Source organism: Kogia breviceps, chromosome 7 (assembly GCF_026419965.1).
Source record: "Kogia breviceps isolate mKogBre1 chromosome 7, mKogBre1 haplotype 1, whole genome shotgun sequence".
Lineage (NCBI taxonomy): Eukaryota > Metazoa > Chordata > Mammalia > Artiodactyla > Physeteridae > Kogia > Kogia breviceps.
The window spans coordinates 23991131-24135309 of record NC_081316.1 but is presented as its reverse complement, the minus strand read 5'-3'; the positions used below and the strand labels follow the sequence as shown (position 1 = coordinate 24135309).

The window sequence follows — 144179 nt, the reverse complement described above, 5'->3', positions numbered from 1 at the left end:
TAATCACATACTGCCCCCACCCAAGGGCTCTGGACCCCTAAATCCATCTGCTCTCTTCCTCATCCCACCTTTTCCCTTCTTTGGCCTGTAAGCTGGTTTTCAGTGTTGTGGTTTTTCTCTCAGGCTGGGACTGGAGAGGCCTTAGGACAGGGATGAGACAAACTTGACCATGGGGGCTGTCTCCTACAGCCCCTCCTGTTGTTATTCAGGGTGGTCTCAGTCTCTTCTCTACCTTGAGGTCCTTCTGACAAAAGTCCCCTCTCGTTAGCGTGCCTTGATGTGCACCTGCCCCAGGAGGAGGTGGTGGGCTGTTCCCGGCTGTGTCCTGGAACAGGTTCCCCACACCCCCATTCAGGGACCACTGAGGACTCCAGCTGAGAGCTGAGCATATGGTGCTAGCATGGCCCAAGTTACCCAAGAAACCCCCAGAGGGCAGTCAACTTGATTCCTTATCAAGGCTCAGGCAAGTCCCTGGTCCTGCCAACCTTTGCATGACCTTTTCCAATAATTTATTACTACAGGGAGCTAATTGTTACTGGGTACCCACTATGTGCCAGGAACTGTGCCAGGGACTTAAATCAGTTCATTGAATCCTTACAACAGTTCTTCGAGATGGAGGATTTTAACTCCACTCGCAAATGAGGAAACCAAAGCTCAGAGAGGTTGAGTAACTCATCTAAGGCTGTATATAGGTCTCGAAAGTGGTGGGGTCAGGACTAGAACTCTGACCTGATTCCAGACTATGTTCTTCAGTCCAGTAAGAGTTGCCTGTTACTTAAATGCATTTGATTAGTCAGTGGTGTGGGGTGTGGAGAATCAACTAAATTAATGCAACGTATATTTACTGAGCTACTCCTAAGTGCCAGGCATTGGGGAGACAAAGAAGAATAAGACACAGCAGGAATTCCCTGGCGCTTCAGTGGTTAGGACTCCGCGCTTTCACTGCCGAGGGCCCGGGTTCGATCTCTGGTCTGGGAACTAAGATCCCACAAGCCATGTGACAGGGCCAAAAAAAAAAAAAAAAAAAATAGACCCAGCCCCTCAAGGAATGTCAGCTTAGCCAGGGAGACAGTCATAGATACAGATTATTTGGAGTCAGTTTATTGAGGGCAAAACTATAGCACAGGATATTATGGCTACCTCACAGCATAATCCATACCTGGCTGGGTATTTGAGGGGTAGGGGGTGGTAGGAATCATGGAAGGCTGCCTGGAGGGCATAATCTCTGAGTTGAGTCTTAAAGGGTGAATTTGAAGTAGCCAAGTTAAGAGTGGAAAGGTCAGGAGGCAGGGCCAACATAACATTCCAGGCACATGCCCTATAGGTATTGGCTCCTGTGTAGCATTCTACCACACACTCAGTAAACATTGTTCACCAAATAAATCTATTTTCCTCCTACAGTGCCTGAAGAAAACCTTTCCAATCACTCAGTTGATTTGTCGGTCACGTTCTTCTTGAATTTTTCACCTGTTGGCCAGGCTCCTACTTCCACCTCCTCCCCCCACTCCCTAGTTCCTTATGGAAAGTATTCTTTTTCACCAGCAGACATTTTTTGTCTGGTTCCTGGGACTCCTTCTTGCTTGTGTTCACTGGAAGCCGAACAGATAGTGTACTGCTTGGGGTTCTGCCAAGATGTTGAGTGAATGAAAGCTTCCACCTTGGGTGAGCAAGGTTTTTGCAGGGACTTTGACTGACTTAAGAAAGACGGAGCCCATCTGCTTCCTCCATCCTTCTCAAACGTGGTTTCCAGTGAGCTCTCTGGTGTCCGCTCACCTCATTAAGAGAGCTTTGCCTTCTATTGGTTCCCAGATTTCAGTTGCCAGGACACCTGAAGGAGAGATGATTGTCTGGGTCTTCAGTTCCTCCAGCTTCATGTTGCTGTGGCTTTTCCGCACCTCCATGGTGGGTCCTAACCTCTCTACATCCCCTTCTCAACTTACTCCAGGTTCCTTCTTCCCTCTTCTCACCTGTGCCATCCCCACACACGTTGTAACCTATGTTCAGAAAATTATATCTTACAGGCTTGAGTCAGAAGCAGGAATTTCCCAGGGTGGGATTTTACTGCCAGAGTTCTGGGTGATGTTTCCAGGCATTTTCTGGGCTGGTGGCCTCTTCAGACACCCCTGAAATCATAGAAGCCCGTCAAGAAGGTATATAAAGTCAGGAACACGGGCTCTGCCCTAGCACAAACCTGAGTTCAAACCTGTGCTCTGCTATATCATAGCTGGGTATCCTCGAGCAAGTGACTGAAGCTCTCTAAACTTCTGTATTCTTGTCTGGAAAGTGGGAATGATAAGAGTTCCACTTCAGTGACTTCTAGGTGGATGAGGTGAGACCATGTATGTAAAGCACTTGACATGGAAACTATTATTATAGCACCTCTTGCCAGCTTGTAGACGGCTCGCACTCATATAGTGATTTATTTAGCAAATGCTGAATGCCTACTGTGCATTAGGTGCTGTACTAGGCCCTGAGAACATAGGCGTGAGCACAATAAAATGACCATTGATTGTGACCATATAGTGACAGTGGATGAAGACACTGGGAACAGGCTCTGTGTCTCTGTGGCTAAATTGCTTATAAGAGTGAATGCCCCTACTCTGTGCATAAACACATAAGAGAAAGTCTGCCCATCAGTGACTCTCCCAGTCTGACCTGGCTTCCTCCTGAGAGTTTCTACAGCCTTTTCTTTAATAGATTCTTGGGTACATGAAAAGCATCCTAAATAAGTTCAATTCCATAGAACCATTGGTTCCTGTCCTCTTAGATGCCTCACAAAATTGAGAAACACGCTCCTCGGAGCTCAGGAAAATGTAGGACTGTCATTTCGGTAGAAGAATCTCTGATGTAACTGAATGTGTGTTCACCTGGCATAATTATAATAAATACATTTTAAAATTATTCTTACATTTTTGTGATTATAAAACCATACATGCTTATGGTAGAATGGTTGAAAATACAGAAGATAAAATACAGAAAAATGTATAAATGATTCATACTAACAGTTAGTGGTTTAGTGCAATATTCTCAAAGTGTGGTCCAAAGACCCTCTGGGGAACCCTGAGATTCTTTTAGGAGGTCCACAGAGCCAGAATTATTTTAATAATAATAACACCAAGCCATTATTTGTTTGTTTGACTCTTATTCTCTCTTGAGTATACAGTGGAGCTTTCCCAAAACTACAGGACATGTAATGACATCATCATTCTATAAGCTTATGTGCTGGTGCATACCTATGTTTTTAAACTTTCTAATTTTAACTTTGAATATAATAAACATCCATAGATATAACTCACAAAAACAAAAGTTCTTTGTGATAATTTTCAAGAGAATAAAGGGATCCTGAGAGCCAAATGTTTGTGGTTTAGTGATTTTTTCCAGTCTTTGGCCTATGAATATGTCTAATCATTAAAAAAATTGGCATCATATTATATGTACTTTGTATCCTGCTTTTTCACTTAGCTAATAGATTATATATTTACATAAGACATTAATATAACTTTATGTTGTATCTTCTAAACAATAATAATAACACTTCTATGAGGCGGGCACTGTTCTAAGTACTTTACATAGCAACCCTCTGAAATAGGAACAGTTATAATCTCCATTTTAAGAAAAATAATTAATGTTAATTAACTCTCCCAGGGTTATAGAGCTAGGGAAAGACAAAATTGGAATTCAAACTTAGGCAATCCTTATGTACAGTAGTTCATCATCTGAATGCTGCAGAATTTACGTACTCATTCCATAATTTTTGGACATTTACGTTTTCAACTGTTTTCAATTTTTCACTAACATAATATAATACCACGTGAATATCCTTGAACATACAGCTTTTCTGGGATCACTGATCATTTCCTTGTGATCAGTTCTCAGAAGTAGAATTGTTGGGTCGAGGGAGGGATGTGTATCAATATTTTCAAAATTTTGATACATATTGCCAATTATCTTCCAGAAAGTCTCTGCTCATTCACACTTGCACCCTAGATATCCTGAAGAGCATTTATCTCACTTCATCCTCACTGATATTTTTGCAAACATGATAGGCAAAGGAAAGATAGCTCCTTGATTTATTAGACGTCTCTTTCCTCTCTAGGGAAGCCGAATGGCATTTAAAATCTTTTTCTGGCCATGTGTATTTCTTCTAGTGTAAACTATCCATATTATGATCTATTTTTATCTAAGGAGAGTAACCTGATTTTCATTCACACATTCTTGTGTTTATGGCTCAAAGTAAGTGTTGCCAACATCAGAGTGATCACATAGATACTTAGTCAAATGATAATATCACTTGATAAAAAGTATTTGGGACTCCTTTATGGGATTTGCATGCAGAGTAGTTTATAAGCCACAAAGGAAAAGAGGAAATTCTTTGTACAGAGCATTGTTATCACCTTTAAAAATGTTATTTGCGTTTAAAAAAAAAACAACAACACAATGCTATATTGTTCACTAGGCTAATTTACCAGGTTGGATCCAAATAACTTTTTTGGTTGTCTGCTAATATCAGCTCTTCTCCCACAGGAGTAGGAGTGATTACAGAAGTTATCTGGAGTGGACACCATCAGTGCCCTGCCTATTTCCCCTTCACCTGGCTGGTGCGCCCACCCCCCAGGTTCTGTGGGTAAAGCTGCACCTTCTTCAGAGCATTCTCTGCTGACAAAGAGTGGCCAACCCCATAAGTTAGATGCCCCTTCACACCCTGAGGGCAGCCAGTAGCCAATGACAAACAGAGAGATATAAAAGGCTGACGTGCTTGCCTCAAGGGAAACCCAATTATGGGGTGAAATTCCTGCTCCAGAGCTTTCTGAGGGGCCAGACTGATGCTGGTCTTCAGCTGAGACCATATCCTTACTTCGCTTTTTTCTCTTGCCCTATTCTGTTTCCCTCACTTCTCTTCTCCTGAGAGCACTTCTTCAGTAGAGAATCCCCACCTTAGGCTCTGCTTTTAGGGAATCCTACCTAAGAGAGTTGGTAGCAACAGCGGCCATGGTCTCTGGCTTGCGATAGCAGTGCAATGGCTAAGAATTCCACCCTTGGTGAGAAGGAGGATGCAGGAGATAATGTCCCTGGCATTTGAGAGGCGCGGAGCAAAACCAAAGCCTGTGAAATTGGGAGGCTGCTGCTAAGTGCTGTTGATTCACTGAAGAGAGAAAAGCAAGGCTCAGATGTGTTAGTCAGCAACTTAAAGCTGAGGGCCTCTTTGGTGGCACTTAGAGACAGTCCTCTTCTGCAGCCAGAGGGCAGACAGAGCTGAAGGGCAAGCACAGAACCTAATGACAAGGATAGCAGGACTTCCACGTCGGCTGAATTCTCAGCTTAGGCAAACATCCTATGCCAAAGACAGGACCCTGGTAGGAAAAGAACCCTAAAAAGAACTCTAAGGCTTGAAATACAGACACCCTGGGAGATGCACTTGAGAACCTTGAACCCTCAGGGTTTGGATTTCCCTGAACCCCCTGGGCATGTATAAATGGCCCACTCCCCATTGTTAGAAGATGGAGTCCACCTCCCTCTTCTTGAAGATAATACTGAGTCTTAAATGAGGCTGGTGCCTTAAGAGAGAGCCTTGCTCTCTTCAGGATCAGCTATCATCTTCTTCCTCCAGGTCACCACACCTATCATTAAGGTCAAAGCTCAGCATAACACCACTGGGGGAGTGACAAGCCTGTAAAGGGAGGAGAGGAATTAGATGTTAAAGAAAGTACAGAAACTGGTTAATATGTGCCAGTAGGAACTGGGCGAATATGCTTAGGAGGGGGTCATGAGGATGCTGGATGAAGGTGGGAGGTTAAGGGAACACTTGTCAGTACAGGTGTGAAGGGCCTCAGGAGACATGTTTAATGTACTGCTGTGGTAGTTCATATCTTAGAAAAAGTGATAGGTTGAATTAATGAGATAGAGATAATAGACTGCCTGGTAACTGCGGGGAAGGGATTAAAAGTCTCAGAGAACTTGCTAGAATGGTTCAACTACATAAGACTGCAAAACCAGGAGCTGACTCTGTTCCTCCATTTACTGAGGTGAAAAGGAATGCACTGGGAGGGGCTGTACCAGAATCACCGAGAAGCTCTAGAGAGGCTGTTTTCTTTTGGCTGCAGCTGATAATAGAAGATGCTCTTCCAGAACTAGACTCCCTAGTATCGATGAGAATAATAAGGTCCCAGAAGAGCAGAGGCCAGGTGGTAACTCCCAACCATGAGAAGCAAGGTGGATGTAATTACCGAGATGAGCCATATTATTGGAATGTCACCCAGGGAGGTCTGACCTGAAGCTACCTATGAAGGTAGCTAATAGGTCATGTTGTTTCTAGGGCCAAGATAGATTGTAGTCAATAAGAATATTTGCTTAACACATAAAATCAAAAGAGATCAAGAACGGATGAAAAGAAGGCTGACGTCAGCCATCCCGGTAGAAAATCAGGATTTCTTGCCCAGTTTCCAGACATGAGTCAATTCTCAGATCCAGAACCCACTGACAGCAAAAGGGGTTGGGTTCCCATGTGAGAAGATACTGCAGCAGCATAATAAGTATATATACTGTAGAGATTCATCAAGACCTATGGCTATTTACCCAGGTAACTACATATGGGGAAAGGGAGATACCCAGTTCTTTCAAGTGCTGTTGGATATAAGGTCAGAGGTGAACCTAATACTGAGAATCCAAAGTGCCATCATGACCCCTTTTAAAATAGGGGCATATGTAAGTCAGGTAATAAGTTGAGTCCTGACCCAAGTTTGTCTCACCATTTAGTAAACTGAGTCTAGCGATCACTTCCCCAACTCCCAAATGTATAAATAGAATGGACATTCTTAGCAGTTTGCAGAATAATTACATTGGACCTTTGACCTGTAGAATAAAAGTAACAGTAAAAATAGTAACAGCAACGTAAAAGAAATAGTACAAAAGGCCTCCAGACCTCCATGTTCTCATACGTAAAATATGCGTTAAGTTCCCAAAACTGCACCATTTGTTCAAGACAGTATATCAAAGCCCTGTGCATTCCCTAGGGGGAATGGCAGACTGGTGCCAACCTAGAAGACCTAAAAGATGTAGGGGGGGGGGCCCCCATCGTATGCTTTTTTAATTTATCAGTCTGGCGCCTGAAGAAGTGGGTCATTGCGAGGACAGTGTGCTGCTGCAAACTTAGCCAAGTAAGACCCCCAACTGCAGCTATTTCTCACTAGAGTAGATTAATACATCTTCATGTGTACAGTATTCAGTTATTATCCGGCAAATACGTGGTTTTAAATACCCATCAGAAAGAAGGTTCAGAAGCAGCTGACTTGTATATGCATTGAAAAATAATATACATTCACAGTTTGTGCCTCTGTCACAGTGTAGTCCAAAGGGACCTAAACCATCTGTCAATTATGCGGAATTATATCGACGACATCGTGTTATCAATGCTGAGAGGTGGCAAATTCTCTGAATGCCTTGAGAACATTCATGTGCTTCAAGGAGTAGGAGATAAAAACTATAAAGTTTCGGCGACTTACCACAATGGTGAAGTTTTTAGGGGTCCAGTGATCTGGGCATGCTGGGTTATCCTATCTAAAATCAAGGTCAAGTTTTTGCACTCTGTAACTTATACAGTTAAGAATAGGCCTCTTTGGGTTTAGGAGAAAACATATTCCACCCCAAAACTGATCTGTTTATTGGGTAACACAGAAGGATCCTCCAATGAGTGGGGTCTGTAACACTCTTCCAATAAATCTCTTATACTAGAATTCCCATCTCAGGCTCTGCATCCAGGGAACGTGACCTGAGACAGGTGCTTCAAATGAGGCCGAGTTGTTCAGAGCCAGAAAACAGGGCACTTGGGTCTTAGTTCTACTGAGTTTTCTTCTGGCCAAGTCATCCAGGCATGTTTTTTTCCCCCTCCAGGCCTCCATATTCTCATATGTAAAATATGGTATTAGTGTTGGTTCAGCATTTCTTAACCTTATTTCATCAGATAACAGACATGACAGAAAAGATTTACATGTGTGACATACTCCCAAGGGTGTGTCCCTCAGCACGCATAAGAGAAGCTGCAAGTTATGTGCAATTCCCAGCAGGCTGGCTGTAACTCCGTCCTTCCCTCCCACTCAAGAATCCATATCGGAATGCAGTAGGGTAGATACGAGATAATGTGGTAGGGGCAAGCTTGATGTTGTTCTAATTGGTTTTTAAAAACATTATTCACAATCTATATAGTACTTTAATGTGTTTTTAAAAATATTTTCATCGAATTTCACAATGTCTTGACAACATGGTTCAGAACTGGTGGTTAAAAATGCTCTTTAAGATTACTTTCCACCTCCAAACTTTTAGATTCTGCAAATGAGTCCCCAAAAGCAGAGTTCCAAAACTAAGTTTCTATGTCAGTGCCTCTCTGATACTTGAAGCAAGAGCACTCATTTGTATATAAAAATTTGAATATAAGTTGAATGGACATTTAATAGGAGCTTCACCTATTGTGACCCTTATATGGAGTCATTCACCCCATATTTACTAATTGTTTACTCTTGTGCTATTTCTAAGACTCTAGAAGTCTACATTGTGATGAGTTGATTAAAATTTAGTGTCTTTAGAGTAACATTGCAAAAAGTACAATGTTAAGTGTTAAAAAGTGCAAATTAATAAGTGTTAAGGGAGAAAACGGTTCTGTGATCAGAGAATTTTGGGACAATTAGGGATAATAAGATTTCTTTACTGCAGAACTTCTCAAGTCCTTTCATCTAATTGGTTAATATGTCTTGTGAATCTCCAGGAGAGAAATTTAGTTTGCAGTGTTTCCCAAAGATTTGGAACATGGAACTTCATAGAACAGATATTTCCAGGAGCACACTTTGGAAAAGTCTGTTCTACAGCCATACCAGGTTTCAATGGCTCCCAAGTAGTCTGAGATACTTCTGCAGTGATACCATCTGCGCTGGCTTACCCACCACCAAAAGAATGATGTTCCAGGGCTTCCCTGGTGGCGCAGTGGTTGAGAATCCGCCTGCCGATGCAGGAGACACGGGTTCGTGCCCTGGTCCGGGAGGATCCCACATGCCGCGGAGCAACTGAGCCCGTGAGCCATGGCCGCTGGGCCTGCGCGTCCGGAGCCTGTGCTCCGCAACGGGAGAGGCCACAGCAGTGAGAGGCCCGCGTACCGGAAAAAAAAAAAAAAAAAAGAATGATGTTCCAGAGTGATATACAGTGCTGTCTACTAAAAGTGCTTCACTGCCCTTCCCGTTACTTCCTTCCACATGTGTAGTCCAGGTTCCATAAAAGCAAATAGTGGATCCACTCTAGAAAGTGTATTGCTACCCCTCTGACAGATATTTGTGGGATAATGTACCAGTGGTCAAAATACCCAGTTCTGGACCTTGCTCTGGCACCCAGGAGAAAGGTGACCAGGGGTTAGAGACTAAGAATGAATGAGATACAATCATTAAAATAACAGTGGTTTTGTTTGTGAAATGAGTTGATTTTTTGTTTGAGTGTCATTGAATAGATGTGTTTTTAAAAAATAAAACAAAGCACCTGCTGCATTTTCAGGCATATAACCTAAGAGCATCTGAAAGATGAGAACGTGGAAAGTAATATTATTAATGATTCCATTTATGGAACACTCTATGCTTGAACTATACTAAATATTTTACAATCAGGTCTTCGCTCATAGGCCATCTCCTCAAAGAAGTCTTTCCTTACTATCCTATATCAAATTGTTTCCCTGTCGCTCTGCATATCCTAATCAGGCTTTGTGCTTTATAGAATGTATCTCTCCCCAACATTATATTATTTTTCTGCTTATTGTTTATTTCCCCAGCTAGAATTTAAGCTCCATGAGGACAAAGGTTTTGGGTATTTTGTTCTGTTCTGTATCCCTAACATTAGAACAGTCCCTCAATAAAGTATTTAAACAGGAAGATATAAATGAATGACCTCGTGGAATTCCAACCACAGCCCTGTGAGCTAAGTCCCATTATTATCTCCATTTAGTAATTGAGGAGACAGGGCCACAAAGAGATTAAGCTACTTGCTTAAGGACATAGTAAGTGGTAGAGCCTGTATTCAGATCTAAGTGTGACTCATGGCTTCAGCCACCAAGCTATACAGCCTTTTAATGAATACAGTGTTGCTTCTCAGAAGGTAGTATCTGGCCTCCATGGTGACTCATTAAAATGTAGATAATTGGGGTTCACTCTGATACATTGAAACAGAATGAGTGAGGGAGGGCTGGAGGAGAAAAAAGATAGGAAAAGGGAGGAGGTGGAGAGAAAAAAAAGCACATCTGTCTCAGATATCAGTTCCAGAATGGAACAGTCTGACCCCTTGGGATTCTTGTCTGAACCCTCCCAGAGAGCTGAAAGAAGGAGCTGTTTTCACAGGGGCTCAGTGACACCTGGGATGCTTTGTTGCCCAGGTAAAAAGGTACTAACCATTTGGCCCCTTTCAGGTTAGCAGCTCTCACAACACCAGGAGACAAAGCCTTGGCCCAGACGCCAAGATTGCATGGAGCCCATGGAGGGAATCTTGGGAACTGGACATCATCAACACAGAGACTGGATGCAAAACAACAGAACTGTATGCAGATGCCTATGGAACATCCCCTGGGGGCTCCCAGAAAAACTTGGAACGTGGGCAGCATTTGCTAGGGTCTGAGGTCCCATGTTTAAGTAAGTGTGGGCAAGTGCTAGCTACCAACGATTGAATTGTTATTGTTACAGTGATTCCATCAGTACCTACAAATACTATTTTTCCTTTTCTAAGGTCCTTGTTTTCCTCTGTCTGGCTGGACCTCGGGGGTTCTACTCCCTCAAGTCATTCTGGCCTATTGGGCTTTCACCCTGATGTGAACCAGAGGGCACGACAAAAGTTTATCATTGATCTCATCCTCTCTGGAACTATCTGGAACAGAGCGTACTGCTCTGGTGCTTTTAAACAGGAAAAAAGAGGCGTGGGGAATAGAAATGACATGGGAGGATTCAGAATCAGCTCTGGAGCCCACCTCCTGGCGTCCCATAGCTATGGACATGAGTGAGCTCCAGAGAGAGAAACGAGCCCTTTGTCCTCCCCTTGGTCCGGGCCCAGTGACCTTGCTGAGCCTAAATTCCACAGGGTCACAGGATTTGAGTGAAGTTGCCCTTGATTTCTAGTAGCTGAGCTTTCTTGAGAGGTCCCTCCAGTATTGAGCTGTTAACTCACCACTCCTTTATTTACATATTAGTTAGATGAAGTACACCCACTCAGATTGTGAAACACCATTCATTGTGGCGAGCTGCTCTTGTCAAGAAGTCTTATTCTGAGGGATTCAAAAGTGTTTCACAGCAATGTCAACTCTGTAGTTATGGCCCTAAGTAAAAACCTTGACCCGAGAAACGAGAAAAACTCCCGACAGGTGAGGTAAGTAATTAAGCAAGGGACTGCATTTTATTGTGTAAATTATAGTACATTTACTGTAAAGCTAAACTTCCAATAACCCTTATAAAGTCCTCACAGGTAATGACTTAACCATGAATAGTGAGTTCCAGGGCTGCAGAACAGAACACGTTTGTCCTTTAAGTGCTATTGGGAAAGAGAAACTAGATTAAAATTGAAAAGTGCAGTTTTCCCAGGTTCCAGTCATTGAAGGTTTGGCTTGGGTTCAGCGGTGGAATCCTGGTTTTCCCCCCAAAACTCCCTAGTACTGTATGCAAATCTTAGGTGTAGCAAGGGTTGGGCATGAAATCAATTGCAGTGTTGGAATGTTCGTAACATACTCGCGACTTGGTAGACTCTTCTCTCTTCTCCTGGACCATTTTGTTCCTCATTTCCCTGGAAATGAAAGGCCTGTGACCCATTGCTTTCAGACCCACAAGGTTGCCCAGCTCCAGGGGGCACTGTGACCTTATGTGAACGTTGCCCCCTAGAGTTGTGCAAAATGCCAACCCCAATTCCTTTGTAATGGAGCCATTCACACTACCACTTGCAAAAATGGTGTTCACTCCAGCTGGATATTCCATTCCACTATTCTTTTCTCATGGCCTGGTTCAGGTTAAATGATGTCTTTAGCCTCAGTCTGTTTTTTCTTTTTTCCTCTGCGTCATTCAAAGATGGGACCTTTCCTCCATACCAAGGGATGTGATACACAACATCTAGCACAAGGGAGGTTGAGGGGTGAAAAAGAGAAAAGGTTCTAAGTTGCTCCAAAGAACCTGGAAAAGATATGAGAATTCGTTCTCGAAAAGGTGTAAGAATTGGCTCTGTGATAGAAACTAATATCTTAGATCCTGCATCTGGTACCGAGTGTTCATAGACTTTGACATGAAATGAGGGCATGGTGTTCCTGGCAGGTGATGAGAAAAGCACTGTGTCCTCCTCACCCACACCTCCCAACGGAAATAGGTTTTTTGTTATTTTTGCAACGGGACTTTACTTACAAAAGCAGTTGGTTCCCTTAGGAAGTATGCATCCAACTAATCCTCCACATAAATACTTGGCTTCAACAGAGAAAATAAGTTTGTCATATTCAGCATAAAGCTTGACTGCACTTGCCTCCAGGCCTTTGAACAAGCCAGGCTGTTTTGCCCATAGGCACCAGAGGCATAGTGCCTAGGCTGGGGCCCAAGAACATTTCAAGAGCTGATTAAAATACCTGAGACCAGGGGGGGAAAAAGAAAAGAAAGAAAGAAATGTTTTGCTTCCAAAATATGGCAATTGTGAAATCAGAATTGTAAAATGTTTAGTGACATTACTGCAAATTACAGCATATGTCAACTTTGGTAATTAAATTCAGTATTCATAAGCATCTCATTACAATTAAAACTTACACGTGGATTCGATTTTATTACTTAAAATTTCTCGTGGGTACCCAATGATGGCTGAGAAATCATAATCAACTGTGAATCAAAGGAGTTACTCATAGAAAAGAATTTCAAAAGCCAAAGTAGAAAATATCTTTCAATTTTTTTTTTTGCCCCCAAATTAGGGTAGACGTGAGTCTCTTTGAAGGTTTGATAAGATGTATGTGGAGCTGCCTAGGACTTAAGAGGATCCTCAAGCGGCCCAGTATGTGGGTCATTTCCCCTGCCTGGGATACTCTTCCACCGTCTCTACAATCCTTGTTCTTTCTCTGATTTAAATCTTTAAAGGAAATTCCCTCAAGAACTTTTCTTTGTTCAGCTCCACTGGTCTCCTTGACTATTTCTTCAACAATCACAGATAGAAGGACTTTGCACTTGCTTGTGTTACAGACAACTTATATTTCTTTATTTTTATTTTGAGGGCTTTCTTAAATTTATTTTATGTATTGATGCTGTATTTCAACTAAAATGAGAGCCTTGGAACAGAAAGCATTTATTCATTCATTTACTCATTCAAAGAAGCCACCATGTGTTGGGTACTTGGGAGACAAAATTGAATGAAGCACAGTATCTGGCCCCTTCCTTCTCCATGCTCACAGTGTAGGAAAGAAGATAGGAAAGCAGATAAATGATAGCACGACTCCCCCTTGGTGTTTTTCTCTCTGTTGCTGAGACTGGAACTGGGTTCAATATGTTTTTATTTATATAATAAACATTTTCTGTGTGTCAGGTACTGTTCTCAAAACAGGTACTGTTAACCCTTTTTCAACTATTAACCTATTTAATTCTTAAAGCAATCCTATGAGGCATTATTATTATCCCCGCTTTACAGATGAGGACATTAAAGTACAGAGAAGTGAAGTAATTTGCTCAAGGTCAGTTGCATAGCACATAAGCAGCCAAGCCAGGATGTGAACCCAGACAGCCTGGCTCCAGAGCCGACGCTACTGTCTAGGGTATGAGCTGAACCACATGAGATCAGTACCAGAGGGGTTCGTCGAAAATGCTACATAACTAATCATGCACAGGAAGGATGAAACAGGCCGGTTGTTGTTTTTTGTTTTCTGGGGATTTTTTTTGTGTTACGCGGACCTCTCACTGTTGTGGCCTCTCCAGTTGCGGAGCACAGGCTTCGGACGCGCAGGCTTAGCGGCCACGGCTCACGGGCCCAGCCGCTCCGCGGCGTGTGGGATCTTCCCGGACCAGGGCACGACCCCGTGTCCCCTGCATCGGCAGGCGGACTCTCAACCACTGCGCCACCAGGGAAGCCCCAGGCACGGAATTCTTCACAAAGGAGATGATATTTGAATCGCTTTGTATGAAACAGGAATTTGCCCATCAGATAAATTTGGCGTATGGGATTGAGAAATGTTTTCTAAGTAGAAAGAAGAGCCTATTCATCATCTTTATGTATAAAAAAAACCCAAACAGATCTGAAGACTTGTTTTGGGAAATGCAAATAGCTTATCTGGCTGGAACTTTATGTGCTTGGAGAGGGTTTACAGAGATGGGGTTTTAAAAAGAAGCAAGGGAAACACAGACATGGTTATTTTGAGGAGCTTGGCTTTTGTGCAGTTTTGCCTTTGGTCAGTTAAATGTTGATGGCCTCTCCCCGCTTCCACCCATTCAAAACCATAAAAGAAAAACTTGGTAAATTTGATATGCAAAAGAAATGTTTTTAATATGCTTGGAAAAAAATGACACAAAGTCAAAAGTCAAACAACAAACTAGGATAAAATATTTGTACTGCACAGAACGATTTTTCTAATGTACTAAGTGTGTTTACAAATCAGCAAGAGAACTACGTGTGGTGATGGATGTTAATTAGATTTATTGTGGTGATTATTCCACAATACATACAAATATCGAGTCGTTATCTTGTACACCTGAAACTGATATAATGTTATGTGTCAGTTATACCCCGATGAAAAAAAAAAATAAGGAAAAAAAAGAAAAGGCCAACACATTGAGACAGAGACCTGAACAGACGGTTTAAAGAAAAGACATCTAAACATTTGTAAAAAGGTGCTCTGCCTACTTACAATAAGAAAAAATCAAATGAAATCAAGAGTAAGATATAATTGTCATTGTTGGTTTGGCAAAAATCAAAAAGTTCGGCCAACACTGGCCCTGCCAGGGTTTGGGGAAGCAGCCCCTCTCATACACTGCTGGTAGGAGGGTAAACTGGCACAGCTTCTATGAGGATAATTGGGCAATATGTATCCAAATTACACAAGTGCTTATTTTTTAACCTAACAGTTCCACTCAGAAATTCATTCTGCAGGTATATTCACACATGGGTATGATGTACATACAAGGACACATATATTACAACAGTTTCTGTAATGGCAAAAGATTGGGAGAAAAAACCTGTGTCCTTCACTAAGGAACTGGTTAAGTCCATTATGATGCATCCATACCATAGAATTCTTTGATGTCTGTAAAAAGAGCAAGTCTGTCCTTATGTATTGATGTGGCAGAATCTCTAACATATAGTGAAAAAAGCAAGGTACAGAGCAGTGGGTTAGATTTATTACCATTTGTATGTCCATGTGTGTTGAAGGAAATATATGTGCACGTAGGCTTGAATGTGCATTAAACACTTCTAGAGGAATCAAAAGAAATTTATAACACCAGTTGCCTCTAGGGAAGGAAAATAGGTAGCTGGGGAGAGAGGAATTATGAAGATCTACTTTTTGTTGTACAATTGTGGCGTCTTTGGCATTTTTTGCAGTGTGTTTCTTTTTTTAAAAAAATTTTTACTGGAGTATAGTTGCTTTACAATGTTGGGTTAGTTTCTACTGTACAGCAAAGTCAGTCAGCTATACGTATACATATATCGTCTCTTTGTTGGATTTCCTTCTCATTTAGGTCACCACAGAGCAATGAGTAGAGTTCCCTGTGCTATACAGTAGGCTCTCATTAGGTATCTATTTTATACATAGTATCAATAGTGTATATATGTCAGTCCCAATCTCCCAATTCCTCCCACCCCCCTTCCCCCTCCATATCCATATGTTTGTTCTCTATGCCAGTGTTTCTTATTTTTAGGGATTTTTTTTTGCATATCTTATCTGATTTTTAATAGTGAAGTTTTAAAATTTTGGTTGACCGACTCCTACCCTTCACTATTACATTGTTTTGCATTTGGTAGGACGATCAATTGAGATATATGTTTCATAGTTTAATATTCCATAAAACTGCAAGCTAGTTATCTCCTTGCAGGAGGGTGCAGAGGGAAGAGCTTGGCCTCAATAAGCCGGAGCTGCAGGCTGAAGATGGCTTAGGGAGTTGGCTGCTTCTGTCCACTTGGTGTGAGGCCAGATCTTCGGCCTCCCTTGCAGGTGGGGCAAGTGAGAAAGATCATGTGTCGGGCGTTGGGGGGAGGGGAAGGTGTGCACCAGAGTTCACTGGGAGTCTTCGGTTTAAACACTTTTCCAAACCCTGGCTTTCTGGTTACTTAAACCCAGAGACAAAGATTGTGAAACTCCTGTCTGGCTTCGGTTTTGGTTACAACCCTGCGTATGTGTTCACTGACACATTCCGGCATGGACATAATCTTCACTAACCGTAATTGGAGCAAATCTCAATTTTGCTGAAAGGAATGAATTTATATATCTGTTTTTTAGTGAAGTATCTGGTATCAATCTGCTTTGCTTTCATATGCTTATGTCACCTCACCAAAGGACTGATTTCCTCAGCAAATAAGAATGAGCGCAGAAGACCCAAGTGCCCAGAGACTGTGTTTAGACCTCTCAAGGTATTATTAATAAAGAGAATAAAAGATCAAAGGTGATTTTCAACTGACAAGGCCAGGCCCTTCTAATTAGTGAAAACTGCCCAACTAACTGCCTTGCAATATTTTCTTTGCCAGGAAACAACTCCTATCCTAAATGTTTAAGCGACTTCTTGTTGATCTGGTTTCGGAGGATTAAGTTCAGTGTAATTTCATCTTTCCCAGGTGTGAGACACTTGTGTGTGCAGTAATATGATTCTGTACTGTCAGGGAAAACAGTGTGTCTTTGTCAGCACTGTTTGACAGAGTCAAAACCCTGAATCACAACCTCTCTCTCGACAGGCCTAAATTCTGTGTGGTTACCGCTTGCCCCTCTGCTGAACGCTGCGAGGCTTCGGCTGATTGGCTTGCGGTCACATAGGTCAACGGGGCAGAGATGGTGTGTGTCAGCAGCCAAGCTGGACTTCAGAAAGCATTTCCTTTCTGATTCCTTTGGATTCGGCGTCTAAGGGCTGAGCGATACTACCTCTATTTTCATCAAGGGTTAAAAAAAATTCTCAGTAATTAATTTGTGCTTGTGTTAGCTAGTAGTGAAGTCAAGTATTTTTCTGATTCTCTGGGGAATGCTCTCAATGATGATTTCCTGATGACTGTTTGCATTTTTGATATGTAATATGCACCCTGATGTAAAAATATTGGCTACCATTTATTAATAATAATAGCTAAATTTTACTGAGTTCTAAGAGTCACATACAGTTCTATGTGCATACATGGATTATTGCTTTGATGCCCACCACTGTAATTATCATGTCTATTTTACAGATTGGAAAGTGAAATACAGGGAAAGTTAAGTAACCTGACCAAGAGCTCAGGGCTAGTAAGTGGTGGATGTGGGATTCGAACCCAAGATTCTGAGTTTAGCATTTTAGCACATAACCACAAAGCTAGCTACCATCATTTATTATATGCCAAGCACATGAAAACCCTGAGAGGTGATGACTGTCATCTCCATTTTACAAGTGGGCAAATAGAGTCTCAGAAAGTTTAAATAAGTTACCCAGGCCACACAGGTAGTAAATGGTTAATGCTAGCCAGCTGAGATCCAGATCTGAGCTCTTAACTCACAAATCATGTGACCAGGAAAGGTGAATCTATTCTTGTCTGGGTCCACGTGGAACCTAGCACTTGCTATGGACAGACAGAAATGGGCCGTATGGCTATTTGTCTGTACCTGTCCACACAGAGGGGAATTGGAAATGGGAGACAATTGTATTCTGAGCTGGGGATTACAGAAATTTATTTTAAGTCTTGCTGTCTTACAGGAGCAAGGAGCGAGAAGGGTCTTAAGGGAGAGAACCTTAAATATCATAAGTCAAACCCCACAGTTTCACAGATGAGGAACTAATGCTTCAGAGACAGAAAGCAACTTACACAAAGTCACAGAGGAAATGTTAGTGGCCTTGCTGGGCTTCAAGCCAAAGTCTCCTGACACCCAGTATAGGGGGTCCTTCTTTCACACCTTTTTGTTTCCACGGAGTTTTCCTGATCCTTGTCCTACAGAAATACTGTGTGGGCCTGGTTCCTCACTGTATGGTTTAAGGTCCGTGTGTTCCTCAACACTGCACATTACAGTTCCTTATCCGAAGTCTCTATATAGGCAGCCCAATCCACATGAATTTGCTGCTTTTATGATTCAAAAAGGTTGAATTTAGTCAGCTTCTTAAGATTCTACTTGACGATTTTTCATTGAGAAAGTAGCAACTAGCCTAGTCTGCCTTGAACTTAGTACATCAAGAAATCATATTCTCTTATTGAATTACTTCTTTGTCCAAAGGCATCCCCTAAACCTATGTGAATACTTTCTAGTCTTTCTTTTCCATCTAGAAAGAAACATGTAACAACTTGAGACAAGAGAGGAGGGTCATCATAGGTAGGACTTGCCCAAGGTTACCAAGTGTGATGAGCCATTAATAACCTCTGTGTTCTTGGCAATTAAACCTTAAGATATTTCTTCACTCCACCATCATGACCACCAAAACCAGGTCAAGCTTCTTTATCATACATTCTCATAGCACCATAGCTCTCTTCTGTAGTACTCTTCCATTTGCTTGTGAGATGATGTGACAAATTTCTTCCACCTCCCTAAGGGTAGGAACCTGACTGGTTTTGTTCATTCTGCACCTCTAGCACTTAGCACAGTGCACAGCACATAGTAGGTGCTCAACAAATACATGTTGAACGAATGAATAAACAAAAATAAAACCATAATACTCTGTTTTATTCCTGTCCTCATCATCCAGCAGCCTAATGTTAGAATGTTTTATTTAAATTTAAATCCAACAGTGGAAATCTATAGGAAGATCCCATCTTAATTCTTTGAGAGGCTTACCGGTCTGTCCCATGCCAGCCAATGACCTATACCAGATATCAATGTATGCAGAAGGCAGCCCTGGAAAAGACACCCCTTGAAATTTGTTTGTATGGCCGTGAAGCTAGTATGTAGATTTAACTTAAAATTTGGATCTCAAGCTTCAGAGGGCTTTAAAACCCACCAGCTAGACATCACCACAAACGTTTGGTCATGATGCTTTCTCACCATTGGGGCAAATATTCTGGCAACTTCCCTCACCACCCTGACTAACACATATGCACACACAGCAGGTAAAAAGCAGACCCTGTGGTAAATCCAGCTGTGTGGACACGGGCTGGTAGAGCCACTCCAGCAAACAAGGGCAGGGGTTGGAAGTGAGAGGAGGAGAAATGGAAGGTCCAGTCTCCCCCAGTGGAGTTAGACCAACTGGGGCACAGTGCAAGATGCTCTGGAATAGATTTGGGATGGGAGCCCAATACTGTCTAGCCTTTCTTTGAGAAAACGATCTTACCCTAGAGTTAATCCAAAGCGTGTCAGTGATTTAGAAGGCCAAATCTGCACAAATAACCTAGATGTTGCCATACCTGCATTCCAGAGTAGGACCTGACGTGAAACCTGGTGTCACTGCAGAGACGTTTAGTGTTTGTTTATTTGTCTAAGCTAAGGCATAGAAAGAATGATCTTTCCCCAGATGGAATGAGGACAGTGTGACCTTGCACCATAACTACTCTTAACCACCTTGTAATCTTCTACTTAGGATCAGTATCTACAGGCTGGGTGTACTAGATGTCTTTCCACTGACATCTGAGCAGGGCTTATGACCCGCTCTGCTTCTAGAACATGAGAAAGCCAGGCCCTGAGAAACAGAGACAGATTGCTTGCTCGAGAAGCCAGCCCATCAAACAGGACTTGGTATAAGTAATTGGTCTAAGTTTAGGTTGAATTTGACAGCAGCACAGCCAGAATTCTCTGTCTCTGTCTTTTTACTACTGAACTTCTCCAGTCAGTGGTCTAAGCCTGCTTCTCAAGGTCTTCTCCTTGACCCTATGACATTAGCCTTCTATTTTTCAGTCTTCCCCAAGTTTGGCCATCTCCTCATTTGGATCCAGGTTTGTTGGTTCTTTCTACACTTGCCCCTGCTGTTTCTCTTAATGGTTCCCTGCTACTATCCCTGCCTCCAAAGTCTAAGTAAGGGCAAGAGAAAAATATTTTGTAGCCTTCTAAATTGAGGTGAGTCTGATGCTTGATTTATTCTTATGCTGCTCTGGTTATGAGAGACAGAGTCCCATTCAGCCCCAAGTTCTGAGTTGTGAGGGATACTTTGCTTAAATTCCCAGCTCTGTGACTGAGCACATCCCCAAAGTTAAAAGGTTGAGGCATTTGGGCACTGAATGGGGGGCCTAAATTGTTATTACAAATGTCCCCTCTATTGTCCTTCTTCCTACATCTTACCAGACCGGGTGCATACCAGACGGGAGATTCTCACTCTGAAGTACATAGACACTGGAAGGGTTTATGAGGAAGAGCATATTGAAGTTTGAAGCTTAAGGACTTTAGTCAAATTTCCTAGAATGCGCCAATTCTCCTTTTTGCAAAATTCATAAGTGCCCCCCAAAAGCAAAATAAAAAACCAAACTACTATTTATTAAGCAGTATACTTGACACTTTGCATACGTGATCTCACGTATGCAGTCCTTAAAGGAGTCATTTCCATCCCCACTAAAGGCACATCACCAATAAATGGTGGAGGTAAGACTCAGAGTTATGTATCTCTGAGGCTAGAGTTCATGTTTTTAATAATACTACCTACACTTTTTTTAGCAGCAGATATTTTACCTTTTCTCTCCCTTTGAAACTCTCACATCTTAAACTAAATGTTATGCTCTTCTGGTTTTCTACTTACATCCTCTTTTTCTATTTCCTTTGCTGGTTTCTCTTCTCTCTTTTACACCTAGAATGTGCCCCGAAGTTTAGCATTTCTCTACACCCTTGGAAAGATCATCTATACTCATGGCTTCAATGAACACTTCCATGATACCATCAGAGTCTAAATACCAGGATAACAGAGACAAGATCTGTCTTATTCACTGGAAAATATCGAGGATCCTGCAGAGTGCTTGACACACAGTAGATGTTCAATAAATATTGTTGAATAAATGAATTGATGAATGGATGGAAGAATCACTGATCTGCTGAAAATTCTCCCATATTCTTTTTCCCAACGTCTAGACCCATGTCTCCGGCTACCTACTGGATATTTACACCATAGTTTCCTGCCATTGCTATGAAATGGCGGTGTTTGGTGGAGCCATTGAGGGTTTAAATAATTTTCTGGGGCAGCCACACCAATTGGACTCTCTCATGGTTTACCATTGGAGGCAGCCGTATTACCGTAGTGGGTTATAGACTTTCTACAGGGGAGAATAGAAGTTTGGTTCCTTCCAATGATGTGGGTTTGGGCTCCTTTGGGAAGGCCCCAGTGCAGCTGCTGGGTGGAGTACTTGCTAAGTAGACATGGATGGAGAAAGATTGCTGTATCTAAAGCCACTGGTAGCTCATTTAAGGGTGACAATATCACCACACTCATTGGGTAAATGCATCTTTGTGTTCAGCGCCCAGGGAGACTTAATTCCAGGTCAAGTCTAGGCATGGAAGAACAATGAGCTTATAGCCATGAAGAGTCATGATCCTATCAGGGCCTTCAGATCTGACTCTTGGTTCCTCTTCCTGCTACAAGTCCTCAAATATTCCTGTAAAACTTGGCTATGAGTGCCAGAGTTGGTGGCTGTCCTTAGTTATTACGGGTGCAATCAACTGAAGATTTGTTTAGTCTGAAATAATTAATCAAATGACTTGTGGGAGGTGCTATCAGAGAAGCACATAGAAGCTGGATGACATCTACTGCCTGAGTCGTCCTGTCCACTTAATTGTCTCATTACCTGTTCTACAGTACGTGCCCTGTGGTTGGCATTTAACATGTGATTCAAAGATCTTTATACTTCATGCTGCTGTCATAGGTCTCTCCTCATGCTTCCACCTCAGACCAATTTGATCCCAGTTTTTCAGTCTTCCTGCTTCAGGCACCTGAGCAGCCAGCCAGGCCATTTGCCACTGCCAGTGAGTCTGTATATATTTTAACCTTGAGCCACTTTTGTCCAAGCAAAGTGGGTGACCACATTCATCACCTGACACTCTCCCCAGGGAAGAATCTTTGCCTCACCACTATTTTTCTAGGTTACCCCTGGGTGAGGATATAGTGCAGTCTATGGCTATTTTTGACTTGTACACACATGCTAACGTAACCATCCATAAGTCAAGTCCAGGCTTTTTCCTCCTCTGTCAGCTGGTTAAGTAACTCACCACATGACCATAGGTATGAGATAAGGGAGAAGTGCTTGTGCAACAACGAATGTATAAAAGCCTGAGCTCTCTGCTATTGCAGCTGCCTCGTGACCTCTGGCCCAACTCATGCTTGACTCCAGGGGTACCACTGCCACCTTATGAACTGTGGATGTGCCTAAGTGATGACTTGGTGGGTCTGACGAAACCCAGCTCGTGATGATGATGGGTGTGCTGGATGCATGGTCACCTGCTATATCAGTCAGGGTTCTCTAGAGAAAGAGAACCAATAGAATGTATGTGTCTGTGTATATATATATATATATATATATATATATATATATATATGCACACACACATATATGTATATACACATATATATGTATATACACATTATACATATACACACACACATATGGGCGTGGAGAGAGAGAGATTCATTTTAAGGAACTGGCTCACACAATTGTGAGGCTGTCACGTCCAAAATCTGCAATGCAGGCCAGCCAGCTGGAGACACCGGCTAAAGCCAGTGTTGCAATCTTGAGGCCAAAGGTCTCTGGAGGCAGAATTTCTCTTTAAAGCACTTCAGTCTTTTCCCTTAAGGCCTTCAACTGATTGGATGAGGCCCACCCTTATGTGGAGGGTCATCTGCTTTACTCAGAGTCTACTGATTTAAATGTTCATCACATCTAAAAATTACCTTCAGAGAAACATTTAGACTGGTGTTTTCCCAGCCCTCTGAGCACCATAGCCTAACCAAGTTGACACATAAAATTAACCATCATCCTTGGTGTCTCTATGAGACACACCCAGGAGCACACTGTGGTTTTTTAAAAGGCAAATAATCCTCCATTGCAGAAGCCCAGGACCTTCATAGTGATTCTCCCACTGGGACTTGCCATAAACTACACATGATAACTTTTTCCACCACGAATTCTCAAATATCATAGGGTCCTGTGGGTACCATGGCCCAGGTAGCAGGGCTGTTTCCACCACAAGCTGGAGCTGCTGCAGAATTCTTTCCTGCTCTGGGTGTCACTCAAAGCTAGCAGCCTTCCAAGACAACCAGTGTATATGCTGGAGCAGTATTCCCAAGTGCGGAATACGTTGCCTCCAGAATCCACAGAGATCTACGAGGCATTGTGCTACCTTCTTCCTAGTGGGAGGTATAAGATGTAAAAAATTGTCTTTCACTTTGGATGGAATATGCTAGCATGCCTCTGATCATTGGAACTTTAGCATTTTTCCTCATGTGGTAAGCTCCTGAATCTTCATAAGATTTATCTTGCACCACTGGAGCAGATGCTAGTTAGCTAGTTCTTGCTCACCTGGCTCATTTAGCATAATGTCATCAATGTAGTGGGTCAACATGATGTTCTGTGAGATATACAGAAAGTCCGAATCTCTTTGGACTACATATTGAGAGTGGGTGCTAACACAGCCCTGGGGGAAAACTATTGCCTGTGTCACATGAAGGCGGACTGTTTGTGATCCTCTTTTCTGATATATAGAAATTGATGGCTCCATAACATGTATCTGAGGCCACGTTAATCTTCTTTAGCAAAGATGCCATATCTGTCATGGCAGCTGCAGTTGGGTTTGTGATAGTCTATTGTCATCCTCCAGGACATATGACTGACTTCTGTAGGGGTCCCAATGGATCAATTAGGTGCAGATGAAATGGGGATCTCTACCATCTCCTTTAGATCCTTAAGGGTGGCATTAATTTCTGTCATCCCTCTGAGCATATGAATTTGTTTTTTATTTAATATCTTGGCTGGGAGCAGGATGGGAGTACGTAGCAGTTTCAAAGGCTTCTACTTGGTCTCCTCTACTCTGATAGATGGTTGTTACCCCACAGACCAAGGATCCAATGAGAGGGTTGTATCATCTCCCAACTATGTCTGTTCCAACTATACATCTGGAATATACAATGGGGCCACAGTCAGCCAGAACCTGGTCAACAGTCTGTTTGTAACTGGCTCTTCTGGACTCACTGTAATAGAGAGGCCATGATACTTTGGGTCTCTAGCTACCAATGTTACCTCAGACCCTGTGTCCAGCAGTGGTTAAGTGCTTGAGTATTCCCCCTTCTCCTACAAAATAAACCAACTCTCCCATAACCAGTCTTACATCCCAGCTTTCTTTGTCAAGCACCCTTGGAATTCATTCCCACAAAACTCCCCTGGGCTCCTGCTAGTATCTGTAGCTATATGTTGCAACTCCTTGGGCGTCCATTTTCTCTCTAACCTGACCTAGCAAAAACCCTGGCTGGGTTATTCTGTGACTTAACCCTACTTATGCGCCTCGTGGCCAGGAGGGGAGGTAGGGAAAGATCCTGGGGGATGCTGTCTTGAGGTGGGAGAGGCAAGGGAGGAGTGCCAGCTCCTAATAGGGAGGAGAGTTGACTTTTTCAGGCTCAGAACGTTCCAGATATCTGGGAATTAAAGATTTTCAGGGACATCACTACTGATTTCTCCACTGAATGTGTCGAGGTCCCATTCTTGCCTAACAAGAGCCTTGACCTTGTTATGGCAGACTGGCCTTAATTGCAAGTTGAACATTCTTTGAATCTGAGATACTCTGATAATTAAAACCTGGACCTGTTCTTCAGCTTGCTTTGTTTTGCTGCTGCAGGAGATGGGTCTCCTGGCTACCAAAGAAACCCTCTGGCTTTCACTGTTGGCTTTCAATTGCCTATTAATCACTGTCAGCATTTTGTTATCTTTCACTGAAGCAATAATCACAGTAGCCACCCAGTCCCATTGTTTTGGTGACTATTTCCTCCATAATTCTCAAATGCCTGATATACCATATGTGCTAGCGTTTTCTCTTCCTTGGTATGCAATCCTACTTTACCATTGGTGAAAGTTCACAACCGGACTGCCCCCTTGTGTCAGGGGCTGTTTGCTCCAACTATCACTCAATGGGGTCAGCAATGGCAATGTGGTGGTAAGAGATTCAGCTCTAAAACTCTATCTTATACCTACTTTCTCAGATCACCCTTGCTACTAACTGTCATAGGCTGAGTACCGCGGGAAGCAGACTCTGAGACTGAGTTTGGTGTACAGGATATTTATTAGGTGGTGTCTTCAGGATCCACACATGTGGTTAGGGTGACAAAGTCATCCTGGTTTTCCTGGGACGTTTTTTATTTTAGCACTGAAAATCCAGCATCCTGAGAACTCCCTCAGTCCTTGGAAAACCGGGACTGTTGGTAACCCTACCTGTGGTAGAGAGGGGGCAGAAGCAGGGTTGAATGAAGGGAGAAGCCAAGCTGTAATCCAGGCCTGATGGCCTCAGCTAACCCCATAGACAAAGAATTCTGGAATTAAATTTGCCCTTCAGACATGTCCGGTGTCAGGCTAAAATGGCCAGGCCTTTATACTCCTGTTGCCTCAGACATTGGATGTGGGCTGCCCTGGGAAGGGCATGGCTTTGGGTGGGCAGTCTCTGAATGGGGCTGACAGCTAAAGGCTATCTGCTGACAGCACTTCTAGGAGTCCGGGCCACAAACCCTTCCATGAAAAGGGATCTATGTGTTGCATCCCTGTGTCTAATACAGATGTATGTAGATATATTCTTATATTTGCATAGACTATCTGTGGAGGAATGCACAGGAAATTGGTATCAGTTGTTACCTCCAAAGAGAGGATATAGGTGACCAGGAGAGCAGAGTGGAAAGAGGAAATGCTCTAAGGAGATAGTCCTTTGTACAGTTGGAATTTTTCTATCATGTTAAATGTATATGTACATTGCAAACATGAACTTGAGTTGAAATATCAATAAATAAATAAAAATTAAAATAAATTAAGAAGTAATTCAGAACCTAAGGAAATAAAATGTTTTCTTTTTAAAATACTTTCATTTGGCAGATATTTATGGAATACCTATTACATGCCAGGATCCTGGAGACCCAAAAGTGAAATATAGACAAAACCCCTATTCTTATGGATCTAAAAATATGCTATACCACATCCCTAGTCAATTCTACCAAGTTTACATTCTTATTTTTCAATCCAAACCAACATATCCATTTGGGTTGTATGAGATGAATAGGAATATTAGTAAACTGGTTTGTCATGGAATTGCCACCTGATTTTACACAAAATCCAAAGAGTATATCCACAACACAGTGTTTTACAACATTCATTTTGTTTTAGCCTTAACATTAACCTTTGATGTTAATGCCTGTGTTTCTGTTTCTTTCTTTCCCTCCCTGTTCCCCCAAATCATCTTATTATGTAAATTTTATATGGTCCTGAATCTTTTTCAGAATGAGCGTGGGTATATATAAATGAAATATAAATGCTCTAATACCGTTATTTATGGTCCATGCTGTGCTGAATATAATAAGGCAGGCATATGGGATCAACAAGGTTGAAGCAGAACACTAAAATTTATGGTACAGTGTAACCAGAACACCAATAAAAGCAATACTACTACTAATAAAAATGCTAGCAGTTAGCTTTCTTCCAGTATTTGCACCAAGCATCACTGTTAATCATTTACTTCCTTACAGTTCCATGGGGTTGCTCTTCTTCCTTTAAGACGTAGGCCTTAGAGAGCATTTGCTTCTGAAAGACCCTGTTTTCAACAAATTTAGAAATCTGATCTAGTCTGAAGCCTTCTTCATTAACCCATTGTTTTATACAGGTGGAAATATAGCTTAACAGGTGGAAAAAATGAGGGCTTGTGAAGCTACTAAATCAGCCCCCCTCCCTTTTTGCAATAAAGAATGAACATGTGTCCATTTTCAGCTTTCCTCCCAACGTTTTCATATAATTCTAAAGCTTTCTCATTAATTGTGAGAGCTTACCCTGACTGCTTTAAACAATGTGCTGAAAAAAAAAAACTGTGTACCAACCAACACACATATATACCAATATACCAGTATCATCTCTCTATTTACCAATTTTGTAGGAAGTAATGTGCATACAAAACTCAGGTCCCATCACATTAATGTGCATTAGCCTTTTTACTTCCTACAGCTGCATAGCATCTACTCTTAGGTATTGTACCAGTTAAGACTCTTGTTAGGAAAGAACTCGTCTCAAAGTAACTTAGGTTAAAAAAATAAAAAGCAAATTTGTTCATCCCTTCTGACTTGAAGGCTGAGGTGAATCCAAAGCCATGACTGAAATGAGGCACTGAAACTCACTATTTCAGTAGACAGTTCTCCATTAGCACTTTCTATTTCTATAGCTGCTTTTAATGCTTCCCTTTGTGTGTTGGTTTCATTCTCTTCAACCAAAGACACCTTTCCTCCATGTGGTAGGGAAGGTGGACCCTGGCAGCATTCCTTGAATCAGGAACCTCATAATTGGAACCATCCCTGTGGGCAGGGGAATGGTGCTCCATGATTGGCCAGGCCTGGGTCATGTGCTGAAGCTTGCAGCCAGAGGGCAAGCAGGGTATTGTGATTGACAGTCATTCCAAAATTTAATGAGATGGCCAGGATGTGGAAGTGGGTCCAATGAATGAAGGGAAATGGGCAGACAGTTCAAGCAACAGCTTACCACTCCAAGAGTGCCAATACTTGAGTACTGAAGAAGTACTGAGTAGAAAAGAAGAATAGCTGAAATTAGGAGTCAAAAGATCCTTAGTAAATGTCAGCCAAGATATGGAAGAAAGTTAAGTGATTCTTCTCAAGGTCAAGGTCAAAATATTAAGAATGCTAACACATAGATGTCAGGAGAGAAAGTATGTCAGGACAGAAGATTAAAAGAACAATAAAAGATATATGTTCAAAGAATAAGAAGGAAGAGAAACAAGAAAAAGGCAAGAGGGGTAAAAAAAGTAATAAAGAATAAAATCTCCCTTGTTAATAAGGATAGGCAAGAGGAATTGAAGACAAGGAAAAGCAGTAGGAAAACCTCAGTCCTAGGGTGTGAAAGCATTAGAAAGATTACAAGTGATAATAGATACTTTAATATATTGTGGATTTAGTTTAAGGCAAAGTTTTTATTTCATATTGGAACTATAGGTGGTGATTTTTTTCTTAAGTAAGTAGGAAAAATGCCTGAAGAATATGTGAGTGGCACGGCAGGATTGAAGATTAACAGCTAGAGGCAGTTAAGAACTGGCTTAAAATCACACTTATTTGTAAGTTTGGTGAGTCAGAATCACTGTAAAGGCTAAATGGTAATTCTTATGAAGTTACCTGGGGGAAAAGTATTATCCCTCACATAACACAGCAAGGTTTTAAGAGGAATTCTTGGCTGGGAAGGGAAATCACTGGAAGTAAGAATTCAATTTTGCTTTCTGGATAAAAAGAAGTAAAGGAGAAAATTACAATCGGTTCTGAAATTTAGGAAAATGGAGGAAAGAAGTTTTTTTCAGAGCCTTTCTATAAAAAGCACATGTGATTGCTGATATGACATTGATGAATATAGATTGAAATGAGTTTATTCATTCCATTTTGTGATAAGATCACTCACTAGTTAGAGATTCCATGCAATTAAATACAAAATTGCTAAAAACAAGGGAACTGAAAGGGCAGAATTCTACCTGACATCCTGTGAAATGAATGGCTTTGAAAGTGTCATTGGAAAGTGTCACTTAGGTGCAAACTCTTAGGCGTTGGAATTTAAAAGAGAATGAACACATTTCTAGGTTACATGAGACAAAGGTTATCAGGATCCTCATACCCATAAAGAACTATTAGAAGAAAATGGAAAGGGAAGAAATATACAGGCTCATCAACTTGTATAAGTTCATTCTTAAGAACTGCAGAGGGAGATAGGGAAATAATTGCTTTTTTAATGATATCCTATATATGTATAAATGAATCACTGTGCTGTACACCTGAAACTAACACAACATAGTAAATAACTATTCAATTAAAAAAAGCTTAAAACAGATAAGTCAATCTGAAAATGTCCCTATGTACATTATCTTGAACAATTAAAAAATTTAGGAATCAAATGCATATATCTACATTTGCTGAGAGATATTTGTTCAACCAGGTTGGGCAAATGTCACAGAATTTCGAGTCAAAGGTCTAGGACAAATTCCCACCTCTACCACTCACAGGGCTTGGTGGACAAGTTAACTGTTTGGAACTTATGTTTTCATTTGTAACAGGGGGAACTCTTTTTAAGAAACAAACATTTTTGATCATCTTACTATGTGTGGGCTCAAGGATATGGAAATCCACAAGACATGACGTTGGTTTGCCAGAAGCTGGTATTCTTTGGCAGATGGTGATAACACTGAAATCACAGGATTGTTGAGATGACTAGAAGAGTGAAAGTGTTTGCTAAACTATAAGATTTTATGCAATTGTTATTAATGAATAAAGTGATTCATAGTTTGCTAATGGGAAGACATAAAAATTAGGCATTTAATAAAGAAATATTAGATAAACTTTATTGCCTCACAAGATTTTATAATCCTGTTCTTCCCAACCCCTTCTTTGCAATGTAATATAATACTGATTTGTTTATTTATAACTCTCCCTTTCAATTCTGTTCCAAACAGGGATTTAAGACTTTCTCACTCCTACTCCATTAACTACCGTGACCAACTATGTCCATAATATAAAAGCTAACATGACATTCATTCTTCCCAGGCTCAATTCTTTCTCTGTGGAATTGAGAGGAGGAGGTGAGGCAGACACTTCATCTTACTCCTAATTCCCATCTGCTATAATATTGCTGGGAGGCCCAGAGTCATTCATTCAATATCTCTTCACATCTACTTACTATCCTAGGTTTGCAGCAATATCATTTGAGGGGTAACAATTTCCCATTTGGGCAGGAACATTCAGTGCCCTGGGGATGTGTATTCCATTCTCTTGTCCATGGTATATTCTTGTGGCATCTTTTAGATCATTTATATCAAACTTATAAGCACACAGATGGTCATCAGTGCTTCAACTGGGAACCTTACATTTGACACCGATACAACTGCCTGCTTCAAGAGAGTACTTGCTACCCTAATATGTTGTTATTTCCTTGGAATATGGTATTTTGGTTTTCACCCAGTTTTTATAAAATAATATAAGCCTAAATGAGCGTAAGATTTTTGTATTTAGAGCATGGGAAAGAAAAGTTTATTACTTGGAAAGCATGCATAAGGAAAGAGGACGGATCTTAGCTAGCCAGTGAGTTCCAATTACAGTGGTACTGAATCATGTTAAAGTTAACTTAAAGGGGTCATACACAAGGGCAATCCCCTTTTTTCCTTACTTACATTAAAAGTGATGGATGCAATGAAACGTGAAACCAAGAATGAACATTTGTGAAACCAGTGGAAACATTTGTGAAACCAGTGGAAACATTTGTGAGTAGTTTTAAGACACAGTGTTCAAGTAGTAGATTAAATGTTTGGTGATGGCTTGATCAATATCCTTAAGAAAGGAAACAAGTAGGATTGAGGGCCATTGATAAACACGTACTATTGAAAGAATGAAAGGTTAAATTCACAAATTACACGTATAGGACTACATGGGTGATTTAAAGGATTTTTAAGGTAATTTTGACTATTAGAGATTTTCACTTTACTCATTAACTTTCAAACCTAAGATAAAGCTCCGCTGTATACCAATACAAACAAAAAAACAAACCAATTTCTTGGTTTCGTTTTCAAAGATGTGGCTCTAATTGCAATAAAAAATAATATCAAGCATGAAAATAAAAGGTACTTAGTAAAATTAGAAGTAAAATAATAGAAGGAAGAGAATACTTTATATTTTAAAGGGTAAAAGTTAATCATACAGTTGAATAATAAATGGAAACCCAATGCATGATTAATAAATGGTCCCCAAAGAAATTCTGGGAACTATTAGGTCAGTAAAGCCAGAGAAGTTTCTTTTCCTAAGTCCCTAATGCCTATCTCAGAAGCTACATATGCTTAAAGAGGAAAACTCTCTTTACACCCATAAGAGCAATTAGTATCGTATTGATGAGATAAAACTGAGTTGATGTGGGAAAGTGCAGAGGGCTTGCTGGGTGGTCTTGGTAAATTTTTTACTTGGGTAGATTAACCTCTGAATTTAATTTTCCTCATCTATTAAATGGGGGTAATAATACCTTGAAGGGCTATTATAAGAATTGGGTGTAATGTATTTAAAGGTCTTTACCATAGTGCTTGGGCTCCAAAAAAATAGAGACTGCTATGATTATTACATTAACACCTGGCCTGGGCTGGGCACCATTATGATGACTTGAAGAAATTCATTCACAACCTTTACTTCTAAATCAGAAAGTTTCAAGAACAATCATAGAGGAGATTGATACAATATTAATTAATGCAATATTTAATCATCTTGCTTATTCTCTGGTTTCTAAAATTCCAATAATAAAAAATTATAGAATTTTAAACAAGAAGAAAATAAATGGAGGAAAACTATATTTTTTCTTTAGTCAGGTTTATTTAATTTTCAGAAAATATACTTTCAAACAATACAATGATACAATTAGCGACAACTATTGTTGTCGACAAAGAGATGAACACAGTTTATAACTTATAACCACAAAAGAAGAATACTTAGTTCAATGATTATCATCCAAAACGTGATGACTCGGTGATTATAGATTATAGAGCAATGAAATAAAAACCAAATTCTGTCTGTCTTGTAGTCCTGTTTTAAAGAACTTTGGTGGGAGAATTCTTATTGCTTCTTAAAAAGTGATATCGATGTTATAAGTCCCATATCTGACTACCTTGACTGGAACTGCTGATGAGATATGGCAGTTTTCTTCATCAAAAGGGAAGTATTTGAGCCAGTTGAAATATAAGATGAAACTCTCCTTAAGGTTATGACTTTACCGTTCTGATTGTGTGGGACATTCTCTGGGGAGCTATAGTATTTTGAGTAGCTTCTCACAAAAGAGAGTTGGGTTGGACCAGAAGGCTCTAAAATCATTTGAGAAACAAATAATATACTCTTGACTAAAATGTTAATTCCTTATTCAATCTGGGAGTGAATGGAATGTCCTGCACTTAATGAAATAAAAGTGTTTGATCTAGATCTCTTACCAGCTTAATCTTTCATTCATAACCCACCTTTCCCCTCCTTATTTAAAGAAGTGGGGATAATTGAGAGAAAAACAGTCACAAGTGCATGCAAAGAATGTCTGTTGCTCCCTTCCACAAATATTCACTGAACACACATGTGCCAGACGCTGAGAATAAGCCCTCCCTGAGCGGTACGTGTATCACCTTTGGACCTCAGCTTCTAACAATCACATTATAAGGATTATATTCTTCTTTAACAACAACAACAACAACTAACTAGGAGATACAGACTTCCACCAGCTACCTGTCCCCCACCACCTCTAAATCAGGTTTTGCTCATCTTTTCTGTGTGTCTAGTAGTAAAAAAAAAATACAGTCGGAGACAGGCCGTACTACAGCACAGCTTAAATGACTTACTTTCATTACAATTACCACGAGGGTAGCTAAGTGAGGGGTGTTTAGGAAAGGAACTTTATAGTTTGAATGCACTTCTAGTATATGATAGGCACTGTGGTAAGAAGTTTACATCCTTTCTCTTAAATTCTACATATTTATTATTCCTATCTGAGCTCAATTTCCTCATCTAAAAAAATGGGATAATACTTCGAAACCCTCTCAGGAGGATTAAATGGGACTTACAGAAAGGAAGGTAATTAATATTTATTGAATAACTACTATGGGTCAAGCCCTGCGGTTTGTTCCTTCACATACTTTATCTCTTTCATTAGCTCCATCTTAAGAATGAGGAAAATGAGGTTAAGCAGAAGTGACCAAAACTATTTTTCCCCAGCGGAGGAACCTTTACCAAGAACCCAGAAAACACATATTTATGAAGTGCTTACAATGTGTCAGGCATTTTTCTTGGTTGTAGTGAACAAGACAGAGTTCTGTCTCAAAGAGGTTTGGCGTACTCATCCAGAAAATGTTTGGGGGTGAGAGGGGGCAGATAATGGCTCATAAAGAAGAAAAGTCAGTGGCACTGTTTTGGGCCAAGGTAGGTTTCAGATGCCTATTAGACATCCAACGGGTGAGGCGTAGGAGGTGGAGAGATATGTCTGGAATGTAAGGGAGACATCTGGGCTAGAGATAAAACACTGTGAGTCATCAGCACACAGATAATGTTTAAAGCTAGGGTGCTGAATGAGATTTCCTGGGAAAACAGTGTAGGTGGAGAACACAGTTAAGGGCAGAGAGTCCCGAGGCCCTCCAACATTTAGTCATCTGACAGACGAAAAGTATTCAAGAACCACAGAAGTGACCAATGAGGTAAGTAGAAAATCGCATGAGTTCGGGGTCATGGAAGCCTAGAGAAAAGTTTCAAGGAGGGAGTCATCACCAGTGAAGCTACCGTAAAGGTGCATAAAATACAGAGAACTGGCCACTCATTTTGGCAAAAAGCTACCGTAAAGGCGTGTAAAATACAGAGAACTGGCCACTCATTTTGCCTTTCACTAAACAGATATTTGTTGAGTAGCAACTCCGTACTAGATGCTGCTCAAGAGACTAGAGATACACCTGTGAACAAAACAGAGGAAAATCCCTGTCCTCATGGGATTCACATTCTAGTGAGGGGGGGGAAAAGATAAACAAGTAAATTATAGTATGCTAGTTGATTCTGAGCCCTTTACAAGAAACGCAAGCAGAGGCGAGTGCTCTGGGTATGGAGAGTGGGGCTGCAATATCAAATAAGCACAATCAGGCTCTGGACCGGGAGCTGGCATCTGTCTGTTGTTACGTCAAGGAAGGAAGCTTCCCTTTGCTTCTGAACGGCACTCGGTCTCCTTCAATTGACTTGAAGGACACCGGGGTTGGGGGGAGCGGGCCACGTGTGTGGGGAGCGGGGAGGGACCCTTACTGGGGCCCTACTTGAAAGATTCGAACTTAGCAAATGGAATCTTGCCTATAGTGCTGGGAGGGCAAGCCCTTCTCGTTGTGTCACTGGCAGTCAGAGGAGGATCTAATTCACACAAGGAAGACCTTTAGAAGATAGCCATGGAGCCACAGGTGGGAAGAGCATCCCAGGAAGAGGGCCCAGCAAAGGCAAAGACTCCGAAGCTACAGAGCATTTAAAAAAAAATAAAATAAAATAATCAGGGCTTCCCTGGTGGCGCAGTGGTTGAGAGTCCGCCTGCCGATGCAGCGGACACGGGTTCGTGCCCCGGTCCGGGAGGATCCCACACGCCGCGGAGCGGCTGGGCCTGTGAGCCATGGCCGCCGAGCCTGCGCGTCCGGAGCCTGTGCTCCGCAATGGGAGAGGCCACAACAGTGAGAGGCCTGCGTACTGAAAAAAAATAAATAAATAAAATAAAAAATCAAATAATCAGGTAAGACAGCACAGAGGTGATCTGTGAAGTCCTGAAGGAGCAGAGTGAATGAGCGAGGCAGGCGTCTGGAGGAAGAGGTTTAAAGAAGGAAGAACACGTGTGAAAGTGCCTGGAAAGTTGTAGACTCAGGAGGATGCCAGAGTGGCTGCAGCAGAGCAGGTGAGGAGGAGGGTGACCGAATGAGGCGAGAGGGGATCGGAGCCTTCACTGTGAGACAGGAAGCCTGGGTTTTGAGCAGAAGAACACCATGCAGGCTACTGTGTTGAGCAGACACTGTTGGGACCCGGGATGAGGGTGGAGAGCAAAAGCCGAAGCAGGGAAATTAGTTAAGAGGCAATTGCTATAATTTAGGTGAGAAATGGTGGGCCTTGGGCCAGGTGGCAAGTGAATGCAGTGAGAAGTTTAGGGCAGGGCTCCCCAGCCCCTGGGCCGTGGACCCTGGTACCGGTCCGCAGACTGTTAGGAACTGGGCCACGCAGCAGCCGGTGAGCGGTGGGCGAGCGACGGAAGCGTCATCTGTCGCTCCCCCTCGCTTGCATCACAGCGGCCTGAACCATCTCCCACACCCCGACCTCCTGCCGCCCCCCGCTGTGGAAAGATTGTCCTCCACAAAACCGGTCCTGGTGCCAAAAATGTTGGGGACCACTGGCTTAGAGACTAGTCTCAATGTTAAAGCTGATGGGATTAGCTGGATGTAGCCTGTGAAAGAAACCGCCAAGCAGGATGCTAAGATCATCTGCCTGGGAGACTGGAAGGATGGAGTTAAGGTGGGGAAAACACCAGGAAACTGGGAAATTGTCTTTGGAATTGGGAGGAAATCTACTGCTTAAGGGGAGAGGCTGGCCTCACGAGAGTATATGCAGGTAGAGGAGGAAGCAAGTTCTTTCTGGGTGGTTTCTATTTTTTTCAGTGACATAGCAGTCAAGGTCATCAGCCAAGAGGGAATATGCAGGGAGGTGTTTGAAGTTTGAAGAGAGAAACAGTTGTCGAGGGGAGGAGGGGAATGAAGAAACCAGGGTAACAAAGTAAAATTCACGAGCAGCAGGAAAGGCCCACTTGACCTTGACATGGCTGTGTTTCCCTTCAGCCATATTAAGGTGCACAGGTATGGGTTTGAAGTCAGAAGAGAGCTGGAATCATCTGTGACTGACTGTTTGCTGAGTACAATGGAACAAGGAGGAGGGGAAAGGCATTTAGTGTCCAAGGAATTCACTCATCCCACTGCCAGGGATAAGAGAGGAAGTGAAAACCACCACCCCTGACAGCTTCAGGGGAAATTGTATCCCGGGGGAGAGACAGGTTTCACTCAGAGCAAAGGAAGCATTCAAAAGGATGAGGATATGGGGGACTGCTTATTCTTGGTAAAGCAGTTTCAGTGGCTGTGATGCGGGTGGACCAGAGTGGGTCAAGGAGCAAGGGAGAGAGAACAGAAGTTGACAGAAAAGCAGATAACTATTTCAAAAAGCTTGCTCTAAAGGCGCTGGAGTTAGCTGAAGGGTGGTTGAAGGCAAGGTTTGTATGTGTATTTTAAGGTGAAAGGTATTACAGCATGTTTTTATACCAGTGGAAGAGGGTAAAAAATTAACAATGCAAGAAAGCAATGGGACAAATGTGGGGATGTTTGCAGAAACCAAAGCCCTTGAGAAGGTCAGCGGACATTGGATCCAAGGCATAAGTGGAAGAACGAACTTAGAATTCGGTAGAAGGAAAGAGGCAAAGAAGGCTGAAGGCAAGAAGGTTGATGGAAACGTGAAATGGGAAGACTTGTTAGTTCTTGGGAATGAATCTACTTATCTCTGAAAGTATGAGGAGTTTACCATCTGAGAAGTGATGGGGGGAGGAAGATTGGGTATTTGATGTCAGATACATAAAGCTGTGAGGAGAAATAGTCACCAGGTAGGGAAAACGAACTTACTAGGGAAGCGTGGTAGGTTTGTTTGGCAGCATGGAGTGCCCACCTGAGAGGTGTGTTCATAAATCTGAAGTGAGATCAGTTAACATAGTTGTGTACTTTTTCCCATGAGGCTTTGCTGCTTTGGTACAGGTGCCAAGTAACTGGCTCACAAGGACTGTGGGTTTTGCCAGGTGAGTATGATTGGGGGGTAAGATACGATGTTTCCAATAAAGTGGTGAAAATGCTGGGCCATCACCTATGCTTCATAAGGAAGGAAGCAAGGATATGAAAGGAGTCATGGACAATGACAAATGGAAAGATCAAGGGACTGGAAGTCTGGATGACGTTAAAGACTTGCTGGAGTGAAAGAACTGGGGTAAATGAACTCAAGTGGTTCAAGACGATAAACCGAGAAGGGGGTGTACGAAGTTATAATTTAGGAGATGGTGTATTACTTTCTCTCCTAATTAAATAAAAGCATTAACCAAATAAAACATTAAGATCAAGATGATGTTGCTTTTTTGTTTGTTTGTTTTTTGCAGTATGCGGGCCTCTCACTGTTGTGGCCTCTCCTGTTGCAGAGCACAGGCTCCGGACGCGCAGGCTCAGCGGCCATGGCTCACCGGCCCAGCCGCTCCGCGGCGTGCGGGATCCTCCCGGACTGGGGCACGAACCTGTATCTCCTGCATCGGCAGGCGGACTCTCAACCACTGCGCCACCAGGGAAGCCCGATGATGTTGCTTTTGGCTACGTTAAAAAAAAGCATTCTGATTACATCTCTAGGTTGGTCACAGTTTACTTGGCTAGGAGAGTTTGAGTTAATATCACTTGATTTGAATTTTACAACGGATCCCAGTAAAAGATGAGTGCCCTGTGTTACAATAAAGGGAAGCATTACAGCATATAGGGGAAATCTATAAAATTGTTTTGACATCAACATTGACGGATATATATGTCCTTGACTTTTCATGTAAATTTATGATACCAATATTAAAATAAGAAAATGCTCATTCTATAATTAAGTGGACATTTTCCAATGAATTCTATTATCCTAACAACTTTAAAGAGTAATAGGAATTCTCTGGGAGTATATATAAAAAAATTAAAGGAAAATATTTTGCTGTTAAGGGGTTTAGAAATAAACACAAAAAACATTCATTATAAAATTCTTATTCCATTGTATTGCCATTTAAAATATGAGAATATAAGCAAATATCATCCGGTGTCAGAAGATCTGCAGCATTTAGTGACAAATCAATAGCTTCATGGAAATTTTCAATTCATTTAAAAAAATACCCGAGTCATTTAAGTAATAATTAAGATGAGCTTTGTCTCTACTTATAATAAACTTCCACTTGGCTTATACAATTCCATTTTCTCCAACTGGAAGCTGTGTAGGATCCAGTCCTACCTTCTTCATTGATACGGCAACATCAAATAAATAGTCATAACACTCACACCTGTTAAAAAATAAATAAATAAAAGCAAAAAGAACTAAAAGTGTTCAGTGAAAAGAGAGTTCTCCAATCCTAACAATCACATTTTTCCTCTGCGTCAAGTTAACCCTGTTCCTACCAGATTGTTTTTTTCTTTCCTCAATTCTAGGCAAAGTTTCTCTTAGTTTGTCTCCAACATTATTAAAACACGGAATCATACTGAATCATGCCACCATACTATACACTTCTCAGGAAATAAAAGGGAGTTTAAAATATACTACTTACGTAAATTTAATTTTTTTTTTTTTGCGGTACGCAGGCCTCTCACTGTTGCGGCCTCTCCCGTTGCGGAGCACAGGCTCCGGATGCGCAGGCTCAGCGGCCATGGCACACGGGCCCATCCGCTCCGCGGCACGTGGGATCCTCCCGGACCGGGACACGAACCCGTATCCCCTGCATCGGCAGGCGGACTCTCAACCACTGTGCCACCAGGGAAGCCCTAAATTTTTTATTATGTGCCATTTTAAAAAATAAATATAGCAAATCTTTATTCGACTTGGGTTAGCTTTATTCTAGACCTCAAGTCAGAGAACAAGATCTGTATCTCCTTCCTTGTATCAAAGAGCATAGTGCCTTGCCAAATAACAACTCATCTGAAAAATATTTCTTAACAAAAGAATATATAATACAAATAAAATATCTAGAAATAATTAATGATAAACTATTTAAATTTAAACCAATTTGACCAGTAACACACAAAAAAATCATACTCCCTTTTCAATCATAAAACATATTTCATTCTCTTTTAGAGTGTGGTGACTTGCCCCAGACGTTCTTTGGTTTCGGTTTACACTTACATGCTTTTAGCCTTCTCCCACGTCTCTCCCCAGACATAGACTCCATGCCGTCTGACTAGTACTGCACAGGAGTCTGGGTAATCATTCATTGCTCGGGCCATTCGCTCTTTGAGGTCTTTCTCCTCAGGTGTATTCTCAATAATGGGTACTACTAACATATCATCATATCTATTAAGACAAAACAAGCCATTTGCTTTCCTTTTCAAAACAAATAAAGGTATTCATATATAAAATTTATAATTTTTTCAAATAACAAGTTAGATGTTGTCTTTATATCTGAAAAGCCACTCCAAATTAGGAACAAGATGTTGCATGTTATTCTGCATATCTTGTATAAACAACTGTATCAAGAGACGCCTTGGGAATTTGGCAGGCATTGTTCCAATCCTAAGTATAAGTGGCAGAAATTTGTACAGGATACCAAAACCTAACAAAGAAATTATCAAGATCATACAAGTATTGCCCTGAAGGATAGAGAATCAGTAGTTTTAACAGGAGATGAGAAATGATAAATTTCAGAATTAGAAGCATAGGAAGGATTAACAATTGAACTACTTATTAAAGCAGGAATTTCCCAGCGATATAAAATCATTCTATTCTATCTCTGCAGGACCCAAAAGTGTCTTGGATAGACAAATAAATAAATGCAGGTGTGGTTTATGGTCCTGGGATAGCAAAAACCTTTTGGAACTAACTATCAAAGGTATGACAATATTTTCAGAACGTTCTCAAATCTGTGACATTAGAACTTCTTTACCTTATTTTTAGTAAGTACATGTGATGAAATCAGAATACGCATTTTTCATTTTTGTTTCTGCACTAATATTTAAGCAAATAGCTTGTTACTGGTAAAACTATGTCTATTTGTGGGGTCATTTATAACCAACCAAAACTCAAGACATATTTTCCTTTTAACATGAACTTCTCTTGCCTTGTTAATGTTACATCTGCTTTTTCACTACCTCTGTGATGGCTAAACTTAACCAAAATAAGTTCTATCCATATATTATCAGAAGTTACTACTTTAGGGAAGGTATAGACTGAGTAGCTGTCATGTGATAAAGAACCTGGGCAACCATTATCAGGAACAGTACGAGGCTGCCCATTATTTCACTTAAGTAAAATAGAGGTAATTATAAAATATCCTTAAATGTGGAAGGAATAAATTGGTAGTCCTAAATCTTTCCTAGTATTGGCCAGGAGAACTACAAACTTATATTTTCTTCTACCATATACCGAACAGTCAGAAATATCTCCAGGTGCAAAATAATTCACAGCAAAATAAGACCTAAGGAACAGAGCCAGGGTAGTCCTTTGACCATAAAACAGTATTCTTTTCACTCTACCATAGGCATGTTGCATCCAAAAGGTACAACAATTATATTTAACATGGTAACCTCCCCTGATAAGAATTAGGCATATGAAAGTTATTATAATTTTTTTTAAGATGGACTTAAAAATTTTTTAAGTAGAATAGAAAATGTAAAAACTCCATCCTTTCTTACTCATCCACCTTTTATTGCCCCTTCTTTTGACTGGACACTTAGGATTCTCCCCAAATACTGATGAAGTATCACTGCTCCTGAGCTCTGATAATGACCCTGTTACTGATTTCCCAGCCAGGTTCAAACAGAATTGCAAAAGCATGTCAAAAAACTTTGTACTCTTTAAATTCTGAGACATTCAAAACAATATATAAAGTGTATATGTCGTGATGCATAACAAATGACATCTTTTCATTCATGTCATTCATTTTTCCACAAAATTCCAAAGGCTCTCTATTGTGCTCTGCTCCTCTACCCACCGTTTCACACGTTCTTCTGACCTATTTTTATTTCTTCACCAAAGCAATCAAATGCCGATGAAATTGATAGCACAATAATGCCTCTCCTTCAAGACCCAGATATGGAAAAGGCAATATGCGGCTATGCTTCTTTTAGTATGTACACTTTCATAATTTAAATATTTAACTTTTGTAAATAGGTGTTTCCCAGTGCTGAGGAATGCTTTAGGCACACAATAAATATTAACTAAAATCAAGTCCAATTAACTTCTCAGCACACTAGTTTAAACACATACAGTCTATTATGTGCAGTAACAGTAAGATATTGCTGTAAGAACACTTTAGAAAAACTGGCACCCTTTTCCTCTAAACAAGGTAAAGTGGATTCAGCCCCTTTAGGAAATTGGGAAGGGTGAAGGCTCAGGAACAAGAATGCCTGTACACTCAAACAAAACGCCGAGCCTGTCCCTGAGCCCTGGGAACGTGTTTCTTCATGTCACTGTATTCTAGATTGACGAATAATTGCTACATTTTTGTGGGCTGGTGGATTTAGCTGATTTTATCGAGAAGGCCTCTGTTCTATACTATCTATGCCAGTTTCCACAATGAAAAATTATAAACGTATGGAGATCTACTTAATTAAAATAATTATAAAACTTTTTTAAAAATGAAAATATTCCAGAAATACTACATGAAATCAAAATGAAACGTAAGATTTAGTCAGAGCTGAAACTTCCTGAAGACAAAGTGAAGGTGAGGAGAGCTTGCTCTTGGGGTTCTTCAATAAAGGAACACACTCTTTCCATCTCTATAGATACCTCAGCCAGGATTTTTGCATTTTACTCTGACAAACATTTAATTATTCATGTTGGCAATAATTTACCAAGGCTGGGTTGGGGATGGGGAAAAGGAAGGGAGGCATCTGATTTGTATCACTGAGAATAGACCTGGAAGTATAATATTAAGGGGGATACTATCTAACACAGATCTACAACATCTCATTAAATACATAAAGAGATCAGTATCCTGTTTATTATAAGAAGGAGAAATACCTTTCAAATTATTTAAGCAAAAAATAGAGGAAAATACCTGAAATACCCTCCCGAGGTACATTTCTTTATTCCTTTGATCATCTCTTGATGTGTAATTTTAAACTCCCTTCCTGGGAAGAGAAGGGTGGCCATGACAGCAGCTTTAGAGTGGGTATGAATCACAGCACCTGCTCCTGGAGGGGGAAGAATACAGTTACATGCTCAGTGAAAACTAAATTGCACCTTTTAAAGAAAAAAATATATACACATATACACACAAACACACACACTTATTTGTATACGGCTTTGGACTTGTTTTTCTTGGCATGGAATAATAAGTTGGCAGCGGGTAGGAGGGGAGAAAGGAAGATAGGAAAGAGAACTACTGATAGAGAAGTCAGAAAGCAAAAAGAAAAAAAATTAAGCTTTATCCAGCATCAGGACAATGCACGATACTTTATACATGCTCAAGAAATATCCTTTAGATGGTCTGAAGTACAACTATAATGACTGTGGAGATCATAATCATAATACTACTACCACTCAATTAGGGATTCTTATGTGCCAGGCACTGGGCAAATCCCCTTTACAGATGTTATCTCTTCGTATCATCACAACAACCATCTCCCCCATTTAATGGTCAAGGACATGAGGCTCAAGGATGTTAATAATTTGTCCATGGTTATTTAACCACGTTGTCCAACTACGGACAGTAGTTGAAGAACTTGGATTTGAACCCAGTTTAGTCTGACCCTTAATCACCAAGATATGCTTCACAGTGTGCGCCATATCTTAGTAACATAAGGGGATGGTAGGGATTTTAAGATATAGATGCAAGGGATTTACCTAAAAAAGAATTTGCATGCTATAAAACTCAGTAACGGCTATTTTTGCAATGGGAAGTTTATTTAGCTTTTTGCTAGGAAAGGTTCTTCATGCTGTTAGAATCTGTTGCTGAAGTTTCATCCTTTCAGTAGTAGCTGATAATGTCTGGGAACAGCACATGGCACGATTACTAACTCTATATTGATTTTATTCAGGGGCTATACTAAAGCATGGTCCTAATGACTTCATTGCTAAGGCTGAGCCCGTACTTCAGTTATACTTTCCTATTTTTACATTGCCCTCTAGGTTCAACCTTTCCAGGTTGGTTTTCTACCACAATTTCTGGAAATTAAAGTAAGAGTCCTATTTTTATCATAAAGTAAATTTTTCAAAAAAGAGGATCACTCCCACTGAAGTGAAGAAAAGGGCGTGATTTTCCCTCATTTGTTTTTTGTTTGTTTGTTTGTTTTGTGGTACGCGGGCCTCTCACTGTTGTGGCCTCTCCCATTGCAGAGCACAGGGTCCAGATGCGCAGGCTCAGAGGCCATGGCTCACGGGCCCAGCCGCTCTGCAGCATGTGGGATCTTCCCAGACCGGGGCATGAACCCGTGCCCCTGCATCGGCAGGTGGACTCTCAACCACCGCGCCACCAGGGAAGCCCCCTCATTTGTATTTTGATTAACTTCTACTACAAGTTCCCAGAGATATAACTCTGAACTAAGAGTAGGAATTGGATTGTAAATATAATATTTAGTTGGTTAATTTGACAATCTAGTGGAATCATATTGATCTAGGTTGGAATTCTGGCCCCAGTACTCACTGGCTGTTTATTTTGGGAAAATCTTCCCAGAGCCTCTGTCCTCTCATACATAAAATGAAGTAGTAATGGACCTCCCACAGAGGCTGATGTGAGGACTGAATGAGTTAACATATTTAAAGTCCTTGCACATAGCAGGTATTCAAGAACTGTGAACTACAACAATAATTGTCACTATTTACAGGAGCCTACTCTGCAAATATTCTTTACATTGAATACATTTTCTGCCTACCTCTCATTGTGTAAGCATTCATGAAAAGAGGAGTACACTGGCTTTTTTTAAGATTCTTATATGGTGGAGGTCCACTTATGTCCTGTTCATTGATGTCACAAACAAACATGTCTTCAGGCTATTTAGAGGGGGAAAAAGAAAAAAAAGAAGGCTTATACAATATCAATTTAAAATGTCCCCTTTCTTGTGTGTGTGTGTATATATATATATATATATATATATACACACACACACACACACACTTCCATTTATAGATAGTATATACAAACAGTGCTAATATATATACATATTTAACTCATGTTTTAAATATTTATATAATTATAGTTTCTCTCTCAAATTTTTTTAGCCATTTTGAGAAATAAAAAAATGTTTTCTACTAATAAAAATCATCTCAAGAAAGTTAAAAAAATTGACCTTTAGAATTTGAAGAAAAAAGTGATATGGAAAATTTAGTATGCATGTAATGATGCTGATGTCATTTCATCAACTTAGTTTGTCAGCTTTGCCATGTAATTTCACAACTATATTTCAGAGAGACTATATAATCATCATTTTAGAATGGGTGTTATAATTTTTTTCACATTTCATAATATAAGAGGAAAAATACAGAGTAAAATTTTCTTATCCCTTGAGAAACTTAACTGGTACTCAGAAATGTTAATCTTGATGACGTACTCTACTTTTAAAGTTCTAAGGAATTATGTAGATCCACAGGTTTTTCCTAGTAATACACGCATATCTCTGACTTGTAACTTTCGTTTGCCAGGGTTTATTACAAACTACAATATGAATGTTTTATTAATGAAGCACTATGCCTTAGACAGAATTAAGTATTATGTGCTTGTTTTAACTCTATTCTGGGTATTATTCTAGCATTAATACAGAATGGGTCTTCTCAAAATGTTGAAACAACATTTTATAACTTTAAATTGAAAGAGCTTTGCCATTATTAAATATGAATCAGTTTGGTCCATTTGAGACCACCAATCTGATTACCCTATTAGCCTGATAAAGACGGTGTTACAATGCTGCAAAGTTAGAATCATTTTTTATTATGACTTAAGATTGTACTATTCACTTTTGCCCTCTAGAGGCTGAATGAGAATTCAAAACACCTGGTTGCAAGCAGGATACTTATCACCTTAAAAAAATTTAATAGTTACTTAACAAATGTTTGTTGATTAGTTATTTAAATTATCACAATATAATCTCCCTTCAAAACTAAGATTTCTTTTAATATTAATTCCATTTCACAAAACAATAATCAAGTAGAGAAGAACAGACATTTGGGTTTAAGAAGGATCCCTTTACCATACCTGAATCCGTTCCTTTTGCACTCCTGAAGGAGCAATGTAGATTTCATTGCTGGTAACACAAAATACAGAAATTGGTATTTATTTAACTCTAATGTTCTGCTTTTGCAAAAAGAAAAGTGTACCCTTGCAGTCCAATCATTAATGATATTTATAAATCAAGTCATACAAATAGCTGCTTTATTTAATTAATGGTGTAGGCTGTATAGAAAGAATACCAAATTAATTTCTTTATAATGCTGGTGACAGTAAAATGTTGATAGTTGCTTTTGTTACATTTTCATATATATTTCTTTATTTCTTTTTATGGTACAAAATCAATGGTAACCAGGTTTTTATCTGGTTAGGGGAAATAAAAATCTGAAAACCTAAGTCTTTAGCTTCTTTAAGCATGAATAAGCAGAGTTTATCTTACTATACATGGAACACAGTTATTCTAAAGTCCAATCAGGGGAAATATGCTCACTTGGAGTAGATCTCTGCTTGCAAGAAATCAGGGTCAATTTTATTGTTTGAAATGCTCTTATTGTAAAACATGACGCTCAGAGACCTCTGCTGGATGGTTTGTTAAATTACAGCATTAACACTGAGTTACTTTTTGGGTGGAACAGTATATGCTTCCTAATTGAAAAACACTTCTATCTTGTGAAAATATTTGGTAACAAAGCCAGAACAATTGCAGAAAGTTAGACATATACAAGGCATGACTACATCTGGAGATCTCTCTGTTACACAGCACATTGTGCTAAGGGAGATGCTATAGCAGTACCACTTACCACAAGGTGCTTTCAAACTTGATTTGGAAATTAATCTAAAATCTTCTCTAAATTCTCTCCACCCTCAACAAAGGTCCTTTGGCTCATGTATCAGTTTCAGTTGCTGACAGAGCGTGTTAAAGAACTGCCACATAATGCAAACGAAGGAAATACCAGCACCTGCACGCTCCAGCTTCTGCCACTGAGGCACAGAGGTAGGGACACTGAATAAATATTAACTGTTTCCCAGTGAAAATAAGGATGACTGACTATATTGAATTGAGCTGTCAAAGTTGGGGTTACTAATAAACCTATAGACTTGGAAGTGACAAAAATTTAAGAAAGTTCCTTTAAGGATCTACTGATAAATTAAGGTCTAGAAAATAAATGCCTGATAATGGGAGTGAAATCCAAAGCAGAGTAAGCTTGTTGAAGCATTCATTTTCACAAAGTAGCTATTGCTTTAGAACTTTGTTGCATAAGAAAACCATAAAGTGGCACTCTTATGGAACCAGTGGGAACACATAGGGATCATTACTGTTAAAACGGCCCCTTAAAAATACCAGGGATCCAAATCTTTTGTCCTCATGTAACATGAAAGAGAGTCTAGAATCATGTGTGGTACCTAGTCCAGTCACCTCCGCTGGTAAGTGGACTTGTAGGTCTTCTTGTGTGTGGAGATATTTATTCAGTCCTGGGAACAGACTCAAATAAAGTTTGAAACAGTCTGCTGGTAAATAAACTCCACCTACAAAGTGGGAAAATCCAGGGGTTTTATTCAGTTTGTTCAAATAATTTGGTATGCTAAATGTCTTTTCATTTTTTTTGGCCATGCCACATGGCTTGTGGGATCTTAGTTCCCCGATCAGGGATTGAACCTGTGCCCTCAGCAGTGAAATCGTGGAGTCCTAACCATTGGACCGCTAGGGAATTCCCTGGTATGCTAAACCTATTTTTATTATTGCCTTTACAAAATGGAAATCAGTTTAGACTTTGATCAACTTTGAGTAATTAAAAGATTAGCTAAATAGGTTTTAGAAAAAAGTATACCTACAAAGAAGGAGATACGTGGATAAAAATATTCATACAAAGATGACAGAGCTTTTATTTTAGGAAGGAACCATGCCAAAGACTAAAAGTGAAGTATTTACTTGGTACTGTAAGCCACAAACAAAAGCATTTTGAGTTTCAAGGTATTAAGTTTTCGAATTTATTTTCTCCATACTTGCTGCGCTTTCACAATGTGGTGAGCAGGGGAACAAAACACAAGAGTTTATAATACATGTTCTTTTTTTATTTACTTAAAAAAAATCCTTTAAACCTTACTATGATTCAATTACCTTATCTACAATATAGGTTTATTAATTTTAATTCTAATAGCATACAACAGGATTAGTGTCTCTGACACATAGAGATATAATGCTGTGAAAGACAGGAAACCAGCCTAAGCACAATGGCTGCTCGGTATTCTGGAATTGCCTTGATTACTGTTATCTTCTTGGTCCTCCATTTCTTCCTTCTGATTTAACTCTTATATGTGTCTTAAGCTATTTTTTATTATATACATTTTTGGCACCATACACCAGTAGCATAAGCTGAACTGATAGTAGCCAAACCTTGGAATCAGTAAATAATTTCATATTCCCCAAAGGGCTTATTGCTAGAATTATTCTGGAAACACAATTTATTGGGTTTGTGTTTCATTCCAAATTTATTCGCTCTAAGCATCAGATAAAGAAAACCAGACTTTCACTAACATGAGAATAATACTGCTGATAAAATTATTGACATGGGTCTCTGAAGTCATTTAAATATTAGGGAGAAAATTCAACATGTTACTACAAATCACCCATTTTACTCTGTAAGGCAAAAATTTAGTAAGATTCCAAGCACAGTGCCATAAAACTGTGGCTGTTTTCAACTGTGACCTCCAGGAGGCTCCTCACCAATTTACAAACACAATGCAACTTCTCTATAAATTAACTGTAGTGCCATAAAGCCAATTAATTTTAAGAGGTGCCAGTGAGTGTTTCAGGGTGACCACACATAATTTTAGTGCATGGTTCTACAAAGAATTTTAGTTTTACAAAGAACATAGTCTTTTATGGCTTTATGATTAAAAAAAATTCCCTCTTGAGATCTGCAATGGTCCCTTACCTGCATTCTATTTTTAACTTAGCTGTTTTTTTTTTAAGAGCAAGTTGGAAAAAGTTATTTTAACTCAGTTTGGTAGAAAGCTCTCTTTTGTACATATACAAACTATTTCTGCAAATGCAAAAAAAAAGCAGTTAACTAAAGGCAATGTTTAGAATATAATTTATTATAAGTAATACAGGTGAGAGACCAAATGACTAGGACTCAACTCCTAAATGAATAAATGAAACAACAACAAGTGTTGTTATTACAGGACTTTGCTGTGAACAGATCAACTTGAAAGTTTTGGCAAAATAACTTGAAAACCTGCAAAATGCTGATTGACACATTAGCACTGGGTTGATGGTAAGAGAGGACGCACGTGACAGATGTCCCATGTATTGATACCATGTGGAACAGAACGTTTCCAGACTGAGAGCCTCCCTACACATGAACTATGACATTTGCTGACTAAGGGCTCTCCTGTCATTTCCCACAGTTTAATTAATATTTCATGAACTCCTTGGTAATCTGAAGCAGATGAAATTTCAATGGCATCATCTTGTGGTATGCCATAAAATCCCCTTTGTTCAAAATGTTCTGATTATATTTTACATTCCATTCTTTTCTAAACAATTCAACATTACATAAATATTGTAGTAATCCAATTTTGTTAGAGAAAGTGAATTAGGATAAAGAAATAAATCAAGTTACTCAGTTTTAACATTCAGCCTCCAGACAATATTATTCCTAAAATATTTCAGGAACAAATACATTAATCCTGTTCCAGAAAAACTTAAGAGAGTGAGATTCCACAACCTCTATTTTCACTGTTAGTAGGTTACTTATTTCTTCACCCTCTTAAAGGAAAGACAGTGATTAAGTCTAAAGAACAATTAACTACTATTCATTCCTTCTGTTTCAAGGCCAGTACCTCTTGTTTTGTCCTGTGAACAACATGGACCTGCAGGTTCTATGTCCATTAATAATGATACATGCATTTAGAAAGGCATATTGCCTTTTTCTGGACTCAAAAAAATGTAATTTTTAGAATTTTAGGTGGTTAGTAATCTGTATTTAAGTGACTTTAAAATATGTATCTGAACCTTTGAAACAAATCCTGTCTATCCAGAGGGGACCCTTGGTAGTTCCAGACATACAAACATACCCAGCAACATGTTATTTAACTTTGGTACTCCATGGACTGGGGACCAAATTATTCTGATTAGAAATTATGGTTCTTAAATCCTTAGATATTTATTATATCTGCAACATCTGTACACTTATTCCATTCAGTTATGCAAATACCTATTTCTCTATTTAGAAACGAAATACCTTCAGTATCATAAAACTGATCATCGGTTGTTCTTTGAACATAATACATGTTAGGCTCTCTGCAGTCTACTTATACGGAGAATTCTCAGAAATGAAATCAGCCAGAAACTTACCCATGCTTCAAGCTAATTCCTCCTCCAGTCCCAGTGACCCAGCCCAAATGGTAAAACTGTTTGCAGAGCTCTGGGATCAGGTATTTTGGATGTTCCTTGTCCTTAAAAAGAAGATAATGATTTCTAAAATAGACATTATTTTGTCAAATGACTATTCTAGATGATATCTCTATTAAGAAACCAATTTAAGGAAGTTTAAGAAAATCTAACATACAGAGGGTACGGTGAGGGAGAAAATTATTACAAAATATATTTTGTTTTTAATGTTTGGAATGTGGATCTACTATATTATTTTACAACCAGGAATTATTCAGGGCCATACAGACTAATATTATGGAACAGGTTGCAAGAACAAGGTGGAGAAATGCCCAGATTATATTACAAATTATCTACTGAAATGGCTGAAATAAAATAGGATCTAGTGCTGAAAGGAACATGCTTCAGTCTGTCCAGAAAATTTCTTTACACGTAACATCTTATTCAATTAAGGCATGATATACATGATATACTACGTTAGTTATTTGTTTATTATCTGTGTTGGTTCAATTTTATTTTATTCTAAAAATGTCCTTTGTTTCACAGCAATTGTATTGTTTTCTCTTATTACAAAAGCAATATATACTTATTATGGAATTATAAAATCAAGAAAATATAAAAAGCACTCAGAAACAATCATAATTAATACTTTCTAGGCCAAATCCTATGAAGATATACGTTGGGATAAACACTGAGCCTTATTCATTTATACTGAGGTATAATTGACATAGAACATTATATTAGTTTCAGGTGTACGATATAATGATTCCATATTTGTATAAATGGTGAAATGATCAGTACAATAAATCTAGTTGAAATAAGAGCCTTACTTTTATATGTCTAATGATTACTTCTTTAGAAAACAAAACAAGGCATTTCCCCCTTTTTTAAAGCTAAAATTAATGAAAACAAAAACTATAATAAAGAAATACAATGAATTCTATTTTGGCAGTATAATATACAACCCTTACCTTGAAAACAAGTAAAACTGGCCTAAGAATGGACTGGATACAGGCACAGTTAAGGTGACAGCATTTTCTCTTTCTCTGGTCTTTGTTTCCTTCTGAACTTCTGATTCATTCTCCTCTCTGCATATTGGTTTTCTTTGCAACTTCACCTCCACTCAAAGCCCTATTTCTCCCTCCTACCTTCACTACACTTAAAAACTCTTATTACCAGTTAAGCACTAACTAGAAATCAGAAGACAAGGAGGCTGGCTTTAGCTTTGACCCCCAATAGCTTTGAACCCCACTGCGGCGAGTCTGTGACCCTTTCTAGCTATCAGTGTCCTTATTTTAATAATCTGGGGGCTTCCCTGGTGGCACAGTGGTTAAGAATCCGCCTGCCAATGCAGGGGACACGGGTTCCAGCCCTGGTCCAGGAAGATCCCATATGCCGCAGAGCAACTAAGCCCGTGTGCCAAAACTACTGAGCCTGTGCTCCAGAGCCCACAAGCCACAACTACTGAGCCTGAGTGCCACAACTACTGAAGCCCGTGAGTCTAGAGCCCGTGCTCCGCAACAAGAGAAGCCACTGCAGTGAGAAGCCTGCACACTGCAACGAGGAACAGCCCTCACTTGCTGCAACTAGTGAAAGCCCACACTCAGCAATGAAGCCCCAACGCAGCCAAAAATAAATAAATAAAATAAAATAAAATAAATAATAATCTGGATCAGTGATTCCTAGCCTTCTGAATTTCAAGGCCGGTAGTTTTTATTGCTGTTTTTTAAATTTTAGGGACTGACATAAGGTTACCAGTTAATGACATTGGTTATATTTAACCATCCATTATCACATTTTTCAAAAAAGAAGTGCATTTTTAACATAAAAAGAGTAGGAAGGAGGTCGGAATGAAACATAGTCCTTTAAATGAATGCAATTAATTTTGTGAAATTCACTTTACCATCGTCCTTATTTTTCTTATTCTGCAAGAATTGAGTAAAAGCTCTCACAGACACATATTTGGGGAGGATTAAAGTTATCTTTTCCTATTTGGTCTCCTTGCCTACAATTTCTCCTTTTTCTTCTCTTTCTTCTCCAGCTTACCCTTCACTCTATTATTAGTACTAAAACAATAACACCACTTTGATCACTGAACTCCCTTCCTCAAATCATTTAATGTTCAAATATCACCCCCTGGGTCTCTTATTTAAGTCCATCTGCTTTCTTGCTCCAATTTAACTTTTCACATATTTTCTTTCACTTTTTGAGGGCTCAAACTCTAGTAAAGAAGTTAACAGCTGTGAAATGACAAGGCAATATATAAAACAAGATGGTCCAGGGCATTATGGGAACAGAAGTTACTGGTGGGGGGCAGCAGGAGTTGGGAAAAGCTTCATAGAGGAAGGGATGCTGAGCTAAGTTTTAATGAAGGAGGGCACAGTATGCAGGTAGGTGAAGAGGAGAAAGGGCATTTCAGTCAGAGAGAACTCTGAGTAGCTGGAACCGGAATTAGGTTCTATGGGATGGAGGGGGGAAGGAAAAAGACTTAGTAAGGACCTTTCATGCCATGCACAGGAGTCTGCACTTTACGCTACAGATGGTTGATAACTGCTGAGTAGTTTTAAGTAGAAGATGATAGGATCATACTTTGCTTTTGCAACATATCTACAGCGGCAATAAAGAGAAGAGGCTGAAGGGTGACAACCAAGGAAGCAAAAGATCAGACCAGAAGAAGGCTGTGGAAATAATTTCAAAATGAAATTGTAAGGTGGTGATGGTGGAGATGGATTTGGAAGATAATTAAGAACTTAAAAAGAAAGGATGGGCTTTGGGTGAGAAGAATGAAAAAAAGAAAGGCTTAGAGGAATTCTAAGTTTCAGTTGGGTGAGTAGCTAAGTGGGTAGTGATACCAGTCATAAGTATTCCTTGAGTGTCTATGTACCAAGCACTTCCTGGGAATTCAGCCATGAACAAGATAAAAGTCTCTGCACTTAAAGGAGTTTATACTCTAGGGGGTAGTTTAAAAAAAAACGATGTTGACTGAAAAAAAATGCACAATGTGACAGTTAAGTTTAATTGGGGGCAAAATGAGGACCATAACCCGGGAGGGAGCCTCTCAGCTCTGAGGAACTGCTCCAAAGTGGTGGGGTGGGGGGGAAGTCAGTAGAGACGTGATTTCAGTGAAGGGGGGTTACATGGAATCAAGCACACATTTTGGCAGATGGCTGCTGTTAATCACAAGAAGTCTGCCGCTGGTCACGAGGAGATGTCTCCATTAATCCTTTTAGTGCTTTTCTAGATATAAGATGCAAGAAATTGGGCTCATAATATGTTCTCTTAAAAATAACTATCTTAAGTCCTGTTCTTCCTAGAGTATCTCATTCCTACCTCCTCTCTGAACTCCTTTCAGGGTGTGCTGAAGGTCAACCACTCCAGTAGATAGTGACCTAAACATTGTAGAGGCAGACAGTGTGCGACAATTTTTAGTTGGCAGTGAAAAGAGGAAAAAATAAACTGTAATAAGTGGGGAAAAGGAAATAAACAAGGGACTTTGCTAATCTGTGTTAGGTCACTTATTCGCACGATAGTGGTTGACAAGTATTTCCCAATAAAATCTATCATGTTACTACTTTTTAACTGGGACGTTCAGCCCCGTAAGAGAATAACAGGAGGAATAAGGACTTTCCCTCTCTCTTAAGCAAGGCTTCTCACATTGTAATTGTTTATTCGTCTAGCTCTCCTCCAGACCCCAAGCCATTGAAAAGTTATGTGCAGCCACAGGGTGGATTTTCCTTTGACTTCTGCTTAAGGAAAAATCCTTTTTACGATCATCCCATAATCAATCTAAACCGAGACAGGCAAAGAGCAACTGTGCAGATGAAAAGTGCCGGCTACAGTCCGCAGATTTGGCTAGGCGTACGTTTCCGATTATCTACTGGGCGGCAAACGTCGGGCTGGTAGCCAGGGCGCAGAAAAGAAGCTCGAGAGCACAGTCTTAGCTTCATTTCCACTCCAGAGCTTCACGTTTCCCAGCTTGGTCTGTCTTCATGTTAAGTTGTTTTGAAACACATGAAAGACGCCCGACGCTCTCCTCCGTTATTTTTCCCTTTTCAACGTTTGGTGCCCAACCCCTAACTTCAAAGAATCCCAGCGCTGGAAGGAGGCCCGCCTCGGGGCCCGGGGCCTCAGGTCTGCACAACGAACGGGAGCGGCGGCGCGAGGGGGTCGCGTCCGGACCGACCTGAAGCCCCACCCGACCTGCACCCCGCTTCCGCCGCCGCGCCGCGCCAGTGCCTCGCCTCCTGGGAATAGGGTGCATCGGTGGCCCCGCCCCTACCTGCGCGCGACACTGCAGTGAGCAATAGTCTCCCTCCGGAGCGTGACAGCTAGACATGGCCCGGACGAGGAGTACCCGCGTCCTACAACCTTCTCACGGCTTTGCTTCTGGCGCTCCTCCTGGGTTAACGCGGCAAGGGCCGAACTGCAATCAGGCGGCCCTGAGGGCACCCCGGGGGCGGGGCGGACAAGGCGAAAGGCGGGTCTGGGAGGGCCTCGCTGCCTGGAGACCCAACCGTGGAGCCGCCTGACCTGGAGGCGGGGCCAAGCGGTTGGAGGCGGGGCTAAAAGAGCTTGAATCCAAGGCTCAGAGGGGCGGCTGGCGTCCAGGAGGCGGGTCCAACAGGGTGGGAGGCGGGGCCTGAGAGGGCCTTGATGACTGGGCGATCAGGCTGTGCAGAGGGCAGCCCGGGAGAAGGCCGGGAAGATGGCGGCCTCCTGGAGGCTAGGCTGTGATCCGCGGTTGCTGCCTTGCCTCCTGGGCTTCTGCCGAAGCCCAGGGCTGGTTAAGGGGGCTGCTGCGTGGTCTGTCGGCCGTGGAGCTAGTTGGAGATGGTTTCACAGCACGCAGTGGCTGCGAGGTGAGTGGCTGGGGCTCGCTCAGCTTCTGTGTATCTGAGCAATGGGCCTGGGGCTGGAGCTTTTTGATTGAAGGCCTGCATCTGGGTGTGAGTTGCCAGGTGTTCACTGTTCCCTTGGCTTTTTCTCGGGGAGGAGTCTGCTGACTTGGCTTACTGCATGCCGCAAAGGGCTTTTGGGGAAACTAGAAGTTGATTCCGTCCCTAGCTGTCTGGTTGATACGGCTTTTCCGTGACCTTGCCTTGGAATTCGGGTTGTGAGGCATATCTCAGGCCTTTTCCCAGCCACATTTCAGGTTTCTTTAGAGTTGTTAGGTTGACCAAGTTTGTTGAGATTCAAACGTCACCGTTAGCCGTTTTTATTCATTCTCCTTACCTGTATCTATTGGGAGACCTTCGAGGCCACTTGGGTTGCTTCACGCGACGACTGTGGTAAAGGACCCAATTTGTAAATGTCCAGCCATTTAGACGTAGGTCGGGAAGAATGTTTAACCAAAACATGAGCCTGAAAGAGTGAAAATATAGGAGGGGAATCTTACCAAGAAGGTGTCGACTTAAAGATATACAACGTAAGAGTTGTGAGTTTAAGTTTTATTCAGCGGCTTACTGACGATTATAGCCGGGAGAGAGCCACTCAGTTCCGAGGAACTGCTCTGCAGAGGTAGGGGGGAAGCCAGATTGTATATGAATTTTTTGTCTAGGAAATACATACAGTCAAGCATATACCTTGGTAAAAGATTACTGCTAATCGCAAAGAACAGATATCTCATGTTAATGGTTTTAGTATATTTTTACGAATAGGAAGATGTAAGAATCCAGGGTCATTGAAATTCTTCCTGAGATATGCTTCGAACTATCTAAGGGCCTGTTTATCCAAAGCAGAGTGCTTCATCCTGAATTCCTCTCAGGTCGCACTGTGGCTGGGCAACTTGAGTGGGTTATGACTTAACCCTTGTAGAACTGGATGGTCATTGAAATTCTTCTTTGTTCACAAAATTTATTATAGAAAGTTGTCATTAAAGAGTGGTATTGACACAATTAACATAATTCTTCCAGTGTTTAATACTATGTAATATAGAGTCCCCAGCATTATTTTTCCTCACATGGGTGGCGGGCAGGTACTGAGTGTATTATTACCTGCGCATCATTCAGTCACTCCACAGGATGAATTGTAATATAAAAAAATTGGGTGCACTAGGCATTGCCTACATATTCTGAGCTACTTGAGGCTGAGAAAAAAATGTTACGCGAAGTTAATGTTAAGATGAGTGCACTGAGGTGTTAAGATCCGGTGATGAGACTTTTTTTTTTTTTTTTTAAGAAGTGAGATATTCTGGTAATATCTACCTTGTGAAATGGTATTTCAGCAACAGTCATGGTATCATTATTTTAAATAAGATACTAAAATTCCAGACTGCGTATAAAGGATGGTAAAACCATTTAAGAGTTAAAGTGTATGTCAGTGACTTCTCTGTAAGTTTCTAAGATGATATACTCTTAAATACACCTTATTGTTGTCTTGAACATTATTTGCCTTTACGAAAAAATGTATAAATCCCCAAACTGTTATGCATGTGTTCATTCTTTCCCTACACTCTTGAGTGGTGATTTCTTTTTGTCCTTGTTCCAAGATTGCAGAATAAACTGGGATTCATGTAGAATTTAACTTTTATAGTTTAATACCAAGAAGACCGATATTGCAAGCTGAAACCTCTTCTGAAGTGTTTGGTTTATTTCACCCAGAGAAAATAGTTCTGCAGCCATTCTGACATACCTTACAATTCCAGCAGGCTCTTTATAAACGTATCATTCAGTACTAAGTGTATGAAGGAATCAGCAGATTCTGTAAACAAAATGGAGTGTATGGTGACTCTTTATTTTTTGTACTTGGTAAGCAGTACATTTACTATAGCTGGTGATCTACTGGATACTTTTATTCAATCAAGGTCTTTCTTGTGTTAATGAAACATTTCTAGGGAAGAATTAAGGTTGGTAAATTTAAATTTAGGAGTTTCTTTGGGAATCTACTAGCACTGGTTTTTAGAGAGGCATAAACCTATTTGAAAACTGATAAAAGCTATATCACTTCTTCAGAAAAATGCATACATGCAAAATTTTGTATGTGATTCCAGGGAACTTGTAGATCTCCCTGTAATTTATCTATAAATGCCACCTGGTCTCCAGGCTATTACCATGAACAATTTGGTCATTTCCTGCAGAAGACAATTGTGCTACTTTGCAAGGGTATTTGCCATATCTGAGAACAAGAAAGGTGCATTTTAATATAGGGGTTCGAACTATAAACAAATGACTCTTGGATATATTTACACAAGTGACTACAACAAAGGCAGTAATTTGGAAATTTTGATGCAGATCTGGGTTTGGGTTAAGTTTGTGCATTTAGGCTCATCTGATCATTCACCTTTACTTAAACATCTGTACTTCTCTTTCCTTTCTTTGCTCATATTGTTCCTTCAAATGGAGTGACCTTCCTTGTGGTTTGAAATTTTTCTTGTTACTTCAATGCCACCCTCTTAAATCTTTTTACAGGCTCCTGGCAGGGAATCGATGACACTCTAGAAATGGGTAATTTGAGGAGAGTTTTATAAGTGACTGTTTTTGTGAATTTAGGGTGTAGAGATGGTGCTGTACTAATGGGCTGTTTTGAATAAGGTGCTGTGACCACCTCTTGGCTTGAAGAGGCATGGGAAGGGAGCACTTCCTGGAACTGGGGAGGAGGGAGCCTGTGGGCGGACCTCTGATGGAGCTGTGCCCTTCAGTTAAAGGATCCAGCCAGGCCAGGCAACCCTACAAGGAGGGGGCTGGGGGAAAAAATGTCCTGACCTCACTCTCCTCTCTCCTTTCAGTCTCCTGCTTATTCTGCCCATTGGTGGAACCCAACTGGAGGCTAAAGCAAGGAGGCCTGTTGATGTAGCCCATATAGTAGTATGGGGGAGGGTTGATGAGTAGATCTGGAAGGGCAGATGGGAGATACCTCCCCAACCCACCTGACTCACCCATCAGTCATTACACTTTATATTGATGCCTCAGCTTTAGCACTGATACGATCAATTCCTGGCTTGTGTGTGTATGTATGGTAGGTCTCATGCTAAGAGAGGGGAAGAGGGCAAGTGTAGTTTCTACACTTGGAAGAATCAAATGTAGTTTCCTTGGGTTGTTTCCCTAGGCCAGTGCTTTGCACAAGAGTAAGCACAGGCTCTTTATAACTGACCTGATTTTTAATGGGATTTTTCTGTCTACATTTGAATAACTGAATAGGAATCAAGTCTTTGTAGGCTTTTGGAGCACTCTTTATCAAAAGAAAAATGTTCTTTTTGGAGCTATAGCACCTAATTTGGATTTTGGGGTTTTTTTTTACTTGTACTCCTAACTCGAGTCATCCTTGACTCCTGACTTTCATATGCCACATCCAAACTATCAGAAATTCTTGTTGACTCTACCTTTTCATTGTAATCTGACCACTCCTCACCACTTCTGCTACCAACTAGACTGGTCCAAGCTACCACCACCTCTAATCTAGATTATTGCAGGAGTGTCCCAATAGATGTCTCTACCACCACCCCTGGCCCAGTACAGGCCATTCTCCATGCAGCTTTCAGAGTGCTGCTTTTAAATTATAAATCCGATCATGTTTCTCCTCTGCTGAAAACCCTCCAAGAGCTTCTCATTATACTCAGAATGAAATCTGAAGTCCTTAACTGTGGTTTACAAAGCACAGTATGATATGAATCCTCCACCTCTCTGAGTTCAGCTCTGACCATGCCTCACCTCACACTCACTCCACTCTAGCACACAGGCTCCCTTGGTGAGTTCTGAACATACCAAGCATGCTCTCTGCTCATTCTTTTTTTTTTTAACTTAAAAAAATTATTTATTTTTCTTATGTGGGTAAACATACAATTTATTTTTCTATGTTCTTATTTTTTAATATTTTTAATTTATTTCCTTTTGGCTGCATTGGGTCTTCGTTGCTGCACGTGGACTTTCTCTAGTTGCGGCGAGCAGGGGCTACTCTTCGTTGCGGTGTGCAGGCTTTTCACTGCGGTGGCTTCTCTTGTTGTGGAGCATGGGCTCTAGGTGCGTGGGCTTCAGTAGATGTAGCACGTGGGCTCAGTAGTTGTGACTCGTGGGCTCTAGAGCACGGGCTCAGTAGTTGTGGTGCACAGGCCTAGCTGCTCTGCGGCATGTGGGATCATCCCGGACCAGGGCTCGAACCTGTGTCCCCTGCATTGCCAGGGGGATTCTCAACCACTGCACCGCCAGGAAAGCCCTCTGCTCATTCTTGTGCTTGCTGTTTCCTCCGTTTCGAAGGCTCTCCATCAGAGATTTGCATGGCTTCCTCCATTCGTCTCTACTCACTTTGTCAGAGGACGCCTTCTCTGATCAAACAATAAAATAGCTCCTCTACTGCAACTGGGTCCTCTTACTTTCCTTTCTTTTCTTAGAAGGATCTGGTCCTTACATTCCTTTTCAGTCTCTCAGGACAAGTGTTCTAAGTCAGTAAAGGAGAACAGGTAACATGTTCATGGGTATCTTCCCTTTGTATTTAAAATCCCATTATTTTAGCTTTTCTGCAGGGTTTATAGTTGTGACCATCTCAAAGCAGTTTTTCTTCTTTTCTTTTTTGTAAATTATAGCTTTGTGAACATAGCCATGTCTGTGGAACTGCAAACAAGTTCAATTTTTTTATTGTGGTTATTTTACTTGCTCGAAATTTTTTTCGTGTCTTTCCATTGCTATTTAAATAATGTCAAACCCATTAACTAGGTATTAGAGTGTACTAGAAGGTACTATGGCTACCTACTATAAGGCAGTAGTCCCAACATACTTTTTAAAACTTACATGGCCTACTTTTCATTTTCATTATGTTCTATTCTTTAGCCAAACTAAGCTGTAATTCCCACCTCTTTATTAGCATATGATGTTTCCCTCACCTGGAATATCTCTGCTGGTCCTTCACCTTGTTTTATTTGCTCAGCAGATTTTTTAAATTAAAAGTTATTTTTTATTGTAAAATATATATAAAATCTACCATTTTAACTATTTTTAAGTGTTTAGTTCCAGGGCATTAAGAGTGCTCACATTGTGTGCAGCTATTACCACTGTCTCCAGAACTTTTTCATAATCCCAAACTGAAACTCTGTACCCATTAAACAACAACTCCCCATTCTCCCCTCTCCCTAGCCCCTGGTCACCACTGTTCTACTTTCTCTGTGAATTTGCCTCTTCTAGGTACCTCATAAAAGGAGAATCATGAAATATTTGTCTTTTTGTGTCTGGCTTATTTCACTTAGCATAATGTCTTCAAGTTTCATCCATGTTGATGCAGATATCTGAATCTCATCCCTTTTTAAGGCCGAATCACATTTTATTGGATGTATATACCACAATATTTTGCCTATGCATTCATCTATCCATGGACACTTAGGCTGTTTTCACCTTTTGGCCATTGTGAATAATGCTGCTGTGAACATGGTTGTGCAAACACCTGTTTGAGTTCCCGCTTTCAGTTATTTTGGGTGTATACCCGGAAGTGAGATTGCCTGATCAAATAAATGGTCATTCTATGTTTAATTTTTTGAGGAAACCATTGGGTTGTTTTTCCACAGACGCTGCATTGTTTTACTTTTCCACCAACAGTACACAAGGGCTCTAATTTCTCCACATCTTGCCAACACCTTGTTTTCTGTTTTTTTTTTTTTTTTTTTTTTTGATAATAGCCATTCTAATGAGTATAAAGTGATACTAGCACACAAATCAAGATTTCCTTTCTTGAACAGCTAGAATCTCGACTCTCAGCTCTTTGGCATTCTCAACGGCATGTTTATATGCTACCCTCTAGTACTTGTGTATTTGTCTTGACTTCCCATTTAAACTATAATCCTTTGAGGTCAAGATTCTGGTCTTATGTGGGTCTAAGGCTAGGATAGCAGGAGCTCAGTAAGCATTTGTTGAATGCCTGAATTTACCCTTTAGCTTTGGTAGTCAATATGACAGTACCACAGAAAGTAAAACGTTTGCCAGTGACGTTAATGAGAGTTTGGTTTTCAAATGTGCAATACAGTTAAAAGAGAGTTCAAGAGTTAGTGTACTTGAGCAATGAGGGCAAGGCTGGATAAGGTAAAGAGTAGAAAGGAAACCTTCATGTTTAGATTGGGAAGGTGAAAGGAACCTGTGAATCCATTGCTCATTATCTGAGGAAGGAATTGTAGAGTAGGATATTGTGATAACATCTAGCCAGCTATCTGGCTGCCTTCAGAGTCTACTCTTAACCATTTCTGTGCTTCCTATTAATAATAAACAGCGAACATTTTTGAGACTTACTTTTTGCCAGACCCCATTGTAATGACTTGGCATGTGTAACCTTGTTTAGACCTTACCAAACTCTTTATTTTACAGAAGAGGCAATCAGAGCACAGAATGACTAGGTAACTCGTAGGTGCTGGATTGATAATTTGAACCTAGGCAGTTTGGCTCCGGTGCCTGTTCTCTAAATCACAGTGGTGTGCTGCTGTTTAAGTTAAAAAAAAAAATTAGTCATTTTATTAAATAATAAAATATTTTAACACAGTCGTGCACGCATGTAGTTTAAATAGTCAAATGGTGCTAAAAGGCTTATAACAATACGGTGGGTCTCTGACCCATCTCTCCCTGCTCCCCCAGTCATCTTCCTCCTTAGAAGCAACAAGTTTTGTCTCTTGTTGCTTCTAAGTGTCCTCTGGCATTTGCTCATCTCTCTATTTTATGTTATATATTATATATGTTATATATTATCTGTGTATGACTTCTGATCATTCATCCCTTTGTTTTCCTTCCACCATTCTCCCAATGTAGTTATTTTGCATTTCTTAATTAAATCTATATTCAGTGTTTACACCAAACAAATAATGCTAAACTGAGAATTGTCCTATATCGTCCCATATTATGATCATTACCTTTCTTACTTTTTGCTTTTTTTCAAGTCGTTGCCTTTAACATTTTTTCTTCAGTTTTCTCTGTAACTATTACTAATTCATCCCACACCATCTAATAGCTTTTTAGCACAATTTCTGGTATTGTCAGTCACTTCAGCTGATCTCTCAGTTAACTTACTTTTGCAGTTTCTATATACAATATCTCCAGGTATGTAGGTTCAACCTGGGTTCCAAAGGTCTTCTCTTTTACCTCTGCAAAGGAAACAACCTCCAGTCTTCGGTTGAATGAGGGTGGTGTTACCCAGCAGTTAAATAGCATTCACCCAAATCTCCCACCCCACCGGCCCCAGTATTTCCAAAGGTCCTCAGTACTGCCAGTTCTTGGGCCTTTGGGAAACCAGGTTGATTATCTCAGCTTTCTCTACTTCTAGTTTAGCATTCAGCTTTCTAGACTCTCTTTAGTCAGTTATTACTGTCAACATTATTTACTTTTCTCCTTCCAAAATTGTGTTCTATTGTTCCTTCTTTTCTCCCTGTTCTTGTGGGTTTTTGTTTAAAAGTAACAAGAAACAAAGAAATAAAAAGCAGGTATAATAAAACCATCAACTAGAGATAGGTACTATTGTCATTTTGGAGTATATCCTTTCAGTCTTTGTGCACATACAAGCTAAGCAGGTAGAAATTGGATTATGCCATATATACTGTTTGTGGGCATCTTTCATTCATTTATTACTCTAAATGCTATTTTCTCACAAACTATTATGCATACATTTTCTATTGTTGTTCATTGACATTTTCAATGTATTCTTATACTAAAATAAGTATTTGTGACATTTTCAGTCTATTCTTATGCCAAAATAAATATTTGAACAAAGAAGACCCATATGACAAGCACTTATCTTTTAAAAAATTGCTTTACCTTTATTCAAAACTGCAGTATTACTATTATTCTATGCCCTGGTATTGATTTTGAAATTACCTTTTTACATCTTATGACTTTATTTCATCCAGCCTGCAGATGGCAGAATTGTTTTATTCAAGCAGAAATTTTAAAGGTCAATTTTATTTAATGAGTTCTTGCATTGGAAAGAGAGGTGATTAAATGAGCAGCATCTCTTCCTATTAAAAAAGAAGCAAATTAATGTAAGGAACAGAGAGCTGCACTAAAAAAGTACAGGGTAATTTATTTCTTCAATTTGTCTGTCTTCATTTCATGATTTTTGTGTTTGGATTATAGTCGTATAAATGAACTAGAGCATGACGTCCAAGCAGTACCATAAGTAAATTGTGGAATTTCCTTAATTGCTTCAGTCAGAGTAATGGAGCTTAGATCTGCTTCATTATTAGCCACAAGCTATTTGTTCTGCATTTGTTGTTTTTTTTTTTGTTTGTTTGTTTTTTTGCGGTACGCGGGCCTCTCACTGTTGTGGCCTTTCCCGTTGTGGAGCACAGGCTCCGGACGCACAGGCTCAGCGGCCATGGCTCACGGGCCCAGCCGCTCCGTGACACGTAGGATCTTCCCGGACCGGGGCACGAACCCGCGTCCCCTGCATCGGCAGGCGGACTCTCAACCACTGCGCCACCAGGGAAGCCCTGCATTTGTATTTTAAGAGTTTGCTTATATTAATCTTTTTAAAAAAAATCTGGAAACCTTTTAGAATTGATGTATAGATCATCACTTTCAAGCTTTTATAAGTTTTGCTGAAGTACGAGTGTTTTGAGATAAAAGAAATACTCTAGAGAACAAGAAATTAGATTAGTGTAGATTGTTTAAGATTCAGTGATTGATCAATTGCTCATATGCCTGATAAGGAAGGTAAAGCAGCAATATACTGAGTGAAAAATTTCAACTTACTGTGTCATTATATTGAGGCAAAAAAAGAGAGATTAAAACAGTTGTGATGGATTTGTGAGACTCTGCTGTTAAAATCAGTATATTTAAATATAAACTGGAACAATGTACATTACGGTAGTTACCTTACAAGTTTTTAAATATGTTTTTTAACTGCTATAGAAGGACAGACTTTATAAGCCATTAGGTATACTTTGTTAGCTTGATGAAAAGATATAGAACACTAAAATGACTACAAAAGGGTTAAAGTCTAACAAAATTTGGGGTTTTTTTTTTTTGCAGTACGTGGGCCCATGGGGTATTTTTTGAGTACTAAGTGAAATAACCTGTATGACTAGTGGAGTAAAAAACTGCATTTCCTTTATTCTTACTATAGTTGTGCCCAGTTATGAGTAGGAGCTGTAATTGGTGCCCATTTCAAGGCCTCCTCAGTTTGACAGGAAAAAGGTAGAATGTACTGCTTATTGGAATGAGAAGGGAAGCTACATATAATTTCTAATGAAATTAAACAACATTATGTGTAGGTTAAAATTCCAAGGAGTCTAGAAAAGCCCACACTATCTTCAGTAGAATTGATGGCATCCATAAAGGCCAGATATTAGTTATATGCAGCCCTGTCATTCAAAACTGATATTATGATTATATAATTACTTTCCCACTGGAAAAAATATATTTGGAAAAGATGTATATAATGTTCAGGTTGAAAGAGGATATACTAGAATGAAATATGCATTATTATTAATAAATTAATGCTTCCTTTTAAAAAATCATTTTCTAGCATGAGCCTCTGAGGATAGATTAGTTAGATTAATCAGAAAATACATAGCACATTGTACTCTCCATATAAGTCAGTATAAGCAATCAAGAGATAGCACCGAGGAATGATTATGTTCTTTTTATTTTTAAAATATGAAAATGAAATGAAAATTTTTAAGGTTCTTGATGTGATAATTCATAAAATGCAAAAAGTTTCATGATGAAGTACTTAACGTCAAGAAAAGTGTGAAGGTCTCTTAGGTGAGAGATTATAATAGGCGAGAGAATCATAAAATAAATATTAATTGTATCATGGCAACTAGAACCAAGGTATAAAAATATTGAAGAGAGACTTTGTTTTGAGAGAACTGAGTTGATATTTGTCATAAATTGAAATCTGGACATAGAATCTTAGAAGTTCATTTATTTTCCTTCTTTGTAGTGGAACTCTATTTGATGTATAAATTTACTGTGTATATGATTTTGAAATACTGCATCTCGTAATGCCGGGCTTGAACTTTTTGATAGAGAGGGATTGTTAGGCTGCTTGATTGGACACGTGAAGAATGCTCACATGAATTTGATATGTTTGGTTTGTTGTGTTTGAATTTCTGGATGAATAGGCTATAAATAACCAATGATTAATTAGTTGATAATCCATATTGGTAAGGATCATCAATTAACGATGAGCAGTAGTACAGTGTAGGAGAGGACAGCCTTGAGAATTAGGCAGAATTCAAATCTCTTTATCAGTGGATTGTAGTTTTCTCATTGATGAAATGGGCGTGTTGACTTAGAATTTGGTTCTGGCTCTATCATTGTTGGGGTATTGAGAGTGATGATTCTACATTTGTATCCTTGTAGATTGGTACCAATTGAGAAGGCAAAAACCAGACAGATGGAGATCAAAGTAACAGTTTTAATGTTGATGGTTTTGTTGTATTGGAAAATGTGACTTAAATCTGTGGCCTTCTACAGTTGGACTCCTCAGTACAACCCCTGTTTAGACTTTGGGCTTTTGTTTGAGAGAGACAGTTTGTGTATACAAAGCAAACACACATCCTGAATTGCTTCCCAGCACCCACTGGGCCCTGATGGCAGGAATAGAGAGAGATGGGCTTACTATCTGCCTTTGAAAGGCAGTTCCATTTATGCCTAGTGCATAGAAGAACTGAAAGGAAAATACAGGTTCCCTATAGGCAGGCAGGTCTTAAAATGAGGAAAAGGCTGAGGCAGATGTATTTGCCTGGATCCTTTTCTCAGTCCTTTAGAGGGGAGTGAAAGAACAGTGATAGGAGGATAGAAGCTTCCTTCCAAATGCTTCAGAAATGGCACTTCTTTACCATGAAGCCATAGGAACTCTCCATTTGAAATTACAATAACATTAGTTCAGTTTTCCAAAGGAAATATTTAACTAAATTTAACATTAGTATTCAATTCCCTTATTTTTTTAACAGATCTTCATTGGAGTATAATTTCTTTACAATGGTGTGTTAGTTTCTGCCATATAACAAAGTGAATCAGCTGTATGTATACATATATCCCCATATCTCCTCCCTCTTGAACCTCCCTCCCACCTTCCTATCCCACCCCTCTAAGTGGTCACAAAGCACCAAGCTGATCTCCCTGTGTTGTGGGACTGCTTCCCACAAGCTATCTATTTTATATTTGGTAGTGTACATGTGTCAACACTGCTGTCTCACTTCGTTCCAGCTTACCCTTCCCCCCCACCCCCATGTCCTCAAGTCTATCCTCTACGTCTGCGTCTTTATTCCTGTCCTTCCCCTAGTTTCATCAGAACCTTTTTTTTTTTTTTTTTAGATTCCATATATATGTGTTAGCATACGGTTTTTGTTTTTCTCTTTCTGACTTACTTCACTCTGTATGACAGTCTCTAGGTCCATCCACCTCACTACAAATAACCCAATTTCGTTTCTTTTTATGGCTGAGTAATATTCCATTGTATATATGTGCCACATCTTCTTTATCCATTCATCTGTTGATGGACACTTAGGTTACTTCCATGTCCTGGCTATTGTAAATAGTGCTGCATTGAACATTGTGGTACATGTCTCTTTTTGAACTATGGTTTTCTCTGGGTATATGCCCAATAGTGGGATTGCTGGGTCATATGGTAATTCTATTTTTAGTTTTTTCAGGAACCTCCATACTGTTCTCCATAGTGGCTGTATCAATTTACATTCCCACCAACAGTGCAAGAGGGTTCCCTTTTCTCCATATCCTCTCCAATATTTATTGTTTTTAGATATTTTGATGATGGCCATTCTGACCAGTGTGAGGTGATACCTCATCCGGTTTTGATTTGCATTTCTCTAATGATTAGTGATGTTCAGCATCCTTTCATGTGTTTGTTGGCAATCTGTATACCTTCTTTGGAGAAATGTCTATTTAGGTCTTCTGCCCATTTTTGGATTGGGTTGTTTGGTTTTTTTGATATCAATTCCCTTATTTTTAATCCTAAAACATCAATGGGGAAAAAAAAGCCCTATTCTACCCTTTTCCACATTTGAGTTATGTCAGATGTGTTGTATTTTGCTTTTTTTGGGTCAGAGAGTTGAATAATCTGAGGAGAGAATAGGTTTTGTGGAAGATTTCAGGCAATGTAGTTAGTTTGTTACTATGGCTACTGCTAAATAAACACTGGAGCACTCTGTGAACTATTTTATTAGTATAAACTTTATGTAAATTGTAATCTAACAGCTGTGTGCTCTTTAAGTATGATCCTGGACAGTGGAATTATCGGGAAGCACATCTGGCCAAATATATAGCGTGTATCCTTTTTTGATATCTAAGGAAAAAGTAGCTGTGCTTTATTGAGCGGTCACCCTGGTTTGAGTCTATCTTTTTGGATCCCTAGCTGAATTGTGGTATGAAACACAATCTGAGATTAAGTTCACTTGCCCTATCATTCTTGACAAGGCAAACCTCTGCTTTTCACACTTAGCAGCAAGCACCTTTGATTTCTGGATAGTGTAATATTAGATTAAAGTAAAAACACAACCAGTTTCTAAAGTTTAATCTTGATTATTCTGTTGTGTCTAATCTTAATTCTTCTGTTGTAGGTTATCAGGACTCTAGTTTCTTTTCTTTCTTTCTTTCTTTTTTTTTTTTTTTTGTCTTTTCCTTTGGTCATTCTACTTGTAAATATTTTTTGCAGCAACAAAAGGGGAAGGAGAAGAAGATGAAACATAAATCAGCTTTTCTTTTTTTTAATCTTGTAAGCACCTGGCTTGAAAATATGCATAGAGGGCTTGGGGAACTATGAAAAAAGAGTTGAAAATATTCCAGAAAAGATTACTGAACACTTAGTTTGACCAGTTGGGTGTCTTTCAGACTGTGGAATATTTTTTTTCTCAAATTGAATTCGATATTAATTTACTTGAACTTTTTGTTGCTGCCTTATGAGGTACATTATTTTTTGTGTTTAATGTTTCCTTTTTTCAATTTCAGCTGATCCTATTACGATACTAATGCCATCACTGTCTCCTACAATGGAAGAAGGGAACATTGTGAAATGGCTGAAAAAGGAAGGTGAGCAATGAATTTCTAATACCTGTGTTATTTGATCATTTTGGTTTTTCCTAAACAGCTGGTTTACACAATACATGATATACATGAAATGATTGGTTCCTTTGCTTATTAATCTTAATTGTTTAAATAAAAATTTCTCATGGTAGTATAGCAAAGGTTTTCTGGGTTCAGCCTGTATCTTTTCACAAGCAGAGAATGGTAAACTATTTTAATGCTTTTGTCCAAGTTTTAGTTCTTATTCTTAGCTTTTAGTTTCAACATCATAAATTTGTCAATCCCCTAAAGTTAATTTGTGACTTTATAATGATTCTTTGTGTGTTTCCTGTAACTAGGCAAGCTGATTATAAATTTCATTGGAAAGGATAAATAAGTAAGAATAATAAGAAAAACTCTCATTAAAGAAGAGCAGCAGAGGAGAGTTGTAGACCTACTAGATATTGAAACATGTTATTAAGCCTTTATAATAAAAACTGTGGTATTGGTGCTTAAAAAGACGGACTAACAGAACTGAATGGAAAATGAGGAAATAGACATGAATATTTAGTGTTTAAATAATGAAGGAAGATGATATTAGATTTAGTCTTTGTACTATCCCAGTGATAAATTACAAGTGAATCAGTCACTTAATATACAAAAATGAAACCAGACAAGTACTAGGAAAAGGGCTGGTGAATTCCTCTGAACCTGGAAGTGGATAAACACCCTAACTACAACTCAAAATCCACATGCAATAAGGGAAATATAGATAAATTTTATGGTAAAAATAATAACTTTATTATAGCTGAAAACATAATAAATAAAGTAAAAAAGATGACAAATTGGAGAAGGGTTTTGCAGTTTTTAATCACAATGGGTTAGTATTTCTAAAAAATAGAGAATAAGAAAACTATCAACTCAGCAAGAAAATGGGCAAGATATAAGAACAGATGGTTTGCAGAAAAAGAACTGCAAGTTGCCTCTAACATATGAAAAGCTATTTAATATTTGTACTAATAAATATGCAGATTAATACTACACTGATACATCATTTCTTACCAATCATATTGACAGAAATTAAAAAGTTTGACATGTTATTCTGTTGATGAGACTGTGGAGGGAATGGGGGGAATTAGGCACTCTCAATCATTGCTGTAGGAAATGCAAACTGGTATAAGCCCTAAGGGAGAGAATTTGTCAATACCTAGAAAAATTACATTTATATTTACCCTTTCACCAGGCAGTTCTATTTCTAGGGATCCTATCTCAAGGCAAAAATAAGAAAAGATGCACATATGAGGCTCTTTATTGCAGCGGTGTTTGTAATAGCAAAAGTTAGAAACAATCCATCTGTTGGTCAGTACACAATTTGATGAATAACGTATACTACATCCACAACTATGGAAAGGAATGAAGAGTGTCTCTTTATACTGTTGTAGAGTGACCTTCAGGGGAAAAAAGCAGGGTGGTGACTAATAGATATAGTGTGTATCATTCATTGAAGAAAGGGATGGGAATACTAATATTTGGAAATTTTTTTTAAAAAAGGATAAAACAAAAATTTAACAACAAAAAAATGGTTATTTGTAGTGTGATGGAGGAAACAATGTAGTGGGTGGAGAGAGGAGCAGAAGCTAGACTTCTCTGAATACATCTCGTTTTGTCTCCTTAACTTGGAACCATATACATATTTTGCATAATTTTAACACAGAATTTAATTTTAAAAGATCTCTAAAAATGGAAACCAGTTGAAACAGAAGAATTATATATTGAGTTGCTGATATAACAACATGCAGGGAGGGGCTATTTCAAATGTCAACAAACTTGACTATCTATCGCTACTAGATTGTAATTAAAGGAGAATGACATCTCTAAAAATATCTTAAACTGTTTAGAGTAATAGTATTATAGGGGTTATGTTGGTATTGTTATTCTAAGGTTTTTTAAAAATGTATTTTATGGGATAAAGCAAATGAGTGATTAAGATGATATTATTGGGAATCCAGCCTTTGAGTGTGGTTTAAAGGAAAAACAGTTGAAAGACAGCTAAGGTTAAGGAAGGATCCTGTGATGGTAAATTTTCTAGCTCTTTTTCATGGCAGGGCCTGGAAAAAATGACAAACCCACTAGCAATGAGCACCCCTAACAAAGAGACTATATAGTATCTAAATGCCATTTCCTACTAAAGTAAACCAAAGCTCCTTGGAAAATAGCTACTTCCAGGTCTGGGGCAGGAAATGTACAAGATGAGCTTGGAACATCTTGTCAATTTAGAAAGGAAAACAGTTATCAAAAATTCTTGAGGGCATCTTAAAGGACTCAGGAGCCAAAAATGGGACAATTACAGGATCAGTAAGAATAATATCTACAGTGTATTGAAACACCTTAAATATATTTAAAATTGAAGCTCACCATAATACTAAAGAAAAATACGAATAGTTGGTCTGCTTTGGGGGATGCTAGTAAATTAACTCATCTTGAAAAACGTAATAAGTGGAAAGACTCAAGTATTTTTCCCTGCCTTTCCTATATGAACTGTAGCTTAGAGTAACCAAGTAGTTGGTGATGATAAGTTTCTAATTATTGGCATATCCCAACTCTTAAAAGATGGAGGAATGATAGAATGTCACTGTGTCACAATTTTGCAATCTATAATGAATTAAGGGATATAGCCAGTGACCATCAGTGGTTGCTAATATCACAAAAAGAGAGAAAACCAAATAGTACCACCAGCTATAAGGTTGTCTTGCCAGAAAATTGAGCTGAATTGATTAAGCCTGTAGTTCTTGCTACCAGTTTCCAGGAAGTATAGGGGAAAGAGGCATGTATCCAGTGACACCATGAGGAGTATATCAGCATAACCCAGACTGTGGGGATTTCTACAGGCCAATTTTGTCAACAAATAAATGTCAAGGGATGGGAAGATGGGGAAAGGAAGGAGGTAGGGGAACCTATAGCTTCAAGAAGATTTAAGAGACCGGTTCCAGTGTAGGGACCTTATTTTGTTCATGATTCAAGCAAATAAAACATTTGGGGAATTTGAAAATTATATGTTTAATTAGATTAAGGAATTAATCATTTTAGAGGTTTAATGATACTATGCTAATAATTTTTAAAACCTTATCTATAAGAGATATGAGTTGAAATATTTATGTATGAAATGATAGTACATCTGGCCTTAACTTCACAATACCTCTGGTGGGAGGATAAGAGTATAAGTATTCATGAGTCAATTGACAGTTGTAATAGTTGTAAAAGTTGGTTCGTTAACTTTCCTTATAACTTTTGTGTATGTTTGAACTTTTTGTACTAATACATATTTTCTAAAGTTGTCCAATCAGTAGCCTTCGGGATATAACTTGGAGTGAGAAACTACTCTTTCCTCAACTTTTTATAAGCTCCAAGTGAATTTGAATCTTGCTGTTACTAAGAAAATACTTGCTACAATACTACCTACACAGCTATATTAATCTATTGTTTATAGCAACCATTTTGCCAGATTTAAAAAAATTTTTTTTTTACTGAGGTAACATTGGTTTATAACATTGTATGTTTCATGTGTACAACCTTATATTTCTACTTCTGTTTATGCTACAGCATGCTCACCACCAAAAACTTAGTTTCCGTCTGTCACCATACAGTTGATCCTCTTTGCTCATTTTGTCCTCCCCTCCTTCCCCTGGCCCTTCCGCTCTGGTAACCACTACTCTATTCTCTGTAGCTACATGTTTGTTTCTGTTTGGTTTGCTTTGTTCATTTCTTTTGTTTTGTTTTGTTTGTTATATTCTACATATTGTGAAATTCTACAGTGTTTGTCTTTCTTTGACTTATTTCATCTAGCATAATACTCTCAAGGTCCATCCATGTCGTTGCAAATAGCAAAATTTTCATCTTTTTTTATGGCTGAGTAGTATTCCATTATACATATGCATATATCTCACATCTTTATCCATTTATCCATTGATGGGCACTTAGGTTGTTTCCATACCTTGGCTATTGTAAGTAATTATTTTGCCAGATTTTAATACTTAGTATGGTGCTTAAAAAATAAGACTAAGCATATGAAGGCCAAAGAGATAAGGAGGCTATGGTACTCATGGTACAGAAAGAGGACAGAAGAAAAATTACTGTGAAGGAAGCTAGAGAAGGAGACTTTTTATTTTTCTGGAAGCTGCTTTCTTTTCCTTTTTCCTTCCTCTAGTCATTGCCATATATGTCTGTAGAGTAACCAGGTACTGACTGTGGGATGGATTCTTTTAGCCATCTCCCTATGCTTTACTCATTCTACAACATGTTAAACTTTTGGGGATATGAATCTCCAGCCCCTTATTAGGGATTGTTGGACAGATGCACAGAGAAATTGACCAGATGAGTTCCCCATAGCCATTATTATACTTCAGCATGAGAAATGGTAAACCAAGTGTTAAAAATGGAAAGAGAAGAGAGGGAAGAGTGCGTTGAGAATGAAGGACATGGTCTGGGAGGATTTGACTGATTCTAGAGACTAGCCCTGGCAAGGACTTCTGAGGTCTCTATATGTGATTTGGTGGGCATGGGAGGTCATCCAGGCAAATGTTGGTATTGAGTGTATAGATTAAATTGTATAGATTAAAAGCTTTTGCACAGCAAAGGAAACGATAAACAAGATGAAAAGACAACCCTCAGAATGGGAGAAGATATTTGCTCAATATCAAAAATACAAACAACCCAATCCCCAAATGGGCAGAAGACCTAAATAGACATCTCTCCAAAGAAGATACAGATTGCCAATAAACACATGAAAGGATGCTCAACATCACTAATCATTAGAGAAATGCAAATCAAAACTACAATGAGGCATCACCTCACACCAGTCAGAATGGCCATCATCAAAAATTCTACAAACAATAAATGCTGGAGAGGGTGTGGAGAAAAGGGAACACTCTTGCACTGTTGGTGGGAATGTAAATTGGTACAGCCACTATGGAGAACAGTATGGAGGTTCCTTAAAAAACTACAAATAGAACTACCATATGACCCAGTAATCCCACTACTGGGCATATACCCTGAGAAAACCATAATTCAAAAAGAGTCATGTACCACAATGTTCATTGCAGCTCTATTTACATAGCCAGGACATGGAAGCAACCTAAGTGTCCATCGACAGATGAATGGATAAAGAAGATGTGGCACATATATACAGTGGAATATTACTCAGCCATAAAAAGAAATGAAACTGAGTTATTTGTAATGAGGTGGATAGACCTGGAGTCTGTCATACAGAGTGAAGTAAGTCAGAAGGAGAAAAACAAATACCGTATGCTAACACATATATATGGAATCTAAAAAATAAAAAAAATAGTGGTTCTGATGAACCTAGGGGGAGGACAGGAATAAGGACACAGACGTAGAAAATGGAACTGAGGACACGGGGAGGGGGAAGGGTAAACTGGGACAAAGTGAGAGAGTGGCATGGACATATATGCACTAGCAAATGTAAAATAGATAGCTAGTGGGAAGCAGCCTCATAGCACAGGGAGATCAGCTCGGTGCTTTGTGACCATCTAGAGGGGTGGGATAGGGAGGGTGGGAAGGAGATGCAAGAGGGAGGAGATATGGGAATATATGTATACATATAGCTGATTCACTTTGTTATATAGCAGAAACTAAGAACATTGTAAAGCAATTATACTCCAATAAACATGTTAAAAAAATTGTATAGAGAGAACTTACGCAGTGAGTAAGAGTTCAGAGTCTGACAGAGTTATGCTGTGATTCTAGGAGGTGAGCCATTCATGGCAGTGAGGACAAGTGTTGGGCATCAAGAAGAAGGCTGCAAGTATTTAGTAGCTTGGGAGTTTGAGAGAAGGCCCCAGTTCTTGCAGGTGGGGTGGGCAGGGCTGGGGTGCTAGGAAAGTCAACAAGAGAAATTACAGAATGGGCCTCACAGCAGGAGTTTGGGACTGTGGATTGGACCAATATAGAGGATAAGAGGTATGGCACAATGAGGCTATCCAGATGACCATGACTGGTCCTTTTTTTCTTTTTCTTTTTTTTTTTAAATTTTACTTTTAAAAGGGAGACTTATGTTTTTGGCTGCGTTGGGTCTTCGTTGGTGCGCGTGGGCTTTCTGTAGTTGTGGCTAGCAGGGCCTACTCTTCGTTGTGGTGTGCGGGCTTCTCCTTGCCGTGGCTTCTCTTGTTGCGGAGCATGGGCTCTAGGTGCACAGGCTTCAGTAGTTGTGGCATGCAGGCTCAGTAGGTGTGGCTCGTGAGCTCTAGCGTGCAAGCTCAGTAGTTGTGGCACATGGGCTTAGTTGCTCCACGGCATGTGGGATCTTCCCAGACCAGGGCATGAACCCATGTCCCCTGCATTGGCAGGTGGATTCTTTTTTTCTTTTTAACATCTTTATTGGAGTATAACTGTTTTACAATAGTGTGTTAGTTTCTCCTTTACAACAAAGTGAATCAGTTATACATATACATATGTTCCCATATCTCTTCCCTCTTGTGTCACCCTCCCTCCCACCCTCCCTATGCCACCCCTCTAGGTGGTCACACAGCACCAAGCTGATCTCCCTGTGCTATGCAGCAGCTTCCCTCTAGCTATCTAATTTACATTTGGTAGTGTATATATGTCCCTGCCACTCTCTCACTTCGTCACATCTTACCCTTCCCCCTCCCCATATCCTCAAGTCCATGCTCTAGTAAGTCTGTGTTTTATTCCCGTCCTATCACTAATCTCTTCATGACATTTTTTTTTCTTAGATTCCATATATATGTGTTAGCATACAGTATTTGTTTTTCTCCTTCTGACTTACTTCACTCTGTATGACAGACTCCAGGTCTATCCACCTCATTACAAATAACTCAGTTTCATTTCTTTTTATGGCTGAGTAATATTCCACTGTATATATGTGCCACATCTTCTTTATCCATTCATCTGTTGATGGACACTTAGGTTGCTTCCATGTCCTGGCTATCATAAATAGAGCTGCAATGAACATTGTGGTACATGAGTCTTTTTGAATTATGGTTTTCTCAGGGTATATGCCCAGTAGTGGGATTGCAGGGTCATATGGTAGTTCTATTTGTAGTTTTTAAGGAACCTCCATACTGTTCTCCATAGTGGCTGTATCAATTTACATTCCCACCAGCAGTGCAAGAGTGTTCCCTTTTCTCCACACCCTCTTCAGCATTTATTGTTTTTAGAGTTTTTGATGATGGCCAATCTGACCGGTGTGAGATGATATCTCATTGTAGTTTTGATTTGCATTTTTCTAATGATTAATGATATTGAGCATTCTTTCATGTGTTTGTTGGCAATCTGTATATCTTCTTTGGAGAAATGTCTATTTAGTTCTTCTGCCCATTTTTGGATTGAGTTGTTTGTTTTTTTGTTATTGAGCTGCATGAGTTGCTTATAAATTTTAGATATTAATCCTTTGTCAGTTGCTTCATTTGCAAATATTTTCTCCCATTCTGAGGGTTGTCTTTTGGTCTTGTTTATGGTACCTTTTGCTGTGCAAAATCTTTTAAGTTTCATTAGGTCCCATTTGTATATATATATTTTTATTTCCATTTCTCTAGGAGATGGGTCAAAAAGGATCTTGCTGTGATTTATATCATAGAGTGTTCTGCCTATGTTTTCCTGTAAGAGTTTGATAGTGTCTGGCCTTACATTTAGGTCTTTAACCCATTTTGAGTTTATTTTTGTGTGTGGTGTTAGGGAGTGTTCCAATTTCATACTTTTACATGTAGCTGTCCAGTTTCCCCAGCACCACTTATTGAAGAGGCTGTCTTTTCTCCACTGTATATCTTTCCCTCCTTTATCAAAGATAAGGTGACCATATGTGTGTGGGTTTATCTCTGGGCTTTCTGTCGTGTTCCATTGATATATATTTCTGTTTTTGTGCCAGTACCATACTGTCTTGAATACTGTAGCCTTGTAGTATAGTCTGAAGTCAGGGAGCCTGATTCCTCGAGCTCCACTTTTCGTTCTCAAGATTGCTTTGGCTATTCGGGGTCTTTTGTGTTTCCATACAAATTGTGAAATTTTTTGTTCTAGTTCTGTAAAAAATGCCAGTGGTAATTTGATAGGGATTGCATTGAATCTGTAGATTGCTTTGGGTAGTAGAGTCATTTTCACAATGTTGATTCTTCCAATCCAAGAACATGGTATATTTCTCCACCTATTTGTATCATCTTTAATTTCTTTCATCAGTGTCTTATAGCTTTCTGCATACAAGTCTTTTGTCTCCTTAGGTAGGTTTATTCCTAGATATTTTATTCTTTTTGTTGCAGTGGTAAATGTGAGTGTTTTCTTAATTTCACTCTCAGATTTTTCATCATTAGTGTATAAGAATGCCAGAGATTTCTGTGCATTAATTTTGCATCCTGCTGCTTTACCAAATTCATTGATTAGCTCTAGTAGTTTTCTGGTAGCATCCTTAGGATTCTCATGATACTATGTATAGTATCATGTCATCTGCAAACAGTGACAGCTTTACTTCTTCTTTTCCTATTTGGATTCCTTTTATTTCTTTTTTTTCTCTGATTGCTGTGGCTAGAACTTCCAAAACTATGTTGAATAAGAGTGGTGAGAGTGGGCAACCTTGTCTTGTTCCTGATCTTAGTGGAAATGATTTCAGTTTTTCACCATTGAGAACAATGCTGGCTGTGGGTTTGTCATATATGGCCTTTATTATGTTGAGGAAAGTTCCCTCTGTGCCTATTTTCTGCAGGGTTTTTAATCATAAATGGGTGTTGAATTTTGTCAAAAGCTTTTTCTGCATCTATTGAGATGATCATATGGTTTTTCTCCTTCAGTTTGTTGATATGGTGTATCTCATTGATTGATTTGCGTATATCGAAGAATCCTTGCATTCCTGGAATAAACCCCACTTGATCATGGTGTATGCTCCTTTTAATGTGCTGTTGGATTCTGTTTGCCAGTATTTTGTTGAGAATTTTTGCATCTACATTCATCAGTGGTATTGGTGTGTAATTTTCTTTTTTGTAGTATCTCTGTCTGATTTTTGTATCAGGGTAATGGTGGCCTCATAGAATGAGTTTGGGAGTGTTCCTTCCTCTGCAATTTTTGGGAAGAGTTTGAGAAGGATGGGTGTTAGGTCTTCTCTAAATGTTTGACAGAATTGATCTGTGAAGCCATCTGGTCCTGGACTTTTGTTTCTTGAAAGATTTTTAGTCACAGTTTCAGTTTCATTAGTTGTGATTGGTCTGTTCATATTTTCTATTTCTTCCTGGTTCAGTCTCGGCAGCTTGTGCATTTTTAAGAATTTGTCCATTTCTTCCAGGTTGTCCATTTTATTGGCATACAGTTGCTTGTAGTAATCTCTAATAATCTTTGGTATTTCTGCAGTGTCCGTTGTTACATCTCCTTTTTCATTTCTAATTTTATTGACTTGAGTCTTCTCCCTTTTTTTCTTGATGAGTCTGGCTAATGGTTTATCAATTTTATTTATCTTCTCAAAGAACCAGCTTTTAGTTTTATTTACCTTTGCTATTGTTTCCTTCATTTCTTTTTCATTTATTTCTGATCTCATCTTTATGATTTCTTTCCTTCTGCTAAATTTGGGGTTTTTTTGTTCTTCTTTCTCTAATTGCTTTAGGTGCAAAGTTAGGTTGTTTACTCAAGATGTTTCCTGTTTCTTAAGGTATGATTGTATTGCTATAAACTTCCCTCTTAGAACTGCTTTTGCTGTATCCCATAGGTTTTGGGTCGTCATGTCTCCATTGTCATTTGTTTCTAAGTATTTCTTGATTTCCTCTTTGATTTCTTCAGTGATCACTTCGTTATGAAGTAGTGTATTGTTTAGCCTCCGTGTGTTTGTATTTTTTACAGATCTTTTCCTGTTATTGATATCTAGTCTCAGAGCGTTGTGGTCGGAAAAGATACTTGATACGATTTCAATTTTCTTAAATTTGCCAAGGCTAGATTTGTGACCCAATATATGATCTATGCTGGAGAATGTTCCATGAGCACTTGAGAAAAATCTGTATTCTGTTGTTTTTGGATGGAATGTCCTATAAATATCAATTAAGTCCATCTTGTGTAATGTATCATTTAAAGCATGTGTGTCCTTATTTATTTTCATTTTGGATGATCTGTCCATTGGTGAAAGTGAGGTGTTAATGACTGGTCCTTGATGTGCTATGTACCACCTCTGATTGGAAGCACAACTTAATTCTGATGCTTACTGGCGAACATGTCTGAGTTTTGATATGTTTCCTTTTGTGGTTATGACTAGCATAGTACTAATCAATAGAACAGACCCAGCAGCACTGTAAGTGGCTGATCAGCAAATATATTGGCAGAGGGGAGAATAAGGCAAGAGCAGGAGATGTGACAGGCATCGAGAAGGCTTTACAGATGAGGTACTATTTGAGTTGGTCCTTATATAATACATGGGCTTTTTTTAAAAAAAAAGGAAGAAGGACATTATAAGTAATGTAAACAATTTGTCAAAATCTTGGAAGTGAGATGTCATGACATGTATTTTGGCAACCATAGGTAGTTCTGGCTGCATTAAGGGCATGGTGGATGTGAGATAAGATAGGTTATAGGAAGGATCCTGAATATCAAGCTGCAGTTTATCAGTCTGTGAGTGTCCTTATCCTAAAGCCAAGAGGTAATGACACTCATGGTTATTTTGTAGGAAGTGGTCTTTACATGCTTTCTTGAGCCCTGATAGTAGCCTTGCACTGAATGGAGCAGGCCCTAGGAGTGCTGTGGTATCAAGAGCTAACTGTAGGCAATTTAAGTAGCTTCCTTTACAGGCTCGCATTGGAAAGGCCAGTCCTGAGGACTCCTAGTCAGTTTGACCATCTAAACAGATGTGGTCAGGGTTCTGCTCACTTCTGGGTAGAAAATTATAAGACAGATTTTTTTTTTTTTTTTCTTTTTTTCTTTTTTTATTGATTTTCCCGGACCGGGGCACGAACCCGTGTCTCCTGCATCGGCAGGCGGACTCTCAACCACTGTGCCACCAGGGAAGCCCAAGACAGATTTTTTTAATATAAGTTGAGCTTAAATGCAGGAAAGAGGAATCACCAAATCCAGCAATATCCAGAACGGTGAGCAGGAGTTGACTACATGCCCCGCTGGGCCTGAGCTGGAAGGGTGGAATAACTGAGATTGGGAAACAGGGTTTTTTTTTTTTTGTGGGCAGGTGGGGAAATCGAGAATTAGGTTCAGGAGGAAACTTGTACAAGCCTCTTAGCCTCATCCACCAGAGGGCAGACAGCAGAAGAAAGAAGAACTCAAATTCTGCAGCCTGTGGAACAAAAAACCACATTCACAGAAAGAAAGACAAGGTGAGAAGGCAGAGGGCTATGGACCAGATGAAGGAACAAGATAAAAAACCCCAGAAAAACAACTAAATGAAGTGGAGATAGGCAACCTTCCAGAAAAAGAATTCAGAATAATGATAGTGAAGATGATCCAGGACCTCGGAAAAAGAATGGAGGCAAAGATCGAGAAGATGCAAGAAATGTTTAACAAAGACCTAGAAGAAATAAAGAACAAACAAACAGAGATGAACAATACAATAACTGAAATGAAAAATACACTAGAAGGAATCAATAACAGAATCACTGAGGCAGAAGAATGGATAAATGACCTGGAAGACAGAATGGTGGAATTCACTGCTGTGGAACAGAATAAAGAAAAAAGAATGGAAAGAAATGAAGACACCCTAAGAGACTTCTGGGACAACATTAAATGCAACAACATTCACATTATAGTGGTCCCAGAAGGAGAAGAGAGAGAGAAAGGACCCGAGAAAATATTTGAAGAGATTATAGTCAAAAACTTCCCTAACATGGGAAAGGAAATAGCCACCCAAGTCCAGGAAGCACAGGGAGTCCCATACAGGATAAACACAAGGAGAAACACACCGAGACACATAGTAATCAAATTGGCAGAAATTAAAGACAAAGAAAAATTATTGAAAGCAGCAAGGGAAAAACGACAAATAACGTACAAGGGGACTTCCATAAGGTTGACAGCTGATTTCTCAGCAGAAACTCTACAACCCAGAAGGGAGTGGCATGATATACTTAAAGTGATGAAAGGGAAGAACGTACAACCAAGATTACTCTACTCGGCAAGGATCTCATTCAGATTCGAAGGAGAAATCCAAAGCTTTACAGACAAGCAAAAGCTAAGAGAATTCAGCACCACCAAACCAGCTCTACAACAAATGCTAAAGGAACTTCTCTAAGTGGGAAACACAAGAGAAGAAAAGGACCTACAAAAACAAACCCAAAACAATTAAGAAAATGGTAATAGGAACATACATATCGATAATTACATTAAACGTGCATGGATTAAATGCTCCAACCAAAAGACAGAGGTTCGCTGAATGGATACAAAAACAAGACCCATATTTATGCTGTTTACAAGAGACCCACTTCAGACCTAGGGACACATTCAGACTAGAAGTGAGGGGATGGAAAAAGATAGTCCTTGCAAATGGAAATCAAAAGAAAGCTGGAGTAGCAATACACTCATATCAGATAAAATAAAGAATGTTACAAGAGACAAGGAAGGACACTACCTAATGATCAAGGGATCAATCCAAGAAGAAGATATAACAATTATAAATATATATGCACCCAACATAGGAGCACCTCAATACATAAGGCAACTGCTAAGAGCTATAAAAGAGGAAATCAACAGTAACACAATAATAGTGGGGGACTTTAACACCTCACTTACACCAATGGACGGATCATCCAAACAGAAAATTAATAAGAAACGGAAACTTTAAATGACACAATAGACCAGATAGATTTAATTGATATTTATAGGACATTCCATCCAAGAACAGCAGATCACACTTTCTTCTCAAGTACGCACGGAACATTCTCCAGGATAGAGAACATCCTGGGTCACAAATCAAGCCTCAGTAAATTTTAGAAAATTGAAATCGTATCAAGCATCTTTTCTGACCGCAATGCTATGAGATTAGAAATCAATTACAGGCTAAAAAACGTAAAAAACACAAACACGTGGAGGCTAAACAATATGTTACTAAATAACGAAGAGATCATTGAAGCAAAAGTGGAAATCACATACCTAGAAGCAAATGATAATGAAAACATGATGACACAAAACCTATGGGATGCAGCAAAAGCAGTTCTAAGACGGAAGTTTATAGCTGTACAAGCCTACCTCGAGAAAGAAAAAAAATCTCAAACAATCTAACCTTACACCTAAAGGGATTAGAGAAAGAAGAACAAACAAAACCCAAAGTTAGCAGAAGGAAAGAAATCATAAAGATCAGAGCAGAAATAAATGAAATAGAAACAAAGAAAACAGTAGCGAAGATCAATTAAACTAAAAGCTGGTTCTTTGAGAAGATAAACAAAATTGATAAACCATTAGCCAGACTCATCAATAAAAAGAGGGAGAGGACTCAAATCAATAAAACTAGAAATGAAAAAGGAGAAGTTACAACAGACACTGCAGAAATACAAAGCATCTTAAGAGACTACTGCAGGCAACTCTATGCCGATAAAATGGACAACCTGGAAGAAATTCTTAGAAAGGTATAACCTTCCAAGACTGAAGCAGGAAGAAATAGAAAATATGAACAGACCAATCATAAGTAATGAAACTGAAACTGTGACTAAAAATCTTGCAAGAAACAGAAGTCCAGGACCAGATGGCTTCACAGATCAATTCTGTCAAACATTTAGAGAAGACGTAACACCCATCCTTCTCAAACTCTTCCCCAAAATTGCAGAGGAAGGAACACTCCCAAACTCATTCTATGAGGCCACCATTACCCTGATACAAAAATCAGACAAAGATACTACAAAAAAGAAAATTACACACCAATACCACTGATGAATGTAGATGCAAAAATTCTCAACAAAATACTAGCAAACAGAATCCAACAACACATTAAAAGGATCATACACCATGATCAAGTGGGATTTATCCTAGGGATGCAAACATTCTTCAATCTATGCAAATCAATGTGATACACCATATTAACAAATTGAAGAAGAAAAACCATATGATCATCTCAATAGATGCAGAAAAAGCTTTTGACAAAATTCAACACCCATTTATGACAAAAACTCTCCAGAAAGTGGGCACAGAGGGAACCTACCTCAACATAATAAAGGCCATATATGACAAATTCACAGCAAACATCATTCTCAATGGTGAAAAGCTGAAAGCATTTCCTCAAAGATCAGGAACAAGACAAGGATGTTCACTCTCACCCCTATTATTCAACATAGTTTTGGAAGTCCTTGCCATGGCAGTCAGAGAAGGAAAAGAAATAAAAGGAATACAAATTGGAAAAGAAGAAGTAGAGTTGTCACTGTTTGCAGATGACATGATACTATACATAGAGAATCCTAAAGACGCCACCAGAAAACTACTAGAGCTAATCAATGAATTTGGTAAAGTTGCATGATACAAAATTAATGCACAGAACTCTCTTGCATTCCTATACACTAATGATGTAAAATATGAAAGAGAAATTAAGGAAACACTCCCATTTACCATTGCAACAAAAAGAATAAAATACCTAGGAATAAACCTACCTGAGGAGACAAAAGACCTGTATTCAGAAAACTATAAGACACTGTTGAAAGAAATTAAAGATGATACCAACAGATGGAGAGATATATGATGTTCTTGGATTGGAAGAATCAATATTGTGAAAATGACTCTACTACCCAAAGCAATCTACAGATTCAATGCAATCACTATCAAATTACCAATGGCATTTTTTAAAGAACTAGAACAAAAAATCTTAAAATTTGTGTGAAGACACAAAAGACCCCGAATAGCCAAAGCAGTCTTGAGGGAAAAAAACAGAGCTGGAGGAATCAGACTCCCTGGCTTCAGAGTATACTACAAAGCTACAGTAATCAAGACAATATGTTAATGGCACAAAAACAGAAATATAAATCAATGGAACAGGATAGAAAGCCCAGAGATAAACCGACACACCTATGGTCATTTAATCTATGACAAAGGAGGCAAGGATATACAATGGAGAAAAGACAGTCTCTTCAATAAGTGTTGCTGGGCAAACTGGACAGCTACATGTAAAAGAATGAAATTAGAACAGTCCCTAACACCATACATAAAAATAAACTCAAAATGGATTAGAGACCTAAATGTAAGACCGGACACTGTAAAGCTCTTAGAGGAAAACATAGGAAGAACACTCTTTGACATAAATCACAGCAAGATATTTTTTGATACACCTCCTAGAGTAATGGAAATAAAAACAAAAATAAACAAATGGGACCTAATGAAACTTAAAAGCTTTTGCAAAGCAAAGGAAACTACAAACAAGATGAAAAGACACCCCTCAGAATGGGAAAAAATATTTGCAAACGAATCAACAGACAAAGGATTAATCTCCAAAATATATAAACAGCTCATGTGGCTTAATATTCAGAATACAAACAAGCCAATCAAAAAATGGGCAGAACACCTAAATAGACATTTCTCCAAAGAGGATATACAGATGGCCAAGAAGCACATGAAAAGCTGCTCAACATCACTAATTATTAGAGAAATGCAAATCAAAACTACAATGAGGTATCACCTCACACCAGTTAGAATGGCCATCATCAGAAAATCTGCAAACAACAAATGCTGGAGAGGGTGTGGAGAAAAGGGAACACTCTTGCACTGTTGGTGAGAATATAAATTCATACAGCCACTTTGGAGAACAGTATGGAGGTTCCTTAAAGAACTAAAAATAGAATTACCATATGACCCAGCAATCCCACTACTGGGCATATACCCAGAGAAAACCATAATTCAAAAAGACACATGCACCCCAGTGTTCATTGCAGCACTATTTACAATAGCCAGGTCATGGAAGCAACCTAAATGCCCATCGACAGACGAATGGATAAAGAAGATGTGGTACATATATACAATGGAATATTACTAATCTATAAAAAGGAACAAAATTGGGTCATTTGTAGAGACATGGATGAATCTAGAGACTGTCATACTGAGTGAAGTAAGTCAGAAAGAGAAAAACAAATATTGCATATTAATGCATATATGTGGAACCTAGGAGAATGGTACAGATGACCCAGTTTGCAGAGCAGAAGTTGAGACACAGATGTAGAGAACAAACGTATGGACACCAAGCAGGGAAAGCGGTGGGGGGTGGTTTGGGTGGTCGTGGGATGAATTGGGCGATTAGGATTGACATGTATACACTGATGTGTATAAAATGGATGACTAATAAGAACCTGCTGTATATAAAAAGAGAAGCTGGAGAAAAAAAAAGAATTAGGTTCAGGTTTGGATGTGGCAAAGTTTGAGTTCCTTATTAGATATTCAAGGAAATGTGTTCAATAGACAGTTGGTTATAGGAATTAAAGTTTAGGAGTGAAGTCTGACTTGATAGACATTTTAGAGTCACCACCCTATAGATGGAATTTAATGCCATAAAATGGCTAACAGACAAATATATTTATTTGTCTTGGAATAAAAATGCTTACCTTGTTGAAAATGTTCTCTCATAGGCATTTCTCCATGAGGCTTTGTGGTTCAGATTGGTAGTATTTACATTTTCTGGGAACCCCTAAGTAGAGGTAAAGTGGTCCTGGGCTGATGATCTTCCTTGGTTACTTGGCAGAAGCCATTATTCTGGAAGAACATAGTGTCTAATCCAACTCACACAAGATTCCCAGATAAAGTCCCACTTAACCACAAATTCACAGTTCCAAATTTAATAATTGACATGGAAGCTGCCCTTTAGGGGCAAAAGTTATTAGGCATAACAAGCAACAGGATTAGACCTCCAGGAACTTCAGCTAATTGGAATTACTCGATACATAAAAACGTATGTTTGAAACGACAAAACGTGTAAGAGAAGGAATTGAAAATACGAAAAAAGACAAACACTATCCAAAAAGTCCAGACAGATTTGAAAGGAACAAATAGAACTTCTAGGAATGAAAAATATTGTCTCTAAAATTAGAAAATGAAAAACTGAAGGTTGGGTTAAAGTGTGATTAGACATGTCTTACCAAAGGATTTGTGAAGTCCAACCTGTTAGCCTGCATGCAGCAGCAATAGATAAATCAGTAGAGAATATAACAGAGAAGCTAAGACACGAAGAATAAAATGAGAATCCTCTACTAACCCAATAGGAAGAATTCCAGAGGAAAAAAAATAGAATGAGGAAGAGGTAATATTCAACAAAAAAATGGCAGAGTTCTCTAGAATTTGAGAAAGACATATGTCATACAAATGAAAGAGACAGTGCTTCATTAGGAAGCATTTTGAGCAATCGGCTCTGCATGGCTGCTGCCATCTTCTAAAATAATTATCAGTATCTAAGAAAGTTTCACCTTTATAAATAATGCAGTCAGTTGGAATCTATTTTTAAGTTTCTTTTTCCTGATGAATTACAGAGCTTTGGCTATTTCTATATCCAGTATGATAGAGTGTTGGTGTCATTAAATAATGATTCAGACACAGACCAGCCTTTTAGGATTATTATAAAAAGATTAAATTTCTTCACACTTTGAGACCTTAATAGGCAAGTAGATAGGAGGATTCTTTGGACCACATTTATCTCTCAGACTTCTAGCTCGCTGGCAGTCTGATAAGTTATTCACACCCATTAGAATATGGTGAGTATAATGCAGAGCCAGGAGACAAATGGTTTCATCATTCTGTTCTTTTTCCTTTTGATTACATGTGCTATTTTCATGCAGGACAAGCCAGGGTGTACTTTAAGCCCCTGGAGCCTGTTTCCTTTAAGATTGCTTTAAAAATTCTGTGTTCTGCCAACTCAGGAGAAATGTTGTTTACCAGTACACATAAGTAATTGAGAGCAGTCTAAATCGTTGGTTCTCCGTAATTCACTGGCTTCGTTTTTAGTTCATCACCTTTGTGATTTTTTTGAGCGTAACTTAGTTCTTTTTTTAAAGATCTTTTTTAAAAAAATATTTATTATTTATTTATTTATTTGGCTGCTCTGGGTCTTAGTGCAGCACACGGCATCTTTGTAGTGGCGTGTGGGATCTTTAGTTGCAGCATGCGGGAATCTTTTAGTTGCAGCATGCAGGCTCTTAGTTGCAGGATCTAGTTCCCTGACCAGGGATCGAACCCGGGCCCCCTGCATTGGGAGTCTTAACTACTGGACCACCAGGGAAGTCCCTCGTAATTTAGTTCTTTAACATTTATGTATTGTACACATGGGTATGACTATATATGTCTAAGTATGTTTGGTGCTTGGTACATAACTTGGTTCAGTCATTATGTATTAAAAACATTTATATTCTACAAGAAAACTTTTTATATACCTTTCTTATTAGCTATGTTTTTAAAAATTTTTATCTTGAGATCTTTATTGTATGGTCACTGTTATTTAAAACTGAGTTTAGACCTTCAAACAGGGTGTAGTGAAAAGAACTCTAGGTTTGTCCTTTGAGGTTCCCACTCTGTCATGAAATATCCGGGAGTGAGTTGAATTAGATGATTTCTAAGGCATATCCTTGACTTTAGAATTCTGTGATAACTCAGTTTCCTTTTCTTTTTTGAAGTCATAGTGTTGTATCCCAACCTCCTCAGGAGCTTCCTGGGTGTAATCTGAAATTGGCCCCATACATGGAGGGTGGTGAGAGATGGAAGAAAGAGGCTTCAGGTTGGTAGGTGGCAGGTTTAATAAGCAAGGGGACTTTCATGTGAGGCTTGCCTCTGGCAGCCACAGGATGGGTAGATCCCCACACCGCCTGCCAGAATCTTAAAAGTATACAGAGGCCTTAACTGGGCTTGATCACGTATACTTGTCCAGGTGGTCTCAGCACCACAGTACTATCTCCAGGCTATGTCCTTGGGCAGCTTCCAGCACTGGGAAGGCAAGCAGAGCACACATTTCACGGATGGGGAGGGGGTGAGGGACCTCCAGTTGCTCTTGCCCAGCTAAGTGGTCACATCCTCTTGATAACCTGTCTCATCACATGGAAACATGCAATAATATAGCATATAAATTATTCCCATCTTTGTTGATCTAATGAATGTTAGAAAAGTAGTTTTGTAATGAATATTAGAATACTTAATTTCAGCCTGAGGATTAAGTAAAGAATAGCATTATTAAGTTAGTAGGGAAAACAGTTCAAAAGTGCCAGGTAACACGTACAGTTTCAAAACCTGAAAGGTGAATTGAGCCACATTCCACATTTTTATTACAAGCTTGTTATTTGGTGGGGGAAGTGTGTGTCAGGTTCTTTTTAGTTTAATTAAAGTGGTAAGGTCATATCTGTTAAAATAATAAAAAAGGAAGAAAATATTCTTGTTCCACCCTTTTGTGAGAGAATATTTGAGGGTATGAAAAACATTGTTTCCTTTCTTGAGATATTTAAGAGCTTATCCTGAAACACCGGAACAGAACTAGACTGAGATAGTTACATGAGGTACTTGGCCACACATTGTCTGGAACAGACGTAGCACTCCCTTCATTAGCCATGTTACTGCTGCTGCTCTTGGGGTTTGTTATCCTTCGGAGACAGTCATTTGATGTGGGCTTTCCTTTTTTCATGTGACTGGGAATCCTGAATATGTAAAACAATTTTTGTGTAAATCTTAGATTGTATAATTAATACAGTGTGTGAAATTCAGAAGTAAAACTGTCTTGAAGGTGTTGATCACTATTTGAATTGTTATCACCAGGTGCTACTAGAGAGTTAAATGGGTCTCTGGCTTCTATTGTAGATGAGGCTTTGGTTTCTGTTATTTCTGGGGATTTGTATACATGTTTGGATGCTAAAATGGAAAACTTCTGAAGTGTGCATTTCACAAATAACTTCCGTGTTTTATCAGTACACTACTATTTTAACAGCTTTTGAGGTATAATTTACACACTATAACATTCACCTATTTTAAGTGCTCAATTCAGTGATTTTTTTAGTGAATATATAGAGTTCTTCAGCCATCACCAAAATCCAACTTTAGAACATTTATATCACCCCCAAAACTCCCTAGTGCTTCACTGCAGTCACTTCTTTCTCTTATCCCTATCTTGACCTGCTTTCTATCTCTAAAAATATGCCTTTTCTGGGCATTTAATGTAAATAGAATCATGTATTATGAAGTCTTATGTGACTGGCTTCTTTGATTTAGCATGATTTTGCAATTCCTGCATGTTGTAGCATGTATCAACAGTTCATTCCTTTTGTTGCTGAATAGCATTCCATCATGGTGCTTTTTTACATTTATTGTTGATATTTCTATTATGTCAGAATTATAAATTGGTGAGTGGAATTGGTGAGATTACAGTATTATTCAATAGAGCTTCCTGTAGTGATGGAAATGTTCCGTGTCTACACTTGTCCAGTGTAGTAACCACTAGCCACATGTGTGTTGGGCACTTGAAATGGGTAATGCAGTGAAATGTAAGATCCAGAAGGATGTAAGGGAGGTTAACTTTGCCTAGCAGTTTCCTTCTCAAACAACTACTCCTGCCTTGAGTCCTCAGAGCAGGATGCCCTAGGAGCCGGGTTGCCTGGGGTCTTGGGCCATGCAAGTAATATCTTTCTGTGTGTGATGAAAAGAGTTGGCAAACACTGACTAGGGGCCCCTTCTCTTATCTTCCCACGCTGCCGTAGGCACTGACTGGATGAGATTGGCATTGCCTGCTTGTTTGTACTCTTCCTCAGTCAGACTGTCTTATTTTATTATTATTTTTGCCATAGGGTCTTGCACAGTGTCATGCACATAGGGGCAGCCAGTAAATATTTGTTGATATACGATTGAATTATCTTTGTCTCTAATCATAGGTGTCATTATGGTTCACCTTAGCACCGAGAAGAGTTTTCTTTCTTTAATGTTCATGTAGATGTGACTTGGCCTCCCACCATTACCACCACACACACCTTTTAAATAAAGACTTTTATTCTTAACTTTGGGCAGAACAAGATTATTTTGTGAAAGTCGTAGGATGTGTTTAGTTGATAAACATCACCCTTAACTGTGTTTGATCAAGACTACACTTCATACCCAGAATTTAAAAGAGAAAGGGAAGCCTCTGTGTACTCCAGTCCTCAGCTCTGGCAGCTGCCCACCTGGACAAAGGCACAGGATGATGATGATGCTGGCTTCGGTGCTGGGGAGCGGCCCCCGGGCGGGCCTCTGCTCTGGCCCCTCCTGGGGCCCGCACTCTCGCTCCGGGCCCGCTCCACCTCGGCTGCTGACACGCACCACGAGGAGATGGCACAGGGACACGCAGGAACACAGCAAGGCTGCCATCTCCTTCTACAACCAGTCAGCCCTCAACGTGGCAGCTGAGGAGCCGTCTGTCACCTCACACCAGCCATGATGCTCTGTGCTAGCTTCTAAGTCTTCTCCTCTAGACTCTGAACTTGTTGTGAACAGAACCCTATCTTATTGTTTTGTTTATACCCAGTGCTTACTTATAAACGCCTTGTATACTGTATGTTGTTGAATGATCTGTCTGAAATGATGGCATATGGAGTAGGGAGCTAGAATGTGTCTTGGTTCTTAATGGTTATTAATAACATACCTAACTTTTTAATCTAAAGATGTTGTGAAGTGTTATTTGAAGAGGTTTGTGACGAGTTAACATTTGCAGTTCCATGATTTTTTTTTAATAATAGCTGCACATTCAAAACTTTTCTTAGAGTCAGAGAGATTAAGTAACTTGGTCAAGATTACCAGTTAAGTGTCAGAGCTTGGAATAAACCTGTGTCTGTGTTGGAAGAGCTCCTTGTAACTACTGTGCCTTGCAGGTTTTCCAAGTTACAGCACTGAATTGTTGACCAGGGCTGAAACTGAGTATATTTGGAATCTTCATGGCTCGTTACTTGTCTCAAAATTTTTCTTTGGCATTCACATTATGTTTGATTATTGATAGATAGAGCCCTAGTTTTGTGATATTAGGGGTAATGTGCCTTATATAATAATACAATGTTTTAAACCTTGCTGTGGTTCCTGGGGAAGGTTCACCACACAATAGATGCTTTTCTCTATGTTTCTTTACATTTTATCTCTCCCAGGATTCTCATGTAGCTAATATATATATGTTTTGTGAATAGGTGTACCTTTAATTAAAACAAAATAAAAAGGAAACAGGATACCTAAGTTTTTAAATGTCAGAAACATGCTACAAATCAAATGTTAGAACTGAAAGAAACATAAAGGACAGTTTGATGTACACCTTATGAGGAAATGAGGACTTGTGGTATATTATTGCAGTTTTTTTCTGAAGTGTTTTAATCTCAAACTCATTATGTATGAGGCAATAGGCTAGAGTCCTGGGGAATGAGGTAGAATGTAAAACACTTAAAAGTGTGTCCTGTTCCTATTATGAAGAAGCTCATAGTTTGGTAAACAGAAGAAAACCAATTTTTAAAAAAGTAATTAATAGCAGTTAACATAACGTTTCATAGTACAATTTGTGATTCATTTCAAATTAATTACAATTACCATAGGAATTCAGGAGTAGGAACAAAATCATCTAGGTTGATCTATGGCTGAGGTAGAGTTTGTGAATCATTCTCAAAGGGTGGTTGGAATTTGAAATAGGCAAGCACAAGTGATAAAACATTATTTTATTGTTTTCCTATGGCCAGAGTTTCTTTTCTAGGTGTCTAAAAGAAGTATGTAATTGCTAGGTTGCCTGGTTCAATTGTTTTTTACATGGTTACAGCAGAAACATATTAGGGTGTGATTCCTTTCCTTTTGAAATATAATCTGTCTTAACTGCCCTAAGACATCTGTCATGTAAAGAAGTGATGTGAGATTGTATAATCTGGCACCATAGCTTTCTCTGTATGACAGACAAGTTTCCTTTTTGGGTGGGATTCCTGCTTACCTCACCAGCCTAATCTCTCATCACTTCTCTCAGGTAGTATTAGCCAGATCCTCCGAAGTTTCCTGTTTTCTTTGACCTTGAGAGCTTCGGGTGTGTTGTGCCTTCTGCCTGGATCACTCGCCCCTTTACTTGATTGTCTCCTCCTCATCTTTTCAGGCTCAGACTAGATGTCTTTTTAAATTTTTTTAAGGAAGGCTGCTCTCACCTTTCAAAAACTGAATTAGATACCCCTGCTGAGTGTTCCCATACCATCCTGACTTCACCTAATTCCACTGTTATTTCCAATTAATTTGTTACAGGATAGTAAAGATGCTTCTTGAGGTCAGAAATCTTAACCATATTTTTCCTCCCACTGCTGTATCCTCAGTGCTCTAATACATTTTCAATAAATATTGGTTGAGTAGGAAAATCTCTTTGGGGTTAGACTGAGCACCTTTCAGGTGTTTGATAAATATCTAACAGATAAGTTTATTTCATTAAAATAGTTTGTATTGGTGGTTCTGAACTATTTTAACTGAGATATAGTATAACCATCTGTGTGAAAATCTTGATATACAGTGAAGGAGTTTCAGTACAGTGAACTTTTAGAGCATATTTGTTATGTCAGTGTTGTAGATTTTCCTTCATGTTCTTTTATTGAGTGTGCCTATTCATATTGCTGTACCAGCTTTTTTTGGTGTATATGTGAGGGGGTGTATTTGTATGCTTCACATTTTTCTATATCTTACTTTTTATTCTGTTTTTGTTTATGTCTGTCTCTTATAAGCAACATTTAACTAGATTTTATTTTTTTATTCATTTTGATAATCTCTTTTAGTCGGTGGTTTTAATCCATTTATGTTAATTGTAATTACTGATATGTTTGGACTTCTACCATTTTTGTGTTTTCTGTTTTTATCCTTTGCTTTTTTCTTGTCATGCATCTGCCTTCAGTTGGATAATAGTTTTTGTTATTTTCTATATTTCCTGTTTTTATGAATGCTGTAGGTTATATTTCCATTTTTATATTTTTTGGTATACACCATTAAGTTTTTAGGATACATATTTAATTATATTTGCCAGTGCAGTCTAGAGTTATCCAGTATTTTTTCCTCCTATCTGTATGAAAGTTCTTATTAGCATGTTTTATCACCTAAAAATATCCTTATCCGTCTTATTTTTTTTTAATGTTTGAGTTGTAAACTTTTTTAACCCCTCAGAAATTACCTTTTAAATGATTAATAGTTAACACTTTATCAGTTTCTGTGGTAACTTGTTTTGTGTAGCCCATGTGTCCCCTCTGTGTCTACCTTTCTTTTTGATAAACTGCTTTTTGTAATAGCTCATCAATAAGTGGTAAATTTTCTTAGCTTTTATATGTCTGAACTTTTCCTTCTTTCTTGAATTATGGTTTGGCTGCATATAAAATTCTAGATAGTTATTTTTCCTCAGCTTTTTGAAGATATTACTCCGTTGTCTTCTGACCTCTATTGCAGCTGCTGAGAAGTGTGCTCTCAGTCTGTCATTCCATTGAGGTAATCTATTTTTTTCCCTCTGATAGCTTTTAAGATTGTGTTTCAATTGTTCAAAGTATGTAATTTCTATACAGTGTATGATGTGGAGTCATGTTTATACAGTCTAATACTCTTTTTTTCTGTTTAATTCTTCTTATCAAGGTATTACCTGCACAAAGTGTAAGCTCAATTAATTTTTACATACACATATATCCAGGTTACCAACACCTAGTCAAGATACAGAATATTTCCAGCACGTTCCAAGGCTCCCTGTGCCCCCTCCTAGTCAATACACTATAGATAACTACACTCTAAACTCGTTCAGTATTCTTGCATTTTGAAGATATATATCTCTTTTCACCTCTGGGAGATTCTCAGCAATTATCTCTTCAAGTACTGCTTGTCCACTATTCTCTCCCATCTCTTCCCTTGGAACTCCATTGGACAAAACACTGCAGCCCCAATTTATGTCCCTTAACTGCTCTTTTCTACTTGTCTTTTTGTCTGCCCATATTAAGTTCCAGGTAGTTCATTGAAGCTATCTTTAATTTACTAAATCATTCTTTCACTATGTCGACTGTAGAATATATCCCATTGATTGTTTCTTGTTTCATTCATTGTATTTTTCATTTCCAAGATTTCTAATTAGTTTTTTTCCTTTCAACCTGATGGCGCTTTATATCTGTACATTATTTTTCTTTTTTATCTCTTGTTCTTGTGATGGATCTTATACCTTCATTTCTATTATTTCTGAACATCCTTAAGATACTTATTTTAAAATCTTTGGTGGGTTGCACTAAATGGATTGCATCTGAAATGAATTTCTGTTCCAATTACTGATTTTTGTGGTTTTCTTTCTTAGCGTTAAATTTCTTCATGTTTTGGAACTTTGTTTTGCAATTTACTTTTGAGTAGAATGTTTCTGTTTTAGTTTTGATGTCTTCCCACCTGTCCCCTGAGTCTCCCTTTCCCCACCCCTCAATCTAGGGATTTTGCTATTGATATTTGGGGTATTGGCAGATAAAGTAATGGAACCAGAGGGTGGCTTGACTCTGTTCTGGTATTGAGGTAGTGTTTTTGTTCCCTGCCTTCTTAGACCCGCATTTCTGATGTAGAGCAATAGTTCTAGTCAAAGGTTTTGGTCCTAGCCAGCCCTAGCTTTAAGCAGAGAATCGATTTGAGTCCCCTGCTTCAGCAGGCCACTTTTAGTTCCCTTTGCTCCAAAGGAAACTACTGTACTTCACCCTTCTTCCCCACAACCTGCTTTTAGCTCCAGAAACAAGCAAGTCAGGTCTTGCTCAGCATTTTTGAATATCTGTACTGTTTCTGTTGCACAGAAGTGTTTCTTATTTGACCTTAGCTGTGTTTTTGATTTTCTCTCTTTATGCTTTATATGTTTTTATTCATTTGTGCTCTGTGGTGCCGACAGGGTTTCTGAACTCGCCTACAGTGTTAACCCAGAGGTGTTATTAATTGTAAAACTGTCTTCTTAAGGAATAATAATCAAAATGTATTAAAAAGGAAGAAATATGGAGTCTGGAATTGATTTGTTTGGAGGAAGATATGCATCCCTTGCTATTCTCTATAAAATGCGATTTCATTTTTAATGTTTGCTTAATAATCTCTATACACTTTTTTATTATAACAGATATAATTTAGGTCCATTATTGAGCTTTTGGAAAATGCAACAAAGCGTACACATATACACCACAGAAACACACACGCAATATGAAAATTACTTGTAATTCCACAGCCCAGAAATAGCTATTGAGTGTTTTGTTTCTTATTATCGTGTTTTACACACTTTACACACAACATCTCACATAACTAATATTCATATTTTAAAAAACAAAACAAACCCAGTCTTGTTTTGTAGGTGAAGCTGTGAGTACTGGAGATGCCTTATGTGAAATAGAGACTGACAAAGCTGTGGTTACCTTAGATGCAAGTGATGATGGCATCTTGGCCAAAATAGTGGTAAGTTTTAATTTTGATTGCCTTCAACAGGATGAAGATTTCTTAAATGTAAAGTTCCTTGAAATTGAGTTACTGTTTATTTTTACCTCTTTGTTTATAGTGTTATAGTATACATAATACATTTTAAATTCAGATGTTTAAAATATTTTAGTGTTAAGGTCCAATAGTAGCCAGTAATGATCAAACAACATAGAACTATTTCAACCATGATAAAGATACTCGGTGTTTTGGGTTCCCTAGTGGAAAATGAGAAGCATTCTGGCCTGAGGATGAGAGAAGTCTATTTGAGGTGGAATTTGAATACAAAGAAAGCAATAGGTTAAAGCTTAGAGCTAGTAATTTCCAAGTTTATAGTTGGTAAAATTTTAAAAAGAGATGTTTTACTCTAATCCCATGAAAGCAAGAAACCCTGTCTTCATCTATCCCCAGGACTCCGAAACCTGGAAAGTGTATAAAGTGACTGTGTGCTCAGCTCCTTTCTCTAGATGAGACTATTTGAAGTCGTCCTATGCAGAGTCTTGCTTGTGGGTTTCATAGCCACACTCAGTGTCCTGGTCTACTTCTTACTCTTTCTTACAGTTTTATTCACCCTTTACATTTTTATAATTATTTAAAAATACAATTATATAAAAAGATATGTGTATGGAATATTTCATATACTTGAATGTAGTTGACAATCTTATCTTTTGATAGCATATTTTCTGTTTCATGAGCAAAAGAAAATATACTTGTGGGTCTAGCAAAACCAAAGTCATTTCCTTTTAGATCTAAATTTTAATACATTGCAGTAATTTTGAAGGCTCTTCTCTGAACAAACTTTGCTTTATAACTAATTAAAAATATGAAGCTGTAACTTGGATACTTTAGTGGAATTATTACAAGCTGAAGTTAGTACAACCCTTCAACCAAAATGTGTAGCAATACAAGAGAGGTTACTTAATTAATGGAAGGAAATACGGAATATCATGTAGCCAATGAAAAATTGTTTCTAGGAAAAAAAATGTGATTTCTTTATAAGTTAACAAAAATTCAAAAAATTTTTGGAAAAATACTTTTACAGTTGTGTGTGGACAGTGATTACAATCTTGTAGAACTTTAAATAAAAACAGAAATACAGAAGAAGTGTTATAAAAATTTGAGTATTTATTTGTCTTTGGGTAGTGGAACTACGTGATTCTCCTGCTCTGTTTTTCTCTATATTCTAAATTTTCTATAATAGGCATGTTATTTTTATAATGGAATATTAGAATTTATGTGAAAAGTAAAGTAAAATAAAATGCTTAAAGCCTGTTTAAGGTTACATGGTGTACTCACTGATGGAGCATGTTTATTTCTTAACGTGTAGGACATTTAATAGACAGCATGGTATAGCAGCTAAGATTGTAAGCTCTGGAGTCACACTGCTGCCTGATTCATATAGCTAATAAGTTCTGCGGGTTACTAGTTATGTCATGATTGGCAAATTCTTTAACCTTCGTAATAAAGTGGAGATAACTATAATACCTAGGTCATGGGGTAGTAGTAGAGATTGAGTGAGATAATGCATATACACTCATCACAAGACCTATCACCCACCAGGTGTCAATAAATATCACTGTTCCCATTTTTATTACAGTTATTCATTCAGTCTTGGTGACCATAAGCCCCCATTTCAGTCTGTATATTTGTCTAATACTTTGTGTTGGTTGTGACTAGACACTAAGCATCCATTTGTGCCTATGTAGTTTGATTTGTACAGATAAGCTGCACGTCTATTAGTAGTCCATTGTTGATGTGGTTTTAATTCTGGGCTACCAGCTTACCTCTGCTTTGACCATGCATATAATGCCTTCCTTCATACATTCTATTCAAAGACAATACCTTGGGATGTCATACTTGATATTTTAGTTTTTACATTCTAATTTGTCAAACTTCCTTTACTTGTCATCTTCGATATTAATAGCCATGTTAAAACACATTGTTGAACATACTTTCTAGGAGGAAATATGAATGGAAGCCTAAAATTTCTGTACCTTTATAACTAGGAAAAAATAAATGTTCATACCAAAAGTAGTTTCTTTCACTAATTTATGCAGCATTTTGAAAACAAAAAAGGTTGTTTGAATTACTATATGTAATAAACGCAACTACATTTTATTGTGTGTGCTTTTGGCAAGCTATGTTTTTGGCCCTAGTTCTGGATTGTTTGGCTGTGAATGTCTTCCAGAATTGACAGCATTTTCCACTCAGGTGCTTAGTAATGCATTTCAGGTTACTAATGATGTCATATAGGTCAGTAGTGACTGTTCATCTGGCCCCAGAGCTCTGAAGGGGGTGGGGGATTGACAGCAGCTTTAGCGGCACAAATAGCTATTTCTTTGCCGAAGACTGTATGTAGTTTAGGGCTTTGTGCTTTATTATTATTCCACATGCATTTTGGATAATAGGAATAGGAGTATATTCATGTCACAATGTGTGCAATTTTATGGGGAAAAAATGGAGGAAAAAATTACGGTAGTTTTACTGATAGTGTTTTGTTTTTGTCTTTTTTTTTAGCCTTTCACCCCACTCCATTCTCAACCACCCCACTAGCAAGTTAACAACTTTGTCTTTCATTGTGGAATAATTTTCATATTTTAGCACACATAATAAATGATTTTTAAAGAGATACATGTAAGAGATTTTTACTTTCGGAATCAAGGAGTTGGATAATCGAGATTGTTAAAAGGCAAGTGATGGTATAAAACTCTAGTTTTTTGTTTGCCCACATTTTTAAAGATTAGGAATTATAACCTATTTTGCTCTTCATAGGGATTTATTTCCATAGTCTGAGAGGTTTTTATACTCTCCCTCTCCTCCCAATTTTATTCTTTTCTTTGTACTCATAATTTTTACATCTGAATTCCATTTTAAATGTAAAATAATATTATTACATTTCAGTTAGAGCCAGAAAGAAAGCTTAGAAGCTCTTAATAATATTAATAAAAATAATTGGTATCAGTGTCGATAATTTTATGATTTATTTCCAATTAAGTTAATTGGAGAGTTGTTAAATTCTCATTTAGTCACTAGTAAGTTGTAATGCAAAGACCTTAAATTATTACACATATATCAGTTCATAAGTTTAGTCTTAAATTTATTCAGCAAATTGGATAGCAGGTGTTTTAAATGGTAATATAATAGATATTAGGATAACATTTTTGGAGAATTTATTAGAGATTGTGTAGTTTGGCTTCAAATGTATTTAGGGTTACTATATAATTTGTCATACAAGTCAGGATACTTTTGAGGGTGAAGAGGGCGTAGGATGTTAGGATTATTTAAACTTATATAATTAAAAAAAAATTTAAACTTACATAATTTTAGAAAATTTTAGTTTATTGACTGGCAATGAATTCATTGATGGAGTTTTATTTTATTGGTAGGCCGTTACTCTTCAAAACAATTTTCAAAACCAGAATTCTTTCTAAAACCTACCATCCATGGATATTAAAACAGATTTTTTAAAAACTCTTAATTGATCATCTGAATATTACAAAAACAATAGATCATAATTATTTTTGGTATTGTTCCTCAAATTCAATCAATTTCTTGATTGTTTCTCACTCTAGTACTGTGTCACTGGTGTTTTTGAAAGAATGGATTTTTTCAATAAGGTTTTATTTTTTTGTTAGATTCCCTCCTCCCCTCCATTATTTTTTATTAAATTGCCTGCAGTCTCCTTCAGCGTTGCATTTTGTAGTTTGAAAGTTAATGGTTGAAATTTGAAGTTGTAAGACCTTCAGTTGATTCTTCTCTGTAGACTATAATATTTTTTTTTTTTTTTTTTTTTTCTGTATGCGGGCCTCTCACTGCTGTGGCCTCTCCCGTTGCGGAGCACAGGCTCCGGACGCGCAGGCTCAGCGGCCATGGCTCACGGGCTTAGTTGCTCCGCGGCATGTGGGATCTTCCCGGACCAGGGCACGAACCCGTGACCCCTGCATCGGCAGGTGGATTCTCAACCACTGCGCCACCAGGGAAGCCCTAGACTATAATATTTTTAACTGAGAAAATACCCTCTCGAAGCTCAGAGCAAATTCTAATTGGGAGATACTCTCAGTTCTAATTTTTTTTATACTGAAATTGGTAAATGACATTGAAGTAGTAAATGAGTCTGTTCCCCATGAATTAAAAGCTAAATCATTTATAATCTACTCTTCTTTTTTAAGCTTCTTTGTAAAAATAGTGGCACTGTCTTGAGGTGCTGTAATGATCATTTTGATTGAGCGAATTTAATTTACAGATTGGGTACTGATCATATTGAATGTTGTCTCTAGTGTCACACTGTATTGACTCCTTGCTAACTAGCCCTGTGATCTTGAGCAAGTTATTTAACCTTTCTCCGCCTCACTTTCCTTATCTGTAAATGGGAATAATAATAGCGCTTCATAAGGTTTTTGTTTTTTTGGTTTTTTGTTTTTTTTTTCGGTACGCGGGCCTCTCACTGTTGTGGCTTCTTCCGTTGCGGAGCACAGGCTCCGGACGCGCAGGCCCAGCGGCCATGGCTCAAGGGCCCAGCCGCTCTGCGGCATGTGGGATCCTCCCGGACCGGGGCACGAACCCGCGTCCCCTGCATCGGCAGGCGGACTCTCAACCACTGCGCCACCAGGGAAGCCCCATAAGGTTTTTAAGAGAATTAAATGAGTTAATACTGTGCTAGAACAGTGCCCGCACTTGAGTACGAGGCAAACTGGTATTCAAGGACTTAATGGATGTCTCTTCTCCTCTCTGCATTTTAGCTTGTCATTGATTTGTTTTTTGCTTCATTGTTTCTATGTGTCTTCCTTTTAAACCAAAGTTCATTGTGCATATAAGTTAAATGTATATATTAAAGAATAAAACAAGTTAAAACTGTATAATGGTTCAAACTATGTTGGAAAGTCTGTACTGTTTTCAAACCAACTAAGCCAATCATGTGACTCAGCTTATCTCCACTAACCATTGTGCATGCTCCTTCAGTACTCACTTAGCAGCTCTCAAACTGTTCTGTTTTAAAGAAGAAAAATATTTAAATAATTTAACTTACTGATTATTTTTTAATGTCAGAATCAAAGCAGACAGTATTTACCAGCACCTTTAATGGAATGAACCCTCTCAAACAATTTCTCTGTTGGGAAATACTGCTGTAGATACTTTGTGTCTTCAGCATCTCATATCCTTGGGTACACTGGAGCTTATTAAGGGGGCTGTATTTAGCACATTTGCAGATAATACATTTCAGCTTTGGGGGATGTCTCTGGTAAAGAGGACTCATACCAGGGGTCTGGGCCTAGGGATAGAATTCAGACTCTATAGGTATATGTATATTGAGAAATAGTTTGTCACAGAAATAGTTTGTCTCAATGTCTCACATGTCGCTGTTTACCCAGCCTCATGCTGGCCCTTTCGGTATGAATTTCCAGCCCTTCCCAATGGGGAAACTTCCTCTGTAGTTCAGTCTTGATCCATGTTGAGTATATTTTTGTTTTAAAAATAACTTGGAGGAAAACACCACCACAATCATAATAATAGCATCTTTCCAATTTATGTAGTACTCACTAGATGTCTGGTACTATTCTGAGTGTCTTGTATATAACTTATTTATTTCTTATGATAATTCTGTGAAGTAGTTACTATTATTATTTCCATTTTACAGATGAAGAAACAGGCATGGTGAGATAAAGAAACCTCACCAAGGTCACATAACTAGTAAGTAGCAGAGCAAGCATTGAAGCCCAGGGAGCCTATAGAAAACTGCGAGGGAAGGCTAGTAGTTTAAATGACAGACTCCAGATCCAATATTTGAGCATTAACGGGCTGTTTTGGCAGAACTAAGTATAAAAATCTTGCATTTAATATTAAATCAGTGACACAAGAATAAGGGAGAATTTTGATTAAGTAAGTCAAATGCCTGGGAAAAGGCCTGGGCCTCTGAGGTATCACAAAGCTCCAGATGCTGTAGTGGAGCAGAGCGCACCCACAGTGCTAACTCAGAGGGTGCAGTAACAAAGGCTCATTTGGTTTCTCAGCACAGTTTTGAAAAGAGCATATTCTTCCGTTACTGAGTCTACACCAATTTTAAATATTTGCTGACCACAACATAAGCAAATGTCTACAGGAAACTAGGACACCTCTCAAAGATCTCTTATTGCACTAAGGGAATAGAAAAAGAGAACTGATTTTAAATTTGTATAGTGATTTTAATGACTTTAAATGGAACTATAATAGGCATTATTTTCTTATAACTTCTATTAATATGTTCAAGTTGTGTGGTAGTATATCATTGTTCATGGTATTTGGATTTCATGTTGCATCATGTCATTTGTTAATGGAAAAATATGAGTAGTTAAAAATTATATTTACTTGATATTTAGATATAGTAAAAATGGAAATGATACTAAATGCTCATTATTTCCCACTTGTGAAGGTGTCAATAAGTAGGGTATATACGGAATCATTTATATGATTTATTGTAGTAAATGAAACAAGGTGAGGTGTCAGTTTCAGATTCTATATAGTATCTGATTCAGGTTTTAGAAACCTATTGATATTTTTAAAATAAAACTTTCCTTTTTTTAAAGAATGCTTTTTATTTGAGTGAGGTTCTTTGAACTTCGATATTGATCCTATTTCTGGTTCAGTTTTGATAGGAATTAACATCAAGTGTACTTCATATCACTTAATGCTTTTTTCTATCAATTTTTTTAGAAAATTGATCATTTTACTTTGTGATTTTGAGTTAGCAGTTCAGAAGCAGGTAAATAGACATTTTCAGAAGAAGAAAAAGTGTTAACCCATTAGTAATCTTAACTCATCTTTTTGACATATAAAGAAAAATGAGCAGTCCACAGAAGTGAAACTTTTTAGTATGTCACAAACAACTAAACAAATTGTTCTTGGGTTGTTTAGCATTTTTCTTTCCTCAGCCGCCATTCATTAAACATCCTTATTTAGTTTTATATACCCATTTCTTATATATATTTACTGTTCTTCTCTATCAGTAGTTAGTAAACTTAGAAAGCTTCCTAACTCTCAGAATTTATGCCTTATAATTTTAATAGAGCACATAAAAATAAGCATGAAAATTAGTGTTACTTAGAAAATGTCAAACCCATTCTAAGAGTTACACTTTTACTTATAATTACTATATTAGTGACTGTCCTGCAGTCTGTCATTCTATTATTCATTAGATTACATCTCTAATGAACCTTATTTAAAGTAATTGAAAGGGAACAATAGAAAACTTTGAAGGAGTGACATTTTCTTCCAGTACTGAACTTATATTATCATCTGAAGGTTCTCTAGGGACTTCTTTTAATAAGTAAATAAGAATCAACTCTTTCTTTATAAATCAATGCTGCTAAAATGCTTAAAATATATTTGAGTTTAAAAAAATCATCTTTGATCTTTTTTATGTTTTTAGTTGGCTTTATCTGTGAAAAAGTGGTCAGCTGAGACACCACCATGTTTCTCATGAACTTACAGAAAATTCATGAGGTTTTTATTTTATTTCTTAGGTCTTGCAAATATACATACAGGGAAGAAATTAAATATAGAGAAATGTGGAAAGTATATTTAACATTATTAACCACAGTAGTTAACCAATTCTGTCTATACAATGGGACGTCCTTTTTTCCAGAGACTAAATTTACTGAAAAGATCTTACTTTAAATTAATTTTCATAAATACGACTTATTTGAAGGAGTTAATCCCTTATGAAATCTTGGAATTCTCTAAGCCATTGTGGAAACTGTCTAGGAAAGACAAGTAGTTAAGATATGTTACTACAACTCCTGTTTTGAATTTGTACTGAATGACATCAAAAGGAAGATGGTAATGGTAGCTCTTATATATTTGAAGCCTGTCAGAAAGAGGAGAGATTCTAGGTGTTTTTTTTTTTTTCAGGAGGTAGAATCAGTACCTGGAAGGAGGGAGGAGAGTGGTGAAGAAAGGGGTAAGTGTGGGAAGGTAGGCGAGGCACATGAAAGGCGGAGGCGGGCTAGCTCAGACGTAGATTTTAGCTCACGTTAAGAGAGATTTCTAACTGGTACAGAATTATCCAAGGAATAAACTACTTCATGAAGTCATGAGTTTTTCCATCTCTGCAATTATTTTCTTTTTAAAATATAGGTTGCAGAAGGATCTAAAAATATACGGCTAGGTTCACTAATTGGTTTGCTAGTTGAAGAAGGAGAAGATTGGAAACATGTTGAAATTCCCAAAGATATAGGTCCTTCATCACCAGCTTCAAAACCATCAGTGCCTTGCCCTTCACCAGAACCACAGATTTCTACCCCTGTCAAAAAGGAACACACACCGGGAAAACTGCAGTGAGTATGTTTATTTGAATGATGTTATTTAAAAAAAAAAATGTTACAGCAACTTCTTGAGTATTTTAATCATTATCCTTTTTAAAACACCTTTTGTACATTAAGTAGGAAGTTGCTGCTCTTCCCTTTTTTTTCTCTTAGGAAACTGAGGTCTAGGAATGATTATTTTACCATCATTGTTTATTCCACAGACAAATAGTATTGAATACCTACTATATTCCAGGTACTGTGAAGGCCCTGTACACTTTGTAGAGAAAAAGACAAATAGTCTGTGTCCCCACTGAGCTTGAGTTAGGTTTTAGGATTCCAGAATGGAATTCAGTGTACCAAATTTCATGTTGTGTTCCCATTCGTGGAATCCTAATTACTGTAATGTGAATTACAGTTTCAAATGTATAGCTGATATAAAGTGAAATTAGCATTTTAACATGCATTCCTTTTCTAACAACCCTGCATTTGAGTTTCTGACATGTATTAGAGCTCACTTTCGTCCAGTTGTTCTGTAGCAACACAGATACTTAGTAAACATTGTTTCACTTTAGCTTTCCATAGCTTTAATCGATGGACTCTGAAAATTGTTTTATTTATTTATTTTAATATTCTCTATAATTATATGAAATTCCTTTTTTTTGTAAAAAAAAGTTCTTTTTAGAAAAAATGGTCCTATTAAGAATGCTTTTGAGCGTAAATAAAAATGCAGACGCTTTCATTTTTATATTTTTTTCCAGTCATTTACCATTGTCAGTTCTTACTAGAAGTTGCCAGTGTGTTTGAAGTACTGAGTTTTAACTTTCCATTGTCATACACAGTATTTCTGACTCCATTGCCTTGACTCCTCTTTATTTTCCATGAAAATCACAAGGTAGGCTCATGGATACTTTGTACTTAGTGCTCTTTTCCCTTTTGCAAAGGTAGTATACTCTGTGATTTTGTTCATATCCATCGTTAGAAATTTACATGGGTCTGAAACCCCATGGTGTAGTTTCAAAACCAGCTGACCTGTGAACCTGCACAGTGTTGGCCCATGTAGTGATTAAAAATTTTTTTTCAGTTGGTTTGTTACTAGTTATCTTACATTAAAATCTAAAATTTCAGTTTCTCTTGAAAAATCTGAAAATTTGGTACCACTGAGCCCACATCAGCTAGAGCTGTTTCCCAGAAATGCAGAAAATGCCACATTTGTTCCTCTCCTTTCTGGAGTTATAAACTTCTGGATCTAGCCCGTTTTACTCATTTTTTAAAATATGACTTGTAGTTATTTGTGTTTGCTATTAGGCTTAAAGGTCTTATTTGAAGAGTAGACACTTAGTCATGTGACCTTTTGGTGTGTGTCTCAGTTTCCTTGTCTATATAGAATTAACATAATTGTGTTTGCCTCTCTATATATGAAGTAAAAATGCTTGCATGTAAATACTCAGGACTTGAAAAAATATGTTAAGATGTAATTCAACAACAACAAAACAACCCAATTTAAATGGGCAGAGGACTCAAGTGTGCATTTCTTCTAAAGAAGATGTACAAATGGTCAGTAAACACATAAAATGATGTTAGGGAACTGCAAATCAAAACCACAGTGAGATATCACTTCACACTAATTAAAATAGCTGTTTTCTGAAAACAAGAAAAAAAACCCAAAACAGAAAATACCAAGTGTTGCTGAGGTTATGGAGAAATTAGTATTTCTGTGCACTGTTGGTGGGAATGTAAAATGGTACAGTCACTCTGGAAAACAGAATTGCAGTTCCTCAAAATATTAAAAATAGAATTACCATATTATCCAGCGCTTCCTTTTCTGGATATACTCAAAAGAATTGAAAGCAGGGACTTGAAGAGATATTTGTATACCCATGCTCATAGCAGCAGCATTCACAATTGCCAAAAGATGGAAACATCCCATATGTCTAAAATGTGCTATATATATATATATATATATATATATATATATACACACAATGGAATGTTAGTCTTAAAAAGGAAGGAAATGCTGACACATACTGTAACATGGATGAACCTTGAAGATACGCTAGGTTAAATAAACCAATCACAAAAGGACAAATGATGAATGATTTCACTTATATGAGTTACCTAGAGTAGTCAAATTAGTAAGGACAGAGAGTAGAATGATGGTTGCCAGGGGCTGGGAGGAGGGAGGGATGGGGAGTTATTGTTTAATTGGTACAGAGCTTCATTTTGGGAGAATGATAAAGTTCTGGAGATGGGTGGTGGTGATGGTTGTACAACATTGTAATTGTACTTAATCCCACTCAATTATAACACCTAAAAATGGTAAATTTTACATATATTTTACTATAATAAAAAAACCATGAAGGAACAACATAGTTTCTTATTGATGTATGTGGTGAGGAGCCATGTGAAAAGTGATTATTCAAAATAGAAGCTTTCTCCCTATGAATATTTATTCTTATTAAAAGAGTGTTTTGAAATAATAACTAGTTAAATTTGTATGAAAATGTTTTCATAGTAAAATAAACCAGGTTAGTACAGATTAGTTTATTTGACTGTCACTATCTATGGGAGTCATTTTAGCTCTATTATGTTTTAATTTTTCTAATTATCAGCAAAACTGTGGACATTTAGATATATTTGAATCAAATATAAGTGTTAATTGGTTCCATTAATTTTCATGTTTTCTTTAGGTTCCGTTTAAGTCCAGCTGCTCGCAATATTCTGGAAAAACATGCACTGGATGCTAACCAGGGCACAGCCACTGGCCCTCGGGGGATATTCACTAAAGAGTATGTGTGTGCTTTTTGTAATAACCAGTTCCATTATTTATCATGATCATCTTTTTCGGAAAGTATTTAAAGAAGGGCTTATTCAGTGTTAAGATTTAAAAGGAAATACACTGTTCTTTTGTACTTTTAATTGCTTTTTTTGTCAGCATAAAATGTATTTTATGCAAGGGTTGTTTTTTGAATAATTGCAGCGTTACTGAAAAACAGTTCTAATTTGATAACTAAGCCAGAACCTTAGAAATGATGATAAATGGAGAAAATTAGAGTGCAGAATGGTGAATCTTTATATTGTTTTTAAGTTTGTATGAAATAATCATGCAATCACATTTAAATTTCTGAAGCATAGTTTAAGAAAAAATTTCATTCTTAACCCATTTGGATTTTGCTCACGTGTATGATCAAAGCAATTTCCATATGCAGTTGGGTCTCATTTTATTTTTTTTGTTTGGTTTTTTTTGTTTTTGTTTTTTTGTGTGGTACGCGGGCCTCTCACTGTCGTGGCCTCTCCCGTTGCGGAGCACAGGCTCCGGACGAGCAGGCTCAGCGGCCACGGCTCACGGGCCCAGCCGCTCCGCGGCACGTGGGATCCTCCCGGACCGGGGCACGAACCCGTGTTCCCTGCATCGGCAGGCGGATTCTCAACCACTGCGCCACCAGGGAAGCCCAGTTGGGTCTCATTTTAGATTTTCTTTTCTATTCCGTTCATCAGTCTGTCCGTGAATTAGGACCTCACTTTTTTAGGACCACACTCCTAATTAGAAATATTTTATAGTAAGCTTTAAAATATGATAGAGCTATCCTTGCTCTTCTTTTTCAGTAAACCAGTTTTCTTGGTTTATTTTTATTTTACTATTCTTCCAAATGAATTTTAAACAGTTTGTCTAGCCCTACTGGTGGGGTTGGGCAGGAAGACTGTGTTCTTTTTATTGGGATTGTATCACATTTTAAATTAACTTTGGGAGAACTGACATCTTTATGATGTTGAGTCTTCCTGTTCAAGAACACTATGTGTTTCTATTTGTTTAACTTTTGTGTCTTTCAAGAATATATTAAAACAGATGGCCCCTGCTCTATTGAAAATTAGTCTGGTGAGGAAGACAAAGGTTAATCAAATAGGCATATGAACTAATGTGAAATTGCTATAGTGGTGTCTGCCACATTTCTACTAGAGTAATATTAAATTTTCAAGTTGAGTTAATGTTTTTTTGTTGTTGTTGTTTTTGCGGTACACGGGCCTCTCACTGTTGTGGCCTCTCCCGTTGCGGAGCACAGGCTCCGGACACACAGGCTCAGCAGCCATGGCTCACGGGCCCAGCCGCTCCGCAGCATGTGGGATCTTCCCGGACTGGGGCACGAACCCGTGTCCCCTGCATCGGCAGGCGGACTCTCAACCACTGCGCCACCAGGGATGCCCTGAGTTAATGTTTTAAAGCAATATGCTTATTCCCTGTTTATCTACTATTGATAAAAGTGATCAGTAGTATTGGTCAGAAATTTTTACAAGTTGAGGTAGAGCAAAGTTATGAAATTATTAAGTGGCAGACCAGGTGACTTTTCTTTCTTTTCGTTGGATTATTTTACTCTTCATTGAAACATTGGTTTACTGTTGGATATTTCTTTTAACGAAAGCAATACACTTTAATTCTTAGATATCCTCATTTATCTGTACTTCAGCCTTACTGATTTGTTAATCAGACAGGTGTGTTTGGCTTTCTTAAACATATACTGTGAAGTTTGTGCCAACATACTCACATGAGTTGGAAATCAGCTATTCTGACCCCTGGCTGAAAGGCAACATCCTGGACTGCGGATTTTTAATTAAAAGACTTAAAAGTTTCACTTAGCCATAAAAAATTAAAATAAAGAATCCTGATAGGTAGTTAAGCCTAGTTTTTTCCCCACATTAATCCTTATTTAGTGTATACTACTTGTATCTTAATTTTGTTAATCTTCTACCAGTCAATGTCTTATGAAAAAGTCTCTGTAAGAATGGGAGAAAACAACTTTCTTTGTAACATGGTAGACTTACCCATATATATCTGAGGGATAATATAAAGAGTCTATATTTAACTCATTCATTGTTGAAGATTTGGTGAAATGTAAAATAATCATAGATGTAACTTAGAAAGATCAATTTTGCAAATTTGTGAAAGATAAATTGGAGCAGAAAAAGACTTGTGGTAAGGAGATAAATTAATAGGCTCATAAAGTAGTCTAGCTAAGAGAGAATGAATACTCGAATGTGGGTAGGAACGTAAAAGAGAGATCACTGATGGATACAGCATTATAAGGAGAAAATCCAGACGCCTGTAAAGGATGGAATGTAGAGCACAGACCAGGATAGCAACGAGTCAAGGGAAGAACTTGGGATTCTGTTCCAGGTGATGACATTTTGGCCCCATAAATAGAAATAAGGGATTTGCGGAAGCATTCGTCTTGGTGGAATAACTAATGTGTTTGGTTTGAAGCTTATTGTCAGTGCTGACAAACTAGATTCCAGATATTAGAATCAGTGAGGTGAAGATGCATCTTGGGAGATAGTTTGGTACTAGAGAGGTAGGTCTGATAGATAATAAAGTGATAGTTACAGTTGAGATCATTAGTAGGTAAACATTTTAGAAGGCAAAAATTTCTGTGTTGAGGATATCTAGGAGATGGATATAAGTCAAGGAGGAAGGGATCTGAGAAAAGGCTCCTGAAGTTGGTGACTAGTGACCGTTTAGAGGGCAGATCAGTGGTGTGACAGCAGTGGGGTAAAGAAGTAGAGTTTTCTTTTTCTTTCCCTTCTCTTTCCGTATGTGCTTAATACTTATACGATGAACAAGTATCTTTTAAACCCAAGTTGAAAGTTATTATAGTAGTCTGACATCTCCTAAGGACGACAGAATGGTGTTATCTTGTTGGATACCCTAAGGAAGCACACTATTACAGAGTTATGTTTTTGATATCTTTGCTATCTTTGTCTGCCTATTACCCAGTCCTTTCCCTGCCCTTTAACTCCCTACCATAAGAGGGTCAACCTTCGGTCTTTAAAATATGACGTATTACAAAAGATTTTATGAGGAAAATGGATCCTTAAAGCATGCATTATTGAGAATATTTACTTTGTATACTACTAAAGATACCTTGTTTTAAGTTAAACACTGAGGTGACCTTTTGAAAAAAATTTGTCCTCATGTCATCTACAGAAATGTCATCTTCTGGTAAGATTGACAAATTGCAGCCTTCAGCATAAGCTGCGCCCCAGATACCTTAGCACACATTCTTGAAATAATGAGGGACATCCTTCCTCCTTACCTTGTCAATTAAAAGTGCAAGTAGAAGAGAAAAGCCAGTTGCAACAGCTGAGGAGGTGTCTCTGACCCATTGTATTTATGAAGAAAACCATAAGTATCATGTTTGCTATTTTAATGTTGCATGAAAGCAAGCATATTGCTCACAGTATATGTTGTGCAAAAGCATGTAGACTTTGCTTTGCCTGTACATGTAACTGTTTTAGGAAAACAAGTGCCAGGGACACTGTTGCAGGTTCTTGGCCTATAGCCTAACTTCTTTAGCATATCGACATCTTAAGTCATACTTGTAGCTAATGTTTGTGTTCGTATCACAGCATCACAAATTCAGTAGGCATGACAGTCATGTCTAGTATGTTTTAAGTGATACTTCTTTCTAAAACTAATTCGTAGCACACCCAAATGAGTTAAGGGATCTGGTAGAGAAGGTTCTGCCTTAAGTGAATGCCCAAAGCAGAAGTGAATGGTGTATCAGTTTTTCTCTAATTTTTATAGCTATTAATATCTACCTGATATTTCAAGCTTAGACTGATTAATTACTTAATGGACAGAAATCATTAAAAATCATCATTCTCTGCATTACAGAAACTAAATTATTGGCTGTTATTAAACAATAATTAACATTCATACTTTATGAGGTATATAAGTGTAAAATCAGCAATAAAAGTTTACTGTGAGCCCATGGCCAGAATTGATTTTCTGCTTGTTTAGGATTGATGACTCCTACTTATTTTTAGGGATGAACCTAAACTGCCTTTTCTTGATAAAAATAGTAAGTAATAGTAATGCTGATAGTGAAATAAGAATATGTCTATTTAGTGTGACCAACCTTTTTTTAAATAGAATGTATTCGGGCATTATTTTAGATTTTTTTTAGTCTCCTCAAATGTTCGTTGTTTTCTGTTGTTGTTGTTTGTTGGTTTGTTTGTTTCTAACCGATTACTGAGGGTACACTAGTGATCCCTGTATAAAGAAATCAATGTGTTTTGTATATGCCATTCTGATGCTAAACTTTAAAACCCATATTAATAATAGATTTTGTTAGAGAAGTGTATTTAATTACTTTATATGATGAAAGGGGACTAGTAATGTTAGACTGTGGCTTGTAACAGCTCTTAAATGCTAAATATCTTTTGTTGAAGGCATTTTTCTAAAACAAAAGGCCTTATCTTATATCAATGCTCCCACTTTTATCTATGTGGCCAAGGTTTTGACTCATGACATAAATCTCCAGGAATTGTAGGGTAGTCATTTACTTCACATGTAAATGTTATCACAATTAACTGGAAGAGTGGTGCTTTGGGTTATAAATATCATAAGTAAATTTAAAATTAACTTCCAAATAGGAGTAAGCTTTCTGTTAAAAAGCCTTAAGAGCACATAAGCTCATTCCCCAGGACACTCAGTCTTTCTGCCGTTACCATCAGGTTTGTGGCTCATCCTTGGAGAACCAGCCTTGCCTCCAGTTATGTTCCTGTTACTTTTCGTGTGGTGGGTGAAGGGCCCTTGTCTGTAGGTCCTACTTTTAGCTATTTCAGACTGGGTAGATAGATAACTATTCTTCATTCAATCACAGAATTGCTGTTAATCTGAGATATGCTTGTTTAATTCTATTCTAGCCTTTTCTTCTGAGAAAAAATTGTCCCGACTCTGCCTAGTTTAATTGGCATACTCTGCACAGGTATTAAAAAGGTAGTAGGAAATGCACAGGCTTTGGAGTTGGCCATACCCAGGTTTGGTCCCAGCCCTGGCAGCTCCTCGCTGCCTACCTCTTCAGCATCATCTTTAAACCCCCTCCACTTGGTTCACTGCCCTCCGTGTATGCTGGGCTTCCTACTGTTCTTAGAAGCCCTAATTTCCCTGCCTTTACACTTGCTGTTCTCTGCCTAGAAACATGCTTTTCCCAGCTGTTCTTGAAACTTGCTCCTTTATGTCCATCCACAGAAATACTATTTCTTCAGGCCTTCCCTGACCACCCCGTTTTAAAGTAACACCTCCTCTCACTCATGACTCTCAATCTCATTACTCTGCTTTATTTTCTTCACTATCTATTCATTTGTTTACTTGATTAATGTATGACTCTCCTATAGAATAACACTCCTTGTTGGGAAGTGTTTTAACATTATATTTTCAGCACCTGGAGAGTAGGTGCTTGGGAACTACTGACTTAGAAATGGAATTTAGCCTCTTTGAACCTACTTACTCATTTATAAAGTGGGAGTAATAATACCTCCCTCACATGGCTGGCATAAGATTACATTAACATAACCACAGTACATACACAAGAGGCTCACTTTTCCACTTTTATTCCCTCCTTCAGTACTTACAGATCGAGGATGATACAACCTTTAAGATTTCTTTGTCAGTCTGACCTCTTATCTTAAATGTCAGCTCTTTAATTTTGAAACAAGTAACTTACTTGCACTTAATGTTAAGTTCATGTATCCCTTTCTGGACCTGATATAAAAATCATAGACTCTCCTTCCTTAGAAATGTACCAAAAAAAAAAAAAAGTACCAGTACACATTGGGAGATCACTCCATGATGCCTCCCCAAGCTAGAGCATTCCTGCCTGTGTCAATTTTCTATTGCTGCATGACAAATTGCAACAAACTTAGTAGCTGAAAACAACACCCACTTATTATCTAACAGTGCTGTGGGTCAGAAGGCCTGATCCAGCATGGCTGGGTTTCCAGCTCATGGTCTCACAAGGCTGAAATCAAGGTGTCAGCCAGGGCTAGGGTCTCATCTGAAGGTTGGAGCCCTCTTCCAGGTTCACATGGTTGTTGGCAGAATTCAGTTCCTTGGGGTAGTAGGACTCTGAGCCCTGTTTTCTTGCTTGCTGTCATCCAAGGATTGCTGTCACCTCCTGGCGGCCTCCTTCAGGTCTTTGCCACGAGGTCCCCTCCATAGACAGTTCATAAATGTCTGTTTGCTTCTCCAGTGCAAGCAGGACAATCACCATTCAAATTTCTTCTTTTAGGAATTCCCTGTTCCTTTTAAAGAACTTATCTGATATATCTGACCCTTTCAGGATAGTTTGCCTTTTAATTAACTCAGTGTCCACTGCTTTGGGACCTTAATTATGTCTACAAAATCCATCACCTTTGTCATGTAATGTAACCTAATCATGGGAATGACATCCATCATATTCACAGGCCCACCCACACTCAAGAGAGACTATATGGGGTATGTACACCAGGAACAGGAATATTGGGGCCATCTCAGAGTTCTGCCTAGTATGTGATAATATCACATCATTAACTGTGTTTAAGAAATTTTAAAAATATAATTTGCCTTTAGATTTGTGTTACCCTGAAGTTGTTTTTAGACTATGTAAAACCTTTTTCATTTAAACAAATTTTTAGATTTAAAACATTTTTAATATAAAACATTTTTAAGTACTTTAGAATTGTCAGATTAAAATTTTTGAAAAAACTGTTTTGTTTAAGGAAGTACATGACTTTATACCACTGTAACTTCGAATGGATTGAGAGTTTGAATAGTAGTCTAATTATATCTTTTTTAATAAACAAAGACACCTTTGTTTTGCAGAGTAATACAAAGGCAAGTCTGTTACTTGTTTAGTTACTTTTCATTCTAAATGCTGCTATGGGTTAGGTTTATTACATTAGATTGTGCTGATAACATTTAAGGTATGATTTCCGGGCCGTAAACAAGCTAATTTGCACCAGGATAAATAATGCTTTAATAAATATTCTAATGAAAGTCATAGGTAGAGTAAGCTTGACAATTTCTGAATGCTATATGAAAATTATTTCACAAATACCATGAATGAGGGTATGGCTTAATTTATGAATTGCTCATCTACCAAAAGACACCGCCCCCAGAAAAAGAGACTGATTTTCCTTTAAAAAATAACTGTCTACACCCAATACTTTGATAAAATCTGATTGTTTTGTTTTTAAAATGTGCAAATATTGTAGCCATTGGACAAATATGAATCAATAGAACAGGTAAGAGACAAGATTTTCTTGTCTAGCTCAAATCATTTTGCGTTATAGCCTTGACATCAGTATATTTCTTTATTTTCCCTTCACATCTGCCCTCCATTTTCTGAAAGTTCTTATATTCCTGGTTGCTAATCATGGTTATCTAACTCCGTTCTTATCTCCAGGGATGCTCTCAAACTGGTCCAGTTGAAACAGATGGGCAAGATCACTGAATCCAGACCCACCCCAGCCCTGCCAACCATTCCCACAGCATCTTTACCCCCACTGGCCACAGCCAGGCCATCTTATCCCCGGCCAATGATCCCTCCAGTATCAACTCCTGGACAGCCTAATGTAGCGGTAATGTCATCTGAGTAGATTTCTATTTTTCAGATTTAAGTGAGAGAGAAAGTAAGAACCATTACTCTATGTTTTATGAGTTCTTTTACCAGTCCATTATAGTAGTAGCTCAAAGTGATGAAGACAAAAATTCTCTAAATGTTTTGTTTTGCACATTTCCATAAACCAGATTTGTTTGTACAGTGCTAACTTCCAAATAGAATTATGATTCAAGTTCCACAATGACAGTGCCATGTATATGCTCTATAATCGTGATACTTTTCATCTCTTTTTTTTTCTTGGGTGTGATACTAATAATTGGTAGCTTGACACCAGCTCCCTTTTGTGGATATGTTTTATTTTTTGACTAAGGGAGTTGACAGTCTTACTGTGAAACTATAGAGATTGTATAGCTAATCATTCTTTTCCTTCTTGGATACATGTAATAGCCCTTTTTTGTTTTCAAATTACTCCATTTTGCCTCTCTGTCTCCCTTTCTTAGTACCTTTTATGTCATTTGCTTCCCATCAGAAGAAATGCAGGATAATCAGGTTTGTTTAAAGCTGAATGGGCACTGAAAAAAATAAATAAATAAACCTACACTGCTTTTTCTGATGGAGAAATATATTCCAATATAGTATTTTAAAATAATTAAAAACAGTACAAGTTTCATGAGAAACAGATTTTTTAAATGTACATTAATGATTCGTGACTACATAAAAGTTTATGAGTAATCAAATCTTATTTCTTTAAAAAGTAAGTTATTCAAATTTGAAAGATAAACCTTTAAAATTCTTACAGTATGTAGACAGCATTTATTTTATTTGATCAAGTATTTTGCTAACATAAGATGTTTAATTCCCACAGAAAGCATTTATAAAAGAAGAAGTCAGCTGTACTTTTGGCAGTTTTGTATTTTCCTAAGTGATTGTAATCCAGTCCCAGAATGAAGTGAAGGACAAAGAAGGAATTAGACATAATTTAAGGTCCATCATGTTTTTGTTAGATGTTCAAGGAACAGAATGGAAAAGCTACAGTAAAGTTATAGGAAGATTTTATTATCCCATTCCTACTTTATGAGTTTCCTGGAAATAAGATGCTCATGGGATTTTTTATTTTTAATTACAAACCAAAATAGAAATAATTTGGCAGATTATCTAGTATTTTGGATTATCTTTTTCTCATGTATGCCATTTTTATAAGTAAAAATTGCCTGTAGTTGATTTATTGATTGCTTTGAGTTTTATTAAGAAGTGATGTTTGTAACAGAAGCTACTTACAGGCTTCTAGGTGATATCTCAATAAGCACACTCATGAGGGGTTTATTCATGATTTGGTACATTTCTTTTTAATCATCTTAAACATGGTAACATAGATGTTCCATTCACAACTGAAACATGAATTTTTCTGCTTTTTTTCTACAATCATATACTATAAAGTTAAAATTCCTCAGATTTCTTATATTTCTTCTTATACTAAGAATTTTTCATAACAGTTTTACTGTATTAATCTTTATTTTCATAAGTTAGGTCATTGGGACTGGATTTCAGTTACAGTTTGTTTTCTTGTTTTTTCCAATTCTATTTGTGGTTTAATGGACATGTTATTCTTTGCAGGGCACATTCACTGAAATCCCTACTAGCAATATTAGAAGAGTTATTGCCAAGAGGTTAACTGAATCTAAACGTACTGTACCTCATACATATGCTACTACTGACTGTGACCTTGGAGCTGTTTTAAAAGTTAGGCAAAATCTGGTCAGAGGTTAGTAAAATTGAGTTTATTTAGTGTAATACACATGCTAAACTAACTATTATGAGATCCTTTATTTATGAAATGCACATTGTGTAGCTTTTTCCATCAGTTTCATCATCTGAGCATATTTTAGTACTAGAAGAGACTTGGTTCTCTTTTCCTATAAGAAATAAATTGGTTCCATAGTATTGAATACATCATACTTTTTGGTATGGTATCTGAAGAAGCAGTTCTTAACATTTTAGAAAGTATAAAATCCAAAACTGATTTAAGAATGTTTTAGATTGTAAATATATCTTAGATATCACTCTTTGTACATTTTAATTTTTAGTTCCTCTTCAAAATGTACTTTCATGTTATTAAATTTGTAATGTTCCTTCTCCAAATTTGTTAAAACTAAGGTTGCTGAGAGACATATAAACTTTTAGAATGATCTGATGTTTTATTTTTTCTTTCCAATCTGTATGGCTTTATTTCATTTCCTTGCCTTATTGCACTGTCTAGGACCTCTGTTACAGTGATCAGTATGTGTTAAAAGCAAACATTCTTGCCTTGTTCTTAAACAAGGGGGGAAGCATTCAGTCTTTAACGTTAGCTGTTGGTTTTTTGGAAGATTCCCTTCTTCATGTTGAAGAAATTTGTATTCCTAATTTGCCAAGAATTTTAAGCATGAATGGATGTTAAGTTTTTTCAAATACTTTTTGTGTATCTTTTGAAATAATCTTTTCTTTCCTTGTTAATATGATGAATTACATTGGTTGATTTCAAATGTTGAATCACCTTTGTTTACATGAGTGATTCCTCATTAGTGAGTGATTAAAATTCATTTAATCATTAAAAATTTTCTCATATATTGCTTGATCGCATTTTCTAAAAAGCTAAGAATCTTTACACCTGTGTACATGAGAAATACTGGTCTGTTGTTTTTCTTTCATTGAGTTTTTTTTACTGGGTTTGTTATTACAGAATAAGTTGGGAAATGGTTCTTACTCCTTTATTTTCTGGAAGAGTTTGAGTAGAATTGGTTTTACTTGTTTTTTAATTCAGTAGAATTTACCAATGAAGCTTTTTAGGGCTGACGTTTTCTTTATGGGGATTTTTAACCACAAATTCAACTTTTAAAATTAAGAGTTATTATTTTTTCCTGAATGATCTTTGGTAGTTTGCGTTTTTCAAGGAATTTGTTTATGTCTTCTAAGTTATCAAATTTATTGGCATTAAGTTGATCATATTACCTTATTATACTTTTAACATCTATGTATACAGTTGGCCATTCATATTCACAGCTTCTGCGTCTGTGAATGAAACCAACCATATTTTTTTTTAATTCCTGAAAGTTCCTAAAAGCAGAACTTGAATTTTCCATGCACTGGTAACTATTTACATAGCATTTACATCATACTAAGTATTACAAGTATTCTAGAGATTTAAAGTGTATGGGAGGATGCGTGTAGGTTATATGCAAATACTACACCATTTCATGCAAGGGACTTGAACATTCTCGGATTTTGGTATCCAAGGGGTGTCCTGAAACCAGTTCCCCTCGGATACGGAGGGATGACTGTAAATGAAGTGAGATTACCATTTTTTATATTAGTAATTTGTCTTCTAACTTTCTTGGTCAGTCTGGCTAGAGGTTTATCAATTTTATTGATCTCTTCAAAGAATCAGTTATGTGATTTTACTAACTTTTTCTATTTCTATAATTTTGTTTTTATTGATTTTTACTCTCATCTTTATTATTTCATTTTTTTCTATTTGCTTTGGGTTTAATTTGCCCTTTTTTTCCCTAGTTTCTTAAGGTGAAAATCGATGTCAATATAATATAATAAACTTTATTTCTAACATAAGCATATGATACTTTTAAGTTCCCTTTAAGCAGTGCTTCAGCTGTATGCCATAAATTTTGGCATGTTTTATTTTCCTTCCTACTCAGTTCAAGATGTTTTCTAATTTCCCTTGTGATTTCTTTTTTGATTAATCAGTTATTAGAAGTATAAGTTTAATTTGCAAATATTTAGGGACTTTTCAGTTTTCTTTCTTTTATGATTTCTAGTTTAACTCCACTGTGTTTAGAGAACACACTTTGTATGATTTAAATCTTTTTAAGTTTGTTGAGATTTATTTTATAGTCATAATGTTACCTGGTCCAAGCTCATACTGCTCACTGTACAACAGGCCAATAAATTGAGAGATGAGATGTTAGGGTAAGTAATAGCACTTTATTCAGAAAGTCAGCAGACCAAGAGGATGGCAGACTGTGTCCCAAAGAACCATCTTACCCGAGTTAGAATTCAGGCTTCTTTTATACTAAAAGGGTAGGGGGTGTGACTGGTTGTTTCCATCTTTTTGGTGTTGGAATCCTTTGTTCTTACAGTGCCAGGATGGGTCTGGTCACAATGTTCCTGTAAACCTCCAACAAGGCAATTGCTTTCCGCTCTGCAGCTTTTTGTCTCTGAGTGAATGGAAAAGTGTTACACCTTTAAAGTTCAGGCCTCTGCTGGCAGAGCATTGAGAACGGGCTATTATGTATATTTCAGGCTATAGGCAATATTCTTTTACAAAGGTGCAGAGCCAGCATGACTAAGCACAGGCAGTAGAGCACAAAGGTTAGTGTCCTTGAAAAGAATATGTGTTCTGCTTTTGAGGGGTGTTTTATGAATGTTGGTTAGGTGAAGTTGGTTGATACTATTGTTCTTACCTTCTGTAAACTTACTGATTTCCTGTCTCTTTGTTTTATTGATTCTTGATTAAAATCCTTAATTATAATTGTAGATTTGTCTGTCTCCTCTCTTAGTTTTTATCAGTTTTTGCTTCATGTATTTTGAAGGTCTGTTATTAGGCATATACACATTTAGGATTTTTATGTTTTCTTGGTGAATAGACCCATCATGTAATGTCCTGTCTGTTTCTGGTATAATATTCCTTATCCTCAAACCTCCTTTGCCTGATATTTATATAGGCATTCCAGATTTCTCTGATTAGTGTTTTTATATTGTGTCTTTTTACATCTTTTTACTCTGAATGTATCTGTATCTTTATACCTCACAGATATCATGAGTTCAGTTCCAGACCACCACAATAAAGCAAATATTTCAGTAAAGCAAGTCACACTTATTTTTTTTTTGGTTTTCCAGTGCATATAAAAGTAATGTTACACTATACTATAGTCTGTTAAGTGTGCGGTAGCATTATGTCTAACAATACTTTATTGCTAAAAATGCTAACCACCTTCAGCTGGTAGAGGGTCTTGCCTTGATGTTGAGTGCTATGGATTGATCAGAGTGGGACTTGCTGAAGGGTGGGGTGGCTGTAGGCATTTTTAAAAGAATAAGACAGCAGTGAAGTTTGCTGCATTGATTGACTGACTCTCCTCTCAAAAATGACTCTATGTAGCAGCAGTGCTGTTTGATAGCATTTTGTCCTCAGTGGAGCTTCTTTCCAAAGCGGAGTCAGTCCTCAAACCTGCTGCTGCTTATCAACTAAGTTTATGTAATATTCTGAATCCTTTGTTGTCATTTCTGCAGTCTTCACAGCATCTTCACCAGTAGATTCCATCTCAAGAAACCACTTCCCTTCCTTACCCGTAAGAAGCAACTCCTCATCTGTTCAAGTTTTATCATGAGATTACAGCAATTCAGTCATATCCTCAGGTTCTACTTCTAATTCTAGTTTTCTTGCTGTTTCTGCCACATCTGCAGTTACTTCCTCCACTGAAGTCTTGAACCCCTCAAAGTCATTCATGAGGATTGGAATCAACTTCCAAACTCCTGCTAATGTTGATATTTTGACCTCTTTCCATGAATTAAAAATGTTCTTAATGGCAGCTAGAATAGTGAATCCTTTCCAAAGTTTTTCAACCTACTTTGCCCAAGTCCATCAGAGGAATCACTATATATGGCAGCTATAGCCATATGAAATCTATTTCTTACGAGGACTTGAAAGTCAAAATTATGTTTGATCCACGGGCTGCATAATGGATTGTTAGCAGGCATGAAAACAACATTAATCTTGTTGTACATCTACGTCAGAGCTCTTGGGTGACGTGGTGCATTGTCAGCGAGCAATCATATTTTAAAATGACTCTTTTTTTTCTGAGCAGTAGGTCTCCACAGGGAGCTTAAAATATTCAGTAAACTGTTTTGTAAACAGTGTGTAAACTGTATGCTGTCATACAGGCTTTTTTGTTCCATTTATAGAGCACAGGCAGAGTAGATTTAGCATAATTCTTAAGGGCCCTAGGATTTTTGGAATGGTAAATGAGCCCTGGCTTCAACTTAAAGTCACCAGCTGCCTAACTGGCGAGTCAGCCTATCCTTTAAAGTTTTGAGGCCAGCCTTGACTTTTCTCTAGCTATGAAGTCCTAGATGACATCTTTCAATAGAAGGCTGTTTCATCTACATTGAAAATCTGTGGTTTAATGTCGCCATCTTCCTTAATGTTCATAACTTGCTACAGCTTCTTTATCAGCACTTACTGCTTCACCCTGCACTTTTATGTTATAGAGATGGCTCTTTCCATAAACCTCATGAACCAACCTCTGTTGTCTTCAGACTTTCATCTGCAGCTTCCTCACCTCTCTCAGTCTTCACAGAATTGAAGAGTTAGGACCTCACTCTGGATGAGGGTTTGGCTTAAGGGAACGTTGTGGCTGGTTTGATCTTCTATCCAGACTGCTCCAACTTTCTTCCTATCAGCAATAAGGCTGTTTTGCTTTGTTATCATTCATGTGTTCTCTGGAAAAGCACTTTTAATTTCCTTCAAGAACTTTTCTTTTGCATTCATTTGCAACTTGGCTAATTGTTCATCACTAGAGGCCTAGCTTTCGGCCTACCTTGTCTTTCAACATGCCTTCCTCACGAAGCTTGATCACTTTTTGCTCTTGATTTAAAGTGAGAGATGTGTGATTCTTCCTTTCACTTGAACACTTAGAGGCCATTGTATGGTTATTAATTGGCCTAATTTCAACATTGAATCTCAGGGAATAAAGAGACCTGAGAAAAGGGAGAGAGACAGTCAGTGGAGCAGTTAGAACACATGCAAATATTTATCAATTAAGTTCACCTTCTTCTATGTGTGTGGTTCGTGGCACCCCAAAACAATTACAGTAGTAACATCAAAGATCACTGATCTCAGATCACCATAACAAATATAGTAGTAACAAAAAAGTTTGAAATATTGAGAGAATCACCAAAGTATGACACAGAGACATGAAGTGAGCAAATGCTATTGGGAAAATGGCACCAGTAGACTTCCTTGAAGCAGGGTTGCCACAAAGCTTCAATTTGTTAAAAAATAAAAATAAAAAAAACCCCGCAATATCTCCAAAGGGCAGTAAAGCAAAGCACGATAAAATGAGGTATGCCTGTATTTAGATGGTTCCTTGCAGACAGCATATAATTGGTTCACACTTTTTTAATCCAATCCTGTGGTTTCTGTCTTTTTATTAAGATTTAAACTATTCACATTTAATGATTTGTTCTTTGTTTTTCTTTTGTAAAATTTTCTTTTCTACCATTTTTTGTTTTTGTCCCATCATTCTTCCTGTTTTTCCTGTTTCTGTCTCATTTTAGATTACTTTTTTATTTATGATTCCATTTTATTTCTCTTTTTACTCTCTCTCCTCTCTCTCATTTATTTATTTATTCATGTTTACTTACTTTTGTGGTTCCTTTAGGGTTTACAGTATAATTCTTTATCACATCTACCTTCATATTTTTATTGCACCACCTCATGTATAATGTAAGCACCTTACAGTATGCCTGTATTCCCTCCCTCATCCTTTATGCTGTTATTCATATGCTTTACTTCTACATATGATGTCAGCAGAATATATGTATAATTTTTTTTTTACTTTAGCAAATCAACTATATTTTAAAGTTTTAAAAATGAGGGGAAAAAATGTCTTTTTATACCTGTCTGTATTTTTACGAGTTTTGTCATTCTTCATTTCTTTGTACAGAACCAGAATGCTAGCTATCTGCTATCATACTTCTGCCTGAAGAACTTTCTTAATGTTTCTTGTAGTACAGGTTGGCTGGCAAAAAATTCTTTCAGTTTTTGTTTGGAAAAGTCTATTTCTCCTTCATTTTTTTTCATCCCTTGAATTATGAATTCTGGTAAAATATACATAACATAAAATTTACCATCTTAACCATTTTTACGTATACAGTTCTGTGGTATTAAGTACATTCATATTGTTGTGCAGCCATTGCCAGCATGCATATTCACAAAACTCTTCATTGTGTAAAACTGAAGCACTGTACCTGTTAAACAGTAACTCCCTGGTCCCCTTTCCCCTCAGGTTCTAGCAGCCACTATTTTACTCTCTGTCTGTATGAATTTCACCACTCTGTATCTCATTTGAGTGGAATCATACAGTACTTGTCCTTTTGTGACAGGCTTATTTCACGTAACATATTGTTCTCAAGGTTCATTCACAATGCGCATATGTTAGAATTTTCTTCCATTTTAAGACTGAATGATATTCCATTTTCTGTATATACCACATTCTGTGTATTCATTTATCTGTCAATGGACTCCTGGTTGCTTCCACGTTTTGATTTTTATGAATATGCTGCTGTGAACATGGATATACAAATATCTCTTTGCATCTCTACTTTCAGATCTTTTGGTTATATCCCCAGAAGTGTTATTGCTGAATCATATGGTAATTCTAACTCTAACTTTTTGAGGAACTAACATACTGTTTTCTGTTGTGGCAGTATCATTTTACATTCTTATCATCAGTGCACAAGGGTCCCAGTTGCTCTGTATCCTCACTAACACTTGTTATTTCTGTGATTTTGATAGTAGTCATTCTAATGGGTGTGTCTCCTTCTTTTTTTTTTTTTTTTTTTTTTTTTTTGTGGTATGCGGGCCTCTCACTGTTGTGGCCTCTCCCGTTGCGGGGCACAGGCTCCGGATGCGCAGGCTCAGCGGCCATGGCTCACGGGCCCAGCTGCTCCGCGGCATGTGGGATCTTCCCGGACCGGGGCATGAACCCGTATCCCCTGCATCGGCAGGCGGATTCTCAACCACTGCGCCACCAGGGAAGCCCTCTCCTTCATTTTTGAAAGATATTTTTGCTGGGTATAGAATTTTGAGTAAACAGGGTTTTTTCCCCCAGTATTTTTACTTAAAGATACTGTTCCATTATCTTCTGACTTGTAGAATATCTGCTGCCATTCTTAATCTGTGTTTCCCTGTATATGATGTTTTCTTTCTCTCTGGTTGCCTTCAAGATTTTCTCCAATAGTAGCTTGACTATTATATGCCTAACATTTTTTGGTTTTTTGTTTTTTCCTTATTGCATTTATCCTGTCTGGGTTTCTCTCAACTTCTTGGATTTGTGGTTTGTTGTCTTTCATTAATTTTGGAAAACTCCCAGATACAGTTATTTTTAACTATATCTTCTGCTTCATGTGTTTTCTCCTTGGAACTCTAATTATAAATATTAGACATAATTGTAAAGCTTAGGTGTAACCTTAGCTCCCTAATAGGCTCAAGAAAGTTATGATTTTGTAGTTTATGTTGCTTTTCCTCCCACCCTATTTGGATGGGCACAACTTTCTCTTGTGGCTTTCTACATCCTAATTGAAAGCAGAACTGATAAATCAGTATAAGTACAGGCTTCCAAACCTGACAGATTTTAATAGTCCAAGGAACCAAATGGAAAGCTATTTTAGACAGAGTGATCAACGTTCAAAAAGTTAACCCGGGAAGCTCCCCTTATAGGTTTCAAATCATACTTACTAGTTATGATATAGAGGTTATTGTGGGAATAATTTTCCTGGTTCCTTCCTCTCATGAGGCAGGAAACAGTACTATTTCATTGGAGGTATGGATTAGTGTAGTATCTTTGCATGGACCAGGTTTGGTTTTGTCCTTTCAATTAGGGATTTTTTTTTTTTTTTTTTTTTTTGCGGTACATGGACCTCTCACTGTTGTGGCCTCTCCCATTGCGGAGCACAGGCTCCAGACATGCAGGCTCAGCAACCGTGGCTCACGGACCCAGCTGCTCCGCAGCATGTGGGATCTTTCTGGACCAGGGCACGAACCCGTGTCCCCTGCATCAGCAGGCGGACTCTCAACCACTGAGCCACCAGGGAAGCCCTAGGGATTTTTTGATGAGTCTTCAAAGGGCCCACATTAAAGGTTATAGTATATAACATTCTATAAGTATGTTCCACACTTTGTTTTGTAACAATATGCAAAGGAGAATATTTGATATTCCCTCACAATGTATTTCCTACTCTCTTCTTAATAAATATTACCAGTGGTCTTTCTGTATGTTTGAAAATGTCCACAATTTTAAAAAAGAGCAAAAAAACTTTTCTGTATGTTTTAAATTTTATTTAAAAATAAAGGAACTTGAAAAAACTCTCCTTTGCACATATTAGATTTGGGATGCCTATCAGACACATAAGTAGAAAATGTCATGTGAGAAAGAGGGTGTATGAGTCTGAAGCTCCAGATACACCAGGATTCAAGATAGAATTTGGAGGAATCATTATCATATAAATGATATCAAACTGAAAGTTCTCACCTGGGGAGATGTCAACATTGAGAGGAAGGGACTGAAAGTAAGTGAGCAGAGGGTGGAATAAAACCAGGAGAGTCTGTGACTCAGAAGTCAGAAAGAGAACGTGTTTCAAGATGAAGAAAGTGGTCAAATGTAGGAGTATGATGAGGGCCGGGAATTTTAAGTGAGGACTATGGACTTGGGCAGTAGATTTGGAAATCATCATCTGGTAAAGGGTTTGGGAAGTCTTCACTGTGGACACCTATGAATAGTAGGTAAAGTGAGAAGGAGGCCGAGAGAGGCATGAGAGGTAAGCACAGTGTGTTCATAAAATACTTTGTCTGCATATTTGAATTTATGCAGACCAAATTTTCTGTATGTGGGTATCATTAAGTCTCTAAGCACTGGAAATCCATTTGTTTTTCTGCTCCCAAAGGAGTTTTAAACAAACAAAAATGTTTGTGTTTCTGGAAATCTGAATTGTAAGAGCTGTGTATTAGAAGAACCAGCTGACAGTTACCATGACAGTTTGACAGTATTTAGGTTTATGGTGATACATCTAATCCCTTTCTGAAATCTTAGCATGCCTTTGGAATGAGATATCATTCATGTAAAATTCCATCATAGTAGAGTAACAGGATTTGTGTATCCTGCCACATACCATCAACTGACTAGATACCGATCTTAAAGTCTTTTTATAGAAGCCCTTGCAATAAAGAATCAAATGTAGTTTACATTTTCAACACTTCCATATGCACTGGGAAAAGCAGAGGTATAAACCAAATGCTTTCATTAAGATCAGCTCTTTGGGAAGGGAGGGGACCCCAGCTTTATCTTAAAATATTATACCGGAAGGAAATTTATTTAAATGGATTCACCATAAAACTAGACAGAGAACTTCATTTTATTTATTGCATTAAGACCCACGCCAACATTGCTTCATCTTTGGCATTTGCTATATCCTGTTTTGTTAAGTTAAAAAACAGTTCTTATTTAATGCAGTGATCTTAAATTTTTTCATTGTACACTTTGTTAGTAAAAAGAAATTTCTGAACATCCCCTCTCTCTATATATATATATCTATGTTTGTTTCTTTAAAGTGACTACAGCTACCACTGTTCTAATATAATCCATGTATTATAAAGAATACACAGAATACGGACGTTTGAAAAGGATGTGGAAAAAAAAATGAATCATCTTGTAAACTTCCTGACTATATATGCCATGGACAGACCATTTGTCTTTTTCAAGACATGGGACTTGGATCTTTTCTTTCTGACTGTGGTTGTCATGTATCTTTTAAGTTCTTGTGTATGATATCTGAGCAGTTTAAAAGAACTGTAATCAGGATCAGGAGAAAACTTTTATATTCGTGGTTAATATTATTTATCCAGGACCTCATATAAGGCAAGTTTTTCTACTCAGAGGAACCATGACTAAGTGAACAAAACCTGTAATATTTTTTATCATTGTTTGTCAGTGCAGTTCATAATTTAAAAGTTTGAAATCATAATGGTTAATTTAAAAGTTTTATTATGAACACTAATTTTAATACACTTGTTTTTCTTTCAGATGACATCAAAGTATCAGTAAATGATTTTATCATCAAGGCAGCAGCTGTTACCCTTAAAGTAAGTTAGCAAACCCCAAATAATTTTGGCTTCCAAAGTAGTCTCACATCTTGGGATTTTATATAATAAATAGAACTCTTATTTTTAAGTGACAAAAATTTTATAATTTTAATGCTAAAAATATTCTGTTATTTAATCTCACTCAGTTTTGTAGATGGAGAAACTGAAAATCACAAAGGCTTACAACGAATTACAGCAGAATAAAGACCATTTATTCCACGAATACTAATTGATCCCCTAGCATGTGCTAAATACTAGAGATATAGTAGTGAGCAAAAACCTACATAATTTCTGCTCTCATGGGGCTTATATTCTAGTTGGGAGGCAAACAAATGTGTATGTCAGATAGTGAAAGTGCTGAGGAGAAAAAGAAAGCAGGTTAAGGGAACAGAAGAACTAGAGGTGTTATTTTCAAAAGTCAGCCAAGGAAGGCTTCTCTGGCAGGATGATAATTGAGACAAGGCCTGCGGAAAGAGAGGGAGAAAACCATGTAGAGATGTGGTAGAAGATGCTCCAGGCAGAAGGAACAGCAAACACAGAGGCTGTGAGGAGTGGATCGTGTCACCCAGAGACATGGCGCTGGGGATGAAGTGTGCCTGGAGTGGAGTTAGTGAGAGTAGGAGGGTAAGAGATGAGGTTAAACAGAAAAGAAGAGGGAGAGGGGCTAAGGGGGTCCCGAAGTACACGAGGCCTTGGTGACCTTGGTGACCATGGAAAGGAGGAGGAGTTTTATTACGAATGAGAAGGAAGTCTTTGGAGGGTTTTGAGCAAAGGATTAACATGATCTGACTTAAAACTTTAAAAAGAAAAGGGAGAGCCTGCTGCGGCGGTTGTGTGGAACACAGCTTGTGGAGAGGCAAGGGTGGAAGTGGTTACGTTTCAAAGGCAGAACCACCAGGGTTTGCTGGTGGATTGGCTGTGGAATGTGAGAGAAAGAAGGACAAGGGTTTTGGTCCAAGCAGTGGGAGGAATGGAATTTCCCATGTACTAAGACTGGGAGAGGAGCAGGTTTGAGGCAGGGAATCTAGACTTCAGTTTTGGACAAATTAAGTTCAGGAAGCCTCATAGTGTCCCAGTGGGGTGGCAGGAAAGCAAGTGAATGTCAGAGTCTGCAGTTCAGCGAGGCGTCCGACTGGAGATGTAAATCCAAAGCCCAGGCTTCCTGAATCCCTGCTCAGCACCATTTGCTGTCATGCCTTCTTTCTATAACTATACGCTATTTTCTGCATCACTGCTTACTAAGTACTGTATTTAAAGTATTTTTATAAGGAATTTATTTTTAGTTCTTGGAGAGTACAACTATAGAGAATTTTGAAGACATGCCTTTTCAGTCGTTTGGTATCTCAGTGTTCGTATGGTTTTTCTCTTTTGACCAAATTATTTTGATTTATATTAACTATCTTCTAATTATGAATCATTCTTGCCTTCTTCAAGTGAGTCTCTAGTGGTCCATTAGCTATTTGTGAAGATTTCATTTTATAATTTTGTATCAGAAACCGTAAGTAATTGTAATTTAAATTGTGTGCTCGCTTTTTCAGGCTTTTCTTTTTTCTAAATCATTTGCTTCATAAAATGAATTTGGTTGTATTTTTCCCTTTCCTTTCTCTGTGCTTGTTTCAGTATTACAAAGATTTGTATTTCTTGAAGTTTTATAGAATTCACCAGTAAAAATATCTGAGCCTAGTTCTATTTTGAGGAAGGGGCCTTGGCAGCTTTCCCATTTTTTTCCCCTATAATTATCAAGCTGTTTGGTTTTCAGCTTTTTCTTGAATCAATTTTAGAAATTTACATATTCCCAGGAAATCATTCATCTCACCTGGATTTCCAAACTCATTAGCCTAGAGTTATTTGAATTTGTTTCTTATAATTATTTTAATGTCCTCAATGCCTGGGTTTATTCTGAACTCTGTCTCACTTTTATTATTACATATTTGCTTTATCACTCCTTTTACATTGTTTCATTATGTGTTCCCTCCTTCATTTCCCTAGGTTTATTTTGGTTAGAAATATCGTTAGAAAACTTGAATGTGTAATTCATTATAACTATTTTTTTATTAAAGAGAAAGTTTAAGATGAATTTTCCTTTGAATACAGCTTAGGCTTTATCCTAGAGGGTTTTGTTACATAACTTTCTAATTAAATTTATCTGCCAGACATTCTTCATTTGTGAGGGTTTGTTTGTTTTGTTTTGTTTTCTTCTTTTCATTGTCCATGAAGAATTTAAAATCTTCTGGGAGATAGACATATTTTGACATAGTGACATTGTTGAATGAAAGAGTTGAGCCTTGAAAGAAGTGAAAATTGCAATTGAACAGTGGTGAAATGGAAATGAGTGTAGCATAAGAGTGAGAAGCCTGAGTAAAGTGGAAATTCATCTTCGGGGGAGTGGTCAGGAGTAAAATTAGATTGGGTGGAATCAAATTGTGGATTGCCATGCTTAAATGACATGCTTGGGAGGCTTGGATTTTACTCTGAAGAAAGCAATGAATTTTTGAGAAAAGAAATTAGTTTTTGCTTTCTGTTTTTCAGCATCATTTTCTCCTGTGATGTCTGGCAACATTATCAATACACACTGTTTCCGGGCATTGAGTCATCTCCGCTGGTTTTTTCCATCCCCAGTGTAGTTGTATGTATATTAAATATAGACGTGCTCATATATAGTATATAGCATATGTTTATGAAGCCTAGGAAATCTCTCTTAAATAGGGAAGTCATTTATTAAGGACCTGCTAATATTTCCCAGGGCTGCACTAGAAAGTCAGGCTTCCTCATGCCATAGAAGTAATGTGGTGGGATGTCACTACCCCTCTGCCCTCCCCTCTTCTCCTCAAGGTCATGTCGGTCATCATATGAGACAGGAAGGTTAACAAACGTTAAATACTTCCTAGCAATTAGGTTTAACAAAGGAAGCCCTTTTCTTAACCATGATATAAAGAGATCAAAACGTGTGTGTCATCAGAATTTCCTCGCGCTTGCTTCAAAAAAGATGGTTTGTTTAATTATTCTTCCCAAACATAAAAGATATTTAATATAGAGGTCCAAACCACTTTTTTCAAATCGAAGTTTTATTTATTTCCTTCAGTCTAGCTATATTCACTTTCAAAACTACATAATAATGTTGGTTATTTTTCCGTAACAACCTTGGTCTAAAGCTACTTCCTCAGCAACATTTTTCTCTACTGCTTTCTAGCAAATGCCAAGTGTTAATGTAAGCTGGGATGGAGAGAGCCCAAAGCAACTGCCCTTTATTGACATTTCAGTGGCTGTGGCAACAGATAAAGGGTTAATTACACCGGTCATCAAAGATGCTGCTGCTAAGGCTCTGCCAGAGATTGCTGACTCTGTGAAGGTAGGTTAGCGTACTCTGCCGCACTGTGAGACGGGTGTGTGTGCACGCGCGTAATATATATTTTTGCTATTTCCAAGTGCTTATCAATTACGTATATAGACTTTTAAACCTTTATCCAGGTACAACCCATTTTAAGAACATTTAACATTTAAAAATTCAGAAATAACATGCGTACAAGTTAGGGCCAGCTGTGTTCAAGTTGGCTGCTTTGCTTCCCAAAGTCTATAATGAAACTCTAGAGATGGTATTTTAGATAAACTTTAAAGTTAAAGCTGAAACTATATCTCTATCAACGTGGTAATGGACAGACCTCACTTTTCACAGCATTTTATTCTTAAAAGTTTATTCATTTCCTCTCTACAATGGAGACCACTAGAAGTACTTGGTATTCCAGAAGCAAAACGCTTTCTTTTTCCTGGTGTCCAATATGGAAGAGTCAGCTCTCACCAAAAACATCACATTGAATAGGCGGAACGCAGGCAGTAGGCCAACTTCAACAGTTTTAAGAGGCAGAGGCAAAGTTTAGCTCCTTAGTACTCAGTAAATTTTTTGAATGAATTAATAAGGCATGTGATATATTTTAGAAATATTTGCTAGTCAGCTTGTATTACGTCTTGTCAACTGGATGGTTCAGGAAACAGGAGCCTTGATTTTTAAGTTCACATTCCCAGGAAATACCAGTGAGAATTGGTTACTTTCAAAACCAGTGATCCTCATCAGAATCTATTCTTATTCCACACTCTTAGGAGTTCGTTGACAGGAATATCCTGCTGATGTTTTGGGTCTATAGAGATTTTCTTAAAGTGTATTACGTGTGCTTGTCATCTGTTGTTGTTTTTTTTAATGAATATGTTTTTTATTTGTTGTAGCCTGGTAACTCATCAGGATGTGTTACGATCATCTGCCTTTAGAGAAATGCCTTTTAAAGTTCATGTGATATGTGCTTGTTCAGATCATGTGAAGTTATTATATTGCTTAAGGCAGGAGAAATGCATTTGTAGATTGTCCTCTCTACTTCTAATATTCCAAGGACTATACAAGTCTAAATTCATCTCTTATTTTTTTCATTCTGGATCTAAATAGTTTTATAAGTAACTATATCCAAATATAAATCTATAATTGATTCATTTGGCAGTAAGTCACAGTGATATGTTGAGATTGTTTTTTGATTTTTAAAGAATGTTTTATTTTTCAAAAATTAAATCATCTATGGTTCAGAATTAAGTAATTTTCAGTGGGGATTGTAATTGTACCTTTGGTTAGCTATACAATACAGAATATTAAGTAAACCCCAGATTTATATCATCTACCCAATGACAGTAGCTTATCTCTTCTCTCCCCGTCATAAAGTAATTCTTCATTAATTTTTCATATGTAATGACTCAGTCTCTGTCCCCTTGCTTTTGAAGCATTGAAAAATAAAAATTAAGATGTGTGGTTAATTGCAAGTAGAGGGAAATTCAACTACTTTTCCTCATATAGCTCTCAGAGTGTTATCTGTCTTTCCCTCTGTTAAGTTTTTAGACATCAGTTTTGTCAAGGGTGATATGAAATTACTACATTTTTACATTCCTTGTAGCAGCGTAGACTAGCTCACAGGAAATGTTTTAGCTATAGGATCAAGAACCCCCAAAAAAGTTCATTTTCTAGGGCTTTGTAATTCCATTTCTGAGAATTTATATGAAGGAATTCAAAAGAAACAAATGAACCAAGTTACAACACTAGGAAAATGACTAACTTGGGGCAGATGCAGTATTTAGAATGTTAAACAGACATTTAAAAATCAGTTGCAAAGACTGACAATACAGAAAATGCATATAATATTGAAAAGTAACTATAAAATTCTGTTTTTTTAACAACTGTTTGAAGTTATATATATGTTATGGGTAAAAAAGAAGCAAACACTGAAATGAAAATCGATGTGTTGGTTGTGAGATGGTTGCCGTTGAATAATTTATTTAAAAGCTACTAGAGTAACAAGAAGGGCTCTTCTAATACTTTGTCTTACAAGAAAAAGTTTTATAGGCAAAATGGAAAATTTCACTGTATCTATAAAAAACACTGAAACATTCTGCATAGTGTACAAGGTAATTCCAATATTTGAAGAACTTTTAAAGGGAAATGATTTTTCTAGAGTTCTGATTCACATGTGTATAGCTTCTTGGATTATCTGTGCTCTGACTTACTCATTTTTTTAAGTGTGTTAGAGAAAATTATATATATATATAATTTTTTAAAAAAAAAAATATATATATATATATATATATATATACATATGTATGTATATATAGTCTCTTATAAAAGTCAAGTCAAGGCATATCAAAGATGAGAGTGCACCCTATAAAAATATTTTTAAGTGACAAAATCAGCCATATAATGTAGTGTTGTTTGTCATGCCGTTTGTATTTTTCTCAGGCTCTATCAAAGAAAGCTAGAGATGGAAAATTGTTACCTGAAGAATACCAAGGAGGATCTTTTAGGTAAAATTTAAACTTAATTATTTATAGCATCAAACCGACTTAAGACTTATGAAGTCCTTGTTAACCTGTTTTCATTTATTTTCTGAAACATTTCTTTAAAAATTTAAGCTAAATATCATACTTTATTTAGACAAGAGAATATGTGAAAATGTTCTTCAGACTAGTTAGTCTTTCATATGAATCAAAGCTAGTAGGAAGCCATTATGGTTAGCTAGTTAACCCATTTAGATGTTCATAGAATGACATTCAGGGTCTGACATACAATAGATTTATAAACGTCAACTATTTTTTTTCTACTTGTGATTTATTTTAAGGTCCTTTGGGGTAAGATATTAACACATAGACTCTTGAGTTATTATCAGCTCTATTTTTGTTTAAGTATAACTTACAGTACACTACACTGAGTGTAGCTGGAATGTTTTATAAAGTGAAGAAAGCTGTGTAACCAACCAAAGCAAGATAATGAACATTATCTGCATCCCATAAGCCTCCCTTTACCTTTCCTAATTCTCACCCCCTTGAGGGTAACCATGTTTCTGAAAATTATCACCAAAGTTCTTGTTTTGCCAACTTTGATCTTTACATAAATACATATTTTGCAGTGTCTGACTTCTTTCACTCAACATTAATGTCTGTGAGATGAACCATGCATGTTGTTGTGTGAAGCAGTCATTTATTTATTATTGCGTTATAGTATTCTGTAGTATGCTGAATAAATATGCTAGTGTCCCTTTCACTGTTGGGCATTTGTTTTGTTTACAGTTTGGTGCTCGTGAACATTTTTGTCAGTGTCTTATGGTGACTATATGTACATATTTTTGTTGTATAGACCTGAAAGTAGAATTGCTGGGTTTATAGCTTTAGTAGATCCTGCCAGATAGTTTTCCAAAATGGTTCTACCATTTTTTTCTTCCATCAGCAGTGTATGGAGAATTCCCGCTGCTTCATATTCTTGTTAACTCTTAATATTGTTAGGTTTTAAATTTTAATGAATCTTGGTGTGTGTAGTGGTACTCTTTGTGGTCAGAGAAATGCAAATTAATGATGTTGAATACTGTTTTCATTTATCTGTCAGCCATTTGGGTATCTGGTAACTCGTCAGATAAAATACCTGTTGAAGTCTTGTGTCTGTTTTTTAAAATGTTTTATAGGAGTTCCTTTTTCCCGATACACAGACTTTTATAGGATATATATTATTTGAAATGCCTTTCCCACTTTGTACCTTGCCTTTGAAACTTTCTTGATGGTGTTTTTTTTTTTTTTTTTTTTTTTTTTTTTTTTTTTTTTTTTTTTTTTTTGTGGTATGCGGGCCTCACTGTTGTGGCCTCTCCCGTTGCGGAGCACAGGCTCCAGACGCGCAGGCTCAGCGGCCATGGCTCACGGGCCCAGCCGCTCCGTGGCATGTGGGATCTTCCCGGACCGGGGCACGAACCCGTGTCCCCTGCATCGGCAGGCGGACTCTCAACCACTGCGCCACCAGGGAAGCCCTTGATGGTGTTTTTTAATGAACAGAAGTTCTGAACTTTAATAAAATCCTATTTATCAGTATTTTTCTTTATAGTTAGTACTCTGTTTTCTGCTAGGAATTATTGTCTGTCCCAGAATCATGAAGTTATTCTTCTGTGTTATCCTCAGAAGCTTTATAACTTCTCACATGTAGGTTGAAATTCATCTGAAATTAGATTTTGTCTTTGATATGGAGGTAGAGGTCACGATTCTCTTTTTTTCCCTTTGTGGATAATTAATGGACTAAGCCTCAATTATTGAAAAGATTACTACTTCTCTGTAGCATTGAAAAGGTAACCAAGTGTGTTTGGTCCTTTTCTGTATTCTCTCTCCTTTTCAATTGACCTGTTTGTCCTTCCCTTGCTTAATACCAGCAAACTATAACTTTTGATATATGATAATGAAAGTCTTCCAAATTTGTTCACCATCAAGATTGTCTTTCCTGGCTTTGTACTTCCAAATAAATTTTAGAATCAACTTGTCATTTTTCATACACACACACACACACACACACACACACTAGCTCAGATTTTTATTGGGATTGCATTGAATTGTTTGGTCAATTTAAGTTTAAGGAGAATTGACCTCCTTGTAGCATTGAGTCTTCCAGTGAATGAGCATGTTATAAACCATTGTTTACTTGTTCTTTGATTTCTTTCAGTTGTGTTTTATAATTTTTTGTTTAGAGATCTTATATATGTTTCATTAGATTTAGTCCTAGATATTTTGTATACTATTGTAAATGGTATTATTTTCTAATGAAAGCAACTTGTATATACATATAAATTTTTATATTGACTTATTATGTAGTGACTTAGCTAAATTCATTTATTAATCTTACTAGTTTATCTATAGAGGCTTAGATTTTCTTTTTACAGTCAGTTCACCTGTGAATAATAAAGTTTTATTTCTTTTTTCTAGTCTTCATACCTTCTATTTCTTTTCCTTGCCATATTCCTCTGCCTAGGACTTCGAGTTCAATGCTGAATAAATGTTTACATTAGATATAATATTTGTGTGTTGATACTTGTTTTTTTTTGATCCTACTGTAAATGGTATTCTTTGTCTTTGGTCTTTTAGTAACTTGGAATAAGGTTCTGTGGCACAGTTTTTTAATAAAGTAAAAATATATAACTCAGGGAAAGGGTTCTTTGATTAAGGACATGCCATCTTCAGAGCTTTTTGTTTTCCCTTAGTATTTCCAACTTGGGGATGTTTGGCATCGATGAATTTACTGCAGTGATCAACCCTCCTCAGGCCTGCATTTTGGCTGTTGGGAGATTCCGACCTGTGCTGAAGCTCACTCAGGATGAAGAGGGTAATGCCAAACTGCAGCAACACCAGCTCATAACGGTCACAATGTCCAGTGACAACCGAGTGGTAGATGATGAACTGGCTACCAGGTTTCTGGAAAGTTTTAAAGCAAACCTGGAGAATCCTATCCGACTTGCCTAATCCTCAAAGATGAGAAGTTGGTCTTCGGCTTAGTTAATTGTATCATTGTTACTGAGAAACATACACTATAGGAAAACAATTAGGTATTTAAGTGTGAGGTGAATGAAATGTTTATTTAGGGTGAAAGTGTTTGACCTGAGTTGTCTTCATTTTCATTTTGGGTTCAGTGTTATATAAATAAATAACAAACTGTAACTAATGGAAGGCGGAGAACATTTGATTAGTGAGATGCATTTTTAATTTAACCACTGGTGCTGTACAAAAGGGATGTTCAGCCAGATGTAACTTAAAAGTAGATGACTGGCTCATTGGAGCATTTTAGAATATTTGAGGATGTATGATAAGTTGTAAAATCAAAAAATTTTAGAACTCTACCTTAATTGTGTTGAAATTAGAAGTGGTCTTCAAAGAGATGCCTATTAATGTAGGAATGGGACGTCACTTTTATAAGCACTGCTCTAGATATACTTGAACAATTTAATATGTACAGAAGTTTATTCTGGATACTAGTAGATAAATAAGAATCACTCTGTATTAGGGGTTGTGGCAACATTATTGAATTTTTTATGTATATAAAGCCATATGTTTTAGAGTGGTTTCTATCAGTCTTATTTTACACTTCTATGACACTGTGAACTAAAGAAGAAGAATTAAAGAGAATCAAAGGTGAAGAAAGAGACCAAAATATTTTGTTTGCTTTGATAATAAACTACAGTTAAAATATCTAAACCTTCAGAAATAAACTGCTCGCCTTCATACTGAGTTGGAATATATTAAAGTAAGTTATGCTATTTCCTACCTAACATTTTAAGTTAGTGTTGATTTAAACACATGTTGTTACTTAGTGCATTTTAATCAAGTTTATACTGTGCAATAAAATATGAGAAAATATAACAATTCCTATTGTATTTTAAATGTTATGACACAGAAGTTTAGTACCTGGAAGAATATTAAGTAATTTCCCTGGAATAGCTTAAAAGGGATTCTACAGGAGGAGAGAAGGAATTTAAAATCACTGTTAACCCTTGTGAGGGTGAGGGGAGCTGATCCCAAGCAGTTGAAAATCTGCTTTTAAGTTTACAGTTGGTTCTCATATCCATGGTTCTGCATCTGGGGATTCAATCAACCGGGGATCGGGTAGTAGTACACTAGGTATTTATTGAAAAAACTCTACGTGTAAGTGGACTTGCACAGTTCAAACTCGTTGTTCAAGGGTCAGCTGTAATATGACATTAGGGAAAAATGGATGTGAAATGTAAAACTTCAGGAAGAATAGAAGGCCTGTGAAGCAGGTGAGAACTATCCTTTTTATTCCACTGATAATATGAAAATTTGACTAATTGTTGTAAAGGTTAGAAGAGCTTATTTCTCTCTTTTAACAACTCTGCTATGACTGACAAGCTAACTGTAACTGGAATTGGATGGTGATTTAATTAACTAGTCGCAGAGTCGTGTTACTCTCTGCTGATGAGAACCACCAGAAGAAAGACTGTGGCACAAGTTGTATGCTGTGACGTGATGAACTACTTACGCTCTAACAAAAGAGCTTTCTAAAATAATTAGAGCCCCAGTATATCACTTGCTAAGAAGATGCTTAATCCAGTTAGTTTTGACAAGCTATTCTTTAAAAATAGTCTTCAAAACTTTTGTCATATAACTGAAAATTGTAACCAAATGCTGTTTTCAAAAGAACTTTCATGAGTTACATAATTTTCAATCCGTTTTAACTGAGATTTTTTTTTCTTCTAATTTTTAAATCTGAGGAATAGAACGTGAGACAGCTGTAAATCACCCTTGGCTTAGAGTTCTGTTTTTCCAACAGACTGACATGGTTAAACTGTGTCATCTGTTTCCCTGTAGGTGAAATGGGCGGTGAGACCCGCCCCTGCCTGCCTTACAGAGCTGACATGGACTGCACAGGAGAAATGCTCTGTAAGTTCAAGACATTTTCATTCTTCATGGGCATCACAGCCAAGGCTTTTCGTATAGTCAGTTGCTTCTCACGGTTTGACTTTTCTTGGTTTGACTTCTCAGCTGTTGGTACAAATGCCCATTCATTCTGACCAAAAAATATTTTCTATAATATTTCTATACTGCTTAGGTTTATGTAAGAAAATCGTCATTTCTAAAAATAGTTCTGTTGCAGCGTGAGGTCAGAGAATAACACTGATTTGAGAAAGGGGTATGGTGTCTTGATTGGGATCCTTAAACAGAGGATGAACTGTGTGCTGGTTGAGCAGGCCGTCTTCCACGTTATAAATTTATACTTATTTGTCGTACCGATAGGGATCACACTGAGAGCATATGAAAATGAAATTTTATACCCTTTTTTTTAAAATTTAAACAAGGAAAATGACCAAAATGTTGGGAGGATTTCTAAGGAGAAGGCAACACACATTCTAGTTAACACTTGGGCATGAAAATATCAATGAATATTAGAATTTATAAGTCTAAACGGCCCTGCTTCTCCCTGATTGCGACTTCGAGTTAACATCCTCAGGCACAGTTTGTTCACTGACTATTTTGTGGCAGATTAAAATCTTCAGTATACTGCTGGCCAGAATCCTTTGTTTGAAACGTTACTAAGAAATTGAGGGCTTCCCTGGTGGCGCAGTGGTTGAGAATCTGCCTGCCGATGCAGGAGACACGGGTTCGTGCCCTGGTCCGGGAAGATCCCACATGCCGCGGAGCAACTAAGCCCGTGAGCCATGGCCGCCTGGCCTGCGCGTCCGGAGCCTGTGCTCCGCAACGGGAGAGGCCACAGCAGTGAGAGGCCCGCATACCAAAAAAAAAAAAAAAAAAAAAAGAAATTGATACAAACTGGTATAAGTGTTTTGTATACATGTCAAATGGAACTTCTATTTTTAGATTTTTTATTTTTTCCTTTCTGCATTTTAGACTTAATTTCACACTAAATTGTACAGGCCAGATGTTTGGGCATTATACTAAAAGTAAAACTAGTGTCCTAACCTTTTATTGAAAGATAGGTGGTGCTGTGAGTTAATATATTGTAGTCAGAGTGTGGGAGAAAAATAAAACGGACAATTCTCAGTTTTCAAGGAAAATTTGTCCTTATTACTCATTGCATCATGATGGACTTTGTCTCAGGTGAAGTGAGGAAACGAAAGAACCAAGCGTATTGCTGGTAAGAATTAACCATTATTTTAAATGCGGCGTTATTAATGGGAAACTTTTGTTGACTTTTGAAAAAGGAAGTAACAGGGCAGAATTACTTTCAGGTTAACCTGGCCGCAATATGCAAGGTAGGTCAGAACGGAGAGGACAGCCATCAGCAGGACCAGCTGGAAGCTTTTGCTATAATGAAAGTGTCCATTGATTAGATTCTGTACCAGGTCAGGGGCTTTAAAGAAGGGGGAAACTTAAGAATATTCGACATGTTCATTTGCTGTGGTATATTATGAATATGTGGGGTGCGTGTGTGCTATCGGATAATGGAGCAACAATGATGCAGTTTCCCAGTCCAAAACACCACCCTCCATGGCCCCCATCATCAGTGTACAAAAGGTTAAGATTCTGATAAGTTATGTACAGCAAGTGGTATATTTCAGGAAACGTTTAAATTTTTTGTAAATGGGAAACACAACAGTTTTCTAATAAAATCATTTGATTTTTTTTTTTTTTTTTTTGCGTTACGCGGGCCTCTCACTGTTGTGGCCTCTCTCGTTGCGGAGCACAGGCTCCGGACGAGCAGGCTCAGCGGCCATGGCTCACGGGCCCAGCCGCTCCGCAGCACGTGGGATCTTCCCGGACCGGGGCACGAACCCGCGTCCCCTGCATCGGCAGGCGGACTCTCAACCACTGCGCCACCAGGGAAGCCCTGTTTTGTGGAGTTTTAAAATTTATTTTCTAGTGTCTGTTGATTGCAAGAGATGGGGATGGGGAGGACTGAAGGAAGGTGTGGTTTGTCTAGACTTGTAATATTGAAGACAACATTGAATTGGAATTGTAGGGTACAGAGATGTATTTTGAAAAACCATTTGCCTCTGTTAGTGGCAGTCTTTTATTTCTTTGACCATACAAAGTTTACTTTCACATTTACTTACTTATATTTTTTGCAACAAATCCAAGCAACCTTATTTTTCCTAGCAAAGTGGCTACTTTTTAAACCTCTAATTTAACCTCTTCTATATATGATATATACAGTTAAGAGAAACTTGGGCTTTTATTAAAAGTTGAGAAATTATTAGCAAAATCATTAATTATGATTTTCCTTTATTCACACCTAATTTATTTTTTCTGAAATTTCTTAGTCTATGAAATTATTACTCCTATAACTAAAAAAATAGGTCTTTTAAAGATAAGGCTACTATGGTCAGATTAAATTATATTAGTCATAGCACTTTATAAAGCATAAAGTATTATATGAATATGTTAAATTTTTAACCACATAAATTGCACTTGTTCTACACTTCTTATGGCATTTATCAGGCAGCTATAATTTATTATTAATAAATTACTATCCTTATCAAATGGACCTACTGGTCTTTAGTACATACTTCATTTCCCCAATTTTTTTTTTTTTTTGTGTGTGTGTGTGTGTGATATGCGGGCCTCTCACTGTTGTGGCCTCTTCCGTTGCGAAGCACAGGCTCCGGACGCGCAGGCTCAGCAGCCATGGCTCACGGGCCCAGCCGCTCCGCGGCACGTGGGATCTTCCCGGACCAGGGCACGAACCCGTGTCCCCTGCATCGGCAGGCGGACTCCCAACCACTGCGCCACCAGGGAAGCCCTTCATTTCCCAAATTTGCATGCTTAAATCAAGAGTATTTTAAGCCTAGTTTCAACTTTATCTGTAAATTACTGTGCTTTTGGTAAAAACTTGATCTCTGTGCCTCAATATTCCCTTACCTATAAAATGAGTCTTTGCAAGTGCCAAAATTCAAGCTCACCACACTGCAGTATATAACTTTCTAGGCTGTGCTATTGCTGCAGGTATAGTTCTGTACTAACAGATAGCATTTTCTACTTGCAATAATTGGAAGGTCCTGTTCTTCAGTAATAAAATGTGTCTACTACATGGCCACTCTTAATTCCTATTTCTCTGTAGTATAGTAGTTTGCTCTATGCCTTTCTGGTGATTGATGCAGAAAGTGCTGAGGAATTTTTGTTTTCATTATGGACAACTATTAACCTGCGATGCTGAAGTTAAGGGTTGTAACTTCTACCTCCAAATAGAAGGCTTAGAAAAATAGAAGCTTAAAAAAATTAGGGGCCTAGTTTCTCGAAGGATAAAAAACATGATATAGAACATTTTACTTTAATCAATATCTTTGGTCCAAGTTCAGAGCCAAAGGTAATTAATTACCTCAGTTTTTTATTTTGGAAGTCCAGGCTTCTATATTGACAGCTGTATCTCAGGGTCAAGCCTTCTATATTGACCACCTTAGCAGTCAGCATCCAATATTTGCAGCCCCCTGGGTGTCAGAGAAGTTCGTTGCATTGCCCAGCACAGATCTGTCTGCAGTCTCCAGGGAAATATGAAGCCACCCTCCAGGACGCGGGTCAGCCTCAGCTGAGAGGGTCACAGTGCCACTGCTGGTGGGAGGCCTGGATCACCTGCTGTTTGTGTGGGGAGGACTATGTGGGAAGGTGGTCATCAGGCTGAGCTGGGGCTGCCATTCTGGGCACAAGGCAGGGGCAAAGCATCACTGGGTGTTGTACGCCCACTGAGCAGTCCAGCAGCAGCTAGAATTGGCAACGTCTCCCAGGCACCTTCTGAGAAATTTATTGTGCTTGCTGTAAAGGGGAAATGCTTGGAAGAATCATCGACTAGTGCAGAAGTTCAGAGCAGGCATTGAAGGGTACAGTTGAATCTGAGAAATTAATTAGTGGCTGGCACAACAATCGAACCAGACAGGCTGGGAAATAAAATGCGATCTTGTAATTTGGAATAACTCCAAGTGATAAGCTATCTTAGTAAGGGATAGCAGTCTATGTTAGATCTACTTTGTGGGTAGGAATTATTTCAAATAAATTCCCCTGTTTGTTAGGTGAAACATTGATTAAACTGTGAAACAAAAGAAGATGTTGAGATATTATTCATTCAACAATGGTGAGCATCTATTGTGTGTCGGCACTGAGGATTCATAGCTAATGGCCCTTACCCTCAAGCAGCTTAAACTACAGATAAATGAAATGCAGTTCAGAGTTGCAATAATCAAGAGTCTGTGCATAGGACCTGGGTTGAGAGGACAGCGTCACAGAGGAGGTAACATTTGAACGAGGTTTTTACATGACTGGTTATAACCAGCTCCTTATGGTTTCTGGTTTCTCTAATTTTAGTAACCAAATATTTAGCACTTGTTATACAAGCTCAGCAGTTCATTTTCCATGACCTTGACTCAGTACCTGTACCTATTACAGGTACTTTAATCCCAACAAAGCTTAGAAACTTAGTTGGGAGGAAAGCTACCTAGTGGCAAATTGCACGGGCAGAGAGAGCTTTACCCCCTACTGCTCGCACAGAAAATACTCTTTGCCAGCTCATCATCCCTAAAGAAAGAGGCTCAGTTTGGAACAAACAGTCACGCTTTGTATGATGGAAATGTGTTTTCATACCTCCACTCTCCTACCTCCTCTCCAGGCCTTACTTTTTTGAAGGTGTCTTGTGTGTGCAAATGCATTTTGTTAATGGAATAAGTCATCTGCCAGGACAGCCACTTCTTTAGGTAATCTTCACACCCATTGTTTTGCTTCTCAAGGGACCGTCCGTCAAATTTATTTTCAGGGCATGAGGATCATCTTGCGAGTTCTCCAGCTGAGCAAAAATATAGGAGCAGGTAAAAAATCAAGTTTTACCATTCGGTATTTCTAATGCTAAATATCAAGCTAGTTTGTTCTTTAAATTTACTAGTTGAGAACGAATGCTTGTGAAGTGGAAGCCAAGTTTACTCATCAGTGGGCACCATGTAGCTCTTGCCATGCTACACAGCCACCGCCGTTAACTAGGTCTCATTACTTAGTAAATAATTTGTGGGCATTCCATTTTGACACCAAATCATCTATTAACTATTGATGAATTAATAAGAATGTATCTTATCTCGACCTGTTAATTAAATACTAATTAGAATATCATGATGAGTTTCCAGGTATTCTCTTTAAACCTGTGCTTTGATACAACTTTAGAAGAATGGAAATAGATGCTAAGATGTATAGATGTAAGTGTTCCTGAGAGCAAACTCTGTCCTTTTAAATTTCAATTTTAGTCATTTTTCCAGAGAATGCTTAAAGTCATTATTCCTTGCAGGTGAGAGTATATGAATGAGCCTATGAATTAGGCAAAGTTGGAAACTTGATATTCAGTCGGGTCACGGGGCTTTTGTGTGTTTAGTTTCCTGAATGAGTCATCACAACTTTGGAAAATATTGGGAGGAATAGCTTCCTAAAAAGTCTTAAAAATGGAAAAACTGGTAAAATAAATTAATGTTTTTAAAGTGTCATTTGAGAAATTCTCTACAGTACTCTTATTTTCTAGGTAGATATTTCAATATAGTTTTCTAGTTACCTAGTTAACTTCGTTCCCACTAAGTACATACAGACCTTTTCTTCAGACTATATGTATGCTGACCATGAAAATATAATAATACAATAGTAATAGCTGACTTAGTGTGTTTTAGGCACTGTTCTCCATGTTTTATATGTATTATTAACTCAGAAGTTTTCATCATAACCTTGTAAGATAGGTATTAGTATTATCAGCATTTCACAAAAGACATGTTAAGTAACTTGTCTAAGATTACACAGCTAACAAGTGGCGATGACAGGATTCAGACAAGCAGGTTGGTCCCAGAGCCTCACAAGAGATTCTTCTTTTTAAAACATCAATTTAATAGGAAATCCTGGAGGTTAGCACATTAAAAAGACTTACGAGTTGGGGAAATGCCTATTAATGTAGTGAAAACACCTTGCTGAACTCCTTGGTAGCACCTGCTACAGGCCTATAGAAAGAATATTACAGAAATAAGTCTGTAGCTAAAGCCACAGAAATCTTAATGTCCTCTAGATTTTAATATTAATGAATGATATATTCCTTTAACCTTCTGATTCACGAAGAGGTGGTAAGTGGTGTGGATCAATAATTAGGGGTCCAACAGGAAAACACCTCAGTGTTCTCATTTAGAGGGCAAGTTATTGGGTGATGACCAAAAAGTCCTTTAGTTTTGCTATGAGATAACAAGCTATGGAAAAATGTCTAATAAATTTTAATTTAATAAATGTCTCTCTGGTTGAAAGTACATGTTCTTTCTATACAGATACCAGAGCTTGGTAAGTAGAAATATCTCCTAGATTTTCCCCAGATTGTTTTGCAAGCGTCTTGAATATGTTTTTCTTTGAAGTGTATTGCTCCTCCACCCTCATCCTTACTATCGCCGATGCAGTTATTAGTCTGTAAAATATAACACAAGGCTCATACCTTGTAGGATGCCAGGATGATTGGGTTTCTCCCACTCTTCATCTCTCGCAGCCTCTAAATATGTCAGTTTCACCTTCACCAAACACATTCCTGAGGAATCTTGTTGGAGCAGTTCTGTGCCTAGGTTTCAAGAACATACTGATTAAGTAGAATTATTAGCATTTGTCAGGACTAGCCCATAACATTGTGTTTTCTCTAAGATGTTCTGAGGCCAGTTTCCCTTTTATGGTGGGTAAATATGTGAACATTTTTATGATGGTAGAATTGACTCACCTTTTATTAGGAAGTTAGAGAAGTCTTTTTGTGCATTTATGTTTGCAATACCGTAAGACATTCAAAAGGAATTTACCGGAAGACTCCTTATCTGCATCAATTGTGTTTTTTCATAATTGAAAAATCACACTTTAATTGGAGGATGACTCTTTAGTAGAAGTTTCTACCACATGGTACTCAGATAAAAATAACAGATCTTTTGCTTCTTTTGTTTTTAAAGAAAAATTAAGAAGTTGGAGGGGGGATAAGACTGTGGTAAATGTAAAAGTGCTCATAATATTGAATAGATTCATGGACTAGGACACACCAGTAACATGGACAGTCAGAGATCTGATTTGATCAGGGACAAATTTTGTTAAAAGAAAACTTTAAAGTTTCATTGCAATTTTTTTTTCCGGCACTGAAGGAAACTCCTTAGTAGTTAGTGTTGGCTATTGGCATTGGCCTAAAGTTTCAAACAAGAAGATTACCACGCAACAGAATTTTTTAAATTTCTATACATCTTGATTTGGTAATTGCATTTTATTTCACCTTTAGAAAGTTATGTTTAAATCATAAGCAATGACAGTATTCATGTACACTTTGCTTGGTGAAAGGTGGAGATGCTCACTAACCCTTATGTACCCCAAACATGTTCCAAATTTGACAAAAGATCAGACTCCTTGTTCACTACTTTGACACCTCTACCCACCTCTCCTCTGCTCCCGAGGAGCCACTGATGTGGATTCAAGGGGGAGGACATTTTTTAGGCTATGGTGCCAAGACTGCCTGCCACCTGTTAGGATTCTCTTGTTTTTTTCCACATGGCATGTGTGGTCAGATCAGCCTAAAGCTGCCCCTACTTGGAAGACAGCCTCCTTCGGAAAGGCTGGATTAGGCGGATTCAATTATCTGCTTTGCATCTTCAGGAAAATCTCTTTTCCTTTTGATTTGTGTTCTTGTACAATTCTTTGTGTTTTTCTTGACAGGGGAATGGTAAACTGAAGAGCTGAGTTAAGGGCGTGGGCCTATAGGATAGAAGGCATAGAAGCTGTTCAGCCTGTGTTTGTTCTTGCGTTAGAGGCAGAGATGTGCTGGTAAATGTGTTAACAACCAGCTCTCTGGAAAACAAATGTATATACGTATATAATCCAATGTAAGTCTATTAGAAATCCTACCGATATACAAAAATAATTTATACAATTTGCAAATTTAATGGAATATACAATACTATTAAACAGTATATTATAAATACAGTAAGAATTCAATAAAATATACAATTCACACCCAATAGAATGTACAATACTCTGTTGTAAATTTTTTATAGCTCACCAGTTCTCAAAAGAATGCTTTCATTGATTTTTTGGAAGCCCTGTATCTGTAGCCAAGTTATGATTGAAGTTGATGAATAAGTCTGGTTCCTGACATGAATGTTGGTTGATGTTTTTCTTTACATGAAAGAGTAAGATGATAGTTAAAACAACAAAGATGTCATTATGGAATTTCATTTGTTTGTTAATGAAGAGAGTAGCATCCTTTCTAAAATCAGACAATTTTCAAATATTTAAAGAACATTTCCTCAAATTTTGTGGAATGTACATTGTGGAATGTATTCACAATGTACCAGCTACAGGCATGACATATTTTAAAGTTTAACCTGCATTATTTATATTTTTCCATCACTTTATAGACAACAATAAATCAAGCCCTAATTTTTTAGCGTTTGCTGATTTCCATGATATAAATGTTCTGATGTCAAGCTACCAATGTGTTGTCACTGAACATGGAGTTGGGAAGAGATGCATGGCCATGCACCATTATATAGCATTTCCCACCAGTGCGTATACAACAGATGTAAAAACCTCAAGAACATAGATAATAGTAAAATGTAGTAAGTGATGAGGACATGATGAGCTTTGCATATTAGCTTTGTTTTGGATATAATTTATTTAATAGTAAGCTTATATAATTAACTTTTGATAAGGGTTTGCAAAATTCCTGAAAATTCAACAGTCAGCTTTGTGAGCTGGTACAAGCTAGTTTCAGCACACTACTGGCCTTAACACCTTCCAACTCATATTAGTGGTCCCCTAATGCCAGTGGTGATGGGGGCAGGAGAAGACATGTCAGTATGCCATGCTTTTTAAAATACAGAATCCTGGCCCCCACCCCTGGAAATAAGTCTGAGATGAGACTTGAAACTGCAGTTCAGAACAAAACCAAACCTACCTGGGTGACACTGATGTGTGACCACATTTAAGAACTGTCCCTCTGCCAAGAGTGCTTGTAGTTCAAGCCAGCTCACCAGGAGAGTCTGAGTCAGGAGTTCCATTAACAGTATGTCTTTCTTTGCCTGGCCTTGCTCTCTGCTCATATATTGTTTCCCTTTGGAACCTCAGCAGGGAGAGAGGAGAATGGGGTCTGAGGAGAACGAGTTCTCTTTTTTGGGATTCTGGGGCTCAGCCACTTTTTCTTCCCCTGTTAACATGGGTATCTTGCCTAGCACCACTACGGATCCTACAGAAGTAGAATCTACCCTGCTTTCTCAGTTCCTGACCAGAAATTAGACTCTTAAAAGATACTCAAAAAGCAGAACTAGATGTGAAAGGCTGTAGGCTAATTAGTTGGAACCATGAGATCTTTGGCTGGCTACTGACTCATGGGGAAGTTCTGTCTCAGTAGCCCCCGTTTTCACGTCTTTGTTTAGTAAAGCTTAACAGCAAAGCATGATGGGCTCTTGTGTTGGCATGGAGCCTGCTCAGACAAATGTTAAACAGTGG

General features: G+C 38.0%; 2 protein-coding genes across 5 annotated transcripts; one reads left to right on the top strand and one right to left on the bottom strand.

The window, feature by feature from the left end:
* Positions 1-37600: 37600 nt before the first annotated feature.
* Positions 37601-53579, bottom strand: APIP (APAF1 interacting protein). Its single transcript, XM_059069738.2, has 7 exons — positions 53388-53579; positions 49073-49173; positions 44740-44788; positions 43424-43541; positions 41608-41743; positions 38736-38903; positions 37601-37902 (listed from the first exon to the last, which is right to left on the bottom strand). Exons 1-7 carry the CDS (start codon positions 53442-53444, stop codon positions 37803-37805), a joined length of 729 nt encoding a protein of 242 aa, XP_058925721.1. The 5' UTR covers positions 53445-53579; the 3' UTR covers positions 37601-37802.
* A 151-nt stretch (positions 53580-53730) lies between these two features.
* Positions 53731-133388, top strand: PDHX (pyruvate dehydrogenase complex component X). Of its 4 annotated transcripts, none has more exons than XM_059069729.2 (11): positions 53731-53967; positions 66979-67059; positions 93245-93345; positions 101473-101672; positions 104330-104428; positions 111860-112034; positions 113630-113777; positions 123865-123923; positions 127114-127272; positions 129688-129752; positions 132455-133388. In XM_059069729.2, exons 1-11 carry the CDS (start codon positions 53814-53816, stop codon positions 132711-132713), a joined length of 1500 nt encoding a protein of 499 aa, XP_058925712.1. In that variant the 5' UTR covers positions 53731-53813; the 3' UTR covers positions 132714-133388. The 4 variants fall into 4 exon arrangements, with proteins under 4 accessions (XP_058925712.1, XP_066894124.1, XP_066894123.1 ...); XM_067038023.1 differs by lacking the exon at positions 53731-53967 and adding an exon at positions 54420-54625; XM_067038022.1 differs by lacking the exon at positions 53731-53967 and adding an exon at positions 54433-54533.
* Positions 133389-144179: the final 10791 nt, after the last annotated feature.

Coding starts and splice junctions, on each gene's coding strand:
- APIP (XM_059069738.2), bottom strand. CDS start 53,444: ATGTCTAGCTGTCACGCTCCGGAGGGAGACTATTGCTCACTGCAGTGT. Junction 49,174..53,387: donor CACTGCAGTGTCGCGCGCAG/GTAGGGGCGGGG, acceptor CTTCTTTTTAAG/GACAAGGAACATCCAAAATA. Junction 38,904..41,607: donor ACCTCGGGAGGGTATTTCAG/GTATTTTCCTCT, acceptor TTGTCTTAATAG/ATATGATGATATGTTAGTAG.
- PDHX (XM_059069729.2), top strand. CDS start 53,814: ATGGCGGCCTCCTGGAGGCTAGGCTGTGATCCGCGGTTGCTGCCTTGC. Junction 93,346..101,472: donor GCATCTTGGCCAAAATAGTG/GTAAGTTTTAAT, acceptor TTTAAAATATAG/GTTGCAGAAGGATCTAAAAA. Junction 101,673..104,329: donor CACACACCGGGAAAACTGCA/GTGAGTATGTTT, acceptor TGTTTTCTTTAG/GTTCCGTTTAAGTCCAGCTG.